The sequence below is a fragment of the Gigantopelta aegis genome, chromosome 9 (genome assembly GCF_016097555.1).
Source record: "Gigantopelta aegis isolate Gae_Host chromosome 9, Gae_host_genome, whole genome shotgun sequence".
Classification (NCBI taxonomy): domain Eukaryota; kingdom Metazoa; phylum Mollusca; class Gastropoda; order Neomphalida; family Peltospiridae; genus Gigantopelta; species Gigantopelta aegis.
The window spans coordinates 5,634,965-5,779,143 of record NC_054707.1 but is presented as its reverse complement, the minus strand read 5'-3'; the positions used below and the strand labels follow the sequence as shown (position 1 = coordinate 5,779,143).

The following is a 144,179-nucleotide window of genomic DNA, read 5'->3' as shown; positions in this document are numbered from 1 at the left end:
TTGGGGGTGAGATACAAAATTTCTAAAATGGACTGAATATAATAGAAGCAAAAGAAAATTCCACAAAAACAACAAAAATGCTTTTCTATAAAAGTTGTTGGCAGGATCTAGCTAAGTCAGTGGAGTGCTCACCTGAGGTGCGTTGGGGAACAGGATCAAACACTCTCAGTGGACCCATTCTCTGATTATGTTATCCCAGTCCCAGTCAGTGCACAACAACTGATATACCAAGCACTGTTCTCTCTGTAGGTAAGTGCACATAATAAATCCCTTGTTTCTAATGGAAAAATGCTGTGAACTTCCTCTAAGACTACATGACAGAACTGCCAAATATTTATTACCCAACAGCCGAAGATGAATAAATCAATAGTGCTCCAGGGGTGCCGTTAAACAAAATGTAACTTTTAACTTTCTATAAAATTAACCCAGACCTCACTGGTTTGGTTTTAATCTGCAGTGCGAACTCTGGGTCAGCAGAAAGGTTTGCCAAATTATCTATTAAAACAATTGCATCATCTGGGCCCGGGGCTGGTTCAAGTCACTATACTGACTTGCCTCTCACCAATCAATAATTAGCCACCATTGTCTGCTAGGCAGCCGAGATATATACCACAATGATTTTTTATCTTATCGTCGGCTACTGGACTCAGAACATATGGTCATTCTGACCGTGTGTTTTTTTTTTAGAGGAAACCCGCTGTTGCCACATAGGCTACTCTTTTACAACAGGCAGCAAGGGATCTTTTATTTGCACTTCCCACAGGCAGGATGGCACAAACCATGGCCTTTGTTGAACCAGTTATGGATCACTGGTTGGTGCAAGTGGTTTACACCTACCCACTGAGCCTTGCGGAGCACTCACTCAGGGTTTGGAGTCGGTATCTGGATTAAAAATCCCATGGCTCAACTGGGATCCGAACCCATATATATATATATACACACACACACACACACACACATACACATGTATGTATGTATACACATGTATGTGTGTGTGTGTGTGTGTGTGTGTTTACTCCAGTGCCATTGTCATCGCTGGGGATGACAGTTATTTGAAAATTAAATATTGAGCTCTAGGAAAATGAAATTACACTTTTAGAAAAAACAAAAGTGCAGCTCTGTAAAAATTAAATTGCAGCTGTAAAAAAAAGATGAAAATAAAAGGACAAGAAAACAAACGAACAATCGTGCTCTACATGATATTATGAGGGTTATTGTAGCTATATTTGTCACCACAATAAATGTTTGGTGATCGCGGTAAAATAGGTTTTCAGTCAGCCAGCCATGTTTCTTGTTCATAATGCTATAGCTTATTCCAATCCAGATATTTTGTATTTTTAAATAGTGTTAATGGACGATTCTCTTAACCAACTAATAGGTTATGACTTACGGAAGTGCATATAGCTTGCTTATCAGGTACAGTGTCTGCCATTATATTACAAGAGCCACTATTTCAACATTTACATAACCCAACCCTTGCAACTAAGAAAATGTCTATGCCAAAAATCATTCAAAGATAACAAATTTAATGTAGTCCTTAGCAAAAAAGAAGTGCCGTGGAGAATAAAAACCCCCAACTCCAGGCCATCTCCAAGGTATTGCTGATTGCCGTCAGCAATTGCAGAGGTGGCATAACCTGAAGTCTGTTCACTTGAATTTTTTTTTTAACTCAGGTAACCGACTGTTCAATCACATGAATTACATTTGTATAACCTAATCAGTTACCACAATCGTGCACTGAAATTAATCATCTTAAGTTTGCAATTTTTAATTTCAGAATGTGTAAGGTTTCACCATGTAATCCAACTGAGTTGTTCCTGTGAATTTACAGTTGCGTAACCGATATGCAAACTGGAAAACAGGCTGTAACACGATGTGTTGAAGCCTGCTGTGTTGAAGCCTGCTGTATGACACGTATCCTGTGACTCATGAACACATCTCCAGTTCTCTGTGAATCGCACTCATACACATCTGTCTCTTTTATTTGGCATTGCAGTTCTTGAATGTACATCCAGATACGAAGCATTCAGCTGAAAAAGACAAAAGTACATATAAATACTTGAATATACATATTAGTTTAATATATACAGAACCAAAACGCCCCCAAACAAGTGAATGTTTGACTATAGTCCATCCCACAGGGACCGTCTTTTTTCATATTATATAATTTACTACAAGTTATTTATTTGTGAGCCAACTGTTTTCTAAATTGGACTCAAAAATAGCATATTTTTGTTATTTCCAAAACACTTTTACTTTTCTTCTTACATTAAACAATACTGAAATTATTGACCAGAAAAATAGTTGTAGGAGGATGGGACAAACTATAGATGTTTGCTTTATTCCACATGGATGCTACGGGAATCTAATAGGATTGACATGAATTTAACTTCTGGGAATCCGATCCCAAATTGCCACCGATAGAACAAGCCCTGTCTATCACTGATCGAACCTGTGTGTTTGTTTCCACTCTTCCACTGATAAAACAAGCCCCGTCTATCACTGATCGAACCTGTGTGTTTGTTTCCACTCTTCCACTGATAAAACAAGCCCCGTCTATCACTGATCCAACCTGTGTGTTTGTTTCCACTCTTCCACTGATAAAACAAGCCCTGTCTATCACTGATCTAACCTGTGTGTTCATTCTTCCACTGATAAAACAAGCCCTGTCTATCACTGATCTAACCTGTGTGTTTGTTTTCATTTTTCCACTGATAAAACAAGCCCTGTCTATCACTGATCTAACCTATGTTTGTTTTCACTCTTCCACTGATAAAACAAGCCCTGTCTATCACTGATCTAACGTGTGTGTCCATTCTTCCACTAATAAAACAAGCCCTGTCTATCACTGATCTAACGTGTGTGTCCATTCTTCCACTGATAAAACAAGCCCTGTCTATCACTGATCTAACCTGTGTGTCCATTCTTCCACTGATAAAACAAGCCCTGTCTATCACTGATCTAACGTGTGTGTTCACTCTTCCACTGATAAACAAGCCTTGTCTATCACTGATCTAACCTCTGTGTTTTCATTCTTCCATTAATAAAACAAGCCCTGTCTAACACTGATCTAACCTGTGTGTTTGTTTCCACTCTTCCACTCATAAAACAAGCCCTGTCTATCACTGATCTAACCTGTGTGTTTGTTTCCACTCTTCCACTGATAAAACAAGCCCTGTCTATCACTGATCTAACGTGTGTGTTCACTCTTCCACTGATAAACAAGCCTTGTCTATCACTGATCTAACCTGTGTGTTTGTTTCCACTCTTCCACTGATAAAACAAGCCCTGTCTATCACTGATCCAACCTGTGTGTTTGTTTCCACTCTTCCACTGATAAAACAAGCCCTGTCTATCACTGATCTAACGTGTGTGTTCACTCTTCCACTGATAAACAAGCCTTGTCTATCACTGATCTAACCTGTGTGTTTGTTTCCACTCTTCCACTGATAAAACAAGCCCTGTCTATCACTGATCTAACCTGTGTGTTTGTTTCCACTCTTCCACTAATAAAACAAGCCCTGTCTATCACTGATCTAACGTGTGTTTGTTTTCACTCTTCCACTGATAAACAAGCCTTGTCTATCACTGATCTAACGTGTGTTTGTTTTCACTCTTCCACTGATAAAACAAGCCCTGTCTATCACTGATCTAACCTGTGTGTTTGTTTCCACTCTTCCACTGATAAAACAAGCCCTGTCTATCACTGATCTAACCTGTGTGTTTGTTTCCACTCTTCCACTGATAAAACAAGCCCCGTCTATCACTGATCTAACCTGTGTGTTCATTCTTCCACTGATAAAACAAGCCCTGTCTATCACTGATCTAACCTGTGTTTGTTTCCACTCTTCCACTGATAAAACAAGCCCTGTCTATCACTGATCCAACCTGTGTGTTTGTTTCCACTCTTCCACTGATAAAACAAGCCCTGTCTATCACTGATCCAACCTCTGTGTTTGTTTCCAATCTTCCACTGATAAAACAAGCCCTGTCTATCACTGATCTAACCTGTGTGTTTGTTTCCACTCTTCCACTGATAAACAAGGCCTGTCTATCACTGATCTAACCTGTGTGTTTGTTTTCACTCTTCCACTGATAAAACAAGCCCTGTCTATCACTGATCTAACGTGTGTGTTCACTCTTCCACTGATAAACAAGCCTTGTCTATCACTGATCTAACCTGTGTGTTTGTTTCCACTCTTCCACTGATAAACAAGGCCTGTCTATCACTGATCTAACCTGTGTGTTTGTTTCCACTCTTCCACTGATAAACAAGGCCTGTCTATCACTGATCTAACCTGTGTGTTTGTTTTCACTCTTCCACTGATAAAACAAGCCCTGTCTATCACTGATCTAACCTGTGTGTTTGTTTCCACTCTTCCACTGATAAAACAAGCCCTGTCTATCACTGATCTAACCTGTGTGTTTGTTTCCACTCTTCCACTGATAAAACAAGCCCTGTCTATCACTGATCTAACCTGTGTGTTTGTTTCCACTCTTCCACTGATAAAACAAGCCCTGTCTATCACTGATCTAACCTGTGTGTTTGTTTCCACTCTTCCACTGATAAAACAAGCCCTGTCTATCACTGATCCAACCTGTGTGTTTGTTTCCACTCTTCCACTGATAAAACAAGCCCTGTCTATCACTGATCCAACCTCTGTGTTTGTTTCCACTCTTCCACTGATAAAACAAGCCCTGTCTATCACTGATCTAACCTGTGTGTTTGTTTCCACTCTTCCACTGATAAACAAGGCCTGTCTATCACTGATCTAACCTGTGTGTTTGTTTTCACTCTTCCACTGATAAAACAAGCCCTGTCTATCACTGATCTAACGTGTGTGTTCACTCTTCCACTGATAAACAAGCCTTGTCTATCACTGATCTAACCTGTGTGTTTGTTTCCACTCTTCCACTGATAAACAAGGCCTGTCTATCACTGATCTAACCTGTGTGTTTGTTTCCACTCTTCCACTGATAAACAAGGCCTGTCTATCACTGATCTAACCTGTGTGTTTGTTTTCATTCTTCCACTGATAAAACAAGCCCTGTCTATCACTGATCTAACGTGTGTGTTCACTCTTCCACTGATAAACAAGCCTTGTCTATCACTGATCTAACCTCTGTGTTTTCATTCTTCCATTAATAAAACAAGCCCTGTCTAACACTGATCTAACCTGTGTGTTTGTTTCCACTCTTCCACTGATAAAACAAGCCCTGTCTATCACTGATCTAACCTGTGTGTTTGTTTCCACTCTTCCACTCATAAAACAAGCCCTGTCTATCACTGATCTAACCTGTGTGTTTGTTTCCACTCTTCCACTGATAAAACAAGCCCTGTCTATCACTGATCTAACGTGTGTGTTCACTCTTCCACTGATAAACAAGCCTTGTCTATCACTGATCTAACCTGTGTGTTTGTTTCCACTCTTCCACTGATAAAACAAGCCCTGTCTATCACTGATCCAACCTGTGTGTTTGTTTCCACTCTTCCACTGATAAAACAAGCCCTGTCTATCACTGATCTAACGTGTGTGTTCACTCTTCCACTGATAAACAAGCCTTGTCTATCACTGATCTAACCTGTGTGTTTGTTTCCACTCTTCCACTGATAAAACAAGCCCTGTCTATCACTGATCTAACCTGTGTGTTTGTTTCCACTCTTCCACTAATAAAACAAGCCCTGTCTATCACTGATCTAACGTGTGTTTGTTTTCACTCTTCCACTGATAAACAAGCCTTGTCTATCACTGATCTAACGTGTGTTTGTTTTCACTCTTCCACTGATAAAACAAGCCCTGTCTATCACTGATCTAACCTGTGTGTTTGTTTTCACTCTTCCACTGATAAAACAAGCCCTGTCTATCACTGATCTAACCTGTGTGTTTGTTTCCACTCTTCCACTGATAAAACAAGCCCTGTCTATCACTGATCTAACCTGTGTGTTTGTTTCCACTCTTCCACTGATAAAACAAGCCCTGTCTATCACTGATCTAACCTGTGTGTTTGTTTCCACTCTTCCACTGATAAAACAAGCCCCGTCTATCACTGATCTAACCTGTGTGTTCATTCTTCCACTGATAAAACAAGCCCTGTCTATCACTGATCTAACCTGTGTTTGTTTCCACTCTTCCACTGATAAAACAAGCCCTGTCTATCACTGATCCAACCTGTGTGTTTGTTTCCACTCTTCCACTGATAAAACAAGCCCTGTCTATCACTGATCCAACCTCTGTGTTTGTTTCCAATCTTCCACTGATAAAACAAGCCCTGTCTATCACTGATCTAACCTGTGTGTTTGTTTCCACTCTTCCACTGATAAACAAGGCCTGTCTATCACTGATCTAACCTGTGTGTTTGTTTTCACTCTTCCACTGATAAAACAAGCCCTGTCTATCACTGATCTAACGTGTGTGTTCACTCTTCCACTGATAAACAAGCCTTGTCTATCACTGATCTAACCTGTGTGTTTGTTTCCACTCTTCCACTGATAAACAAGGCCTGTCTATCACTGATCTAACCTGTGTGTTTGTTTCCACTCTTCCACTGATAAACAAGGCCTGTCTATCACTGATCTAACCTGTGTGTTTGTTTTCACTCTTCCACTGATAAAACAAGCCCTGTCTATCACTGATCTAACCTGTGTGTTTGTTTCCACTCTTCCACTGATAAAACAAGCCCTGTCTATCACTGATCTAACCTGTGTGTTTGTTTCCACTCTTCCACTGATAAAACAAGCCCTGTCTATCACTGATCTAACCTGTGTGTTTGTTTCCACTCTTCCACTGATAAAACAAGCCCTGTCTATCACTGATCTAACCTGTGTGTTTGTTTCCACTCTTCCACTGATAAAACAAGCCCTGTCTATCACTGATCCAACCTGTGTGTTTGTTTCCACTCTTCCACTGATAAAACAAGCCCTGTCTATCACTGATCCAACCTCTGTGTTTGTTTCCACTCTTCCACTGATAAAACAAGCCCTGTCTATCACTGATCTAACCTGTGTGTTTGTTTCCACTCTTCCACTGATAAACAAGGCCTGTCTATCACTGATCTAACCTGTGTGTTTGTTTTCACTCTTCCACTGATAAAACAAGCCCTGTCTATCACTGATCTAACGTGTGTGTTCACTCTTCCACTGATAAACAAGCCTTGTCTATCACTGATCTAACCTGTGTGTTTGTTTCCACTCTTCCACTGATAAACAAGGCCTGTCTATCACTGATCTAACCTGTGTGTTTGTTTCCACTCTTCCACTGATAAACAAGGCCTGTCTATCACTGATCTAACCTGTGTGTTTGTTTTCATTCTTCCACTGATAAAACAAGCCCTGTCTATCACTGATCTAACGTGTGTGTTCACTCTTTCACTGATAAACAAGCCTTGTCTATCACTGATCTAACCTGTGTGTTTGTTTCCACTCTTCCACTGATAAAACAAGCCCTGTCTATCACTGATCTAACCTGTGTGTTTGTTTCCACTCTTCCACTGATAAAACAAGCCCTGTCTATCACTGATCTAACCTGTGTGTTTGTTTCCACTCTTCCACTGATAAAACAAGCCCCGTCTATCACTGATCTAACCTGTGTGTTTGTTTCCACTCTTCCACTGATAAAACAAGCCCTGTCTATCACTGATCTAACGTGTGTGTTCACTCTTCCACTGATAAACAAGCCTTGTCTATCACTGATCTAACCTGTGTGTTTGTTTCCACTCTTCCACTGATAAACAAGGCCTGTCTATCACTGATCTAACCTGTGTGTTTGTTTCCACTCTTCCACTGATAAACAAGGCCTGTCTATCACTGATCTAACCTGTGTGTTTGTTTTCATTCTTCCACTGATAAAACAAGCCCTGTCTATCACTGATCTAACGTGTGTGTTCACTCTTTCACTGATAAACAAGCCTTGTCTATCACTGATCTAACCTGTGTGTTTGTTTCCACTCTTCCACTGATAAAACAAGCCCTGTCTATCACTGATCTAACCTGTGTGTTTGTTTCCACTCTTCCACTGATAAAACAAGCCCTGTCTATCACTGATCTAACCTGTGTGTTTGTTTCCACTCTTCCACTGATAAAACAAGCCCTGTCTATCACTGATCTAACCTGTGTGTTTGTTTCCACTCTTCCACTGATAAAACAAGCCCCGTCTATCACTGATCTAACCTGTGTGTTCATTCTTCCACTGATAAAACAAACCCTGTCTATCACTGATCTAACCTGTGTGTTTGTTTCCACTCTTCCACTGATAAACAAGGCCTGTCTATCACTGATCTAACCTGTGTGTTTGTTTCCACTCTTCCACTGATAAAACAAGCCCTGTCTATCACTGATCTAACCTGTGTGTTTGTTTCCACTCTTCCACTGATAAAACAAGCCCTGTCTATCACTGATCTAACCTGTGTGTTTGTTTCCACTCTTCCACTGATAAACAAGGCCTGTCTATCACTGATCTAACGTGTTTGTTTCCACTCTTCCACTGATAAAACAAGCCGTCTATCACTGATCTAACCTGTGTGTTTGTTTCCACTCTTCCACTGATAAAACAAGCCCTGTCTATCACTGATCTAACCTGTGTGTTCATTCTTCCACTGATAAAACAAGGCCTGTCTATCACTGATCTAACCTGTGTGTTTGTTTCCACTCTTCCACTGATAAAACAAGCCGTCTATCACTGATCTAACCTGTGTGTTTGTTTCCACTCTTCCACTGATAAAACAAGCCCTGTCTATCACTGATCTAACCTGTGTGTTTGTTTCCACTCTTCCACTGATAAAACAAGCCCTGTCTATCACTGATCTAACCTGTGTGTTTGTTTCCACTCTTCCACTGATAAAACAAGCCCTGTCTATCACTGATCTAACCTGTGTGTTCATTCTTCCACTGATAAAACAAGCCCCGTCTATCACTGATCGAACCTGTGTGTTTGTTTCCACTCTTCCACTGATAAAACAAGCCCTGTCTATCACTGATCTAACCTGTGTGTTTGTTTCCACTCTTCCACTGATAAAACAAGCCCTGTCTATCACTGATCGAACCTGTGTGTTTGTTTCCACTCTTCCACTGATAAAACAAGCCCTGTCTATCACTGATCTAACCTGTGTGTTTGTTTCCACTCTTCCACTGATAAACAAGGCCTGTCTATCACTGATCTAACCTGTGTGTTTGTTTTCACTCTTCCACTGATAAAACAAGCCCTGTCTATCACTGATCTAACGTATGTGTTCACTCTTCCACTGATAAACAAGCCTTGTCTATCACTGATCTAACCTGTGTGTTTGTTTCCACTCTTCCAGCTTCTGTCGAATGGCCATCTGTCGTTCCTCGTTCAGTTTTTCTTCTTGCTCCACTTGAACTTTCACCTGATGCCATTTTTGAACCAAGGAAGACACATTTTTCTTCTTGTATGTTAAACTCGTACTTGAGATTTTCTAAAACAGAAGCAAGCAAATTTGTGAGAATTCATTTTCGAGATCAACTAGATTGGGGTCCCTGTGACACTAATATATGTACTTTGTCTTACACAGGACAGGATGGTCTTTGATATACCAGTCATGGGCACTGGTTGGGATAAGAAAACATCCCAACCAAATCGGAACAAAAATTAACCAAGACAGAAGGAAGGAAATGTTTTTATTTAAGAACGCACTCAACACATTTAATGTATGGTTTAACCATAATATGGCATCTGACATATGGTTAAGGACCACACAGATATTGAGAGAGGAAATCAGCTGTTGCCACTTCATGGGCTACTCTTCGATTAGCAGCAAGGGATATTTTATATGCACCATCCCACAGACAGGATAGTACATACCACTGGAGCACTGGCTGGAATGAGAAATAGCCCAATGGGCCCACTGACGGGAATCGATCTTTGATCGACTGCACATCAAGCGAGTGCTTTACCAGTGGGCTACGTCTCGCCCTAACCAAGACAGAAAATGAACGAAAGCTTGTTTCTTTCATCATTACCTTTCACAAACAAAATCAGGCATCTTTTTTCTTTACTTTCACAAACAAAAATCTCAAATCATGTTTTTACTTTCACAAACTAAAAAATCTTGCCTATTTTGTCTTTACCTTCACAAACAAAACCTCTCATCTTTTATCGTATTACCTTCTCTTTGTCTTTCTTCCTCTTTTTGCGCTCACGTCGGTCGATCTCATCTTGTGTGGACGAGCTTGGTTCGTCGTCTGGGGCGGGGGAGTTGACAGGACTGTGGGAGGCCAACGATGGTTGATCAACCAGATGCTGGTATGGCACGGGAGGCTGATACGGCACGGGAGGCTGTACCATAGTAACAGCAGAACTTAGACTCACAACATTCGTTTTAGGTGGCTGGTATATAACTGCAGCAGAATGCTGATTGCTTTCTGGTGCCATGGCAACACCAGTGTTCTTCTGACAGTCTTCTGTCATCATGGAAATGGCTGCATTCTTTTGATTGCTCTCTGCTGCCATGGAAATGGCCGCAGTCTTCTGAAGGCTTTCCGCTGCCATGAAGAGAGCAGTGTTCTCTAACATTTTGTCCACATCAAAGTCGTTGTCCTTGACATCGTCGCTATAATCAGACGAGTATGGCGTTCCATCGATGGAGGCCAATGATTCGAATGCAATGGCGGCTGAGGAATCCATTTCAGTGCACCGTGTGCTACTTGGTGGCGACACGCTGTCCTCAGGGGGGTCAAAACCTGGGGGAGGAGGTTCTCCTGGGTGGACTGCAACATCCATGGAGCTGGGTGCATTAGAATCTTGAGGGTCTACTACATCTGAGAAATTAAAGAAAGTATGTTGTCTACAAGTACATGTGAAAACTTAAAGAAAGTATGTTGTCTACAAGTACATGTGAGAAAATATAGCAAATACATTGTCTACAAGTATATCTGAGAAAATATAGCAAGTATGTTGTCTACATCTGAGAAAATAAGTCAAGCATATTGTTAACATCTGAGAAAATAAGTCAAGTATGTTGCTTAAAAAATATGAAAAACAAATGCTAGCATGTTGTATCTACAACTTGAGACTATCAAAGTATCTGTGTTGTCTACAACTTGAGACTATCAAAGTATCTGTGTTGTCTACAATTTCTGATGAACTAAAATGAGTCTGTTAATATGAAAATAAACCAAGTATGTTGTCTACAACTGAGACAAATAAACCAAGTATGTTGTCTACATCCGAGACAAATAAACCAAGTATGTTGTCTACAACTAAGACAAATAAACCAAGTATGTTGTCTACAACTGAGACAAATAAACCAAGTATGTTGTCTACAACTGAGACAAATAAACCAAGTATGTTGTCTACATCCGAGACAAATAAAGCAAAAGTACTACTGTTTGTCTACAACTTCCGAGAAAATTAAGCAATTATTCTGTAAACCAACACACATTCATTCAAAACTTACCCTGCTCCAGCAAACATTTTAAGTGTTTTATTGTTAATAATTTCAGTTTAGCTTGATGAAAAAAGAAAAGAAAAATGGTTGTGGCAATAACAACAAAATTGCAAATTATGAAAACATTGGTCAAGATATGAATAAAACAGCAATGTTGAAGAATGTTGTCTGCTCAAGGAGTTTGAAAACTCTGTTTTTTCTCCTTTCTTTCTCTCCTACACACATATAAACAGCATTTAATTTCAAATGCGATGAGCAGACAACTTCTTTGCAAAGGGAGATAATTCTTGTTTCAGTAACACTGTGACTAATGTCTTTACAAATTGCACTTAGAGAACTTTTAAGTTATTTCTAAAACAGCTTTCCTTTTCTTTTTACACTGAGCTAAACTGCAATGAAGGACACAAAACATTATTATTATTTTTTAGCTGGAACAAGATACAGATCAGTTGGCCAGTATTTTTATTTAGAACTAGTTTGCAAAAGAAATATACAGGAACAACTATAATGACTGAAGAAAAGAAGAGTGTGTTGGGACCAGTTTGACAAGTCATACGGTGGAAGGAAATGTTTATTTAACGACACACTCAACACATTTTATTTAAGGTTATATGGCGTCGGACTTATGGTTGAGAACCACACAGATATTGAGACAGGAAACCCGCTGTTGCCAAGAAATAAGATGAATTTGTGTAATTTCGTTAACATTTTATATAGATTTTTTAAAACATGATTTTTTTGGTGTAATTTGAGTTACAAATAGTAAAAAAATTGATGGTTCCATTTTTGTATCTGCTACCATGAATATCTGGCAGCCATTTTTAAAAATTGTTACTTGAAATATTAAAAAATTATTATTTGATATGTTAGAAAGTGTATGATTTTTGTGCAATTTGAAAAAACAACAACAAAGAAATGTTTTATTTAATGATGCGCTCAACACATTTTATTTACGGTTATATAGTGTCAGACATATTGTTAAAGACCACACAGATATTGAGAGGAAACCCATTGTTGCCACTTCATGGGCTACTCGTTTCAATTAGCAGCAAGGGATCCTTTATATGCACCACCCCACAGACAGGATAGTACGTACCACGGCCTTTGTTACAGCTGGAGTGAGAAATAACCCAATGGGCCCATAGCCTGTACCACTGAGCTAAGTCCCGCCTGACAAGTCGGGAGGATTACAGCAAACAACAGGTTCTGTTTAGACGTTATAATGTTGGTTTATTGAAGAACATTTAACCTTTCATATAAACATAATACAATATATATAGTTTCCTATCGCAGGCATGCATTTTTATTTTAATCAATTTTTTATATTACTATCCTATCAAACACACTATTAATGAAATCAATTTACCTTCCGTTAAAATAGCAATACTGTCGGGTAACTGAGGTCCCTGTAAAATAAGAATTATAAATAACATAATAATTACAAAATCTCAAAACAGATTTTTAATTGTGGGTTTTTAAATTGAATAAATTTGGTCATCTGAAATAGGTCTGCATGCAACAAATTACTTTTCAATCATATTTATTTTTGCAAAAGTCACTTTAAATAAAAAAATTGCCATAGGCAGGCTAAAATTGCTCTCAGTGGGCCGTTTAACCCTCAGCAATTTAGTTTTTTAATGACTTGGGTGAAAAGTTTGAACCCTAATACATTGTATATGGAGCCCTGCATAAATATTGTGTCTTGAGCAGAATTTTAGCAATTAACCTGAAAGAGCTCCATCTCTGCTGTTAGAGAGGTTCTTATGTTGAAGGATTAAACATCCTTGGCAGGGTTCTTATGTTGAAGGATTAAACATCCTTGGCAGGGTTCTTATGTTGAAGGATTGAACATCCTTGGCAGACCCATCTTGACCCCCACCCCCCTCCCCTCGAAACAGGCCAATCATTCATTATGTTTCAAGGTGACAAAATAAAAAATGGTTTTTGTTAAATCAAATTTTTCAACATTTAAAAAAATATTAAACAACATGATTCAATATTCCAAAACTCTGCAGGGATTTATCCAGGATATTTCGGCAGAGACCCATGTCTGATACGATTGTGAAAATTAGCGTGAGTAAATCATACTTTGGACATGTTTTCAGGCCACTGAATAATACAGTACATCACTGTTAAATTAATTCATCAGAATGGACTTAATTCAATATATATATACTGGGAATATTTAGTACAGAAATTGTGGATTTTTAGTACACTTTCTTTTGAGAAGGGCCCACAGTATGCCTGGAAAAATCCCTGCTATGCCACAAGTAGATTTCCAAAAACAATATTACTTCGAATACGTCTTCCGTTTTGGAGCTGGTGTCTGGTATTCTGTGATGATCTGAGGTCGTTGTGGACACTTCAGCTGACAGAAGAGTCACACTGGTGATCAGATCTCCAGCGATTGGCTTGTTTACGGACGAACAGGAAACAGGCTGGTCACCTTCGTCATCGTCATCTTTGTTGTCAAGGTCAGGTGGTGGTGGCGGAGGTGGCACAGTCGATTCGATGTCTGGGTAATCCCATCGCGATTCGCCCGTTGTCATGTTGGTATAAAAATAGCGCCTGAAATTTCTGCATGAGGAATGTCCATGAAGAAAGAAAGAAAAAAGACACCAGATGAATGGAATGTCATGAATTTACATCCCCTTACAATACACCACCTGAAATAAAATGTACCGACTCTACAGCTGTCACTATGTATCCAACATTCAGTTTGGATGCTATGCATAAAAAGGCATCATGTGAAGGAATTTTAAAAATCAATGGCTCCATTGTAAAATTATTTTTGTCAAAAAAATAAAGATGTTTTTTTTTTTTTAATGTTGTGCTTATATCAAATTAATGTTTAAGCACATTGTCATGGGCATATATGTCAGCTATCTGGGCAGTCTATCCAGAAATGATATCATCTATCAAGTCAGAAGGATATTTTCTCCTTCCTTTACATTTTAAAGAGAGCTGTTTTTAATCCTTTTTCTTTAAAAAAAAAATTAAGAAATCTAAAATCTCTTATATACATGTATCTCTGTATTGAGCTGTCAACTCACTGGATTAGATCATATACTGGTATACCAACCCAAAACATCAAAGCTTAAACTTGACAGCTGATGGAAAAGTAAGACATAAAAGCAGCCAGTCACATGTAATGCATTGGGAATGACAGCCCAGTGGTAAAGCACTCGCCCGATGCACAATCGATCTAGCATCGATCCACGTTGGTGGGCCTATTGGGCTATTTTTCATTTCAGTCAGTGCTTCACAACTGGAGTAACAAAGGCTGTGGTATGTACTATCCTGTCTGTGAATTACCTCTTGCTGTTAATCAAGTAGGTGTCGTGAACAAACAAGTGTAAATATTGTACAATGTCCAATTAAAATAATGAAGAAAAAAAAAAAGAAAAAAAAAATAATGTCCAGAAATTTAGATTTAATGATAGTTTGAATACCATCAAAATAAAATACACTTGTGAAAACTGAAATGATGAATTCCATACATGTACTGAGATAACTCAATGTAAATAATTCATAAATCTTTAATATTATTAACATATCGTGCAGATATTTTGATTCCAGTTCACAGAAAAAAAAAATTCAGATTAATATTAGATTACTGATGCATTCACATTCTTTTACAGAGTTTACTCGTTTATCCATTTAACAGTAAAGACCAAATCTAACACAGTAGATATATTTAAGTAACAAATTAATTCTCAGACTTTAATATATAGCTCAAAAGGCATCAACAGCTTGACTGATGATCTTTTTAAAGCTGTAAATACTATATCATAATTACTTTTTTTAAAAAGAAGAAAAAAGAGAGAAAAGTATGGTATATTTTTAAGCATTTCAGATCAAATCAAAACAATTACAGAGAAATTCTATATATAGAGAAACTATTTTTGCAAAAAAAAAAAAAAAAAAAAAAAAAACCAAACCCCTCAAAAAAAAAAAAAAAAAAAAAAAACCCCCAGAAAAGAAAAAGTTGAAATCAGAAGAAAAAAAACCTACTAGAAAATGCACATCTCTGTATACAATGCTACAGATTAAACTAGCATTTTTATTTTATTTACTATTAGTACTAGCAATATAGTTTATTTTGTGTCTTATATCATAATGAACATATTTCAACAGAAGTCAAGCATAATATAATTAGTCATACAAATGCCATCGATTCCACACTGTCAAACAATATGGCATAGCACACATGCAGTGATTTTTTTGTCACAGCTGTAAAAAAAAATTGACAATTCACTAGAAACCAGAAATTATACTATTCTATTGCTGATATTTTTTTGTTGCATTTACAGTTGACAAGTTAGCCAGAAAAAACATTAATATAATAGATTTAAAAACCAAATTAAGCAGAAATCATTTTGTAGAATGGTAAAAACTTTAAGAGAAGTTATCATTTTCAAACTTAGATGTGTTATTGTTAACTTTTTTTTATCAAGCAAATTATGCAAATATGTAGAAAAACGTTGAAATCAGAATAATTTTTCATATTATCTGATATTACATAAATTAATTTATAAAAACAAATAACAAACACCAACAGAACAAACAGCATTTTAATTGAAACTAATTAACAAGTCTTCTGTCCTCTGTCGTATTAATTATATTTTAAAACATAAGTAAAATTAGACATTCTTTGTGTTAATTAAAAGAAAGTGATGTACTTTAAAAAAAAAAAAAATCCATTGCAACCTTGACCTGACCACAAGGCAGAACCTATTGATCATGTTTTAAATCTTTATAAATTCTTGATTTCTCAGATCCTAAAGGGACAAAATCACATTCAAGTTAAAATTTAAGAAAACTTTCAACTTTGTTTAAAACATTAATAATTTTTTTTTAAAGTTTTATATATAATACTTTTAAGTATCTCCACCCACACCCCCCAACCATGACTGCATTAAAATTTCTTTGTTTTGTTTAACGACACCACTAGAGCACAGTGATTTATTAATCATCAGCTATTGGATGTCAATCATTTGGTATTTCTGACATGTAGTCATCAGAGGAAACCCGCTACATTTTTCCTAAAGCAGAAAGGCATCTTTTATATGCACTTTCTCACAGACAGGATAGCACATACCACAGTTTAATAGTTATGCAGTTATAGTTCCTCATGTTAATTATTATTTTAATTTTTAAACACCTTTAAATATATACACAGCATTTAAAAGTATGTAGTTATACTTCCCCATCTTGAACAAACAATATATATATACACAGGGTAAATATATACACAGCATTTAAAAGTATGTAGTTATACTTCCCCATCTTGAACAAACAATATATATATACACTGCAGTAGAAAATTAGCAATTATATTTCCCCATCTTGAAAGTTTTTTTTTTTTTTCTTAATCTTTAAATAAACACTTTAAAATATGATGTTCAGTGAAGAAAGAAATACTGCAAAAACAATTTTTAAAATGATTAATATGCCCTGAAAAAGAAATTGATCATGAAATGCTGCAGCTGCAAAAGAGGTATTCATTAACATACATAATATTAATGTGAGAAAAGGGAAAGTGCCATAGTATATACTACTCTACAGCAACTGAAGTCAAGTACTACTTATAACAATACATATTCGCTTTGCTGAGTTCAAAATGTACATGTATTTAACAGCAAAAGCTTCGTTATTTAAATAATGTTCATAATAAACATGTAGCTGTACATCTTATTTGTTTCCATTTTTAAAAATAAATGTCTGAACATAAAAATCCATAAATTATATCACAAGCTAAATTCTCAAATGTCAATCGTTTTTATCCTATCAAGATTTTTGGTGACACAGACAATAATGTTCTCCTTGTGACGTAGTAAAGATGCATTTATCACTAACAGTAGTTCCAATATACACATGACCATCAGGTTAGTAACTGACATCTTTAGCCTGTCCTAGAAACAGGGTCAGTGGATGTAAGTATATGTTCAATAGTTAACTGACTGACATCTGTAAATTACTCTTAAAATTAGGCATGTATTCTATCATGGGATAATCAGAAGTGGCACACATAATATACCACAATCGGGCAACATTTCACTGGTTGAAAACTTAATAATTAGTATTACATGGTAATAAATTAAAAATGAACTCACCACACCACACCTCCAGAATTATCTCCCTTTATCTGCCTTGACCTGCATGCTGTAATGTCTGCCTGTCTTCACACCTTACTGCTGGCACTCCATCGAAGTTTTGTATTACCAATTGTCACACATCTCTTTCACACAAAGTTAATAAAAAAATTAAAAAAACAACCACAGTATGGACCAACATCAAATCCATCAAAAAGACCCCAAATTTGATTTTTAAATTCTATAAAAAAAAAAAAAGAAGAAGGACTTGTGATAAACCTACTACGAGGTTTGATGTTCAATCTGAACCTGGCATGCCACATCCCTAGAGGATGAGATGAGGACGTAGAAAAGACAGTTAACCCCTGCCCCAGTCTGTTTCGTTTCACTAGTCTGCAGACGAGGTGTGGTCTGTGCGTGACGGACGCGGTCGGCCGTCCGAGTAAAGAAAAGGAGAGCGTACCTGTCCCAGTGACACGACCAGCCGCGGGGCACGGCACTCTGCTCATACTGCTTCAACTGGCTGTTGGCCTCCGCGAGGCGCTCCAGGAAGTAGTCCGTGCTCAGTCCGCCATCTTGCCAGTCTCGAAACCGAGTCTACAAATAAATGAGTAATTAAAACATTTTTTTTAAATAAAAGTTAAAAATAAAAAATAAACAAACGGATTTGAAACTACTACAGTGAGGAAGGAATATTCAGTCTGCCATCTTACCAATCTTGAAATCGAGTTTACAAATAAATCATTAATTAAACAAAAAATAAAGTTTAATGAAAAGTAAAAAAGATAAATAAACAAACGGATTTGAAACTACTACAGTGAGGGAGAAATGTTTGTTTAATGACACCTCAGCACATTTCAAACTACAGTTTTTGGTGTCTAACATGATTATTTCAAAATTTGGTCGATCAAGTGCAAGAGGAAACATCTGCTGTCCCCATATAGACAAGAGATCTTTTATATCCACTTTCTCATATATATGACAGTATATACCCAGTGTTCGAGATTAAAATTTTGGGGCAGTATCCCAGTTGGATACTAACATTTCAAAATCTGGTATCCCACCTGAGAATTTAGTATTATATGGTATCCCGGTGGGATACTGGGTTCTTGAAGTCTGGTATCCAAAATTAAATTCTGGTATCCCCGGGATATCGGGATACTGTTATCTCGAACACTGTATACCACGACCTTTGATGTACCAACCGCGTCCACTGCAACTAATTGGACCTTAGGCGAAAACACTACCACTCCACTACATTACAGAGTAATTTTAAAGTTGGCTGTGGCATGTTATGTCCTTACTTTAAAATAAAGTGCCCTCCATGGTTAAGTTTGTTTTGTTTAATGACACCACTAGAGCACACTGATTTATTAATCATCTGCTATTAGATGTCAAACATCTGGTAATTTTAAAACAGTCTTAAGAGAGGAATCCCACTACATTTTTCCATTAGTAGCAACAGATCTTTTATATGCACCATCCCACAGACAGGATGGCACATACCATGGGCTTTGATATACCAGTTGTGGTGCACTCACTGGCTGGAATGAGAAATAGTCCATGGATTAAACTTTTCAATTATCAGCAAGGGATTTTTATATGCACCATCCTATAGACAGGATAGTACATACCACAGTCTTTTTACACCAGTTAAGGAGCACTTACAGGCTGGAATGAGAAAGAGCCCATTGATGGAGATCAATTCTCAATCGATTGTGTATCAGACAAGAGCTTCCAGTGGACTACGTCCCACCATACCGCTGTATCATAAAAAAACATCAAAAATATTAGTACATATATGTACATAATAAAAGCATTACCCACCTGCAATTCCAAGAGAAGAACTTGTAATCGGGATAAGCCTTTCTTGGTCACTTCGAGAAATTCCAGTTTTCCTAGAGCAATATTTGCCTGATCTTCGACTTCATCCTTTGGTGAAAGAATTAAAAAGATGGACATCAATTTCAAGTCTTATGAAACTACATTTAACTACAGAAGTGATGAAAAACGAAATGAGAAATACACTAAAATCAGTCCAAGACAAGTACACTACATGTACGGGGATTGATGAAAGAAAGGAAATTATTACCCATATGGTTAAAACTATCTTAGTTCATATCAATGTGTTACGTCCCACTAGAACGTCAAGAGGAACGTAACACTTCAATGTCACATGATAACTTCTTCAACTGGCACACTACAACCTTACTGGAACGATAACCAAACAGGACAAGCACTTGTTGCCTATGAAGAGACAAGGACTGGCATGTGAAGATGAACAGCGAATTAAGTAGAAAGACAGAAGCTTCCTGATCGGGAAGAAATAAAATGAAATTGTGTAATTTCGTGCACATTTTATATAGAGTTTTTTAAAACATGATTTTTTTGTGTGTAATTTGAGTGCCAAATAGTAAAAAAATTGAGGGTTCCATTTTTTTTTATCTGCCACCTTGAATATCTGGCAGTCATTTTTAAAAATAGTTACCTGAAATATCAAAAAATTTATTATTTGATATGTTAGAAAGTGTATGATTTTTGTGTAATTTTAAATAACAACAACAAAGAAATGTTTTATTTAATGACATACTCAACACATTTTATTTACGGTTATATGGTGTCAGACATATGGTTAAGGACCACACAGATATTGAGAGGAAACCCATTGTCGCCACTTCATGGGCTACTCTTTCCGATTAGCAGCAAGGGATCTTTTATATGCGCCATCCCACAGACAGGGTAGTACATACCACAGCCTTTGATATACCAGTCATGGTGCACTGGCTGGAACGAGAAACAGCACTTTACCACTGGGCCACGTCCCGCCCTTTGTGTAATTTGAGTGCCAAATAGTATAAAAAATAATGTTTAATTTTTGTATCAGCCATCTTGAAAATATGTTATGCAACAGTACATACAGTGTTAAAAGTTAAAGCTTGTTTTGTTTAATGACACCACTAGAGCACACTAAGTAATTAATCATCGGCTATTGGATGTTAAACATTTGGTAATTCTAACTCGTAGTAATCAGAGGAAACCCACTACATTTTTTCTAATGCAGAAAGGGATCTTTGATATGCACTTTCCCACAGATGTACAGTGTTACACTGACATGATTTATAACTGTAAGGCAAACCTTGATTTTAATCAGACTCGGTACTGGCGGAAGTTTCTCCTGAGATGTCTCGCTGGTAACAGAAGCATCTTTTTCAGACTGGCTGTCTTGTTCAGTCTCAGAATCATCTTCATCATCTTCATGATAATAAAAAACAACAACCCATAAAACAATGTCAAACCTAACAGAATATGTTATATATATAGCCCTTTCCAGCAGTGAACATCATTTTCTTACTATGGTATGCATTACAATCTGTTTATTTTTGATCTGATTGTTTCTGAAACTGCACACAAACACAGGTCAGCTTTTTGTTATTTCCAAAACAGGTCTACTTTTCTTTTTCTATCAAATGAAACTGAAATTATTCACACACCAAAAAATAAAGTTCATGGAGGCTGGAAAGGTTTATAGCGATAATTTTCAACAGCAAAAAGGTATGCATACAGAAAGTAGTTAATTCTGTTACAAAAGCAGAATCAAAATTATGAGTGACAACTGGTTTTATGACATGTGCATTTTTCATTGAAGAGTAACACGCAAAATTCCATGTAATTACTAAACATTACTACAATGCAATTAGTAACAATTAATTCATAGCAGGGCTTCGATATTCCAGTAATTAATATAAAAAATATATAACCCTGGCTTATACTTTAATTTACTTAATTTTTTCATATCTCATCTGAAATATTATTTACATCTTTTCACGTTGTCCTAAAAACAACATGCTTCAACATATCTTTTCGAAATATATTTTATAATACTGACCTGCTCCATAAGCCACAAGCTTCTTTCTTTTAGGTGAAGAAGGGGCAGGGACTTCAGAAATGTCTTTTTTATTCTCAGGTGATGACGGACGTTTCAGTTGAGATTCTTTACCTTTTGTTACTGATGTTGTGTCCTGATCTTCAAGACGCTGTAGTTCAGCCTACAGTAGAAAGTTAATCAGTTTATACACACATTCAGCTTTCACAAGACAATATTATAAACAATAGCAGGGAAATTATTACTATCATTATTTTATTTTTTAAACCTCCACAAACATTTACAACAGAAGGAAATAAAGGAAATGTTTTATTTAACGATGCACTCAACACATTTTATTTAGTTATATGGTGTCGGAATTTACAACAGATACAGAGACATCCCAAACATACATGTATATGGATGATGATAAGATGAATGGTAAAGCTGCAGTATTTTTATTTAGCTATGGGACTATGTGTGCATGACAGGGCCGTGTTCTAAACTCACAGCCATATCAGTTGAGTGGAGAAATTAATGTATATAAAACCCAAGATACATGTAACTATATACAGAATTTGAGAGCCAACACAGGCAGGCAAAGCAAGATAGAGGAATAAATATTTTAATGGCATACTAACACATTTTTATTTATATCATCAATAATGAGAGAGGAAACCTGCATCCATCACTCCATGGGCTACTATTTTCAATTAGCACTAAGGTATCATTTATATGAACCATCTGAAAACAGGATAGTACATACCACAACCTTTCATAAAGCAGCTGAGGAGAACTGGCTGGAACGAGAAATAACCCAATGGGCCTACCAACGAGGATCAATCCTAGATCGATCATGCATCAGACGAGTGCAGTACCCCAGGGCTACGTCTCACCCCAGGGGCAAAAGAAGTTGAAAAAACCCAGATTATTTGTTTAATGACATCTCTACACATTTTAAAGTAACACTTTTACCACAGACAGGACAGCACATACCACAATATTTGATGCACTAGACATAGGACACTGGTCAGGACATGGCGATGAAAATAGTGGGTCCAGCAAGGGGGTTTGATCCTATGACCAAAGCATCTCAGGCGAGCGCTCTACCAACTGAGCTAAATTCCCACCCATCCCCAGTTAAAGAGATCAATATATGCCAGTTTATACATTGTCAATTGTTGATTTTGAATTCTTGTGTCTTTCAGCCCGATATGCTTCTTACTCACTCAGGCGATGCAAGCAGCCAAATACCAAAACAAAGGTAATTTGCCCATTGGGCTATTTCTTGTTCCAGCTAATGCACGACTGGTATATCAAAGGCCATGGTATGTACGATCCTGACTGAGTGATGGTGCATATAAAAGATCCCTTGCTACTAATGGAAAAAATGCAACGGGTTTTCTCTAAGACTATATGTAAAAATTACCGACTGTTTGACATCCAGTAGCCAATGATTAATAAATCAATGTGCTCTAAATGGTATCATTAAACAAACTGTAACTTTATCGAAACTTTAACAAATAAATCCTCAAATTAGTAAAATGCAATACAGAAAAATAACATTTAAAAATGTGTTTGGAGTGAATTTGAACATGCCACAGTGACAACAAGCTAATTACCTTCTTTCTTTCCAGGGCCAGTTCCAGGGCACGGTCAATGTCATCTATGTCAAAGTCAACATCAACATCGTCATCATCAGCGGTCACCTCGGCCTTCCTTTCACTGGCTTTATCAGCATCGATGTTCTCTGTAACCGAAGACTTCTCCTTACTTCCGTGTTTTGATTCTCTGTCCTTGCTTTTTGTCTTGTGCTTGTGTTTGGAGGATTTCTGTGTCTTGTGTTCCGTGCTTGAGTCAGTCGTAGACTCGGTTCTTTCACTTTTTACCTTCTCACTCATCGAAATCTTGGACACACTTTTGATGTCTGTTTTCACTGATTCGTCTGCGGTTTGGGACTTGTGTTTGGACTTAGTTTTCGAACTGTCCGAATGCTCTTTGCTCTGATTAACAGTACCATGGACGTCCTCCTTGTCACTTGGTTTAGAAATGGATTTACTCTTTTGTTCTTCGGTTGTGTGATGTTTGTCTTCTGTCTTTTCACTGAAATGCAGAATTGAAATTTATATGCTTCCATCTGTGAACCTGCCAAACTGAATATCGTATTTCCCAATTCGCAAGTTGTAAAGAGCACTTGTTTTGTGAAATAATCCATGAACGTAACTTATGAACTGGGGTAGGATTTTGTCTCAATCTTTACAACTTGTGGAAAAAATCACAAATCATTCATGCAATAACGAGTTTGGAAGTGTGAGATTGGAATGACAGTGCAGACTGTCTATAAATCGCCTGAAAGCTTTCCACTTGGTGAAACTTTGTTCACAATTTGGAACTTGTGAATTCACGATATTCACAAGCACCAAATGAATGCAGCACAAGATCTGACAATTTTGGAAATTTATATTTTATAATGGTCATAAAAATAAAAGTATTTCTGACAATCCCAAGTACAAACAATTCTTTATTTCTCTACTGATAAATAATCTTACCCTTTTAGAGTAAGTTAACATTTTCTTTTTTGGTAAATAACTAATATTTACTTTTTTTTTCTTTTTTTCCTTCAGTGAGTTGCCCATTTCAACTATATGTTTTTACCCCACCAACCCAAACAAATAAAAGTATTTTATCATTTGGGCTTCATTTCTGTGGTTTTACATAACTATATACATTTTGTTACGGTAAATAATATTTCCATATACAGTGAAACCTGTTTAAACAGGACCCTAAACATACCAAAATCCTGTCAACACCAGCAAAATTTCACGGTCCCGAATTTGTTCTTATTAAAACCACATATTAAAAACCTGATAAAACCGGAATGTGTCCATTTCGGAAACCGGATTGATTTTTGGTTCAGAAATATAAAATCCTTAATTAATTAACCTGAACAAACTGACAATGCTGACCAGAATTTTTGCTGTTCCGCCATAGGTCACCAATTTCTGCGGTCTCAGCCGAGCTTAGCAGACAGTGTAATTAATGCTTGCTTGTTGTACTGTCTGGTGGTGCAAATTATTTTCATCTTCAGACATATCTCAGATACTCACACATTCGGGTTTTCACCTTTGATTTTTGGTCAGTGCACTATGATAATGAAATACTGACACACTGCGAGTAAAATGCTAGAAACAACTATAGGCCGTCCCACAGCGAACATCTTTTCTGTTCATGCTATGAAATTTACTAGAAGTTATTTATTTCTGAGCCGATTGTTTTAAAGATTGCATATAAAACTTGTATATTTTTGTTATTTCCAAAACACTTTTATTTTTATTTTTACGTCAAACCAAACTGAAATTATTTACAATTTGTTTTTGTGTAGGATGGGACCGACTATAAATTTAGAGTAAAATACACACACGTGACTTAATTTGCATTTTATATACTAAATACAAACAGAAAATGTTATCTTTTCTATAATAGAAATGAGAAATATGCACACTGAATTTTGCTAAGAAAGAACGAAAATGTCTCGGCCGTCATAGGCTAAATGTAGATGTGTCGAATTACCTGTCATTTTGCAACCTTAATTGTGGTAAAAATATTGGAATTGTTGTTGTTTTTATTTATGTTTTAATGTTGGTTCATAAATAAGAAAGATACATAACAAAATTGGAATATAGTGACATTATTATTAGTCCGACAGTCACATTCATTCGGCAATTCTCGGACTTGTTCGTTTAGTTACAAATTCGATACCGATGTCAAAGGAAATAACTCTGTATTCTAAAACTTGACTCTCTAAACAACGGATCTAGTCTAAACCGGATAAACATTAGGTTTCACTCTACTTATGCCAATGTATTTTCTTGTGTTGGGGTGTTGTTAGACATTCATTCATGTGTTATTCCAACAAACAAAAACAAAATTGTACCTTTTAATTTTCTTTTCTTTCAGTTTAGCTAGTTTCTCTGGTGGAATGCGTGCGATTCGTTCTTTGTATTCCTTGTAGAGCAGTAGGTACTGCGTGTACTCAGGCGGGATTTCCCATGTCACTTCGTTTGTCAGCATGTGCCAGTAGTAGTTGAACTGTGTGTGCTCATCCAAACACAGCTGCCACAACGAGATCGGTTCTAAAAGACAAAAGCAAAATTCCACGCAATTAAACGTCTCACCTACCATAAACAGATTTGGAGAATAATGAAATAATTTATGATGTAACATCCAGGATTAATCTACTAATTTAAAGATAGTAATCTCAGGTGCATATAGTTACAACACATGATCAGAAATAACTATACGGAATAAAGGTTAAAATAGACAAAGAAATAAGATATTATTTATTCATCATATAACCGATGTTCTAACAGCAACTAAAAAAAACGTTCTCTTCCAATGGACACCATGTTCGATTCAAGTTCCAATCTTGACTGCTCACAAGTGCTTGAAAAAAGCAAAGTCATTCAGAAGCAAAAGTGAAGTCATTCAGAAGCAAGAGCTTCTAAAATTCTTAACAATATGTCACAATTTTTATGTTTTAACTCTTAAAACCACTGACCCTAGTTTTTATGCTGTGTAAAACATGGCTATTACAGTGTTTTGTACTACAGTGACCCTAGTTTTTATGCTGTGTAAAACATGGCTATTACAGTGTTTTGTACTACAGTGATCCTAGTTTTTATGCTGTGTAAAACATGGCTATTACAGTGTTTTGTACTACAGTGATCCTAGTTTTTATGCTGTGTAAAACATGGCTATTACAGTGTTTTGTACTACAGTGACCCTAGTTTTATGCTGTGTAAAACATGGCTATTACAGTGTTCTGTACTACAGTGATCCTAGTTTTATGCTGTGTAAAACATGGCTATTACAGTGTTTTGTACTACAGTGAAGCTCCTCTAAACCGGACAGCTTTCGAACCAAGTAAAATATCTGGTTTTAAGAGGGATCCGGTTTAGAGAGGTTAATCTACGTATTGATTTTTTAAAAAGGACTGAAAAATGTCCAGTTTTGGGGGAATTCTGGTTTACAGAGGGTCCGGTTTTCACAGGTTTCACCGATTACATGCACCATTTTGCTTAAATCCTTATGTCTGACTGGCACCCTACGAGATTCATCTTTCATGCTGGGATGTTGCTAAATATTACCTAACAAACCGCTCAATCCTTATGTCTGACTGGCACCCTATGAGATTCATCTTTCATGCTGGGATGTCGCTAAATATTACCTAACAAACAGCTCAATCCTTATGTCTGACTGGCAGCCTATGAGATTCAACTTTGATGCTGGGATGTCGCTAAATATTACCTAAAAAACAGCTCAATTCTTATGTCTGTCTGGCAGCCTATGAGATTCAACTTTGATGCTGGGATGTCGCTAAATATTACCTAACAAACAGCTCAATTCTTATGTCTGTCTGGCAGCCTATGAGATTCATCTTTCATGCTAGGATGTCGCTAAATATTACCTAACAAACAGCTCAATCCTTGTCTGAGAGACACCCTATGAGACTCATCTTTCATGCTGGGATGTCACTAAATATTACCTAACAAACAGCTCAATCCTCATGTCTGACTGACACCCTATGAGATTCATCTTTCATGCTGGGATGTTGTTAAAAGAATCATTCATTCTATTCAATGATTCTAAACATACCATCTGGCAGCTCCTCCTCGTCGATCTCCACGGTCTTTTTACCGGCTTTCTCCACCACATCTACCACCATCCTCTCCTCCTGCCTATGCACAAACTCAGACTGGCCCTTCACAAACATCGACTTGTACTTGGAATGACTACCGCTGGAGTTCGTTTCACCAACATCACTCTTGTCGGACTTCCCAATGAACTCGGACTGTCCCTTCACGAACATTGACTTGTACTTTCCGTCCTTCTCGGGCGGCCCCACCACAACCGTGGGTTTGTGCTTGACGTCTCTCTCGGCAGGTTGCGGACTATCGACGTCCATCCGGTCGCTGTACGAGTCTGTATCACACTTTGAGTAAGATGAGCGGGTTTCTTCCTCCTCTTCCAGGAGAGAGGTTTTGTCGACAATCATATCCTTGCTGTCAGCACGTTGAGGACTCGCTCTCTGGTTTGAGCCATTACTTTCACTGGGAACGGTGGAAATGGCATCAATTTCCTGCACAAAATGAAATAATAAAGAAATTAGGCTTACTCAGGCCCAGATCTCTTGTTTAGATTTTGTTTGGTGATGTACAATGTATACTTTGAACAAAGAATATCACATGTAAGTAAATTACAATGTAATAACTTTAAAAATGGGTTGTGTCAGGGAAATTTGTGTAAGTACATGTAGATATTGTTTAAACGAATACAAAATCTGCAATCTCAGTGTTCCATTGATACATATTTATTTAGTATATCTACAACTAAATCTCAATTCTTCTTCTTATTATCATACTACAACAAATATAGTTGAAAGTACACATATTTCAGTTTCTTTTTTCCTTGAAATGTTCCATCTTCCGTAATGATGTAATTTTTTTAATGAAATAGATGCCAAACACATGTAAATTACACTCAGTACAACTAGTCGTAGACATAAACTTACAATGTTTTGTGAAATTGGCCCCAGGCTATTAGAAACCTGGGGTGGGGTGGCGGGGGGCAGCAGGGGATTCAGGCCACCCCCAATTGAGAATGACCAAAAAAGATTTAATTATTTTTTTACCAAAACTATACAAATAAAAGATAAAAATCTGGATTGTGTCCTCATCCCATTAGACCTCATCTCTTCGCTTCAGACATAATTCCTAGGGATATATAGATATTACGAAAATTACACACTATCATTAATCTATCTATGAAGCTTAAACACTGGAGTAAATCTACAATTAGTAACTAAATTCAGGGCTTCTAGATTATGGTAGCCCCACTCCCATGGCTAGTGATATTCAATGTTTGGCTAGTAAATAACTACTATTGCCATGCCGGACGGCTAGTGAAACATTTTGTGTCAAATGTTGCAGTTGTCTATTTTGTAAATATGAATATCCTGCCCACAACCCCCAAAGTTAGTGTTTTTGAGCTATATCTCTCTGTCTTTAGGCGACATATCTGATTTTTACTATTATTTTGTAAAATGTATTAACTTAAAGTAAAGTAAAGTAAGGCTAGTGAATTTTTAATCATGGCTAGTAAATGTTTTAAATCACTGATCCCATGGCTAGTGGATTTTATAAAAATTCTAGAAGCTCTGCTAAATTATCATCACATTTTGTGTGTCTATTAATCAATTCTTAAATGTCTTTTGTCCTTGTATATAAAACTACTAACAGCTAAAAAGTGGGCCACTTCATCGTCGATGACCGGGTCAATCTGACCGTCGGTCTGTTTGGATGGTTTTGTCGAGGGAGGCATCGGAATATCTGGTAAATCAAAGGGAACTGGTATGTGAGCTGGAGCAGGTGACACTGAATAAAGATAAAAGCATGTGAATATCAATAAACCAATATTCAACCACAATACACACAGCATAATGTAATTTATTAAAGGGATATTCCTGAGTTTGCTGCAATTTTAAAGATGTTATCGACTAACAGAGACTTTTAAACGATTGTAATTACATATCACATATATTTTTCTTCATAAAATATTAGTGGCTGTATATTAAACGTGTTTCTGATTATTCTAAAATTTGTACTAGGTTAAATTTCATTTATTTCCTAAAATATATTTTTTCGTACATATGAAATTATTTGAAGACAAAATCCAGATTGGGCTTCTAACAAATATTAAGACGACCAGAAACACATTGAAATATACAGACACTGATATTCTAAACAAGAAAATATATTTAATATGTAAGTTTAATCGTAGAAATATTTTATTAGTCGGAAACATCTTACAATGCAGCAAACTCGGGAATGTCCCTTTAACTGATCAGTTATAATTAGTCTTAACCAACTGATCAACTTTTTATTACAATAAAATATACCTACATACAATATATTAAAATCTAATCAGTTAGAATAATATCTGTATACTGATGGGAAATTATCTTGTGCATATATACATGTATGTTTAATGGTAACAAAGGGAAAATCTAATCATTTTCAAGAAATTATTTATTGGTCATTATAAACAATTATGGTGTTACCATTTTATGTTAAATTTCAACCATTTATAAGCATTGTAGTTGGTTTCAGACCATTTCACTTGGTGAACAGGAACTTCTTTGACTATTTCCCTCCCATTCCCATTCTCGACTGCAGACGAGACGTGCAAACTAATGTAAAAACACATTCTTGATTGAAAATTGAAGATTTGTAAAGGATGTATTCGTCGAAAATAACTGATAATACAGACTTTGATGTAGATGGATGGATTACTTGTTGTCGATTGAAAGTGAAAATAAACTGTCATAAACAATGACGTCATGGATCGTGTTCGTAGTGTTTTAAAAAGATATTTAAAAAATATTAATAAGTTCTTCTGTAAATTTTATTTTGGTAATTAGACTCACTAATAATTATGTCCTCTAAACTATGACACAAATCAAAATAGTCTTAAATTAGTAAGTTTTTTTACAATTTGAGGTTGAATAATGTAGTTTCAAAAGTACATATTTCACGTTGGAACCTACATGTAGGTCAATGATGACATTTTCTGGTTGTAAAGCTGGGTGGATAAGAGTTAACAAGTATGTATGAATGTGCAAGGTAGGAAGGATTTTAGTTATTCGGATCATACATATACAGCACTTCACATACGTTGTTTTCACTTCCTCTTTACTGCACAACTTTATTTTGCGCAAGAATATATACTACGAGACCACGTAGCGGTCGAGTGGTACGTTCTTTCGCAAAATAAACAAGTGCAATAAATAGGAAGCGACAACAACGTATGTAAAGTTCTGTATTTATTACCTACCTTCTTTTATTTTTTCCAAAAAACAGTTTCTAATTTAACGTCATAACAACACTTTGTTAAATCTATGATCAAAACTCCTTTCATGGATTCATTTAACGTTAAGAATCATACTCTGCGGCAGCCTTGTGTAATGTTTCAAATACGATATGATGTCATTTGTAAATCATATATGACGTAAGTAAATAAAAGGCACTAACTGCAGTAAAAAGTAAAAGGGAATTCCCCATTTAAAAGTTCCGGTCCAGATTGCACTTATGTGCGATACAGGATAAATTTATTACACGGTTTCAAAAGGCCTTTATCACCACATGTATATTAAGATTGAATAGGTATGTAATAAATACATGTGCTGCCATGTTCACAAAGCCATTTCACCTTTAATACATGTACCTACAGGGCACATCAGGGTTTGAATTTTACATGGGTACATGTGTAGCAGTTGCTCAAAGCACAGGTTTATCTTACCGTCTTCATTTTCAGTATCAGAATCAGGATAATCTCCCACCAAGTTTGTCACAAGGTTCCCATCTATAAAAATTAAAACAAATACATATATGTACAATATACAATATACATGTACATGTAGCTTCAATATATGCAAGAAAAGGAGTGAAAGACATGCCAGGACCTAGGGCCAATTTCACAAAACATTGTAAGTCAAGTTTTGCACTTAAATGTAAATTTACAACTTTTATTACTACATGTATTATAGTTCAATAAATATAGATAGAATAACACATAATTACTTTTCTTTTGTATTTAAATTTTTCATCTTCCATAATGATGTCATTTTCTGTGTAAAATAGATGTCAAACACATGTAAACGTATAACCAGTATAACTGGTAGTCGCATACTTATGTTGTTTTGTGAAATTGGCTACGTACATGACTTTAGATTGCAACAAGTCTGACGATATACACGTATGTCATATGGCCAAATTAAACAAGAATTCTGCAGAATTAAATGTATCGCCTACCATAAAAGTGTTTGTTGCACTGTTATGAATATCCATAGGTACAACTATAAACCAAATTTCATTGACCTAGTACATTGCCACCACCATCAGAAAAGTACATCTCGCCTTTTTACTTTGTAAAGACAACAAAAACTTATCAACTACTAAACTATTGTACCTCAAAGCCACTGAATTACAAATTATCTTAAAAGAATGCAATCTAATTAAAATTAGCTCCACTATTACATGTGCAGAGTATGACAAATATTTTGAAAAGTCACTAGCCACAGGGCTAGTGGGTTTGTGAAAACCACTAGCCCACCAAGATAAAGCACTAGCCCAAATTCTTGATCAATTATAACTGGATTTTTATCTAATTTTTGTAAGATTACACATTTACGAGTATAACAGTAAAATGAAACAAACACTTAAATTATGTTGTAACTTTCAGTTTTGTCGTGTTGTACGTTTGGTCTTTTGTCCAGTGTGATCCGTCGTTATTGTCCCGTTTTCGCTTTTGCCCACTCCCGGGGAAAATAATTGATTAAACTCATGGTTGGTATCTATAACCACTATCAAAATAATTAAATTTAAATGAGGGTACGACAGTGTGACGCACGGTAATAGATGGTTGAGTGTATTTGGTAGTGGGTTATGCTTTTAGGGTCAACTATTCATGTCGCCAGGAACGGTACTGCCAATTGCTCAAATACAGGGCATTATCCCATGTCAGACCGATATCAAAAGAATAGAACGGCGACATCTAATCCGTTGTTAATTGATGAACAAAAAAGGTATTATCTTGTATCGGCAGCTGTGAGACATTATCCAAACGTAATAGCCCAAGCCGAGTCATTGCATGTGCGGTTACCATTAAAGTAAATTGTTTTCCTGGTTGCCGATAACCATATGTAAGCGAAGTGTTAAATTAGAAAACAATAGGTAAATAAAACAAACACTGAAATTCAAAGCATGACTGGGGTTTACTTGATTGAGATTAACCTGTCGTCGCGATTGGTGATTTCCAAGTTAGCCTAAAACATAATTATGTGCGAGATTAACTACCACGTGACGTGTCCAACCAATCAAAACATGCATGTCATTAGACTTGATTTCCTGTGCCAGAAACTTGAAAGGGAAAAGTAAACAATGCATGCTGTAATATTAACGATGTAGAGATAGCATGTTACTGCAGTTTGCAGACCTAGTTCAAGTGGATTATTATTATATACTGATGATGTTGTTGATATTATTCTATGACAAACGTCACAATCAAATTTATTAAACGAAATTTCAGCCGAGAGAAAAAGAAAAGAAAAAAACGAAAAAAAAAACGATCGAGCGATAAGGAGAGGGGGTGGGAAACCACTAGCCCACAGGGCTAGTGGTTTTGCGTTTCTCACTAGGCCGAACTTAAAAACCACTAGCCACGGGCATCGGGCTAGCGGATTTGTTGAACTCTGCATGTGGATCTAACAGCAGCCCGTTGGAGCTCATGTCCAGTTGACCTTTCATTCGACCAATCAAAACCTTACTTGCAAAATCATGCCAGTGATTTGAAAAGAATTTGAAAACATTCGGAATTATGCCGAGGGTATACGAAATGATTACGAAGTATGCTGGAAACTAATTGCAATATAAAATTGTATATAAAATTTGTTTCAAGACAGAAAAAATACCTGTGATGATATAGCCATAAAATCTGTTTATACCAGTATACAATCCAGAGTTGATTACTGCACTTTCCCCCCTGTTTTTTCAATGTTGAAATAGACCAACAAGTTCGCCTACTGCATAAATAGTTTCGCCCAATATTTTTAGAATTTGTATGCTCCCGAATAACGCTATAAAAGGCGAAGTGTAATTGGTCGATATTTAAATTGTTATTTATAGATGAAATGTCACTTGGACATGGGAGTCCATGCAATGCTGTTAGATCTACCAGTATATACCAGTAGAGTTAATTTTAATCAGATTGAAAAGAATGCAAAATCCAATTTTCATGACCTAGTGACACAGGGAACATTTTCTTCGATATAGCACCCAGATTTGCTATACAAGTTACAAAGATAGCTACATAATTCTAAATAATGGTTGCTAATCAATTTTCAGTCAATTAAAGTTGCAAATCCTAGTCTGAACCCATGAAAATGGAAACAAGTTTGATTAATTCACAAGTTTGATTAATTTACAAACCTGTAATACATCTGGATGTTACAATAGAGAGAAACAAGAGTGACGTTGAAATTGGGAAAACAGGGTTTCTAGAATTATATAAAAATCCACTAGCCATGGGATCAGTAATTTTAAAACTTTACTAGCCAGGGGAAAATATTTTGCAATCTGAGGTAACCGGAAGTCGGTTCATGTGGGTTTTACCTAGGTAACCAATTGTTCGGTTACGTGAATTATATTTGCGCAACCTGCGGATTACCTAATCGGTTACCTCAAAATTACATTGAAATTATATATTAAAGACATAATTTTTAGCTCAAACATAAAGTTAAAACAAAATACAAAAGAACATGTTTTATAAAACAGTTTCTTTAATGCTTGCAAATCGAAAGAAGTGACTTGCAGATGTTTCTTTTGTTTTCGTACGATCGTAGCATTGTAGATATATAAAAACCATTTGTCACTGATAATATGTAAAATTATAGCTATTATTATTATATTATAGCTGATTAAAAAAAAAACCCCACCAAAAACCCAAACAACAAATGCCCAGTTCCTCTCAACTGTAAAACAGGCTACTCATTGGTGCATGATTATATTAAATTAATAAAAATGAATTTTATAATAACATAAAAAGAAAGACCACAATTTGACACTGATATTTTGCGGTGACAGGTCAGATCAGGTCCGAGGGTTTAACGTGCACATTCAGAGCAAGTTGTTGTAGCGCACGTCTGTCTTGGGCACAGGTGACGCCCTTGGCCGGCTCCTTCGTCCAGGACAGGAAAGGTGGGTGTGGTGGAAGGAAGGACCACCTGCAAGGGAGCACCAGCAGTCCGGCTGGGGCCGGTAGCAGGTGGGGTGGGAGTATGGGTGCTATGGGTTTTGAATTTGGAAGGATAGGTCGGAATGTAGTCAAAGAGAATGGGTGCACGTTTTGAATGAAGGACATTTGGCGCATTTTTGAACGGTCGATCGAAAGATAAAGTCAGGAGCTACGTATAGGTTTTGATATTAATCAGTCGAGAGTAGCTCGATTCTTAGACCTATTGATGCTGGGGTGTCTCCTTAGGTTGCCCGTAAGACCCTTAGAAAGGGCTTGACCGCTTCTGGTCGTGGCATGACAACCCAGGGGAGACGTGAGCAATTGTGCATGCTGGCAGGCTGTTGTCCTTGAGTTCCGGGGTTTCCTTTTGTTATCCTGCTATTGGTCCTCTTCGCTCAATCCTCCAGTACTAAGTGTCACACCAGCAGCAAGTATTTGGGATTGGTGGGAGAGAGCCTGTATTCTTTTGTCCAGCTCTCTCTTAGTACAGTGAATTGTGTACTCGGAGCCGGTTTTCTTTTGTCCGACTTCTTATTACGTACCTGCTGGGCCATAAAATGGGTGCGGATGCATTGCTATTATTAGCCAATGCATCCTGTGTACTGTTGCGGTAGTGCGTGCTATTTTGTATGTTAACCGTAGTTTGTTGTTTAGGTTGTTCCTGTTTTTGCGGTGGCTATACTATTTTCACTTTATGGATAGTACTTCTATACTACAGGACCGGCCTCGGTGGCGTCGTGGTTAGGTCATCAGTCTACAAGCTGGTAGGTACTGGGTTCGGATCCCAGTCGAGGCATGGGATTTTTAATCCAGATACCCTGAGCGAGTGCACCACAAGGCTCAATGGGTAGGTGTAAACCATTTGCACTGATCAGTGATCCATAACTGGTTAACAAATGCCATGGTTTGTGCTATCCTGCCTGAGGGAAGCGCAAATAAAAGATCCCTTGCTGCTAATCAGAAAGAGGATCCCATGTAGTGGCGACAGCGGGTTTCCTCTCAAAATCTGTGTGGTCCTTAACCATATGTCTGACGCCATATAGCCGTAAATAAAATGTGTTAAGTGCGTCGTTAAATAAAACATTTCTTTCTTTCTTTCTATACTACAGTGACGTTATGCGATGTTAGTATTTTTCAGCTTTTGCGACATTTTTGGATTTTTTCAACCTTTGTAAAATTATAGGCAATCCAATATTATGTCTACATATATTCCTTTAGATATAAAATAGCAGCAGATAATTTAGGCGCCTTAGCGGTTGGTGCACATTTCTTTGAAATGTTTGGATCGTCTCTATTCTGAGCCTTCGGTCGCAAGTCACAACTGTTGCAATATACCGTTGTGTACTGGTTTGCTGTGCATCAAGTATCTAAAAAATCAGTCTAAAACATTGGCCAGAATACTAGTAGTATGTCTGCATGAAAAACCTTCCTGTAATCGTGAAGTTTGTAAGTTTTAATTTCTGAACGTCTACAGGTCACAACAATTTAAATTTTCGTAACCGACACGCGAACAGAACGGCGGTTCGCATGAAATATTGTGCCTTGCTAGCCATGATTAAAAATTCACTAGCCCTACTTTAAATAAATACAATTTTACTAATAGTAATAATCAGATATGTCACCTAAAGAGGGATATAGATCTTAAAAAACCCTAGATTGGGGGTGCGAAGATAGGGCAGGATATTCATAGTTAGAAAATAAGACAAGGGGTTTTTTTTTCCACTAGTCGTCTGGCTAGTTATAGTAGTTATTTACTAGCCCAACACTGAATATCACTAGCCATGGGAGTGGGGCTACCATAAACTAGAAGACCTGCCGAAAAATACCCTCTAAAAATAGATGACCTAAACTACATAACAGTTTAGCATTATGAAAAATGCATTTCGTGGCATTAAAAACACCTTAACAACTGTTGCTAATTAATCTAAATTTTAGAATCAAAATATTCTTTGAACACCTACTAGTAATTACCTGTAAATTAGCTTTGAAGGACTAAGAGCTGTCTGTGGTTGATTTGCTATAAATTGGGAACTTTAGACCATTTTAGTAATGTGTTAACCAGTAGGCATTTTAGTGGAGTGAAATTATATAATTTAATGTGCACGCCAAAGTGAAATCATTGTTATAGAAAAAATATGTATCGACTATCCATAAGAGAAATATGTTGTGACAAAAACCCTAACTTTCAACGCAACTACATGCAGTTATTATTTAAGAGGGGCAGGACATAGCTCAATGGTACAGTGCTCCCCTGAGGTGCGATCGATCTAGGATCGATTCCTTTCAGTGGACCCATTGGGCTATTTATCATAGCAGCCAGTGCTTCACAAGTGGTGTAAATAAGGCCATGGTATGTACGATCCTGTCTGTGGGATGCTGCATCTAAAAGATAACTTGCTGCTAATCGATGACGCCATATAACCGTAAATAAAATGTGTTGAGTGTGTCATTAAATAACACATTTCCTTCCTTCCTTATTTAAATGAAAATACTAATTTTATATCCATGTACAGTGTTCTCGTTGGGTGAAAATTAAAGGAGGGCGGCCGCTCGGCACCACACCCTTCAAAAGAAAGAAGAAGAAAAAACCCACACCAACAAACGAAAAGCAAAAAAAAAAAAAACGGGGGGGGGGAGGGGAAGTAATTTGGTTACCATATTGTTGTGTTGGTAGACTTTGAGAAAAGACATACTCCTTATTTTGCCTACAAAAAAGTGCAAACGGGTTTATAAAAAGACTCATCTTTTAATTGAACTGAAGATGATATCAGTCTGACATTCACGGGCAGTTCCGGTTTTGCTGGACCGATCAAAGTTTTAATATTATTATTTTTAATAAAGATTTCAAGATATACGAAAAACAATAAACATGTTTGTAAAGTGATCTCTTAATGTCAGATACATTTTTGTTATTTCCATCTTCATCGAATGAATCGATCGCTGTGATAAAATATTATCGCCAGCTGATAAAAAGTAGTTTCGTTTTTGTAAAGACGGTGTATATATTATTTGGCACTCAAAATAAATGATTTTAATGATAAACACTACCACTTCCGTTGTTTTTATAAGCGTTCATATCCCCTCAAAATTAAAAGTTTACAATATTTTATAAAGAACTGCTGAATAAACAAAATAACAGAAAGTAAAAATCATCAATTTCAACCAATTATATCTGCAACTGAGGAAAAAATATCAAACGATAGTTAGTGGAAACAAAAGACTGATCACGTGACAAATTTGGCGCCAAATAAGAGGGGTTTTTTTCAATTGGAGATTGCCGAATCCGTAAAAAATTAAATGTTTTCATTGCTTACATAAAATATAACTTTTATTGTGTCTATCAAACATACAAATGGATACAGATATTGGACAAAATAGAGGCTGTTAAAAATACTGTTAAATTACGTTACGGTAACTGTCGTAAATGTTTCGTCAATTGCTTTTTCATACACAACGCAGCTTGTTTTCTTTGATGTCCAGTGTGCAGACTGATCGTTGTTTTTTGTGTGGAAAAAATGTGCATTTGGAAATAGCAGAGATAGGTGCTGGAAAATAAAGAGGGGTGCTCAAAAAACTAAAAAAAAGGGCGCTCAAAAATAAAGGAGGGCGGGGAACGTGAAAGGAGGGCGGTAAAATGGAATAGCGGGGCGGGGCGCCCCGCTTAAATGGAGCAGCGAGAACACTGATGTACATAAATATTGTGACAAATTACCTTTGTTTTGGTTTTGGCTGCTTGCATCACCTGAGTTTGAGTAACAACCAGATCGAGCTGAAAGACACAAGAAGTCAAAATCAACAATTGACAATGTATAAACTGACATTATGATCTCTTTAACTGGGGATGGGTGGGAATTTAGCTCAGTTAGTAGAGCGCTCGCCTGAGATGCTTAGGTTTGAGAAAATAAAATTCAAGGATTTTCAAGACTGTCCTTGCACATATAATTATACTCCTTCATGGTCTGCTGGATGGAGTCCTTAACCCCTTCCAACTTGGTTTGTTTTTCCTTAATAGCATTTCTAAACAAGTAAAACTTAACAATTAATTCACTGTTGTTCGATCTTTCAGCTTGAGTAGCCACATCATCACATGAGGCTTCAAGAGCCTGAACATTAGTACACAATCGTTTCTTTTCCCTAGTCAATTCTTCCAAGTTCTTACGCTTCACCGAGTTTCTATCACTGTTCTTTTGTTGTTCATTCTCCCTTTCCACATGCTGCTGGTATGCCAGCCTTGAAGCCTTGGCATACTGTATCATACTTTTTGTTATCTTAACATGCTTCACTCCACCTTCATTTTTGATAGCATCATACACCATACGCTGTGATGAATATGTCACCTCTTTCTTGTTCTCTACCATCATCTTGGCATTAACTAAAAAGTGCCGTTCTACTGTGGCTTGTCCATGAGACAACAGTCTACAGAAGAACCAGTTTTGCTATCTGCCATAGGTCTTTGTATTTGTCACCCTGACCAATATATTCATGAAAAAAGACATCCAACCTTTCACTGCCACAGTTGAAATTCTGGAAAGCACTGCAATTCACCACAACCTCATTTGCAATGAACAAGGTAAACTGCCTTGATATATCATCACACTTTCTTTCAACTACCTGCTTGATATCAACCAAGTAGGTCAACAGCCTATGGATCTTACTGTTTCACTTGCAACATGCTTTGCGAGAATGTTTGGCGAGAAGCACAAGGACAGCCGAAGCACATATTTGGCGGGAATGATAAAGAATTTTTGTATTGACGTGTAAATAAACCTACGGAAGTGATTCAATTTTTTTTACTAAAGCTAGGAAAGGCAATTTTCCTATTTTTTCAGGAGGGGAAAATAAAATCCAAGGACTTTTCGAAGACTTTTTCACAAAAATACAATTTTTCCAGGTTTTCAAGGCCTTGAAATTACATTAACAAAATTCAAGTGCTTTCAAGCACTTCAAGCACCTGTGCAAACCCTGTCCTAAGTTCAAGGGTCATAACTCCAATAAAAATGGGTAAATCGCCAAGAAAGTTAAACCTGATCTGTAACAGTATGTGATAAACCTATACACAAAATCTCAGCTCAATATCTACAGGTCTTCTGAAAAAGAAGTCCGGAAAACAAATTTTCACATATCCTAAGTCCAAGGGCCATAACTCTGTTAAAAATGGGTAAATCATCATGAAAGTCAAATTCGATCTGTAACAGTAAATGATAAATATACACACAAAATGTCACCTCAATATCTAAAGGTCTTCTGAAAAAAAGTCCAGAAAACACATTTTCTAGTTCAAGGGACATAAAAATGGGTAAATCGTCACAAAGTCAAACTTGATCTGTAACAGTATATGATGAAACTAAAAACAAAATTTCTGCTGAATATATCAAAGCCTACCACAAAAAACATTCGGAAAACATATGTAAGACAGACGGACGGACATGAAACATATAGTCCCTTCTGGTTGGATCGATAGGGGACTAATAATGTGTGTGTGCATCAGCAGCATTGATGACAGCAGTACAACGTTCTCATGCTTCTAATGAGACCATTGATCTCAGTAACTGTAATAACATTCCATTCCTGATCCAGAGTAAGTTTAAGGTCACAGACGTTCAAGATATGGGGATGGTTTTCAGGTACCCTATGACCCTGTATGTCCCAAGTATGTTCTATTGGGGACAAGTCAGGGGACTTTGGTGACACCTGTATGTCGTTCCTCTGACAAAGATTAGTGGTGAGCTTAGTGGTATACGATTGTGCATTGTCCTGTTGCAACAAAAAACCAGGATGCTGATGCAGGAATGGAATGACAACTGGTGTAATGATCTTTGAACAGTCATGTTTCCATGAATGAAAATGAGATCCGTTTTTCCAGCACCATGAATGCCGGTCAAAATCATGATGCTGCCACCCCCATACCGGTCATGTTGAATGACATTGCGTCATACCGTTCTCCCCGTCTCCTCCATACACGACGCCTACCATCTGCAAATTGAACACAAAACCTGGATTCATCTGTGAATAATGTCTGATCCCATTGTCTGCAAAGCCAAAGTTGATGAATTTGGGCCCATCTCAAATGTTCCTAAATGTGCCGCGCCGTCAGGGCGACGTGCACGTAATCGAGCGGCATGGAGACGGTTACGGACAGTTTGTCCATGAACTCCAGTGCCTGTAGTCTGTTGCAAAGTGCGGGCTAAATGAGGTGCACTTTCAAACCTGTGACATCATCACTAAATATCGATCTTCTCTTGGAGTCGTTGATCTTGGTCTACCGGAACGTGGTCGATCACGCACCTGCCCAGTTTGATGTACGTGTTGTTGGGGACGTGGTATGGTACTGCCATGAATATTAACGTAGTGCAACATCATGTATGTGTTGACCGGCGTTAAGCCATCCCATTGCTTCATGATGTTGGTTTTCGGATAAGCCTAGACGGTGATCCATGTTAACATGAGAAATTCTTTGAATGATTTTTGGATCCTGTTAGTCCAATGCATGGAAATATTGCTATCACGTGCACAAAGCATTTACACATGCACAGAGGCATTCTTTTCATTACACACAGCAAGAGGTAGTATGCAACCAACATACTAGCAAGTTTTATCACATTATGTTATGTAATTTTCAGGATTCACACTGGAATTTTTTTTTTTTTTTCAATTTTCAGAAATGTAGAGTATTTCCTATAAAAATCATTAAAATGTGGTTAGATCGAGGAATATTTTATTAGACGAAGTCTAAATTTTGTAGCCATTATGTATAAAAATTAGCAATTGGCTAATTTGGCAATGTACAGGGTGAGCCCTGTAATTTTGATGTGCCAATCATAAACCAAAAATTTGCTAATATTTTTTAGTTAAGTATAGATATTACTGTTTACCCAGATAACTGGAACTGCCTGAAGAACTCTTTAACTGGATAACAGGACGACGTCCACGAGGCATCATGACAAATCTAGAAGAAAAAAAAAAAAACAAGTATAAGAAATTTTAATGACAAAAACATTGTTGTTTCATCATGAAAGATTTTTTCGTTAAAATAAATATTTAATAAGAAACATTTTATTGAATAACATGTCATGAATCTTTAAATGCAACTCTTAGAAATTGCCAAACAATTCTAAAACGTTAAACAGTACTTGCCAATTAATTTTCAAATGATCTAGCCACATCCTGAAATAAATTAATCCAATGTACATATCTGCTGTGTTGAGTGCTGAATATTTAAGCCTCCTTTATAATTAAAAAAAACTACATTTATTGGCAGTTTAGTTTCATTTGAGGAAGGCAGAAATAAAGAGACAAAAAATAATGTTATCCCACATTTGGGGATCACCTTCAAATACATGCATTTTTATCTTTAATACTCTATTTCTGTAAATATTGATGAAACCTTTAGCAAAAGAACAAGTATTTGAACACTGATTGCAGTCTGTGAATTTATCCATATTCTGTGATTCACTATTTTGAGTCATATGCATAAAATCTCCAAACCCTGCAAATGTACATCATTTTATGATTTCGGCAGAATCAGTTAAAAAGAATTCAATGCATGAATCGGTTTACCAAAATGAATGCCAGTTGAATATCAAAACCCTCGTAACCATAAAAAGATTTTTCATAGTAAACTAAGAAACGAGTTAAACTATCTTCTGTTTCCATGTCCTTGTTGTGGGGCTATTGTCAGTTTTTAAGGACAGGCCAGAAAAGACACTATGTTTTTTTATCAAAATGTTCCTAAAATACTTCAGGTACTGTATTTTTGTGCAATAACTTGAATTTGAGGAGCTTGGCAAGAGTTTCTCCCCATATTTCTCCATCAACGAAGTTTCAGGAATGAGACTGAATCATAGTCACTTCGTATCCTAGTCATTTCATACCAACCATTTCGTACCATTGTGAAAAGTCATTTCGTAACCTAGTAATTTCATACCAGTACATAGCACGTGAACAATATTAATATATTACTTGCATATATCTGTATCTAGGAAAATATGTCTACCAAGAGAAGCAGTGCATTTTCCAGGTATCAGTTGACTATGGTAAGAAATGGCCGGATAATATTTATTTGTATCTTTATTACTAGTATTAATTTTATTCAGTTACAGTTGATGTTTGCATCTTAGAGGTTGGCAATGTAATGTTATTTTGTAAAAGACATATTACATCTGACATTACAAATTTGTACGAAAATGACTTTAATTATGGTATGAAATGACCAAGGTACGAAATGCAGGCCTTCTAGAAAAAAAATTAAATCCACTAGCCATGGGATCAGTGATTTTAAAAATTTACTAGCCACAAGTAAAAATTCACTAGCCCTACTTAATTTACTTTAAGTTTATACAATTTTACTAAATAATAGTAATAATCATATATGTCACCTAAAGAGGATATAGAGGTTAAAAACACTAACACTAGGGGTTGGGGTGAGGTCAATATATTCATATAATTTACAAAATAGACTTCATTGCAACATTTCACAATTTGGTTTTCACTAGCCGTCGGGCATGGCAGTAGTACCATAGTTATTTACTATCCCAACATTGAATATCACTAGCCATGGGAGTGGGGCTACCATAATCTAGAAGCCCTGGAAATGACTAGGGTACAAAATGACTTTCTGCAATGGTACAAAATGATCAGAGTATAAAACGACCAAGGTAGTTACGAAATGACTAGCAGTAGCAACCACGAGACCAGTCCTTCATTCCATTTAAAAAAACATTAAGACCGGAAGGATTTTCTTTTGGCACCGTCACAAACCGTAACCCTATTTATTAGTAGTATTTATTATGTTCTTTATATATATGTGACAGTGCCAAAGGAAAGTCCCTACCATATTTAATAAATATTAGCTTTGTTATAAAATTTTAACATTATTATCAATGGCAAATTTATGGTTTAACAGGGCTGGCCAAAAGTACTCGTCCGCTCGTCCAAAATTTCCTAACAACACAAACTGCCTCAATCTTACACTTGCAATTTTTGTAATTCCGTAGTCTGCAGCAAAGGTTGTCAGTAATTTCAAAGCTTGGCCAAAACCGCGAGGCCGTTCACAGACTTCGATTGCTTGTGCAAGTAAAAAACTATAACTGACCCTTGACCCCTCACTCCATCCATCCCCATTACATGTACAGCATGTGTGTGTGTGTGAGGCCCCCGATTATTATATCGAGTACCGTATTTAACCAGAAGTAGGCCCACATCTTTGAATAATTAAGCACCCCTCCTTTTAGATGGGTATTTAAGAAATTAGGCATTTATTCGTAAATCATGGTATTTTATGTCGGTGTCAATCAAGTAAATTGCTGAGAATGTTGAAGGATCAAGAAAAAGCTGTTTACAATGTTATGATCTAGCACATTACTAAAATGGATAAGTAGACTCTTTGTAAAGTTAGTTTTCACTTTATCTGTGTGCACTCGTGCAACACACGTCACGTAAAATGAGATCATGAAATTCCCACCGCAGTTGGTTTTTAACTAATGCAATAGCTTTTCGTATTACAAAATTAGGTTGTCCATATCTACAAGTTTTCGCATTTGTTTTCCAATTAAATTAATATATTAAATATACATTCAAAGTAGCACATTTTCGATAATCATTCTAAAGTAGTGTTAAAAGTTTTTAAAAAAATCATAAACTCATTTCCAATTTCCCTTCATACTGTTACCAATTGTTTTGGGGGTTTTTTTTACATTCACAAATTAAAGCCTAAACAGTAAACTTAAAGGAAATAAACTAATTTACGTTTTATTATTTACTATTTAGTAGGCCTAATACAGGGCCTACAAGTGCTTTGTATGTTGTAAAATTGTTTGACACGTGCAGTTTAATTTTGATTTAAACTGCTTACGCTTTGGGACGAGTAAATTGTTTTTGTGGGCAAGTGAAAATTTTAGACCAGCCCTGGTTTAAAGTTTGGTGTGAAAAAAGAAGAAGAGAAGCTACTCCGAAACTGCTTTCTAATATGGCGCATTGGGATCATGTTGTGTTCGACCTTGGCTTCAGAAATAACGACCATAATAACCTGAATAGCACACCTTGTATAATTTTTTAAATAAGTAGTGTGTATGACCAACGTTAGCAACTTCTTTTTTGATAATAATGTTCATTTTCACAAAAATTAAATACGTCAGCCATTTTTTTGTTTCATTGCGCTTTGTAACTCCCACCTTTTTATTAGAGCACCCATTAAAAATTATAAATTCTAACTTTAATATTAGCATTAGTATTAGTGGTAGTAGTAGTAGTAGTAGTAGTAGTAGTAGTAGTAGTAGTAGTAATAGTAGTAGTAGTAGTAGTAGTAGTAGTAGTAGTAGTCGTAGTCGTAGTCGTAGAAGTAGTAGTAGTAGTAGTAGTAGCAGTAGTAGTTGTTGTTGTTGTTATTGCTGTAGCAGTAACAGTAGTAGCAGGAGCACAGCCATAGAAGTAGTAGGCCTTCTAATACTACTTAGTGATGGTGGTAGTGGCAGTGGTAGTAGTAGTGGAAGCAGAGCAAGGGGTAGCATCAGTAGTGGTTTTTCTGTTTAAGACTCGAAACTTACATCTATAATGTATGCAATATACACTATACCATATATACACTATACCGCAGGGCTTCTAGATTATGGTAGCCTCACTCCCATGGCTAGTGATATTCAGTGTTGGGCTAGTAAATAACTACTATTGCCATACCCGACGGCTAGTGATTTTTTGTGTGTCAAATGTTGCAGTTATTAGTCTATTTTGTAAATATAAATATCCTACCCACAACGCAAACCCCCAATGTTAGTGTTTTTAAGCGCTATTCCCCCTTTTAGGTGACATATCTGATTATTATTATTATTTAATAAAATTGTATTAACTTAGAGTAAATTAAGGCTAGTGAATTTTTAATCGTGGCTAGTAAATTTTTTAAATCATTGATCCCATGGCTAGTGGATTTAAAAAACATTCTAGAAGCCCTACTATACCCTGTAATATTATACACTGATTTAACCATTTTATGTTCTTATTATGTTGTCCAATGTAAGCCTATGCAGTGCCATTTTATATGATCCATACCGGTATATAAAAATAAATGATTTGAATTTTGATACCAGTATTTACGACAGGTGTTATAAAGTTGAAACAGTGTTCTCGCTGGGTGAAAAGTAAAGGAGGGCGGCCACGCGGCACCACACCATTAAAAACCTCCACCCAAAATCCCCCCAAAAACAAAAAACAAAAACACAAACCCTCCCTCCCCCCCAAAAAAAACCCAACAAAAAACCCAACAAAAAAACCCCCCAAACAACAACCAACGAAAAGCAAAAAAAAAATTAAAAAATTAAAAAATTAAAAATAAAGAAGGAACCGCTTGGTTACCATATATCGTTGTGTGTTGGTTGGTCGACCGAGGAAAGACGACTTCTGACTGGAGGAAAGCAATTATTATTCCCATTCACAAGCCTGGTAAGAATCCAACTGCTCCTACTAGTTATCGCCCTATCGCTTTGACAAGTTGCATTTGTAAAACCATGAAACGAATGATCAATTGTATACTTGTCTGGTATCTTGAATCCCACAAATTGCTTACTAACGTGCAACGTGGGTTCAGATCTAGACGTAGCACGATTGATCATCTTGTTAGATTTAAAACGTTTTGTAGGGAAGATTTCATCCATAATCAACACTTGGTCTCAGTGGGTTTTTTTATTTGGAGAAAGTTTACGATACCACATGGAAGTATGGGATTTTAAACGATCTCCATGGCATGGGCCTAAGAGGTCGACTTCCAGGTTTTACGGCGTAGCCCAGTGATAAAGCGTTCGCTTGATGCACGGTTGGTCTAGGATCGATCCCCATGGGCTATTTCTGGTTCCAGCCAGTGCTCCACAACTGGTATAACAAAGGCCGTGGTATGTACTATCCTGTCTGTGGGATGGTGCATGTAAAAGATCCCTTGCTGCTAATCGAAAAGAGTAGCCCATGAAGTGGCGACAGCGGGTTTCCTCTCAAAATCTGTGTGGTCCTTAACCATATGTCTGACGCCATATAACCGTAAATAAAATGTGTTGAGAGCGTCGTTAAATAAAACACTTCTTTCTTTCTTCCAGGTTTTATTTCTCAGTTTTTAAAAGATAGATTTTTTAAAGTCCGGGTGGGGTCGACTTTGTCTGATATTCACCCACAGGAGTGTCCCTCAAGGTAGTATCCTGTCTGTAACTTTATTTCCTGTGAAAATTAACAGCATCACCCAGTGTTTAACATCTGGTGTCGATTGCTCGTTATATGTCGATGATTATATGAGTATCATTGAACGTAAGTTGCAGCTTTGTTTAAATAAACTTCATCAATGGGCAACTAATAATGGGTTTAGATTCTCAAAGGCAAAAACAGTTTGTATGCATATCTGCCAGAAAAGAGTTCTCCACTTAGATTCACAGTTGTTTCTAAACAAAAATCCGATTCCGGTTGTGGAGGAGACCAAATGTCTGGGGGTTATATTAGACAGGAAGCTATCTTTTGTTCCCCATCTTAAATATGTTAAAAAGTAGGGCTTAAAAGCTCTCAATAATAAAAAAAACCCTATAGTTGCCGCTCTCGATAGATAGGAATGTTAACGACTGTTAAAGTTTGTTTTTGTTTAACGACACCACTAGAGAACATTAATTATTAATCATTGGCTTTTGGATGTCAAACATTTGGTAATTTTTACATACAGTCCGATAGCAAGGGATCTTTATATGAACGAGAAGTAGCCCAATGGCAATGGGCCCAGCAACAGGAATCGATCCTAGACCGTCCATGGCATCTGCTTCTTCTGTGTTCAAGCTATAGTTGACATGCTTTAGATGTGGAGTCCGGTTGCGGTGATAAAAAAACGTCCATGGCTTCAACCAAGCGCTTTACCACTTGGGTAAGTCCCGCCCCCATTAACAGTTTTTAAGAACGTTAGTTTGTTTTGTTTAACGACACCACTAGAACACATTGATTTATTAATCATCGGCTATTGGATGTAAAACATTTGGTAATTTTGACATACACAGTAGTCTTATAGAGGAAACCCGCTGCATTTTTCCATTAGTAGAAAGCGCCAGATATTATGTTGGCAACCTTGGTTGGAGTTATCTCCCTAGGTGTTTTGGGTGAAAGTAATCGCCCTTGTTTTTCACTCTTCCTTCTCCTTTTGTATTTGTCAAGTAAAGTTGTGTTTTACTTTCTAAGTTTGTGTTTCCGATCAGTAACTATTAGGGTGGCAACTTTTCTCTTAACTGGCGTGGTGGCAGCAGGTATCGAAACCACGCGTCTGAACACAAGCAGACTTTCTCGTAAGCTGTCCTGTATAGTTTTACTACGTCACGTAGCTGATCGGTTCGACGTTTAGCTCGCCTGTAACACACATTCTTTCATCGTAGTTCTACAACACCAACACACCATGGCACAGACACACCGCGCTCCAAAACAATGGTCTCTAACAAAAGTAGAAACAGTAAATTCATTCGAAAACTGGCGTCAAAATATAGTGTACACGTTGTCACTCGATCCCAACTTCAGCCGTTTCCTGGCCGATGGATATACGTGGGATAAGAAGTCCCGTGCAGAACCCACAAGAGGTTTCGCTGACGATGGTGAACATATCCCAGCAAGACAACGTCTTACAGCTCAACAAAAAAGCAACTACCTAGACTTGATGTTGGGACAAATTGCAAATTATTGCCCCATCATATCTCGCAACACCATAATCAAAACATCCACATCTCTGCCTTGCATCTGGCAGTCAATACGCCTACATTTTGGCTTCCAATCCACCGGGGGTCATTTTCTGGATTTTGATGAAATTCAACTACAGCCAGAGGAAAGACCGGAAGATCTCTTTCAGCGCCTAACTGCATTTGTAGAAGACAATCTACTCACACATGACAGTGGCATCAGTCACCATGGTGACCAGATTGCTGAAGATGAGGAAATGTCTCCATCTCTTGAGAACTTCATTGTTCTTCAGTGGCTGAGACTTATCAATAAAGACCTACCTAGACTTATCAAACAAAGGTATGGCACAGAACTTAGATCAAGAACTTTAGCATCAATTAAGCCAGAAATATCACAAGCTTTGCCGTCATTAATCGATGAATTACGCACATCTGAAGATGCAAAGGTCATGCGCTCTTCAGCATGGCGGTCGCAACAAATACCCAGACACCAACAGGCTAAGCATTTTACCTCTCGGATGCCATCCAAAGTATGCCCCATATGCAAAGCAGCAGACCGTTCCTATGATCATTTCCTGAGCCGGTGCAAACACCTTCCTGAAAGTGATCGCAAATTCCTTCTAAAAGCTCGACAAATAATCAATATAGCTGACAACCAGGACTCTGCAGACACTGATGACGACGAACAAAATGAATCGCCATCTGAATCTCACCAGTCTTCTAGTGCTTCTACACTGAGAGTACAGATCAGACAGTCACCCTACATAAATGTGTTTTACAAACATAACAATGTTCGAGTAACTCTTGACACCGGCGCCACTGGAAACATGGTCAGGTTATCAACTGCACAAGCATTGGGATTTCACATCAAGAAAACATCACAATCAGCTCATCAAGCAGATGGCTCATCTCCCTTGCATGTGATTGGAGAAACTACTGCCACTTTCTCTCGGGGAGATAAGGAATTCCATTTTGAAGGCTTGATCGTGGAACAACTAGACGTAGACATACTTGCTGGGACACCATTTATGGAAAGTAACGACATCGGCATTCGACCTGCAAGGCGTCAGATAAGTCTTAAAGATGGTACACTTGTTCACTATGGCTCTACATCCGAAACAAAGGATCAACACACCATTCGCCGAGCTTGTGTACTCAGAGCACTACCCACTACTACCACAGTGTGGCCCGGTGACTATGTTGAAATACCAGTGCCTGATGACTATGCACTTCAAGATGATTTATATGCTGTAGAACCACGAACCGATAATATTCATGCTACACAAGCCAAAACATGGCCTCCACACAGTCTGCTCCAAAGTGTTTCGGGGAGAATTCGCATACCAAACACAACCGACAGTCCACAACTCCTGAGGAAAAAAATGAACATTTTTGCCAGATTCGACCAGTATTCATCCCAGAAGTTGACAATATCAGTGACAAACCACATCTCCCCAGAACAAATATCAAATCACAGTCATATGGCAAGTTCTCAGACCAAATTCAAATAGACCCTCACCGTATTCTCGCTCCAGAAATCAGAAAGGAATTCAGTGCTCTAGTTCAGGAATATGATGATGTATTTGACCCTTCCATAGAATGCTATAATGGTGCCAGTGGTCCATTCCAAGCAGTAGTTAACATGGGTCCAGTACAACCTCCTCAGAGGAAGGGAAGAGTACCCCAGTACTCCAGAAAGCAACTCGGAGAACTTCAACAGATGTTCGGCGACCTCGAGGACAAGGGAGTTTTCAAACGTCCTGAAGATGCAGGTATCAAGGTTGAGTACGTTAACCCTTCCTTCCTTGTCAGAAAGCCATCAGGCGGCCATCGCCTGGTCACATCATTCGGTGATGTTGGTCGTTACACCAAACCTCAGCCGTCCCTGTTACCCGATGTAGATTCAACATTGAGACAAATCGGTCAATGGAAATATATTATTACCACTGATCTGTCCAGCGCTTTCTATCAAATACCACTTGACAAGAATTCCATGAAGTATTGTGGCGTCGCTACTCCGTTTCGCGGTATCCGTGTATACACCCGATCGGCAATGGGTATGCCAGGTTCAGAAACTGCACTAGAGGAACTTATGTGTAGAGTTCTGGGAGATTTATTGACGGAAGGGGTTGTCACTAAACTCGCTGATGACTTGTATTGTGGCGGAAATACACCTGAAGAATTAATCAACACTTGGCGTCGGTTGTTGACAGCCCTTCGACACAACAACTTAAGACTGTCAGCACACAAAACAATAATCACTCCACAATCAACCACAATCTTAGGATGGAATTGGCAACAAGGCTGTATTCAGGCTAGTCCTCACCGCATCGCTACTTTAGCGTCGTGTTCGCCTCCCAACACAGTCTATGGTTTGCGCTCATTCATTGGTGCATACAAAATTCTCGCCCGCGTTATACCCGGCTGTTCGAAGATCCTTGCCCCTTTTGATGATATTGTCGCAGGTCGCCAGTCAAAAGATGAAATAGTTTGGAGCAATGACCTTCATGATGCCTTTTCTCATGCCCAGACAATGCTCTCGTCAAACAAAGCAATCGTTCTCCCAAACCCAAAAGACCAACTTTGGATTGTTACAGATGGAGCTGTTAAGGATCCAGGCATAGGAGCAACCTTGTATGTAACTCGCCACAATCAACCTCACGTTGCAGGATTCTTCAGCGCAAAACTCAGACCACGTCAAGTCACATGGTTACCATGTGAAATTGAAGCGCTGTCGATTGCCGCTGCCACAAAACACTTCAGTCCTTATATCATCCAGTCCAGTCTGAAACCTATCATCCTCACTGATAACAAACCTTGCGTCCTTGCTTTTGAGAAGTTATGCCGTGGCGAATTTTCAGCAAGTCCTCGGGTTTCAACTTTTCTATCTACAGTCAGCAGATTTCAAGCCTCCGTCCATCATCTAGCTGGTAATGCAAATATCCCATCAGACTTTGCTAGCCGAAATGCTCCAGAGTGTCACAATGAATCGTGTCAAATATGTACTTTCATCCAAGAAACTGAAAATTCTGTGGTTCGACACATTCTCATAGATGACATACTATCAGGTAAGACTCGGATACCCTTCACCACAAGATCAACTTGGCACTCACTACAAGAAGAGTGCAAGGATTTACGGCGTACCCATTCTCACCTGATTCAAGGTACTCGCCCTTCGAAGAAGCTCACCAACATCAAAGATGTTAAACGTTACATCAATACGGTAACCATTGCCAAAGATGGTCTCCTCGTCGTAAAGCGAACTGATCCACTATTCCCCACACGAGAATGTATTGTTGTTCCCCGACAAGTTCTAGAAGGTCTCCTCAATGCTTTACATATTCAGTTGAATCACCCGTCAGCATTTCAACTAAAGAAGGTAGTTCAAAGATACTTCTTTGCGCTTGACATGGATCGTTCCATTGACTCTGTATCCAACAACTGCCATCAGTGTGCTGCTCTGCGCAAGACTCCATCTACCATTGTCGAACAAAGTTCAAGTAATCCACCTGAGACTGTAGGCAGTCTCTTTGCTGCGGATATACTCAAACGAGAACGCCAAGTCATAGTTGTGAGGGAATGTGTTACAGCCTTTACAGTCGCCTGTCTGATTGATAATGAACGTAGTGATGTCATCCGACAGGCATTGATTCGTTTGTGCATAGAATTACGCCCTTTTGATGGACCCCCAGCAGTCATCCGCACAGATCCTGCTCCAGGCTTTCTCGCGCTGGCAAATGACAGTTTCCTACACAAACACAGAATCACTCTTGAAATCGGTAGGGTCAAGAACATAAACAAAAACCCAGTTGCTGAAAGAGCAATACAAGAATTGGAAAATAAACTCCGTCATCAAGATCCTACTCGTGGTCCTGTTACTCCTACCGAGTTAGCCATAGCAGTCGCTAGTCTCAATTCCCGCATTCGAAACCGTGGCGTATCATCTCGTGAAATGTGGACTCGGAGAGACCAATTCACAAGCAGCCAATTACCCCTTTCTGACCAACAACTTATTACAGACCAACACTTCGCCAGATTATCAAACCACCCACACAGTGAATTATCCAAAACTCCTAAAGGAATCCAATCACCCATGCCTTCAGTACACATTGGAGATTTAGTGTATCTGTATTGTGACAGAAATAAGACCTGTGCACGTAATCGATATCTTGTTGTGAACATTGACGGGCCATGGTGCGACATCCGCAAATTTGTTGGATCACAACTTAGAAATAACTGTTATCGTGTTAAACATTCTGAGTGTTACCTAGTACCAAACAAGACATGTCAAATTCCACAGTGTACTTCCGGTGACACAGATAATGATGATGAAACACCCCCAGATCCTGATGTTGACACAAGTTATGATCTTCCTCCAATTCCAACTGAGATCGCCTCGCCTCTACCAGACATATCTTCACAATCACTGGACAACATCCTGGACACAACAACGGAGGACTCGCTACTCCCCTCCAGACCACGACGACGAATAAATCTACCAGGTCGATTTAAGGATTTTGTGTTGAACTAACATTCACCATGTTTTTGTTCTAGCCACGACATAGAAATATACTGTGTCAGTGTCATGAATCTGCATTTAACTATCGTTTACCATGTTTTATTCCAGACCCCAATGACAAGAACATCTACCGCGTCGATTTTGACGATTTTGTGTTTTGTTTTAATAGTAACCATACATTTATTATACTTACAGACAGTAAGTCCTAACCTTAACATTAACAGTACAAAAACAAAAAGAAGAAAAAAAGTGGTTACGCCAGATATTATGTTGGCAACCTTGGTTGGAGTTATCTCCCTAGGTGTTTTGGGTGAAAGTAATCGCCCTTGTTTTTCACTCTTCCTTCTCCTTTTGTATTTGTCAAGTAAAGTTGTGTTTTACTTTCTAAGTTTGTGTTTCCGATCAGTAACTATTAGGGTGGCAACTTTTCTCTTAACTGGCGAAGGGATAGCACATACAACAGCCTTTGATATACCAATCGTGGTGCACTGGCTGGAACGAGCAATATATCAATGGGACTACCGACGTGGGTCGATCCTAGACCGACCGCGCATCAGGCGGACGCTTTACCACTGGGCTACCATGAACAGTCTAAGTCAGCAATAAATCATGACTAAAGTTTAAACTCGCATAAAAATATATAGTGGGTCAGTGGTTCTTTTGGTAAATACCGGTCTCGGTGGTGTCGTGGTTAAGCCATCAGACATAAGGCTGGTAGGTACAGGGTTCGCAGCCCGGTATCGGCTCCCACCCAGAGTGAGTTTTAACGACTCACTGGTTAGGTGTGAGACCACTACACCCTATTTTCTCTCACTAACCACCAAGCCACTGTCCTGGACAGACAGCCCAGATAGCGTGCTTGAACCTTAATTGGATATAAGCACGAGAATAAGTTGAAATGAATGAATTTGGGTAAAGTTTCAATTAGTTCCAGCTGATGAATACTGATCCATACAAGGCTGTAGCTGTTGGTACCAGAATCCACCAAAGCCCTTTTAATAATTCAATAATCATGAACACTGATAATATATTAATACACTGTTAATACCCACGGAATGATAATTAGCCTGGATGCCACCCCCACCTCCATTTGATAATTTCTGAAAACTTGTAGATTAACAGATTATTACTATGTCTATATACCTTGTCAAAAGCACAAGCGGGACTGAAAAGGACCCCCCCCCCCAACCCCCCCCCCAAAACCCCTACAAAACAAAACAAACCACACACAAAAACAACCCCCAACCCCACACACCCCCAAACCCACCCCCAAAACCCCCAACAACAACCCAAAAACAAACAAAAACAACCCCGCACAACAAAACGAGACTTCACCCCCCCCCCCCCCCCCCCCCCTTTACTCCCATTATATCGCGTGTCCAGTTACTTGACATATTTGCACGTCCCGTAGGATTAAAGCCAAATAGAAAATGCTGCATAATTTCTTGACGGTAATTTTGACGCATAATTTAGAATGGTTCATCAAAACTGAAAATGGAGGTAATTGGTTGATTCAACTTAGTTAGCTCCTAGATAGCTCCTAGCTGGAAACACAGGGTAGCGTGTCACTCCTGCTTATCAATGTGTCGTATCATGTATTCTTTAACACATGGTAACCAGGGGCGGACCCAACCTTCAGAACAGTAGGCCATTATACAAAGAGCGATTTGTTTTGGGGCAAAATTAAAATTTTGAAATACAACCGATAACCACAAAGACTACATGCCAACGGATTAATTCGTTCGTTTACTCGGTCGTCCGTCCGTCCGTCTGTCCGTTTTTCTTTCGTTCGTTCATTCGTTCCTTCGTTCGTTAGTTAGTTTGTTCCTTCCTTCCTTCATCAGTAAATATTTCAGCGAGTTATACGGACAATCTTGTCTAAAATTACTAGAGGACAGGAATTGGGGCACGGTCATAGAGTCAAAAGGGGCACTTCAGCATAAAGAGAAATGTTTTTCAGGAGCGGATGGGCGGTGGTGGTGGTGGTGGTGGTGGGGGTCTTCACTGCCCACGCAATGTACGGAACACACCTTAAGAATTATCTATGAAGTGTATTATTTGCCGTAACTGATTAAATGCGTGTTGTATTCGATTTGGAAGGACAGTTTGTTGAAACAGCGAACGCAAGATGAACTCACTGATTCTCTTATCTCTTCTGTGTACCGGTATGTTTAATATTCTTTTGATTTTTACTTATATTACTACACCATCAGTACCGTTTTAATTAAGAACACAGTTATTATATGTATAAAACAAATAATGATACGAATTAGTGTATTCGTGTATCTTGGCGAGCCCGAAGGATATTAGTGGGCACCGGCAATATGTCTATTTCTTTACAGGCCCGTACTACGAAAATGTACGTATTTAGTCCTACTCTATATAAATTAAGATAGAAATAAAGTTTGTACCACACATCTCTCCAACTAGAGTCTGTGCCCCCCCCCCCCCCCCCCCTCCTCCAGATATCGTTCTCAAGGGCATGCTTCAGAACGAACTTGTTTTGTAGTTATTACAAATGACAGGAAAGGCAATTAGAAAAGATGGATGACGACTTCGACATTGAGGGTTGCACAGAACAAAATGTAAGTCAAAGATGTCTGAAGAAAAGTTAAAAAAATTAAAGGACAGGTTCTAACTGTTTCACAATCAACGTTTTAAACTGCGTTTGAACTGATAATTGTCACATGAGAGAAACACTGCTGCCACAATTAATATAGTTAACTTTATATATTACATCTAGTTTTTCTTTTGATATATTAAAAGGCCCTTCTAACTGATATTCTAAACCATCACCCCGACATACCATAATGATTGTTGTGTCCTTTTTCATGTACGTTTTCTACTTATATTACAAATGACAATTAACATTACTTTTAACAGTTAAGACTTATTTTTAGTTGGCTATTTCATAATAACTTATGTCTGCTTGAAAATTTCGTTTACAGTTTTGCAATAATACCCTTTTAGTACTAAGTTTCTGGTGATCAATACATCCTTCTTTCCTACGCATTGATAACATTAAACATTGGGAAACGATGTTGAGCAAAAATATATTTAGCGTAGGCCTACAAACAATTCGTCAGTATCTGAAATAAATAACGCAGAAATTTATACTGAATATATATTAATGTGCTTTGATTCTAGGATTTACTGACTTCATTTCCCCCACACTCACCTCCGACACCCATCTCTGTTATTTCAGTCTAGAAACGGTCTTGGCATCTTTGTCGATTATCTTTGAATTGATGGACATGCACATTTGCTTGGATGTTTGCTTTACAAATGCACTTTTCAATTCATCGACTTATAATTAGATAAGTTCTAAAATCCGTGGAATGTAGGCCCAGTCATGCATACAATTATGATTTCTGAATAAAATGTGTACTATTCAAAAATCGACTTTTGGTTTGTTCCAGGGGCTTATGCTTCCACTATGCCAGTGTTCAACTTAGACTGGGTAAGTATATGGCCCCCCAGTATACGGGCCTGCTTATTAAAATGTACTTATGTTTGTGTTTTGTATTAGTAAATGGTGATACGAGATTATGAGTTTATATACAAAATGTAGTTGTGTTTGTGTTTTCATTTATTTATTCATTCATCCATCCATACACGTATTTATTCGTTCATTTATTTATTCATTCATCCATCCATACACGTATTCATTCGTGCATTTATTTATTCATTCATCCATCCATACACGTATTCATTCATTCATTTTCTGAGCGGGACGTAGCCCAGTGGTAAGGCGCTCGCTCGATGCGCGGTCAGTGTGGGATCGACCCCCGTCGGTGGGCCCATTGAACCAGTGCACCACGACTGGTATATCAAAGGCCGTGGTATGTACTATCCTGTCTGTGAGATGGTGCATATAAAAGATCCCTTGCTGCTAATCGAAAAGAGTAGCCCATGAAGAGGTGACATGGGGTTTCCTCTCTTAATATCTGCTTTGTTCTTAACCATATGTCTGACGCCATATAACCATAAATAAAATGTGTTGAGTGCGTCGTTAAATAAACATTTCTTCTTTTCATTAATTTTCTGTTACAGCTGAACTTCTGTCCTCTAGTGAAGTGTTCGTTTATGCGGTGCCCGGATGGACTGGTGAAGAAGTCGATCATTACCCTTCCCAACGGCAAGCAGTGCCCGGGCTGCCATAATACCTGTGTGGGAAACCCGATGATCTTTAAAAGGGTTTGTTTTATTATTATTGTTATTATTATTATTATTATTATTATTATATACATGTATACATATATACATACATACATACATACATCAATACATACATATACACACACATATATATGCATATGTTTGTATATATGTATGTACGTATGTACATATGTATGTATGTATGTGTGTATGTATGTGTGTATGTATGTGTGTATGTGTGTGTATGCGTGTGTATGCGTGTGTCTGTGTGTGTGTCTGTCTGTGTGTGTCTGTGTGTAAGTGTCTGTGTCTGTGTCTGTGACTGTGACTGTGTCTGTGTCTGTGTCTGTGACTGTGTCTGTGTCTGTGACTGTGTCTGTGTCTGTGACTGTGTCTGTGACTGTGTCTGTGTCTGTGACTGTGACTGTGACTGTGTCTGTGTCTGTGACTGTCTGTGTCTGTGACTGTGTGTGTGTGTCTGTGTCTGTGTCTGTGACTGTGACTGTGTCTGTGTCTGTGACTGTGACTGTGACTGTGACTGTGTCTGTGACTGTGACTGTGTCTGTGACTGTGACTGTGTCTGTGTCTGTGTCTGTGACTGTGACTGTGTCTGTGTCTGTGACTGTGACTGTGTCTGTGACTGTGGCTGTGTCTGTGACTGTGTCTGTGTCTGTGACTGAGTGTGTGTCTGTGTCTGTGACTGTGACTGTGACTGTGTCTGTGTCTGTGTCTGTGACTGTGACTGTGTCTGTGTCTGTGACTGAGTGTGTGTCTGTGTCTGTGACTGTGACTGTGACTGTGTCTGTGTCTGTGACTGTGACTGTGTCTGTGTCTGTGACTGTGACTGTGTCTGTGTCTGTGTCTGTGTCTGTGACTGTGTGTGTGTGTGTCTGTGTCTGTGTCTGTGACTGTGTCTTGTGTCTTGTGTTTGTGTCTGTGTCTGTGTCTTTTGACTGTGTCTTGTGTCTGTGTCTGTGACTGTGACTGTGACTGTGTCTGTGTCTGTGTCTGTGTATGTGTATATGTGTATAGCCGTAGTTTAAAGTGTACTGAGATGTCGGTACATATATACCCTTTCCTTACACTGTTTTGTTAACGATGCCTAAAATCTGTTCTTTGTCAGTCTCTCGGGTTTCCATTCAGCCTGTGTCCTATGGTGAGCTGCGCCATGCCGATATGTGACAGAGACTTGTGGGTGACAACCACCATCAGCATCGATGGCAGATCATGCGCGGGTTGTCCTGCTTGTTCCGCAGTGTAGACTGGCTTTCACCACCTGTAGTCAGATATCTCGATGACGCTATGCATTGAAATAAAGTTAAAAGTTAAAGTTTGTTTTGTTTTACACTATAGAACATTGATTTATTAATCAACGGCTATTTGGTAATTCTGACATATAGTCTACGAGAGGAAACCTACTATATTTTTCCATTAGTCGCAACGGATATTTTATATGCACCATCTAACAGACAGGATACCACCTACCACGGCCTTTGAAGTACCAATCGCGGTGCACTGGCTGAGACGAGAATTAGCCCAATGGGCCCACCGAAGGGGTTCGATCCTAGACCGACCGCGCATCAGGCGAACGCATTATCACTGAGCTACGTCCTGCCCCTCTATCCATTAAATTGTGCTTATTTTTTAACTAGTAGTAATTTAAAACTCTTATTGTATTATATATTGTTTGTTTCACTTTCCAGTTAACGTACAGGTTGAGAGAGAGAGAGACAAACACACACACACACACACACACACACACACACACACACACACACACACACACACACACACAGAGAGAGAGAGAGAGAGAGAGAGAGAGAGAGAGAGAGAGTCTGTTTATTGTAAACAGTTTCAAAGTATTGCGTACATCAGCGCTACGTAATACAGGGTTTGTTTTTAGCTGGGTGGTGTTTACTGCACCTGCGAAACCCTCTATAATTCACCCTTGGGGGATATATATATATATATATATATATATATATATATATATATATATATATACTAGAAATATCATTTCACCAAGGTAAACAAAAATTAGATACGGTATCATTTTGTAATTAAATAATTTTATCATTTCGATTTTATCTTAATCTACACCACTAACTAATCTGCAATGGATACAGTAATAAATGATTAACAACAACTAATATATCAAAGGCCGTGGTATGAACAGAAAAATAACTTTATTCAACTCAGATCACCAAACGGTGATGCATTGAGGTGGTTCACAAACCTATACAGACGGCTGCAGTAAACGCTTGACAAAAATATACTCTATATAAAAAGAAACGCATAGGTGATAGGAAAAGAAGAAAAGTGTTTGATTTTGCAAAATGTCGGTTTTCTTGTACAATGTTGCTGAATGACCATATTTGTTAAAGTTACATTACATTTGTATATTCATGTACAAATATGAAACACAAGCTCAAATGCACTTTAAAAAAACTCGTGTGTGTTCGCTATGAACGGAGATCGTCAAAAGTATACTCTTGATTCGTCGCCTGTACCGCCATAGCTCGGCAAAGCACAAACGACAGCCTGTTTTCAGTTTCAGTTAACACGTGCGTTTGCCGATTTCAAACTGTAGGGTTCGTCTCAAAAAATTAAAAGAGAAATCTTACGCTGTACGAAGAACTTTTGAGGACACGGTACTAGAGTCTTTCGTTAAAACCGGTTTGATCTTGACAACGTATTATCGACAATCGTACCTTCCTATTTCAGAATTAATATTTTATAAAGTGTTAGTAGAACTTTCAAAGTTTAGTTTGTATACTAGTAACACATTAATCATGTATATATTTTTAAAATAAAATATACTAAAGTAGACAATTAACGTTTTCACTTCTTAATTTTACGTGTTAAAATCGACAAATTCAAATAAATATTCTTTCGTTTGGAAAGGGTAAAGTTAGTGTGTGTGTGGGGGGGGGGGGGGGGGGGAGGGGGTGTTTAACGACATCAAAGTTAGAGCATATTGATTTAATAATCATCCGACGCCATACAATCGTAAATAAAATGTGTTGAGTGCGTCGTTAAATAAAACATATCCTATCCTTCTTTCCATCTGCTGTTGGATGTCTAACATTTGGTAATTTTGACATATAATCTCAGAGAGGAATCGGGTGCATGTGCAGGGGGAGGGTATTGGAGGTCGAAACCCTTACTTGCCGAAGCTTAAAAAATTTTGAAATGTATTTTCTGGGGGACCATGGCCACATATAAACTTCGCTCAACACAGTCTATAACCCCAACCCCGCTGAAATCCCTGCACACGCGCCTTGGAAACCCGCTACATTTTTTTTTAGCAAGGGATCGTTTATATGTACCATCCCACAGACAGGATATCACATACCATGGTCTATTATATACCTACCGATGGGGATCGATCCTAGACTAACCGCGCATTTCCAAAAAACACCTTTTTAGGTCTAAGTAATGAATAAAAATAACATATTGTCTTGAAAAATTTTACGTAAATCGAACCCTCTTCCTCTATCCCTAGTGCTTTACCTAATTAATAACACCCCCTTACATGTAACGCGTATGCCAACAGCTGGCCACTTTCAAAATTTCAAGGCAAATCCCCCACTCACCGACCCCTGGAAAGGCGTTGTACTATACCTCAATGGATATAAATATGTTTTGGAGAAATGAGACGACCCATCATTCAAGACAGTTAAATTTGTTCAAAAATTGCGAAATCTCACGTGATCTCTTGTTGGGGAATTCCACATTTGTGATAAACCAATGAAAACCGAGATCGGTAGGCGCCCGTCAAAAGTGTCCCACTTTCGAAATACTGACTTTGTTTTTGACCTGGATAAGCCAGCGTCGTGAAACCAATGCGGAGTGCGGCGTCATATATGCACCAAACGTAATTGGATTTTCTGTTCTATATGCTTAAACAAAAAAATATTCCGGATACTGCCACTTTAATGTTCTTGGAATGGGACAGCATGCCCAAAATGCACCCTAAAACAAATTTAACGCACGTTGTGCGACAATTGCAGGAAATCGGCGTGAAATGGTCAGATTTTGGCGAATGTACGTGAAACTCGGGGAAAAGATTTGGGTAGTGATGAGTATTTAAAAATACAATGCACGCAATGATGCCTCATTTCCATTTCGACGTAGACGAGTTACAAGATGCCAAGACTAAGGCTGCCGAATCGAAACATTGCAATTGGCCACCTCGAGTTAGGTGAATCGCAGTCAGCAGTCGCACGCCACATGAACGTCAACCAGAGCACCATTTCACGTCTCTGGGACAGGTACTAGCAGTTTCCATGAGCTGAAGACCAGCCCAGAAGTGGAAGACCTCGCATAACAACTGCAGCACAAGATCGCTACATCCGGGTTCTGCACTTACGTCACCGAACTGCCACAGCAACGAACACTGCTGGACGCATACCTGGTTTGAGAAGGGTGTCTTCACAAACCATTCGGAACCGATTTCGAGAAGCTGGTTTACGGGCTAGGAGACCGTATGTTGGCCCCTCCTGCGACGTCAACATCGACATTTACGTGTTCGCTGGTACACGAATGTAACTTGGGAAACTGGCGGCGAGTATGGTTCAGCGACGAGTCACGTTTCCTTCTACAGCGACGTGATGGACGACAACGTGTTTACAGACGCCGCAATAAACGTTTTGCCAACAACTGCGTCGCCCAAGTTGACAGATTCGGTGGAGGAAATGTCATGGTGTGGGGAACCATCTCATACACCGGCAGAAGTGAACTTGTGTTCGTACAAGGCAACCTGACAGCTGTACTCTACTGGATGAAATTCTTCGCCGTCACATGCTTCCCATTTTGGATCGACAGAGAGAACTCTTTCAGCAGGACAGTGCCATGCCGCATACGGCACGTGTAACAATGGATTTCCTATAGAATGAGAACATTAATGTGCTGCCATGGCCATCAAGATCGCCAGATCTCAACCCCACTGAACATCTATGGGACGAACTGGACAGGCGTGTACGTCAGCGTGACCCGGAGCCTCAGACGCTTCCGCAACTGTCACATGCACTGCAGGAAGAATGGGCTAGGATTCCACGTGCCCGAATTCAAAGACTCATTCAGTCTATGCCAAGGAGATGTTGCGCAGTGATTGCTGTTGCTGGTGGCCAAACAAGGTACTGATTTCAGCGCCCATGTGCGACGCTGTGTGGTGACGAAAACGCCTCCACTGCCGTCAGTCCATAGCTAGAACATTGTCACATACTCATTTCAAATTTGACTGTGATACGATCATAAATAACGAAATTATGCCACTTTGTATTAAAGAGATAATTCCATCAATAATTCGCCTATGCATTTCTTTTTTGACAGAGTACACACACACACACACACACACACACACACACACACACACACTATACACATATTAGGTATAGTAATATAACAGTGTTATAAGCAGTATTATACTTTAGATGTTAACCATTACGTATTGTCTATAATTATGCTGTATAGCTGTATAGATATTTTTGAGAACAGAGGAATATACATAATTTCTTTTTTGTTAATGGGGGAGAGAGAGAGAGAGAGAGAGAGAGAGAGAGAGAGAGAGAGAGAGAGAGAGAGAGAGAGAGAGAGAGAGAGAGAGAGAGAGAGAGAGAGAGAACATCAATATCGAGAGGGTCATCGAACTACTACGCTTCATTTACAAGAACGCTTCATTTACAAGAACGTTGCAAATAATTCACATAGGTCGACTCGACCACGAAAATTTTCAGTTAGCCAGATTCACGAGGCACTATACCACTTCCATGTAGCAAGTAATGGGGTGGCCGTTGTAGTTGGACTAGATTACTCCCTCCCAGTTAAGACTTGGAGGGAGCAAGAGTTATTACTCAAGACAATATTGCGGGCCAGCAGGCCGTCTACACCTATAGTTGCCGGTTTCGTTGGGGGAAGTTGGAGCCGCGGTCCCTTAGCGACCGGTCTCCTCCTTCTCCACTAGTTGTGCTCCCTCCCAGCTGTTGCATTTACACTCCTTTAACGGGGGTGGGGGGTGGGGGGGGGGGGGGTGGGGTGACAGGCTGTCCAGGACGCAGGCTCTTTCCAGAGACTTATTTTGGTATCTCTGGGGAGGTGTTCTGCATAGACGAGGAACAGCGCCAGGCGGTGGCGCTGATTCCAGCAGATCGTCTCTTGCTGGAGTCGAATGCCCCGTATTCTGGAACCAGGGGACAGGGTCCTACCGGTCCTAGTTATCGTGGCGAGGTGGTCGCCGAGGTAGCGAGGATCCGCATTATGCCCACTGGAGCGAACAGGAGATCACCGCTTGAAACACAAAGGCCCTGTACGGGATGCGGTATGTCCCCACTTAGAAAGGCCTCGATATAGACAGCGTTGTCATTTCAACTGTGATCAGGCTTATATGGAACGGGTTGAATCCCGGCAATGGCTGGGAACACCCTTCCATATTATTCATAATTACACATTCTAGTACTGTGATCTATACTTAATCTAATTATTGTTTTTTATCATTTAATTTGGTAGGGAAATTTTAATGGTGGTTTTGTCAATAAGAGAATTATATGGGTAAAGTTATGATGTGTATTTTAAATGTCTTATCTGAATTTTTTATTTAAGGTCTAACAAAATTATTCAGTTGAATTTTTTTTTTTCAGGTGGTGTTCAGCATCCACTTGGGGAACAATTAATTGGGTGGAGGCCTGTGGGTAAGTAATACTAGACGATGTCCCAGAAAGGGAGTTGGATTTGGGGTAAGTGGGAAAAGACCCTAATTTGAAGGGGTTTCTTCTCAGGTAAGTATGTGAGGATGAGAAGAGAAACAAGAAAGAAATGATATATTTCCTGGCTGATGCGGGCCTTTTTCATCCTGTTTGAGAGGGGAGGGAAGGTATCTGTCATGAAAAATCCTGTTTGGTCTGGTGTTCCTTTGAGAGGGGGTCCCAGATTATTTTGTGGGGGAATACTACTGCTAAGTTAAGGGATAGCTATTTGGTTTATAACTCTTTTCATTAAGTATTTAATTAGGAGGCCAACATCATATAGGGCAATATATGATGGACCAGTTTTTAAAGAAGTTTATGTACAATAGTGTAAAAAAGTTACCTTGATTAACGTTTATATAAAAGGCAGAGTTTATGTACAATAGTGTAAAAGAGTTACCTTGATTAACGTTTATATAAAAGGCAGAGTTTATGTACAATAGTGTAAAAGAGTTACCTTGATTAACGTTTATATTAAAGGCAGAGTTTATGTACAATAGTGTAAAAGAGTTACCTTGATTAACGTTTATATAAAAAGCAGAGTTTATGTACAATAGTGTAAAAGAGTTACCTTGATTAACGTTTATATAAAAAGCAGAGTTTAAAGTTATTTCACTCTTTAACTTTTCGGGGCGGGACGTAGCCCAGTGGTAAAGCATTCGCTTGATGCACGATCGGTTTGGGATCGATCCCCGTAAGTGGGCCCATTGGGCTATTTCTCGCTCAGCCAGTGCACCAAGACTGGTATATCAAAGGCCGTGGTATGTGTTATCCTGTCTATGGGATGGTGCATATAAAAGATCCCTGGCTGCTAATCGAAAAGAGCAGCCCATGAAGTGGCGACAGTGGGTTTCCTCTCTGTATATCTGTGTGGTCCTTAACCATATGTCAGACGCCATATAACCGTAATTAAAATGTGTTGAATGTGTCGTTAAATAAAATGTGTGTGTGTGTGTGTGTGTGTGTGTGTGTGTGTGTGTGTGTGTGTGTGTGTGTGTGTGTGTGTGTGTGGTTAGTTTTAGTTTTATCTTAAGAAGATATGGAACCATGGATGTTTCGAAGGAGCGATTTTATACAATTTGTTATTCATCGATAAATTCGCAAAAAGTGACGAACAATTCTTATATAAAATGTTTGTTATTACTTGAAATAGGTTTAATGAGTTACCTAAATGTTTATTGTTATTTTGTGTCCCACGACTGGTATAGGCAAAGGCCATGGTATGTGCTGTTATGTTTGTGGGGAAAGTGGATACAAAAATATCTTGCTACTAATGGAAAATGTAGTGACTTCCGTCTGAAGATGTGTTAGAATTACCGAAAGTTTGACATCAATGTGTTTTAGTGGCGTTGTTAAACAAAACAAAAGTTTTGTTTGTTGTTGTATATTTGTAAAATTGAATATAATAACTCAGTATGTTTTCTAAAGTATTCAAACATAACTGCAGAATCGGCTGCTGACCGTCCATCAACATCTGCACCTGTTGCTGTGGGTGGAGTCGGCAGCTGATGCGCACCATGAGCCCAAGAAGAGAAAGGTTAGAGAAAAGGCGTCGCTGAAACCTACAACAGTCTCTCCTTGGGCAACAGTTGCATCAAATAACTTTAAACTATATTCAATTGAAAAACAATATTCAACCGATTTCTTAAAATATATGAAACATGCCTTTGTGAGACTGCTGTCCTAAAAGTGTTTGCATCAACTGAATTTGAGAGCGAGACGTAACCCAGTTTTAAGCGCCCACTTGATGCGAGGTCGGCCTGGGATCGATCCCCACCGGTGTGCCTATTGGGCTATTTCTATTTCCAGCCAGTGCATCTGCGACTGGTATATCAAAGGCCATGATATGCTCTATCCTGTTTGTGGGATAGTCTATATAAAAGACATTGTCGGGGGGGGGGGGGGGGGGGGGGGGGGGGGGGGACTGAGATCGAGGACGCAAAGCCAATTTTCTAAGATTTTCGGTGGGGGAGGGGGTATGCTCCCCTGTAAAAATATGAAAACTAGATGTCCTGAAATGCAATTTCCTGTATTCTACAAGTAAAATTCATCTCTGCCTTAAGGTTTACTACCAATAATATTTTTGATAGTGCCTGGACAGTTGTTGATCAATTTGAAAATTAATTAGCATATACATTTTAGAATTGCATAGTGAAACTTGCATAGTGAATTGTATATGAAGTACCGAACAGAAAGTTCTTTGCATTCTCTTACAGTCATGGAACATTCGTGTTTTTCTGCTTTTTCACAAAACATTTGCAAAGTTAGCTGTGCAATTTTGTTTATGGAGTTTGTTTGTTTTTTATTCTTTATTTTTCTTTTTATTGGCAAAGGTACAGTTTATAAAAAATAAATTACAAAATACAAGAAAAAAAAGAACAATACACAATACACACAGCACGTAATTGAATACAAACAAAAAAGAAGGTAAAGGTATGTACAGCTGATGATTCAGGGAGGTATAACATGTAATTGAACACATGGGCTATTTCACCGCAGATCTACTATTTCCACGACTTCTATATTTGCATAAATATATATTATTATAAATGCATTAAACCATTTGATTAAATCAACCTTAATAAAAAGAAAACGGAGAAGAAGAATATTTATTCACTGGCTTCTAATACCGTGACAAATAGGCACCATTTTTTTTAATATGGTCGTCCCCTTGCAAATTTATTTGTGATATTATTTTTTCTGTCGTGTAATAATCCTTTACCATGGCTAGAAGACGAGGAAACGATAGTGAGATGTTTGCTACACGAGCATTATATATATATTCTTTTGTTATTAAAATTAAATGATTAAGTATCTTTTGTCCTGTTTGTATACCAAATATTATCTTTCTATCGTTTATAACTGTACGGCATCCCGTAACGTCAAAAATCCAAGATTCCAAATTTCACCACAAAGAAGTCACTTTTGAACGTTTTACAAAAAGGTACATTATCGTTTCCTCGTTCTCATTACAGAAAGTACAAAGTGCATCGTCCCGAATCCCTATCCTACATAGAAAGCTATTGGTTGCTATTATTCTTTTAAGAATTTTATATTGAAAATCTATAAGTGCGATTTGTTTAGTCAGGTCAGGTCAGGTCAGATCAGGTCATAGGGTTTTACGTGCACATTCAGAACAATCTGGGTGTTAAATAGACCTTTTTCCATATTAACGGGGAGTTATCATCGTTTATTATCGCAGACCAGCGGATTTGTGCTATTGGTATTTCTACATTCATAGAAAGTATATTATAATATACACCACAACCTTTACTAATTTTTTTCATTAAAAACATATACGTTGGATACAAAGTATTATATAAATTTATCTGTCCTTGTAATTTTTGGACAATGCCTTTCCAATTTTCTGGGATACTATGAATTACATTTTCGTAATCTAAAAAGGTTCTTCGTATGTTGTATTTTTGTTTTAACTCTGCAAAAGGAATGATGTATCCTGTTTCAGATAAAAGATCTCTGATATGTGTTATACCGTTATTATACCAATTACGGATAAATAATGACCTGTTTTTAAAATGTGTGTTGTACCATATCGGCTCATTTACTATTTCGTCACAAGTTTCAATTTATGTGTTTTTGCACAAGATCTTTCCATGCATTCAATACATCATTCCAAAAAGGATTTTAAAACTTTTTATTTAAATATTCACCAACATTGGCTCCCATGTTAGATATAGCTACATTATCCATATATTTATTTACAAACCATTTCCATTTGCAGTCTGATTGAAAGTAGCGTCTTAACCATGAAACGTGTAGAGCTTTAATAAATGTTAATGTTTCAATCATTTTTAACCCACCCTCAGTATAATTTTTTGTAATAACTGAGCGTTTAATTCTATCTGGACCACCTTTCCATATAAATGAGAAAATCATTCTGTTTATTTTTAATATATATTCATTAGGTGGATTTGGTAGACTGGTAAAAATATTAGTTAGTTTTGGCATAGCTAATGTTTTGACAACCGTTATTCTACCACATATAGTTCCGCATCTGCCACGCCACGAATTTAACAGTTTTTCTATTTTTACCAGTTTTTCATCCAAATTCAGTGTCCAAATATTATCTAGTTGTTTATTAAGTGTTATACCTAGAACCTCAAAATCGTTTTCACACCAATCTAGACTTTGCTGTTTGCACATTTCCGCCACGGTATTCGCAAGGGGACCTAATCCAATAGTTTTTGTTTTTTCTTTATTTATTTTCAATCCCGATATGTCTCTAAAAATGTCTAAAGTACGTAGATTGAGATCCATCTAAATACAACTGAGTGGCAAATTGTCCAATTGTATGTTCAAGACCCCCTATATCAATTCCTTTAATAAGAGGATTTGTCCAAACAAGAATTCCAAGAATTTCTACACCTAATATAAATAAATATGGCGAAAGGGGGTCTCCTTGCCTACAGCCTCTTTCGATGTTAAAAGGTTCCGAGAGACGTCCGTTTTGTAAAATGTGTGCCGTTGCATTATTGTAAAAAGTAGATACCCATTTTCGAATTGATGGACCGAAACCAAAATATTTTAAAGTTTTGTGTATGAATTGCACTGATATAGAATCGAACGCATTTTCAAAATCAATTAAAAGTATTAGTCCTGGTATGTTATTAAACTTACTTTCGAATAAAATATCATACAATGTCCTTATATTTTCACCAATAAAGCGTCCTTCTACAAAGCCTTTTTGGTCTTCATTTATAATACTATTTAAAATTGGTTTTATTCGAGCTGCTATGCAGTCGGATGCTAGTTTATAAATGACATTTAACAGTGATATAGGTCTCCAGTTTTTTAAGAGCTGTCTGTTCTTATTTACTTTTGGTATACAAGTAATTACCCCTCTTCTAAGTGATACAGACAATTGTTCCTTATCATATTCATTTATAGTTCTTAAACCAAAATCACTTAAGTCTATCCAGAAAAACTTAAAAAAACTCAATCGTGAACCCATCTAGTCCAGGACTTTTATTGTTCTTCATTTTTTTAAGGTCGATACTAATTCCTGCATACATATTTTACCTTCTAATTTATTTGAAGTTTCTTTGTTAAGTTTTGGAATATTCGTGTTAATTAAGTCATTAATCTTTTCAGTTGAAACACTTTTAAATTTATATAATGAATGGTAAAAATGCCTTTGCTCGTTTAATATTTCGCCTGTTGAAGTAATAGTTCCTGTAGGTGTCTCTAATTTTAAAATGGTCTTTGAGACATAATTTCTAGTTTCTAAACTTTAGAAATATGCACTTGGCTTGTCGCCTAATTGGTACGACAATGTCCTTGACCTTATATAGGCGCCTTCTGTTTTCTTATCTCGAATAGATTCTAATTTCCGTTGTGTGTCTTGCAGTTCATCTAAAATATTTTCATTTATGTTCTGAAGATTAGTATTTATTTCTTTTTGAATATTAGATATTTTTGTTTCTAAATCGGTTTCTTCCTTTAATTCCTGACGTTTTTTTCCAGGTAGCATAGGATATCGTTTTACCTCTAATTTTCATTAACAATGTTTCTAAAAATAATGATACTGGTATCTTAAAAGTTTATGTCAGCATTACGTATCATTTGAATATTTTCATTTTGCACTGGTTGACCATATTCAGTTTTCGTTTCTTTTATTATATTTTTAATTTGAGTACAATAAGATGGGTACTTTAATAGGGAGTTGTTAAATTTCCAATATCCTCTACCGCATTCTTGGTCCGAAAAATTACACGTTATATTAATAGCATTATGGTCAGATCTATAAGGTATTGTAATTTTAGCATCTAAAATTTTATCAAAAATATTTGGAGATACAAGAAAATAATCTAGTCTAGCCTGCTGTCTAGGTTTTTTCCTCCTCCACATAAATGATTTGGTATCCCCATTTAATACTCTCCAAGCATCTATTAAGTCATTTTTAGTTATAGTTTCTAATACTGCTTGTCTTACTCTTGGGTTATTATTACGTTTGTAGTTTTCGAGATCTAGCTGTGGGTCCAATACAAAATTCCAATCTCCACAAAATATCACGTTTTCTTGTTCAAAATTAATTTTATTAAAAATATCCAAATAGAATTGCGGTGAATCTTCATTTGGACAATAAATATTTACTATAGTCAAATCAGTATGTTTATTTATCGTTAATCTAGTTATTATGTAATTACCGTTTGGGTCTATGAAAGTATGTTCATTATCAATACTGTAAACCGTGAAAAAAATGCGTGCGTATAAATTTCGCGTCGTTCGCGTCCAACCGTATGTCGCGAAATTAAACGCACGCACTATTTTCCAGTTTGAAGTGTGCTTAAAGTGATGTCTCGATTTTCTAGTAAACCATAAAGGAAAACACAAACAAAATACAGTCATAATTCAATTTATTGAAAGTTGTATTAGAATATTCATTTTACAAAGGGTAACACAAATCAGTTAATAACTGGTAACTAACACTGATCAGAAACAAAAATATTCAGAAATAATTACTAGTAGTTGTTCCATTTCGCCAACTCATAAACATAAATCTTGAGCGTTTGAATACTAATGTTCGTAACATATTCATTATTATTATTAAATAGAATAGCAACTCCTCTCTGTCCTGTATTACAAGGTGGTATTAGTGTGTGCATATTCCATAAATGTTTCATCCGCCGTGCATCATTTTCATCTTTATGAATGTCCTGCAAACATATTATTGAATATGTTTTTGATTTATAGTAATTTAACACATCTCTCAAAACCTTTTTATCTGCAAGGCCCTGACAATTTGCAGACACAAACTTAATACTACTATTCATTTGGAATTTTGACAGAGAACATTTTAAACTTTAATAATAATAATAATAATGTAAGTGATATACATGAGCCTTGAGATATACTCCTAGTAAAACTTGATAACCTTCCTCCACTAACCAAATACTGATAAATGTATATGTACACATGATATGCTGTACCAAAGCCTTTTTTAACATAAAAAGTAAATAGGTCGTTGGCAACCGTGTTGCACAACGACCCTACAATAACAATCAAAACCCAAAATAGTGGAAAATGAAAAGAGAACATAAATAACCTAAAAAACAAACACCCAACAATAAATGATGTATGCATAACAGTACTGCGCTTTAGGGGAGCAGTATGTGCTTAATAACAAACCAAAACAGGTGGTATTTCTAACTGTTTTGATACTCAGTGACTGCACGTGCGAATCAATTTGATCAGTTTGAAAATTAATTAGCATATACATGTAGTATTTAACATTTTAGAATTGCATAGTGAAACTCGCATAGTGAATTGTATATGAAGTACCGAACAGAAAGTTCTTTGCATTCTCTTACAGTCATGGAACATTCGTGTTTTTCTGCTTTTTCACAAAACATTTGCAAAGTGATGCTATTGAGCATTGACATTTTCTTTGATTGTTTCCCTCACTGGTGGGTAAAAACGGCAGATACCGTGTCCATTTGCACTGGTCAAGATATTTCTGGACGAGAGGTAGATCGTAGATGTGCATGTCTGACGCGCTGCTGTAGTCGTCAGGATGTGTGCTACGTTCCCGCCATTTCTGAATCCCTCTTTCAGCTGCTGTTCCTACAATAGATGTCAGTTGTGGAAAACGTAATTTTTATTTCGTCCTGCATGCAATGAAAGTTGCACAAGGCAAGTCACAAGGGTTGCGTTTTAAAATATAATCTACCTTGTGAACCTTTTGTTTACAGGATTTGTTAGCACTATTTCATAACTATTATAGGTTTAAAATAATTGTGTTCTAATGTTATAGTTCCAATATTGAGTATATTTAAAACAAAATTTATTTACTCGTTTACAAGCTATAATACACATTACCCCCCACACACACACACACACACACACACACACACACACACACACACACACACACACACACACACACACATACACATGACATAGAACATTGCTATATCCTTTAGCTGCAATGAATACATGAACGTTTATCGACAACCCAGCATAAAAACAAAGATTTAATATTGGGCGTTAATACGAATATCAAGGCAAGTGTATCTTAAAACTTTGTATAAAAATCAAATTGCTATTGTGACTACTCCTTTCTCTAGCCGCTCAAGACAGGTTTGACGGTATTGGGTTAATATAACTTCTTTTTGCGTTTCTTATTATTTTAGATTAAACATTCAAGTCTCCCTTCTGTTAAAAACTGTCAAAAGTTTGAGATAGAAGTGACCCCTTTGCTCTATGATTGTGACCTCGTGTGAGGCCTGTGTCACGTATTGCGGTTTATTACCATCACATAATTATTATTGTGTCATAGTTACCAGGCAACGTGTTGTCAAGCAGAAATCCTAAGAATCCTCCTACAAACATACTGGTGCTGAGAAGAACCTCAACAATCTGATCAAAACTCGCATTTCCTGAAACGGAGAACGAAACCCTCAAACAGTCACTATCAATAATTTCGGACGACGAATCAATCAGTATTCTAGCTTGAATGACATCTAGTATTCCCTTTATTGATATGTTGTATGGGGAGGGCTAGAGGGGAATGTGTGTAATATATCGGCAATCGTTGACGACGAAATGGTAGCAAGCTATTGTGTATACATTATACATTTCCCCCTAAATCTGATGCCACAGAGCTTTAGTTTGATTATTCTCAAGTCTAGTCTTTATATCAAACAAACGTAAATGTTGTTAACACAGCCCCCTATAGCCCACTCGTACAACATATCAATAAGGGGAGGGTTAGAGGTGACTTGAGCCATCAGTATCCAAGCAGGTGGCCTGAGTGTATTAAAGTTCTGTTCTGTTCTGTTCTGTTCTGTTCTGTAGAAACATTTCCTCAAGTTTTAAGTCTGTTCACAGCCATAATTATAAACTTGAAAGAATATCATTGGGATATTGCTAAAAACGATTTCATGTCCGACTGTAAATCATATTGCATTTAAAAAATAACAATTGACGTTTGTGTACAAGGCTTTATTAAGTTCAGATCTGTTAGTTCTTGTATATCATTAAAGTTAACTTTATAACAATGTAAAGAAACTCTGAACGACAAAACCGTATTCCCATATTAAAACCATATCTCTGTCCCAGGAAGAGTCGAAATGACGTTAGGCAAATTCGTGATTACTTCAATTATCCACTAACAGTTGATCGTCCTAAGGAGGACCGTCACTACCATAGAAGATCTGTAACATTTCATCCCTCCTGCACCGTCCGTAGGAGGACCGCCACTCCCAAGGCTAGACTGGGAAAACCAAACTTGCACAGGATAGAGCTGAATGAAATATATATATATATATATATATATATATATATATATATATATATATATATATATATATATATAGAGAGAGAGAGAGAGAGAGAGAGAGAGAGAGAGAGAGAGAGAGGGGGGGGATGGCATGGACTCATGAATCACTGTAAAAACACTGATGATATCAGGTGTTCGCGAAAAGTGAGCATATCCTGCCCACCGGTGGCACCAGTCATGAGCACAACCTACAGCTATCAAGTCTATAGTTGAAATGTACAGGGTTTTTATCAAACAGACGAAAAGACATGTACAAGGTCAAAGTAGCGTATTGCCCCAGAAATCATGTTAGTCAGTGACGCGTCATATCGTGAAATGGCCTCTGTGTGTCTACCATACACTTTTCAGGAGACCTTCGATGTTATGACTCTGATCAAACAACTTATATACCAGAATGATATATCGGTCTTTAAAGTCGGCATATGATGACCAAAACATGATTTACCAAGCTTTAGTCAAATACCAGAAGATGACATTACCTATATTTTCATTTCCAGTAAAGGCCTTATTAATTATATACAAAAGGAGAAAATCTGGCATTAAAATCGCTCTTTGCCAAAAGGAACAAGAGTACCGGTGAGGTATATGATACGACCATCAGTAGTTTGATGGAAAACCATATCTATATTAATGAATATGTTTCAGGTATGATTCAAGTATACCTAATTATGTGAATTTTTTTAATTGTTTTTTGCAATGAGATGGATGAACAGTTTGTTTTGAACCAACCACCATCCCACGTTATTCCTGCATGTGGTTTGATGGTCCTGTATGCATCTGCAAAAAGGACCAAGAGTTAAATCTAATGAATAGTGACGTAGTTTGAATTACTTTTTTCTTTAATAGTGATATAATTTGTATGATTTGAGTATTGTGTGTGTACCGAAAACATTAAAATGACCTCACGTATACGATGTTGTTTTCGGATAAAGTTTGGAACGTTTAACGTAGGTATTTTGTAATACATATACATATAGATGCATTTTGACATGGATTACAACTAATTTTGTGGGTAGAATGATGAAAATACATGGTGAAAAGGTTTCTTGTCAGCTAATTTTGTCCGAATATCTGTATAATCGTTGCTCGAAATTTATTATTTGCGCCAGCACTAGGCAACTGCTACCCTCCCACCGCCCCCTGTCTCGTACGCTTATGACAAAGTATAAGGCTACGATAAAATAGACATTTAAACCGTATAGCTTTTAGTTCATAATTCTATTGTAAAGTTAAACTTTAAAAGTTCAAAGTGTAAACATGTATTAGTCGATATACTTTTCAGTTGAGAGGATCTACATATACGTATAATATACGTATATGTAGATCCTCTCAACTGGGGAAAGATGGGTAGTGGCAGTGTCTTTGCCAGAAAGAACTTTTTGGGTTTTGCGCTATGGAATTGAATGCAACCAGTCATAATGTCATAATGGTTGGGGGGGGGGGGGGGGGGGGGGATTCCCTAGAAAGAAAATTGGTTAAGTTTAGGGTTAGGGTTAAGAAATTCATACAGTAATTATTTTTGACAAAAGGTTAACTTAAAAACAAATCATCAAAAATGTTTGGATAAGGTGCCATACCCGTGTTACCCTCTGGCAGAAACCCTGGTAGTGGATAAAATGTACCCGACATTTTGGTGTACGAACGTTGTTGCTCTTATAGAATATCATGTACTCTAACTTCGCACAGATGATCCTTTACATACTATATAATTTCCGTCCTGAGAGTTAAATAGCTATCACAGAGACGCAAAGGCCATATCACTATTTCTGGACATATATTTGTGATAAATAACTTCATATTAATATACCCCCAACACACTCTACTTAATTAACTCGAAAATATTGAAAATGTAATGTGCTGTCACTGTAGCTTCCTAAATCTGGGTAAAATAGTAAACAGACTAATCTACATATCAAAACAGCAATGAATTCTTCGCCGCCGAATAATATTGGGTGGTAAAATTACGCTATAATTGTGACGTCACTCGCTTTCAAACCCTGTCCGTTACTCTCTGAAGATTTTCAAAGGAAACCATGAGTTCAAAAAACAGCAAATCTCCTCGTGGTTAGACAGTAATGGTGTAAATTGCCTTTATAATGTTTTGTGCCATTTTGAATTCGTTATTTAAGTTATTCGTTATGTAAGTTTGCATATGAAGTTTGATGAAAATCGTATGAGAAATAAAGGCGGTAGATATCGTAATTTCTAGTTTTAGTCACAGTGACCCTGATCTTTGACGCAGAGAGGTCAAAGATTACAGGATCCTATTCCAATATGAAAAGTGTCATGGAAATGGAACGAAACGTGCATCGCATACGTTCGGGCATGGCACAAGACACTATATCCCTTCAGGGTCGGATTTAGCTCAGTCGGTTGAGTACTCGCCTGATGTGCTTGCGTCACAGGATCGAACCACCTCGGTGGATCCATTCAACTGATTGGGTTTTTCTCGTTCCAACCAGTGCACCACAACTGGTCAAAGGCTGTGGCATGTGTTTTTTCTGTCTGTGGGAAAGTGCATTAGGAATTATGTAGCGGGTTTTCTCTGATGACTATATGTCAGAATTACGAAATGTTTGACATGTTAGTAAATAATATTTTATGGTCAAATTGTTCAAGATATAATTTTTACATTTCAAAACAAAAATTAAACTAATTATTTTTGTGCATTTTGCAGCTTGGATACAGCTCCTGTAAAGCTATCATTTAATAGGTGATCTAATTTGGTAGACAGTCCTGTCATGGACGGAGGTGCCGGCGAAAGTCAACACCTGCGCTCCTGACAGGCGTGTATATGTTAAACCCTTAGACCAGACCAGACTTGGTAGATACTCGCTGGCCAGAAGGTAAACAATGTAGACAATAACGAATGTTTCCTCACCTGTTTTGATCACCTGTTTATTGTTCTGCATCCACTTGGGAAGTGATAGACCCAGAAACAGGGACAGGCCAAGGATGAACAGATTCCTTGATGACGTCAGCTGCACGTGTTGCAAATTGGAAAGACCTACAGCTGTGATCATGCCTGCAAAGAAACGTTTTTTATCACAGGATTATTATTTTTTATATTACGACAACGTAAATATTAAAACCTAGGCTGCAAATAGGAGAAAAAGAAGAAAAAAGGTACAAACGTAAGCCTGCCCCATCGTTGCAGCTTTTGTATAATTATCATAAAAATACAATGAAGTAAAAATTAATGTCATGGCATTAAAGCAATTCGCCATGGATAATAACGCCACTGCATTAATCTGAAGTGACATGTTTATAATGGAATATATTTTGCAGCTGCAATTATTGCGAAACCTTTAACCCTTATAGCATTTGCAGTAAGTTCCTATCATCTAAGTATTATCCTATAACGTCACGTTTGATCAATTTGTTTTATGTTGAATCAATCTAATGTTAATATTTGCGAAGCAGTATTATTATTTATTTTATTATTATTATTTTAGTTCTAGAGAGGCAAGTATGCTGAGTTGGTTTGGTGGTACACACAAAAGTCCAGCTACGCCACCACTCTCAACGAAAAACATCCACCTCTTCCGAAATCATAATAACATTTGAAAGCTGGTAGGCCTAACTATAGTCCTGTACAACATTCGGCCAAAGTAGCGATGATTTCAAATCAAACCCATCTTGGTAAAAACGTAAAACAAATTCATGGGGTGATAAGATATTTTCTAGAAACTCACCAAACATTACAATGAACATCCCGCCTACAACGGGGTCTGGCATGGTGACGAACAGTGCTCCTACTTTACCCATACACCCCATCAACACGAGCAGCACCCCCGCCGTCTGGACCACCGCCCTGCTGCCAACCTGCATCAACAAGACGCAGTTTACTGTCTCATCAACAACACACTTTACTATCTCTGGATCAAGAACACACACTTTACTATATCTGTATCAACAACACACACTTTACTATATCTGCATCAACAACACACACTTTACTGTATCTGTATCAACAACACACACTTCACTATATCTGTAGCAACAACACACACTTTAGTATATCTGCATCAATACATACTTTACTATATCTGTATCTCTATCAACAACACAAACTTTACTATATCTGCATCAACAACACGCACTTTAGTATATCTGCATCAACAACACGCACTTTAGTATATCTGCATCAACAACACACACTTTAGTATATCTGTATCAACAACACACACTTTACTATATCTGCATCAACAACACACTTTACTATATCTGTATCAACAACACACACCACTATATCTGTATCAACAACACACACTTTACTGTATCTGCATCAACAACACACACTTTACTATATCTGCATCAACAACACACACTTTAGTATATCTGCATCAACAACACGCACTTTACTATATCTGCATCAACAACACGCACTTTAGTATATCTGCATCAACAACACGCACTTTAGTATATCTGCATCAACAACACGCACTTTAGTATATCTGCATCAACAACACACACTTTAGTATATCTGTATCAACAACACACACTTTACTATATCTGCATCAACAACACACACTTTACTATATCTGTATCAACAACACACACCACTATATCTGTATCAACAACACACACTTTACTATATCTGCATCAACAACACACACGCATCACACACTTTACTATATCTGTATCAACAACACACACCACTATATCTGTATCAACAACACACACTTTACTATATCTGCATCAACAACACACACGTTACTATATCTGCATCAACAACACACACTTTAGTATATCTGCATCAACAACACACACTTTAGTATATCTGCATCAACAACACACACTTTAGTATATCTGCATCAACAACACACACCACTATATCTGTATCAACAACACACACTTTACTATATCTGTATCAACAACACACACTTCACTATATCTGTATCAACAACACACACTTTACTATATCTGTATCAACAACACACACTTTAGTATATCTGTATCAACAACACACACTTTACTATATCTGTATCAACAACACACACTTTAGTATATCTGTATCAACAACACACACTTTACTATATCTGTATCAACAACACACACTTTACTATATCTGCATCAACACCACACACTTTACTATATCTGCATCAGCAACACACACTTTACTATATCTGTATCAACAACACACACCACTATATCTGTATCAACAACACACACTTTAGTATATCTGCATCAACAACACACACTTTAGTATATCTGCATCAACAACACACACCACTATAAGTGTATCAATAACACACACTTTACTATATCTGCATCAACAACACACACTTTAGTATATCTGTATCAACAACACACACTTTACTATATCTGCATCAACAACACACACTTTACTATATCTGTATCAACAACACACACTTTACTATATCTGCATCAACAACACACACTTTACTATATCTGTATCAACAACACATACTTTACTATATCTGCATCAACAACACACACTTTACTATATCTGTATCAACAACACACTTTACTATATCTGTATCAACAACACACACTTTACTATATCTGTATCAACAACACACACTTCACTATAACTGAATCAACAACGCACATTCTACTATCGGTATCAATAACACACTTAACTATATGAATATCAATAACACACACTTTATCATGTTTGTATTACCAACACACTTTACTATCTACATCAGAAACACATTTTACTATTTCTGTATCAACAACACACACTTTATTGGGTCGGGTCAACAACACAAACTTCACTTTCTGCATCAACAACACACTTTGCTATCTCTGCATCAACAACGTACACTTTACTATGTCAACTTTATAAACCCACACTTGATTATGTCGACATCAGTAACCCACACTTTACATCAACAAGTCTATATCAGCAACAAATTCCACCCAGAATTAATTTTTTAATTTCTATAGAAAGTTTTAAAATGTGTTTACCTTGATGTTTGTATTGCATTGCGCATTTCACCACAGCTCTTTACACCGTGGTTTTACCTAATTACATATATTTTATTTCTAAATATACCAACTATTTTCAAATATTCATGTAACCTTTATGCTGGGGGTGTCGTTAAACATTAATTTGTTTATACAACACCACACACTTCACTATCAACATCAAAGACACACACTTTACTATATACATCAACGACACACACTTTACTATATCTGCATCAAAGACATACTTCACTATCTACATCAAAGACACACACTTTACTATACATGCATCTACAACACACCCTTTACTATGCCTGCATCAACAACACACTTTATCATGTCTACATCAATAACCCACACTTTACCTTGTCTGCGTCTACAACGCACACTTTACTATGCATGCATCAGCAGTTTACTATCCAAATATCCATAATAGTCTTTACGTACATCTAAATTCCCTAACAGATGGAAGATAGCTCATGTTAAACCTCTCTTCAAAAAAAGGTGACAAATGTTATTCTACTAACTATAAACCGATATTATTACTAAGTTGCATTGGAAAAATATTTGAAAGAATTGTATTCAAACATTTTAAATAATTATTTTATATCCAATAACCTTCTATATAAATATCAGTGCGCATATCGCCCAGTGCTGTTCATCAAGTATTAGAATTATACTCCCAAATTTGTGAATCTTTGGACAAAAAGGAACACTTTTGTGCTGTGTTCTGTGATATCTTTTTACCCCCTGCTAGAACTAATTTACTTTAATCTTCATTTATCCATTCGACAATACAACTTTGGAACAACCTACGGGCTGAAATTCGAAATTGTCAAAAAATATCTTCATTTAAAAAAGCAATAAAACCCGATGTTCCATGCGTTGCGCTATACTATTCATTTGATAATAGAAGAGAAAATGTATTACATACCAAGTTAAGACACAGGTGTAGTGATTTAAAAGCAGACTTACATCGAGTTGGTCTTAGCACCGATTCCTCGTGCAGTTGTGGGTATAATTTTGAAAACAATTATCATTTTTTCTGTGAATGCATTTTATATGAAAGGCAAAGACGCGCACTCTGGAATTCATTGCTAAGATTTCAGCCAATAGATTTACAACTAGTTTTAAATGGTAAAAATACTCTAAGTGAAGAAGACAATAAAGAAATATTTTTTCATGTACATAAGTATATAAATGAAACTAAACGTTTCCCTTATGTAGTAAATAAAGTATGGATCTTTAAAATTATTACTTTTTATTTATTTTATTGCTATTATTATTATTTGTGTAGCCATTATGTAATCATTGCGATGCCTTGTTTGTGTTTTGTTTTTTCGTTTATCAAACCTGCTGTCTAATTATCGAACACATAGAAAACTTTATTGCGTCTCTTTTTTCTGTTTCCTTTATTCTTTCTTTTCTCAATAATATTTATTTCTGTTCATATTTCTGTCGTAATATGTATGTATTTTGGAGAAGGCCTAGTAAGTTGTGTAACTTGTGCCTAATCCATTTGTTCTTTAAAAAGCAATAACATATGTTTCAATCAATCCATAATGTGTGCATGGACAAACAAGACATTTTAGTGAGTTCAAACAACATTTTGCTATCTACTACATCAACATGTCGAGAGACAAATGAAATCAGGGAAATGGTTTATTTTAACGACACACTCAACACATTTTATTCACGGTTATATTGCGTAGGACATATGGTTACGGACAACACAGATATTGAGGGAGGCAGCAAGAGATCTTGTATATGCACCATCCCATAGACAGGATAGCACATAGCACGGCCTTTAATATACCAGTCGTGGTGCACTGGCTGGCGCGAGAAATAGCTCAATGGGCCCACTAACGGAGATCGATCCCAAACAGAAAGCTAATCAAGCAAGCGCTTTACCACTGGGCTACGTCTTGCCTCCATTTTTGAGAGACAACCACAATGTCAGCGCCTACATGCCCTACGGACAACCAACCAAAATCCTCAAAACTGAGGATTGTATATGCTGTCATTAAGAAGACACAATGCTCATGTTTCTTTTTTATAGTTAAAACGCCAGTGGAATGAAAGTGTAGTCTGTTTTGTTTATAGACAGCACTAGGAGAACTTGGCAAGATGATTGGTACGGTGCGGTTGCGAACAATCTTCATTCTGTCAAGCCAGCTTTGGGAGAGTGGCAGTCCTCCAAAAGGCGGTACAAGAAGGATAAAATAGTCTTGTGTCATGCCCGCATCATCCATAGATACTTGACTCATTAATGTATTCTGATTAAGGATCCTGCACCCCAGTGTGAGCTCTGTCGGTGTACTCTAACGGTATGCCACATTTTGGTGGAGTGCAGCCATCTCAAACACACTAGGAAAGATATAGAACCTATTTGGGTATAAGAAATGTGATGGAATAATTTTGATTCCATCATCAGCTTTTGCTGCAATTTCTTCGTGATTCTGAATTTTATTATAAATTTTAATTTTACATATCTGTGATATATAAAAAAAATTCCAGTTCTGTACACTGTTTTAATTTAGCTGTTGAATTTTTATTTTGATGTTGTACATGACTTCTTTTTGGAATTTTCCGTAGTTTGACACCCAATATGTATTTTTCGTACTGGTGTGTCGTTAAACATTCATTCATTCATTCCATTAAAGCACATTGATTAAGTATTACTCATCAACTATTGGATGTCAAACATTTGATAATTCCGAGTCATAATTTTACGAGGAAACCCATTTTAACATTAGCATTTTGGTACCTTTTTAGCGCACTTTCCCAGAGAGAGCAGCACATACCACAGCCAGAGGCGAGACGCAGCCCAGTGGTAAAGCGCTCGCTTGATACGAGGTCGGTTTGGGATCGATCCCTGTAGGTTCGCCTATTGGGCTACTTCTCCTTCAAGACACCACGTCTGGTATATCAAAGACCGTGGTATGTGCTATCCTGCCTGTGGGGTGGTGCATATAAAATATCCCTTGCTACTAATGGAAAAATGTAGCGGGTTTCCTCTCTAAGTCTATATGTCAAAATTATCAAATGTTTGACATCTAATAGCCAATGATTAATAAATCAAACATTTTATGACACGGCCTTTGACATACCAGTTGTGGGGAACTGGTTGGGAAGAGAAAAACCCAATCAGGGAAGGAGTCCACTGGACTGAAAGATAGATGCGAGAGGTCCCTCAGTAGTATAGGTTTCACTCGAAGTACGATAAGAGGGGGGTGGGGGACGATTCAATGTTCCGCGCTGGTTATTTTCATTGTAGGTACACACCTTTGTTATTCCAATGGCACCAACGTTTTCACTGTAGGAGGTTGTACCGTTTGCCGTTCCCCACGCCCCAGCAATAATGCACGTGATGCCTTCTATACCAATACCTAGAAACCAATGCAATTACTCTGAATTAATACCATAATATTACAATAATAGGTAGTAACAATTACATAACACTCACATTGAACGAAAAATTAAAGGGATTATTTGTTTTCAGGCCCAAGCAAGTCTTCCGTTTGAACCCCCAAACAATATAAACCCACATCCTGCTGTTTTGCTTAAAGGACAGTTTTGTTTTAAATATAGGCCTTAAAACACAACACTGATAAATTATTTAGAATTTCGTTTGGCCGTTAGAACAAATAGTAAATATGTACATACGAAGACATCATTTTAGATAACAATCGATATTTAGATATTACAAAACATTACGATGTTCAGAAACACATTGGTTATAGAGATTCATATTCTAAGTAAGGAAATGTAAGTAAATTGTAAGTGTAATAGTGTAAAATATTTTATTTGCCGAAAACCTTTCTAACTGGTTGCAAACTCAGTGTAGTTTGTTAAAACATCTTGTATCACGCAAGTCTGCAATAATTAAACAACACACTTTTTAAACTCAACCTCTCGAGTCAAACTTCATTATTGTGACAAACAACGTCACTTAGAGGTGTTATACCAGGGACCCGTTCCACAAAGCGATCTTAGCACTACTATCGCCGTAAATACCTACTATCGCGACCTTAATATGTTTTTCTACTATCGCCAGACCATTCCATGACGCGTCGTAGCTTACTGTCGTCGCAAATTAGGTTGAATAAAAAATATTATTGGTAGTAACTCTTAAGGCAGAGATGAATTTTACATGTAGAATGCAGGAAGTTGCATTTTAGGACATCTAGTTTTTAACATTTTACGGATCAGCATACGTTCTAACTCTCTAGAAACTTTGCTTTACGCCCTCAATCTCAGTCTTCCTGCCCCCCCCCCCCCCCCCCCCCCCCCCCAAATGGGTACTTGCTTCCGCCGTGCCTGTTAGGTCACTACAGTTATCATTAACTACGATTATTTCGTGAAACGGGGTCCAGTTCATCTACCGCATAAACTTACTCTACTCGTGATATCTATGGTTATGGCACAAGTTCGAAGTTTTGATTGACAGCTACACCCTCGTATTATCACACCAGGATCTGTCGATATTTCAAAGCGTCTAGTCATACCTCTATTTACCGCATGTACCGGTGGTGGCGGAGAACCCGTCAGACTGGCGCATGCGTAGTAATCTCCCACTGATTCAATCATGGATGCCATCACGCCAGCTAACATCCCAAACACTGCCGAGGCACTCACTGTCGGCATTCCCCACTGACCTGAAAAAACACCCGGGAATGTGACACTTAAAAAACATTGAAAAAAGAAGATGCTTCCAGCTGTAATGAATACCTCTTGGTTACTGTGTTGTACAGATACGATTTTGGATACATGAATGGCTTTGTAGTTATGAGTTATCATGCTTATTAATTTAGCCGTGATTTCATGGCGGTACATAATATAATATAATGAAGTGTAGGCACGTATGCTGGGTGTGTGGGGGGATGGGTGGTGTTATTCGGGGTCGAAGTGAAATTTCTGTTTATTTACAAATATATTTACCGGGCGGACATGTCTTGAACCCTCCCTCAGATCGCTCGCCATGGACTTGACCCCACAAAGAACTTCTTTTCCACCTGCTGGATACGGCCCTTGGTTATATGTTATTCCCCCTGCTGGATACGGCCCTTGGTTATATGTTAATCAGTAAGTTCTGTTCTGCTAGGTAGCTGATTATACAGGCCTACCCACCTGGATACGGAAAACGAAACCACGGAGCCTCTGTAAGAACTCTAGAACGTACATCCGTCCGTGCGTAGTAGCCCCAGTCGTCCGGGTCGGACGGAAGGGCGCCGAACACCGTCAGTAAGGCGCATATCACCCAGGCAACGCCCATCGCCAACAGAATCTAGGAAAGATGTAAATAGATGTGAACATATCCCCCAGGCAACGCCCATCGCCAACAGAATCTAGGAAATATGTAAATAAATGTGTACATATCACCCAGGCAACACCTATCGGCAACAGAATCTAGGAAATATGTAAATAGATGTGAATACATCACCCAGGCAAAACCCATCTCCCGCAGAATCTAGGAAAGATGTAAATAGATGTGAATATATCACCCATGCAACGCCCATCGCCAACAGAATCTAGGAAAGATGTAAATAGATCTGAACATATCACCCAGGCAACGCCCATCGCCAACAGAATCTAGGAAATATGTAAATAGATATGATCATATCACCCACGCAACGCCCATCGCCAACAGAATTTAGGAAATAAGTAAATAGATGTGATCATATCACCCAGGCAATGCCCATCGCCAACAGAATCTGGGACAGAAGCAAATAGCAACAAACCACCATCACCATCATATTCCGGAAATTAATCAGCAAAGAACTGTCAACATATCGGCTAAGTACGGTAACACTAACTGCAAAGGGAATCTAGAAAAGAAGGAGATAGCTGTGAACATATAGCCCGTTAGCAATACAATTTTGGAAAGAAGCAAACAACTTTGAACTTATCGTCAACAGAATCTAGAAGAAAAGCAAATATATGTTAACATATCACTAAGGTAACGCCCATCGCCAACAGAATCTAGAAAGAAAAAGCAAATGGCTGTGAACATATAACCTAAGTAACGGCCATTACCAATGAAATCTACGAAAGAAGCAAACAACTTTGAACAGAGTATCTAGGTAATGCCCAACGCCAACATAATCTAGAAAAGGAGCAAATAGCTGTTAACATATATCACAGGTAACGGCCATTGCTATTGGAATCTACGAAAGAAGCAAACAACTTTGAACATAGTGTTTAGGTAACGCCCAACGCCAACATAATCTAGAAAAGGAGCAAATAGCTGTTAACATGTATCACAGGTAACGCCCATCGTCAGTAGAATCTACAAAGAAGCAAATAGTTGTGGACATATCGCCTAGGTAACGCACATTGCAAATAGTTGTGGACATATCGCCTAGGTAACGCACATTGCCAATATAATCTACAAAAGACGCATATCATCTAGACAATCGCCAACATAATCTATAAAATTCATGAGAGTTATCTCCCATATTTTGTTGTGAAGGTCGTACGGCATAGAATATTTTTTCAGCGAACGGAGAGTTTCACAAAAGGTATTATGGGTAGCCTATATTAGATAATTTTTACCCAAATAATTCGTATCCTTTTTAGAAAATCATCAAATCATCATGTAACTGCCATTTGATATCTACATTAACTGCCTTGTACCAATTGTAAATTCGCACTGTAATTTACGACAACGATGCGTCGTGTAAATCCTAAAGCCGGCGATCGTTACGATCCTGACCTGACACTAGTTTTAACGTGCCTATATCCACAGAGGTTCAGGCACGCCCACCTCGGATTTAATCTCTGACATCGCCAGTGACTAACTCCGGGGCAGGGGGGGGGGGGGGGGGGGGGGGAAATTGAGTTTGAATGTGCAGAATTTGGAAAATAGCCAGTTAGTAACGTCCAGCGAGAGCGCGGACCAAATAGCAGACACCAAGTGAGGCCGTGCTGTGATTGGCTGAATTTCGATTCCTTGGTGAGACCTGTCTTCTGCCTAAGTTAAAAAATGAGAATACCTAATCCAGCCATGTCCGGACTTTAAAATTACACCCAAAAGTAGTTTTGACTGCTCGGCCTGAAAGTTTTTAAGGTGATTTGAGCAATTGAACGGGCGCGAAAGTAAAGTGCGTTGGACTACTTATAAAAAAATAAACATAAGAATTTAGAACCACGATCGCAAATTTTTAAAGTCCAACTAAGCCCAAAAAAAGGAGGTTACCTGTCCTAGATAAGGTTGACTAGGGGGAGGAGAGCCACACCCTCGTATCCAAGTTGGGGATCAGCTGGTGGATGTCTGGCTTCGCTAACAGCCTGGTGATAAGAGGATACTGCTCGCTGAACACCTTCTTCATCAGTCGATGGATCGAAATGTTGTCCATTTCTGCGAACAGTAGAGCCTGGCTGTAGCGGTTGTCCAGACGGTATGTTGCACACACAGCTTTTTTCCCGTCCTTGAACGTCACTGGGTGCAGCTCGTACTCCCCCCGTCCGTCGGGCATGTCCTCAAAGTTCCGGCAACGCGGGACCGTGGGAAGCTTCTTGGTGTCTGTGATATTGCCTACAAAGCAGTTAAGGTAGCGCCGATTCAGCTTCCCGTGCAGAGTCCAGGGGTCCATGGTGTCTCCGGACTCTGCACCTTCGGGTGGTGGCTGTGGCTGTTTGGGCGGTGTCCTGTTGGTCGTAACCGCAATCGGCGCTTCCGCTTTCCGCTTTCCAACGGCGGCTTGACGGCCCTGCGTCTCAGTCGCTGTCACCGGTAAAGTTGGCGACGTGCGACTGGACGCAAGAGAGGCCCAAGATGAAGAGGGCCGCCGGGTCGGAGTTGTGCAGATATCTGTGCAGGTCTCCTCCACTGGGGCCGTCTGGGAAGTAGGGCAGGTTGGGACCACGGTCTCTTCCTTCCGCTTCTCGGGCGAAACCGCAGGGCGCGGCGACGCAGAAGGAGCCGCTGCCGGTAGTTGAGCTACCGGGTTTGGCCCCCCCTGAACCGCTCCCTGCGGGTTTCTCCTCTTCCTCCGTCTCGTTCTTCTCTTCCTCTGTGGTTGCGCGTCGCCGTACACCAAAGTCACGGTTGCCCGTGACCCGGTGTACGCGACGCGGTACTCCAGAAGCACACCGTAACTAGTAATCAGTGCCCCCAGGGGGGGGGGGGGGGCAACTGCAGAGAGCACGAACTTAGGTCCTGCTTCATCGCGTACCAAGTAGTGTGTGTCCTCGTTACGATCGAGGTAGCAGGTATATTTGACGATAGTAGTGCCAAGACTGCTTCGTGGAACGAGGCCCTGGACAGGCAGTCAAAAGAGCCGATATGTGTTCACAGGACAACGTGCTTGAACATAATTGGATATGATGAAGAAGAAGAAGAAGGAAATGTTTTATTTAACGACTCACTCAACACATTTTATTTTACGGTTATATGGCGTCAGACATATGGTTAAGGACCACACAGATATTGAGAAAGAAAACCCACTGTCGCCACTTTATAATTGGATATAAATGAATGAATGATTGAATGTATGTTTAACGAAAACCCAGCACAAAAATACCCATCGGCTATTGCGTGTAAGAAATGGTAAGTATATAGAAATATTATTTACATTCAGAATAAAAATTATATAATTATGTAAAACGACAGTGTAAAGAGATGTGGAGGAAAGTATAATGCAATGTATAAATGAAATAAACTCAATCAGATTGAGGCATTACCAACCGGAAAGAGTTTAAAAACGGGCTTTCTGGAAGCAGCACACCCATCCTTCTTAGTGTACCGGGGGCACGGCACAGTGATGTTTCTCAGGTACTGCGAAAACACGGTAATCAGGATCACAGTTCTGAGAAAAAAGAGAATGAATGAAAAATACACAATCTACATTAATTTAAAAGAAAACAAAAAGTTAATTAGATATAATAAGCAACATTTAAGATTTGACCAGTAAGGTTTATGTGTGACGGGTGGGTGTGGGATATGGGCGTGCGTTCCCAAATTGACCACAATTATAGTAGTACACAAGCCGATTCCGCGCATGTAATTCGTCACTTACATTGCGTTGATTTTAACTGTACCTTGACGGCCTCGATGGTGTCATAGTTCAGCCATCCGACATGAGGCTGGTAGATACAGGGTTCGCAACTCCCACCCTCTTCTCTCAATAACTACTAACCACTAACCCACTGTCCTGGACAGACAGCCCAGATAGCTGAGGTGTGTGCTCAGAACAGGTGCTTGGATCTTAAGTGTATATAATCAAGAAAATAGGTTGAAGTAAAACGAAATAACTGTAGACAGAGATACGTGAGGTACATTTTGCGGACATCGAGTGGCCTCCAAGGGCCTACAAAATTAGTTTCTCTAACTACATGTTTTATTGACTCACGTTATCGCAATCCACCAGTGTTTAGAAGCCTTCTCGGATGCCGCGTCAAACAACGACAGACCAATCAGAGCGATTGTTGGTGCTATCGACAGTGGACCAATGAAATGAAGCACCATGCCCATTAGACCACTGAACCCGATCAGCACTTGAAACAAAGACGCAACCATGACAGCACCTTGAATCTTCGTAAAGGAGAAACATGTTTGATTAAAAAACCTAATAAATTTAAATTATATCCAAACGTGTTTTGATTTTTACATATAGGTCAAGAAATTCCTGTAATCATAAACAAAAAAAGAGAGAAAAAAGAAGCAAAAACAAAGCAAAATAAATAAATAAATAAGGAGGGTCAGTAAGGTTGTTCTAGATATCAAGGTTTGATATTTGATTGTATGTTTTTCTGAAATATTATTCTTTCAGAAAACTGTTAAATATATAACACAACTCTTCTTGTTTGTATATTTCCATATTATTGCTTAAGGGTAACATACCCTACTAAAACCATTAAATTAATTAAATTGGAACATCTCCTAAGTTCAAGGGCCATAACTCCGTCAGAAATGAGTAAATCGCCGTGAAAGTGAAACTTGCTAAGTAACAGTACACGATAAAGTTATACACAAAAGTTTAGATCAATATATCAAGACCTTCTGAAATAAAAAAAGGAAGTAAAACTTATTTAACGACACCACTTGAGCACAGTGATATATTAATCATCGGCTAGTGGATGTCAAACATTTGGTACTTCTGACTCGTAGTCAATAGAGAAAACCCGCTACATTTTCTTAACGCAGCAGGGATGTTTTATATGCATTTTCCCACAGACAGGAAAGTACTTACCGCGGCCTTTGACCAGTTGTGGTGCACTGGATGGAACAATAACAAACCCAATCAGTTGAATGGATCCACAGAGGTGGTTCGATCCTGCGACACAAGCACCTCAACCAACTACGCTAAATCCCGCCCCTTCTGAAATCAAAGTCCGAGAAACTAATTTTCAAATGTCCAAAGTTCAAGGACCATAACTCCGTCCAAAATGGGTAAATCGCCTTGAAAGTCACACTTTATCTGTAAAAGTACATGATAAAGCTATACGCAAAATGTCATTTTATATGTGGGACAAACGAACGGACGGACAGACAGACAAGACATACTAATAATTAAAAAGTAAAACTGTATTGAACTGATGGTTGTCGTTTCAGCAGGTTCTACTCCAGTTGTCTTGTGGATTTTCTTTAGTACCTCTCGTATCCTTGATTGCCAAATTTCTCGATGCGCGTCGCCTCCAATTTCTCCAAACTGTGTGCTGTTGAACGATACATCTGAAAAAACAAGAACGTATTCAGATCACGTCAGTGATGTAATAGAAGAATGTATTAATGCTATATAACTTTGCTTTGTTTTTCGGGTGTGGGTGTGAGTGTGGGTGCCCAAGTTGACAGATTCGGTGGAGGGAGTGTCATGATGTCGGGAGCCATCTCATACATCGGCAGAAGTGAACTTGTGTTCGTACAAGCCAACCTGACAGCTGTACGCTACCGGGATGAACTTCTTCGCCGTCACGTTTCCCATTTTGGATCGACATAGAGAACACATTCAGCAGGACAATGTCAAGCCGCATACGGCACGTGTAACAATGGATTTCCTACAAAATGAGAACATTAATATGCTGCCATGGCCATCAAGATCGCCAGATCTCAACCCCATTGAACATCTATGAGACGAACTGGACAGACGTGTACGCCAGCGTGACCCGGAGCCTCAGACGCTTCCGCAACTGTCGCATGCACTGCAGGAAGAATGGGCTAGGATTCCACGTGCCCGGATTCAGAGACTCATTCAGTCTATGCCAAGGAGATGTCGCGCAGTGATTGCTGCTGGTGGTGGCCACACACGGTACACGCCCATGTGCGACGCTGTTTGGTGACAAAAACGCCTCCATTGCTGTCAGTCCATAGCAAGAACATTATCACATACTCATGTCAAATTTGACTGTGATACGATCATAAATAACGAAATTATGCCATTTTGTATTTAAGAGCCAATTCCATGAATATTTCGCCTATGCGTTTCTTTTTTCACAGTATATATATACAGAGAGAGAGAGAGAGAGAGAGAGAGAGAGAGAGAGAGAGAGAGAGAGAGAGAGAGAGAGAGAGAGAGAGAGAGAGAGAGAGAGAGAGAGAGGAGGAACACTCACACACACAACCACAACAAACACTCGGATCCACGGGAGGGTTTTGGAATGTATCCCTGAATTTCGAAGTACCACAACTCCACCCCCAAATAGAGTGTTTATCAAATTAATATAATTTTTTGTTTTAATTTGTTAGTGGTGGAGCACACAAAAAGAAAACAAAAACAAAACTAAAAGCTAGACTGGGTTATTTTTCCAATCACGATGGATCAATCTAATGTGATAGAAAACTATGGTAGCCATCGAATTGTTCGCGAGCGCTCGGCCTCCTGAACACGCCACTGGCTGAAGAAACGCCTTACATACTGACCCGTCTGACTCGTTTCGTTGAACGGACACTGCCATATAGGAAGATTTAGGACGGAAATAGCCGGGGCCAGAAACGCAAACGTCGCACCCTGCACAATCGGTAACCTTTAAAGAAACAACACAAACTGTTCAATAACGTTTTAATTATTTTCTAAACGATACAGGCGGGACGTAGCCCAGTGGTAAAGCGCTAACTTGATGCGCGGTCGGTCTGGGATCGGCCCCCGTTGGTGGGCCCATTCGGCTATGTCTTGCTCCAACCAGTGCATAACGAGTGGTCCATCAGAGGCCGTGGTATGTGCTATCATGAATATCGGATGGTGCATATAAAATATACTTTGCTACAAATGAAAAAAAAAGAAGTAATTATACAAATAGAACAATAGGAATACTCGTCTAGCCTAGTTCCAGCCCTTGCACCACAACTGGTATATCAAAGGCCGTGGTTGGTTTGTGCTATCCTGTCTGTGGGATGGTACATATAAAAAAAGCCTTGCTACTAATAGAAAAGGGTACCAGGTTTCCTCTCTAAGATCATAATATGTCAAAATTATCAAATGTTTGACATCCAATAGCTGATGATTAATAAATCAATGTGCTCTAGTGGTGTCGTTAAACTTTTAACTTGTTATTCGACCCAGCTAATGATGAATTAATCAATGTGCTCTAAACGAAACAAACGCTAACTAGGTGATAGATCTCAGATTCAAATGCGCTCATGAATATTTTAAAGGCATACTGTCACGGATTTAAAGACCTTATATCTCTAGAAATGGATAATAAATAAAAATTACATTAATTGTTGGAAACCAAATCTAGCTATTGCATCACCTTAACTGAACCATGATGGAGTGAAATCCATGTCATCTCTCTCGGCAATTTTAGTTTTTGAATTATGGACCATTGCCATAATTCAATTATTTTTACAAAATGTCATTAATAAATGGAGTATGGTGGTCATGAAGATAGTTGAATAAAGTACATTTAGGAACAAATCAAATTATTTTTGTTCAGGTAATACTCTGTTAGACCATTAAATAGGTCAGTGGTCTGTGACACTATGCCTTTAATTCCATTACCAGAAAGCGAAGCAATGTATCCAAATCATTATAAAATTATAAAATGTCAAACTAAATATTTTACACTTTATCGCTTTTTTCACAATTTGTGTCCAACGTTTCAGCAGTATCTCATTGCGTTCAACGGGGAACTGCTCGCTCCAACCAGTGTACCTCGACTAGTATATCAAAGGCCGTGGTGTGTGCTAGTGTGTCTATGGGATGGTGCATACAAAATATCCTTTGCTGCTAATCGAAAAGAGTAACCCATGAAGTGGCGACAGCGGGTTTCCTCCCTCAATATCTGTGTGGTCCTAACCATATGTCTGACGCCATATAACCGTAAATAAAATGTGTTGAGCGCGTCGTTAGATCAAACGTTTTCTTCCTTCAACGGGGAATTGTAATTCTCTTCATTGTCTACGTAATATCGTTATTTATTCAGGAATAGCCATTTAATATTTTACATACATTTGTATTCCTTATATTTATCAATGTAATTTAATAAACGTAAATACAAGTAATCAATGATATTCATAGTAAAACCCACCGTACACCAAACGTCGTCTGTAGCAGCGTAGAAATACCGGATACAAAGAAAATAGTTCCCAATATTTCACTCAACCCGACTACGTCACCCGCCACGCAGAGGTGTTTAGCCAGCACCAGAGGTACAGTTATAGTAGAACCAAAAGCCGTCAAATAATGCTGTGAATAAATTATGTTAATTATATCATGGTCATGATGTCACTAGATATGTCAGTTTAATATCCATATTAAACTTCTTTTTTCTTTATTTTCTCTCTCTCTCTCTCTCTCTCTCTCTCTCTCTCTCTCTCTCTCTCTCTCTCTCTCTCTCTCTCTCTCTCTCTCTCTCTCTCTCTCTCTCTCTCTCTCTCTCTCTCTCTCTCTCTCTCTATCTCTCTCTTTCTCGGTCGCTCTCCCATATCATGCAGTAACACATTTTTTAAAATATCAGATAAACTATCCGTCTGAAATTTTATGCTGTGAAAATCTGCAGCATTACTATACCAAATAAAATCCATGTTAACGTTTGTGTTTAAAAACACTATATATAATATATCAACCAAACCCATAAATATCAGTACTACAATCCCTATCTCAAAGTATTAACTGAAGAAAATGGTACCTTTCGTGGCTCATTTTCGATATAACTGGATATTAAAATATCACTCCTATAGGCGAGCAGATGGAGTATCATTTTGGGGGTCAAGTGGCAACTAGCGTACTACCAACTAATTTTTGGTATTTCTTGATAGTACATGTCCTGACTATCTCACAAGTGAAAATTACCCAGCATTCCTGTGGGAAAACATGATTAAATGACGTCATTAAAATGGCGACCGTATTTAGTATATTTTAAGCAGCCCAGTAAAATGATGTAGACGTTACAGATAAAAACATAAAATTCCGTCCACAAGTTGCTCAATGCCACAATTTTCAACTTTTAATATGAACCACTTGCCCAAATTACATTATGGTGGCAAAATTGGATTTTCAAAACCTATTAGTACCAATATCTCAGCACCCATGCCACCAAGGATCGCAATTCTTTGGTCTAACATAACATTTTTAGAGTCAAGGAATGCAATGATATAATTACAAATATTACTAGCTAGATTTGTATAAAAGGAACGAAATTTAGACAAATATTATTGAGGAAAACAAACGTATATTGTGCATTACCAGCGTCTTGCTGTATTGTCGTTGTGTTTTAGATACTAGTAGTCTTTGAGAAGAAACTGTACAAAGAAAAAAAGAAGAAATGTTTTGTTTAACGACGCACTAAAACATTATGGCTTCGAAAATATGTTTAAGGACCCCAGAGTCAATGAATTCATGAGAACATACTTGAAAATATCTACGGTGATATATTGTAGTCACGGCATAGATTAATACAATTAATAATTCCAATATGCAGAGGTATATATTATTGAAGATGCTTTGCTGATTTCATACGCCACTGCACAGACATTGATTTTTATTTTTTATTGAAACTATAATTACCGCAGTAACAAATACATTTCAGTACACTTCAGTGCAGCACATCTGTTACTGTATCCCCTCAGACTTGAAACTGCACTTAACGGTTCACTTCCATTTGGTTAAATGCCATTTGGTCGAACAATAAAATAAATCATAAAAATAACGAGTGAATCGCTAACCATCTAACGGTTACATCCATTTGAACCAGTCGACATTACAATAACAAGAAAGATATAACAATAACATTTTATAAAACTATTAGAAATATCACATTTTAATGAACATTTTAGCGAATAATACTCGAGGAATGGTTTGACAGATTGTATGCCATTGTGTGATTAGTGTCAATGTTATCCGAGTTTAATATTAATATGAGTTAAAATAGTACCGGAATACACTTGCTTAACGTCATAATTAATCAGTCACAAGGTATGTTAAACGAATGCAAAACAAATTAAAGACATCTCATTTAATATATTAGTTAATATAATTAAACACCTTACCCATTTTACTATTATTACTAACAAACCCAAACGAATAAAAACGTTGTCGTTTAATTTTAAGCAAATCCATTTATTAAGCACCCAAACGTCCCAAATACAGATTGTACCGACTTGTCCATTATTATGCAGCTAATGCGATGATCTTATCGTTTAGACCAATTGCAATGGAGACGTAGACGTAATAGGATGACACCCACTTAACTTACTGTAGGCCTTGGAGGCTACAGGTGGAAAGGCTGTCCATCCCATCCCTCTAGAGTGGGTGCATTTTGGTAACTGTTCACTGGTGAGCCATAATTGATCTTGGTAGGCAACCTGTTTTGAGTGACTGCAGTTGGGCATCTAGGTGTAAATGAAATGGTTTCCATTATCTTCAAACTGCTTCTTTGACAATTTTAGGGTCGCTGAAGTTATCATACAAGATAACTGTAATGCATTTCAGTAGCTGGATATATGGGCCATCTGTATCTGATTTGGTTGAGTGCCATATTGGTAAAGACACAGGTCACATCAAAGTAGCAGTTCCATACACACCAGACTGGCCATCTAGGTTTTTTTTCGAGGAAAGCAAAGTAGTGTTAACATCCTCTAAAGATATTTGATGAGCGGCATGGCCAGGGATTTCGCTTTAGCCAGGATGCCTGCTTCCTTGAATACCTTTTCTTTGCTTTTCTCCCGTGGATGCTTTGATTACTGTGCATGATGTATGTGTCGTATACCAACGCAAGCAGGTCGGTATGGTGTGCAATTATGGGTTTCTCTCGAATGCTTGACCCGACACGGGGAATGATTACTCGACACTGTGGGATTCATGTATTCTGGGCTCGGGTGATACTAAGATAGCTCATCTGACAGAGAACACGGGACACAGCTCTGTCAGTAGTCCCATACCGAAATGGAAGTATTGTGATTGCACCATTCAGCTTATCATCATCCATATAATTATGTTTATGCCAAGACAAAAAACAAAAGAAAAGAAAAAGACGTGGCCAGCATACTCATAAACATATCAGGATCCAAAATATAATGCAAAAATGAATTTGTATTAGTAATCAAGGCATTGTATTATCTATAACCAGAAAAGGTGCCACAGCTTAAATTTAGTAAATCTAACTTCATCATCGCTAAGAACCAGCATCATTGGACTGTAGACAGCCATATTGGAAGCGCTCTCTACTGTTTAAACATTCATTAATATCCCAAAATTAATAAATATTGTCTTAAAACTATATTATAACATTTCCAATCTTAGTAAAGGCTTACAATGCCAAGTAACTAAAGGGAATGAAGACTCTATCGGAACTAGATGCAAGAATATCAAAATCGAGGAGGCCATATTGATGACGTCATTTAACCATGTTCCCCCACAGGTATTCTGGGTAATTCTTACCCAGGAGCTAGTCAGGACCCATACTTTGATAAAACCCCCAAATTAGCTGGTAGTACGATAGTTGCCACTTCCGTCATTTTTAGAGCACCGTTGGACCTCATGCGCGTCTACTAGTTTCGCAAAAAATTTGAGTACCTTTTTTACAGGTACCCCATATATGTTCCAAGCACAAAGCTACTTGACACAGTGGCACTAAATGTAATAAACTTGCATACATTTTTTTTGCCCAGATGAAACTAATTTGTTTACAACAAATACACATTTATCACCAATGACAGAACTTGTCGTATTAACTTCTCTATCAAACATTCGGTTCACCTTAAACTTTGACCCAGGCGGATATTATTTGGTATAGTACTACCTATAGCCATCTATGAATATATATGTCTAGCATTCATCAAAACCCCCTAATTAGCTTCCTTCCCGGTTCAAGTACACTCTCAACGAGCCTGTAATAACCATCTACACATGATACTCCAACCTGGAAAGCCAGCAGGATACACAGGTACCAAGGTGGCGTTTCTGTGACAGTGTATAACATTTCTATCCGGGTCACTGTCGTGTGCTGCCCGCCATTAGACGCTGCCAGTTGTCCGTCATTAGGAACCGTCTGTTTCGAGTCGCCAGTATCTTTCTGCTGTTTGTTGTCAGGAGCTGTCTGCTGTTTGTCACTAGCAGACGGATGGACACTGGGGAGATTATCCTGCATCACTATTTCGACTTCCATGTCTTTTAATGGTAGCACCTGAAAGCAAAAGTATTAACAGACTATAACGGACACGGATTTGTTTCTGCGAACTACAACTGCAACATTTGCTTCTGTATAAAGGATACCCAGCTGGTTTATTTTCCCATATAAAACTATAAAATCTTTTTGTTTAACTTTTGGACTAATTGTTCAAATGGAGTTGGTAATGAGATTAGTAAATTTATTATTTTGGGTATTATTAATGTTTTTAAAACAGTGAGTCTGCCTAATAGCGTCAATTTTAGTGCACTCCAGATGTTCATTGTACTTTCCATTTCTAATACTTTTGGTTCAAAGTTATCTTTAACTATATCTTTTAGATTTAAAGAGAAGCGAATTCCCAATAAAGTAAACTTAGTTGAACCCCATTCTAATTTCCATCAACTATTATGATCAAAGACTTCATTTGAGAATTTTTTTCTGCCAATCCATATTGTCTTTGATTTAGAATAATTTAGCTTCATACCTGACATTTTTGCAAAGCAGTCTAGAGTAGTAAGTGTGCCGTACAGTGACTCGGGGAAAAAAAAAAAAAAAAAAAAAAAAAAAAATAAACCACACAACCCCCCAACCCCCCCCCCCCCCACACACAAAAAAAACAAAAACAAAAAAACAAAAACAACAACCACAAAACAAAAACAAAACAAAAAACAAAACAAACAACAACAACAACAACAACAAAAACAAACAAAACATGCGCCATACATGTACAAGAGTGCAAAACAAAAAGATACATAATGGAGTTTGCTAAAAGTAAAATTACAAGAAACCAAACAGGCAAAAAGGCGCACGGCGTACGCAGCTCTGAAAAACATGAAGCCTAACACGCCGCAGTGAGCAGTTAATAGACAAGCCGTTACGTTTGATGTACTGGCGACTGAACATTTGCTTCTGTATAGAGGATACCCAGCTAGAGAGAGAGAGAGAGAGAGAGAGAGAGAGAGAGAGAGAGAGAGAGAGAGAGAGAGAGAGAGAGAGAGAGAGAGAGAGAGAGAGAGAGAGAGAGAGAGAGAGAGAGAGAGAGAGACAGAGAGGAGCGAGAGAGAGAGAGAGAGAGAGAGAGAGAGAGAGAGAGAGAGAGAGAGAGAGAGAGAGAGAGACAGAGACAGACAGAGAGAGAGTCCGCTGTTGTCACACTGTATACTCCTATTGAAAATCACTTCATGTACTCTCTCATGAAACCCTCCGTCGTCCATTACAAGACTTTTAAAAATGATTAAAAAATCATTTAATCATGGAATTATGATTCGTGGGACCTATTAATATGTAGTTATTTACTACAAATAAATGTGAAAATAACCAAATATTGTAGATTCATATTGTAGTCCCAATAACCAAGCAATGTTCACCGACAATAATTGTTTATTACATATATTTAAAAACCCAGTAATGTAAAGGAGCTGATTATGGAATGGACACATTTAACATAATCTTGTGAATTACTAATGATTCTTACAAAAATGTATAAAGGAAACCCGCAATATTTTTTTATTAGTAGCAAGGAATCTTTTATATGCACCATACCACAAGACAGAATGACACTTACACCAGCTTTTGATATACCAGTCGTGGTGCACTGGCTGGAACGAGAAATAGCCCAATGGGCCCACCGACGGGGATCGATCCCACAGGAATCGCACACCAAGCGAGCGCGTTACCACTGGGCTACCTCCCGCACCTGTCTGTGCGATGGTGCCTTGGCTATTTCTCATCCCAGACAGTGTACCACGACTAGTATATCAAAGAACATGGTGCTGTCCCGTCTGTGGGATGGTGTATATAAAAGATCCCTTGCTACTAATGGAAAAAAAAGGTAGCGGGTTTCCTGTTTAAGACTATATGTCAAAATTACAAAATGTTTGATATCCAGTAGCCAATGATTAATAAATCAATGTGCTCTAGTGGTGTCGTTAAATAAAACAAACTTTAAAATTAACTCTTAGCAATGCGATACTGAGTTAACTGTCAGTATTTCGGACTCGCCACCAAAATATCCTCATTAAATTCAGTCACAAACACAATGTAATTTAAAGTACATACGTTTTTCTCTCCGTAAATAGTATACAATATATATACAATGTTACAGTTGGGGAATTCACCGACAAAAAAACGTGTGTTCATTAAATTACATTTATATTTGTATATGAATTTTTTTTTACAATTTTTATGTATGAGCTGGGAATTCATAAAGAAAAACGTATGTTAAAAATATATACAATGCAAACGCCCTTCAAGCCATATAGGACTGCAAACAACGGTATATTTGCGGAATTGATGGAATACAAAAGAATAAATGTAACTACTAGAGTAGTAATACCCGGTCTACTGTTAGGTCACACAGTGGCGACGTTACAGACATGTTATCAGTTGTCTCAAAAACAACAAAATATATTTCATTTTCATTTTTATTTTCTACAAACAACATAGTGTACAAATATGATGGATTAACCAAAACTATGTTCACATCTATACGTATCTAATGTCAAACAGCAATTCAAATGTTACAATTTATATAAGAATTGTTTCTCATTTTTTAGGAATTTATCGATGTATAAAAGTCACAAATGGTATAAAATCGCGTACAGTAAATCGTATAAATTCGGAAAGTTTGTAATTATAATATAACAGACATATCTTAGTGGTAACAGAAAACAACAACACTAAAGTCCAAAATCTTTTTTTTTTTTCTTTTGAGTAAAAACGGCTGTTCGTTGGGGTAACAGTTCCTGCACTGTAGTGCCGACAGTTGATTATTGTGGTCCGTTACGAAGGTACACGGTTCTGTCCGCTTGATTTCAGGAATCTCTTCAACGAGCTCATCAACCCATTTCGTCAAACTCTGCCATTCTTTAAACTTCAGAGTAAACCCTTTTCGTGTCGGTTTCAAATCGTCTTCGCCATCGGGGATCCACCACTGTCTTATATCCACCACGTGACAAGGACTCATCACACTCACGTAGACGTTTCCACCCAAATGAGTGAACATTTTCACAGTCTTTCCTTCTCGAATCTGAGACACCTTCTCTTCGATTGGTTCCAATTGACACAGTATTTCCGCCCATCGAACGAGCGACAGCCCGATTCCCAGTTTGGTAGGGTACAGCATTACCGTCGGCGGACCGTTTGTATTGACGAATTTGAATTTTCCATTCACCGTCCCAGACGGTACCTTTCAGGTAACGAGTGTTTCCAATGTGAAAAAAGCACTAACGATTCAACTGTTCTGTTTCACCTTCTGTGGTGGCGAGTTCTTCCGTGCCTTCAGAACTTCGGTTCTCAACATGTTCAGCCATGCTCGGTCTTGTAAGTAGAGAGCAAACAGTAAAGTGAGAAACATATGATAATTGTTCCAACGTGTATCTACCTTTCGAGTCTGCTTTCAGTTACCCAACACACTACCTCAGCCCTGCTTATATACAGAAACTGCTCTAAAAATTAAACATGACTTTTTTTTAGAGGAGGGGCTCGTCATGTCAGAGATTATTCATCACGGGGGCGTGGCTTATTGACGTCACCAATTTCATCCACTACTGCGCAGTTTGGTGGCCATCTTGGATGATGCAATAGTGTAATGGGTATATCCTATAGGGTGTATACTACCAAATCCCATAGACGACAATAGCAACATATGTGGCTAAAACTCCTACCTGCAGCGTATCAATCGACACAAACGCCACGGATATAAATACTACCACCCCTCACCCTTAAAGCAGTTCGACAAGTCCGGTAGCCCGACGCTCATGGCTAGTGGTTTTTAAGTTCGGGCTAGTGAGAAACGCAAAACCACTAGCCCGCAATCAGTATATAATAATAATCCACTTGAACTAGGTCTGCAAACTGCAGTAACATGCTCTCTCTACATCGTCATAATTACAGCATGCATTGTTTACTTTTCCCTTTCATGTTTCTGGCACAGGATATAAGTCTAATGACATGCGTGTTTTGATTGGTTGGACAAGTCACGTGGTAGTTAATCTCCCACTTCTGTTTTAGGCTAAGAACTTGGAAATCACCAATCGCGACGACAGGTTAACTCAATAAAGTAAATCCCAGTCATGCTTTGAATTTCAGTGTTTGTTTTATTTACCAATTGTTTTCTAATTTAACACTTCGCTAACATGTGGTTATCGGCAATCAGAAAAACAATTTACTTTAATGGTAACCGCACATGCAATGACTCGGCTTGGCCTATTACGTGTAGCGGTTTGGATAATGCGACATAAATAGTAGGCCTTAAATGTATAACCCAAAAATATAATTTAAAACCAGCTGTTAAAAACAAACACAATCAAAATGAGTTTCTTAAAACACAAAACATTGATTTTAATCCCAATAACAAGAAAACTAGGAGAAACATTAAAAACTAACTTCCACCAAAATTCAACCAAGCATGATTAAAAAACAGAATTTAGTTGAAAAAGAGGATGAATTCCCGGCACTGACAAGTAACCTGGTGAACCAATGTTCTGAAAATAAAGTCAACATAGAGATTTGAGAATCAGAAAACAAAATCAAACCAACACCTACACCTACAGATCAGTCAAACAGTTCTTTTTGTGTGTCAGTGCCACTTGGAAAACAAAGTAACTAAAACCAAACAAGCATTTCAAAGAGAAATCACTGAAACTGAAATTAACAAATCTTGTGTAGAGATCAACTAAAACGTCTGTCACCATTGATCTCCATAGATATATTGTCAAATCCAAAGACGTAGGATGTTCAGGTGCTGAGTTGCTCAACAAGCTCAGAATTGAAAATGCACCACTCAACATTAAAACTGTAGTGGTGTGGAGCAACCAGTGCATGAACATCCTGCTTCATCAAGTCACTAACGAGGAAACCTCTGTTTCAACGGGGACAACTTTGAACTCTTTCCATATGTGATTAAACCGGTTAAGTGCTCAATGTATCAACACTGGGGCCACACTGCCAGGAGGTGCACGTAAACCAAAACGTCTCCCACCTATTGTCGGTGTGGTAGAACATCCTAAAAGACTGAGTAACCAACAATGCAGGGATTAGATATATTGTGCTAATTGTCATGTACCACATTATACCCATGACAAGAGACGCCCTAAGTACAAGAGAGCTCTTCTCTGGTTAGCCAAGAAAAATCAGAAACCCGTTTATACTGCTAAAAACGTAACACAAACTAAAACTTTTGTTAGCAAACCAGTTGCCACTGGGAACGAAGGGCTGTACTTCAGCATAGTCAAAAACAATCACTAAATTTCAAAGCGGCTTTCGCAAAAAACATCCGACCATCGATCACCTTGTGCGACTTCAATCAGAAATTAACAGAGCTTTTTTTAAAAGGCACAAGGTAGCAGCAGTCTTTGTTGACACTGAGAAGGCCTATGACATGGTTTGGCGCCATGGTCTACTTGAAAAAAGTATACAATTTTTTTTTTAAAAATGGGCATAAAAGGTAATTTATTCAACTTCATAGATAAATTTATTTCTAACCGGACCTTTAAAGTTGATGTAAATGGATTTTTTTCACTCTAACTACTCTGGAGAATGGCATTCCACAGGGATCAGTCATTGATCCCACTCTTTGTAGCATTTTCATTACTGACTTGGCAAATGCAATGACTGATAATCCAAAATATAAAAGTGCAAAATTTAGCATCGGACTATTTGCAGATGACACTGCTTTTTGGCGATCTGGTATGGATGGTAACGTTTTAGAAAAGGCAATCCAATCAGATATTGATCAACTTGTAAAATGGTCCGAATCCTGTGGTGTCAACCTCTCAGAAACTAAAACTGTTTGTATATAATTCAAGCATAGATCCAGGGGTTCCAGCTATAGGCTTAATTTAACTTTAAATAATAAACTTTTAATACAAGTTAATAAAGTTAAATTCCTTGGTATAACCTTCGACCAGTCTCTCACTTTTAAAAACCGCATTGAGGACATTGTAGCACACTGTGGCTCTTATATTAATATTCTTAGAATTCTGTCTGGCACCAATTGGGGTGCAGACAGAAAAAAACATTTAATACTATATGTAATGCTCTTATAGTTTCTAAATTGCAATATGGTGCCCAAGCCTTCTGCTGTGCAGATCCTAATATTTTAAATTCTTTAGATATAGTTCAAAGCAAAGCTTTGAGGATAATTTAAAAAGCCTGTATAACAACCCCTACTATTAATATCCAAGCTGAACTTGGAATTCCTCCTTTGGCCCAAATTAGGAACAAACTTTGCCTCAAATACTGGATGAAATGTAAAACTTTAACACCTTCTAAACCCGTTAACGAAATTAATACTCATCCAGCTGTTAAAATAATGAATGAATGAATTAATGAATGGATGTTTAACGACACCCCAGCACGAAAAATACATCGGCTATTGGGTGTCAAACTATGGTAATGCAAATAAATAAAGTGATGATCAACATCAATATAAAAATTCAAGACAAACAAAAACAGTGTAAAGAACTGTGCAAAAACACAAATATCACAGAATTTTACGGATACTGAATTTTACTCAAAACTTCAATTTTGTGCTGTATTGGCCATTCTCAATGAGAATGTTACACCCCTGCACCACGGTGAGGTTACAGCACACACAGGGGAGCTGTTAAAATAGGTCTAGGATTTAAATCAACAGAAGGCGTGGGCGACTCCTTCGGAATTTGTATGCATAAATTATGTAAAACGCTAAAAATTAGTAATGATTACTATAAGAATTTTTCTCCATGGACACAAAATAAACCCCTGGTACCTCTTTTAATAAGAGAACAAATATTAGCTAATAATTACATTCCTTTTAAAAATATAATATTTAGAGCATCTGCTGATGAAATTTATGTTAACCATGTTCATATATATATAGATGGATCCAAAGACCCAAGCACTGGAAGAACCGCCATGGCTTTTTACGTCCATCATGATCCACCACTAAGGCAATTTATCGGCAGAGCTACACTTCCAGACCATGTATCAGTCTACTCTGCCGAGCTCATGGCGATATTCCATGGACTTCTTTGGATCAATTCTGATACCACTAATAGACGAATTGTTTTTATCTTTTCTGACAGTCTTAGCTCGCTATTGGCTATAAGTGGAGCTGACTCTGCCAGAAAGGATCTCATTCATAAAATGTATGCCCTCCATGATTTCCTAGTGGGCAAAGGCATTTCCATCACATTTGAATGGATGCCTGCCCATGTAGGAATCATTGGTAACGAGCACGCATATATCAAAGCTAAAAAATCTTTAAACGATCCTGTAGTTGACTGTAGACTTGGTTACAATTACACCGAAATCATGTCTATGGCCAACATGGAAATCCTCAAATTATGGCAAGCTAATTGGGTAATTAATAGTAACATAAAGTAGCACCTTAAATTAAAACCTAAAGTAAACTAAGCTGGCCCTATTACTAATACTATTTATTCAACAAAATTTTTAACCAGATTACGTTTAGGAGTGTTATTAGGGTTACACGATACCAAATTTAAAATTAAAGCAGTTAGCTCTCCAAATTGTCCTAAATGCAATGTTTTAGATAATGTAGACCACTAATTATTTAATTGTACTAAACATAATAATATCAGAAATACTTTGAAACAAAACATTTTAGACATGGGGCTGGCCTTTAATGTAATTAATTTATTAAATCCTGATAAAAATGTTAAAAAGAAAGTGTTTAATCTACTGTGTGAATATCTGCTGGATTCCGAACTAGAAATCTAAAGTGAAGTGGCAACATAGTTATTTTGTGTGGATGATGTATGGATGATGCTGACCTTATCCTTGGAACCGATACACCGGGCCCAACCTCTGGCAGGGCTGTCCCGGAGGTTAGACGGGACTTTTTTAAGCCGGCGTCAGGCTCTACTAATTTATACTTAATTTCTTTTTCAGATAACTCATTCTAATATCTTTTTATGTTCTATTTACCTTTTTTGTATATATAGGTTCACATTGGAATACTGGTATACCCTTTTACCTCTTAGCATGATTGCTTTGCTTATTTGTATTGTCCATATGTAAGTAATGGACAATCAGATTAATAAACCTTATGAGTAACGGCTTTGCTTTATTTGCTTTATTTGCGTTTGCTTACTGCTTTGTATTTTTAATGTTTGTACATTATTTTAATATAGTAACACAGCTACCTACGAACGACCATATGACCTTCTGGCAGAGGTCAAATGGAGTTGCAAGTTTATTGCTTTTGCTACCTTTTTATTTTTAATTAGCCTATTGGTGAGTGTAGGCAGGTATGATGACTGTGTTGATGATGTTTAATGTTCTTTGTAATCCTTTTGGTTATTATTTACTTATTATCATATAACTAGCTGATATTTCCACTCGGATGAATGTCTTCCTGGCAGAAGTCTTCACCAACAGGTCATCATTTCGTTTAATTTATAATATGTTATATGTGTTCACTTTAACTGTGCATGCTTTTTATTACAGACATTTTTAATTTTATAATGTTTTAATATAAATTTATTATGCATTACCTTTTAACTAATATTGTAACATGTTTTTATTTTAACAATTAAAGCGATCATAGGGTTAGATCGCTCCATCGTCTTCTTGAGGTATTTTATAGTTCATTCGTGCAGACAGGGCATTTGTACATTAATGGCTTGTCTGGGTCATCTGTATAAGTGACACATTGTACAAGTGTATATGCGGCGGATGCTGAGGACTTCTTTGGGGACCACCTAACAAAAACATCATCTAGATTATGCGTTTTTCGGTTCTTGCTTTTCATATTTTAAAATCTGCTTTTTATTTTTATATTTTTAATCATAGGCAAGAACTGATCGCTCCACCACACGGGCCCGGCGGCTGGAATTACCAAATATACTCAAGAGGTCATCACCTTGTGACCTCCACACCTTATGGCTCACTCAATACTTGGTGATTTACCTTAATCACAAGCCGATATAATTCAAAATCACACTTAGGTGTGCTACAAAGAGCCTTTACAAGGCTCCCTATAACATCCATCTATCCACTATATACTGGAATGGCTGTCTGTGGCCTGGAGAGGGAGGGAGAGGTACGCTAGAAATAGGGCGGTAGGGTGTCGGCGATTGGGTTAGGACTAGGAGTGTCTAGCCTCCCTCACCAACCTGCCGCACGCCATGGATGTCCAGCCCGGTGAGGTGGTGGAAACTCATCCGGAGGTTGGATCGCTGGAGACTGGATTGGTCGCGAAGCCCACCCCACTCCAGGGCCAAGTAAGGTTAAGAATAAGTGTTAAGTATATTATCAAATTTATAAGGCCCAGTTAAAAATGGTGTCTACTAATAACATATTTATTTCAATAGCACCTAACAGTTTTCCTTTTGGCAGACACATCTAAATTAATAAAGTCCCCCACCCTTTTTGTTTTAAAGTCAAAATGATCCCACCCTTAACCTTCTCCCTCTGGTCGATTCGCTGGCCATGCCAGGGATAAGACCGGTGGTGGGGGGGGGGGGGGGGGGGGGGCATGTCTGAACCTTATTGGACAGAGGCATGTAAATCATGTTTTGAACTTGAACGTATAACCCACTACCAAATACACTGAACTATCTATTACCGTGTGTCACACTGTCGTATCGTCATTTAAAATTAATTTAATTATTTTGATAGTGAGTTTAGATACCATCCATGAGTTTGCTCAATTATTTTCCCCCGGGGGGAGGGCAAAAGCGAAAACGGATTCTTTTGGCTTGATTTGGGGCACTGTAGTTAGATCCATCAATTATAGTTACAGTATTCAAGAAATGTCACATGTACAAAAACTAGGCATCATAACCTGCATACCAAACGCAAACAAACCTAAGCAATTTAAAAAAAATTGGAGGCCACTCACCCTTTTAAATTGTACTTATAAAATAGCATCTGGTTGCATTGCAAATAGGATAAAAACCGTACTGGACAAAATTATTGAAAAAGATCAAACAGGATTTATAAAGGAGAGATACATAAGAGAAAATATAAGGTTGATATATGACATTATGCAATACACAGAAACATATAAAATACCAGGTCAGCTATTATTAGTAGATTTTGAAAAGGCGTTTGACTCCTTATCCTGGAAATTTATTCAAAAAGCTCTAGACATTTTTAATTTTAAGTGTTCAATAAAAACTTGGATACAAACACTGTGTAAAAATTCTGTTTCAGCTGTAATCCAAAATGGACATCTATCAGAAAGTTTTAAGTTATACAGAGGCTGCAGACAAGGCGATCCGTTATCGCCCTACATTTTTATAATATGTGCAGAAATACTGGCCATTTTAATACGCAATAGCAAGAATATTAAGGGAATTTATATTGATGGAGAAGAATATCTTATTTCGCAGTATGCAGATGATACTACTTTTATTTTGGATGGATCTCCCGAGTCACTGTACGGCACACTTACTACTCTAGACTGCTTTGCAAAAATGTCAGGTTTGAAGCTAAATTATTCTAAATCAAAGACAATATGGATTGGCAGAAAAATATTCTCAAATGAAGTCTTTTATCATACTAGATGAAAATTAGAATGGGGTTCAACTAAGTTTACTTTATTGGGAATTCGCTTCTCTTTAAATCTAAAAGATATAGTTAAGGAAAAATTTTAACCAAAAGTATTAGAAATGGAAAGTACAATGAAAATCTGGAGTGCACGAAAATTGACGCTATTAGGCAGACTCACTGTTTTAAAAACATTAATAATACCCCAAATAATAAATTTACTAATCTCATTACCAACTCCTTCTGAACAATGAGTCCAAAAGTTAAAAAAAACAGATTTTATAGTTTTATATGGGAAAATAAACCAGAAAAAATAAAACGTGAAACTATAATTCAAGATTATCAAAACGGAGGATTAAGAATGATTAATATTTCAATTTATATAACAGCCTTAAAATCAACATGGATAAGAAGACTACTTACAAATGATTCAAAATGGATACATCTTTTTTCATCTATTACAAAGGTATCAATACATGATTTAATTATATATGGGGATCAATTTGTTAGAAAGAAAATGCAAAATACAAGTAATCCTTTTTGGAAAGATGTTCTTGAAAGCTGGAGAAAAATTCAATGTGAAGAAATCATTGAAAGTATAGACGACATAGTTGGTGTCAATATTTGGCACAACAGTAAAATATTAAAAGATAAAAAACCCTATTTTCTACAAAAAGTATGCCGAAAAGGGAATTATTTTTATAAATGATTTAATTGGTGTACATGGTGGCTTTCTAACTGTTGACGAATTTATGGTGAAGTATAATATAATAACGATTTGTTTTAGATTATACGTCTTTAATTAAAGCAGTAAAATGTTTCATTGAAAAATATGGAAAATTAAATTGTCAAACTCTGAATTTTTCCCCTAATTATAAACCAGTTTATCCACAAAAGTTAAAGCAGATTTTAAAAGAGAAACAAGTTTGCAAGGAACAATATAAACTGCTTTGCAAAACATCACAAATACCAAAATCACAATTAAAATATCAGGAAAAAGGTTTTAACTACTCATTAAGGGAATGGAAAATATATTATAGCATACCCTTTAAATGTACTAGAGATACAACTTTGCGGTGGTTTCAGTACAGAATATTGCATCGAATACTCGCAACTAACCGTTTTTTTTATATACTATTCACTATATAGATACCAATAAATGTACTTTCTGTAATCTGCTGCCAGAGACAATGGAACACTTATTCTATGATTGTCATTTTGTTAAAAAAAACTATGGAAATCTATTGCAAATTGGATAACAAATACTATGGGTGAACATATTACTTTTGATAAACATATAGTTATCTTAGGTTTGCCTAATGAACAAAACAGCAGTGTAGTAAATTGGATGATTATTAATATATAATATTATATTTATTCTATAAAAATGCAAAAACAAAAATTGAACTTACGATTATTACAACGGACAATTAAAAACAAATTAGAAATTCAAAGGTGTATTCTGCTTAAAAAATGTGAATACGAATATTTTGAAACATATTGGAAGAAATGGTATAATTTATTTATTGACAATTTTACATGAAAGTTTTCAACTGTAGTTTAACATACTGGCTTAGAGACAAACATTAAAAGATAAAATTTGCAACCAGTTATTCTTTTCTTTCACTTGTGATATTTCGTTTTTCCCCTTTCTTCTTTCTCTTCTTTCTCTTCTTTCTTGCTCCCAGAAATAATTAACACTAATTACCGACATGTATGAAACTGATGTACATGGATATTTGTGTGTGTGTGTGTGTGTGTGTGTGTGTGTGGGTGTGTGTGTGGGTGGGTGGGTGGGTGGGGGGTGGGGGTGGGTGGGTGAGTAGGTGAGTGGATGAGAGAGGGGTTTTTTGAATGCAGTATATGTTTTAAACATGAACATTGTGTACATGTAAATAGTCTGTATATACAGTGTGTATATATATATATATATATATATATATATATATATATATATGAAATATAATTAAAATATGTGTACGTCAGTGAGCTCAGGGCACCTCAACCCTGACACTGCCAAATATTTCTGGGGACAATAAAAAATGTTTTTAAAAAGAAGCGAAAACGGGACAATGACGATGGATCACACTTGACAAAAGACCAAACGTACGACACGACAAAAAACTGAAAGTTACAACATGATTTAAGTGTTTGTTTTATTTTACTGTTATATTCGTAAATGTGTAATGTTACAAAACTCAGGAATTTGGGCCAGTGCTTTATCTTGGTGGGCTAGTGGTTTTCACAAACCCACTAGCCCTGTGGCTAGTGACTTTTCAAAATATTTCTCATACTTTAAATTAATCAGAAAAAATTGGGGGTCAAGCTGCTCATTTCTGAGATAACGAGTAGCGTCTATGACTACCCTAGTTCCGAACAAAATTCGAGTACTTTTTTTACAGGTACCCCATACATGTTTCAAGCACAAGGCTCCTTGACACAGTGGCACTAGATAAATTAAAATTGCATAATTTTTTGGCCCAGATGAAACGTTTTTTTTTTTTTTTACAACCAACACACTCACATTTATCACCAATCACAGGACTTGTGTTCACTTCTCTATCAAAAGTTGGGTGCACCTCGAACTTTGACCCAGTCGGATGTTATTTGGTTTAGTACTACTATAGGCCGGATATTACTACTTACTGGCAAGTATGTTTCTTTTGTTACACATGTATAATGGCATTTTCCTGCAGTATGAAGTACAGCAGAAAACAATGTGTTTCTTGTGTTCGTACTCCTTTAAAAGTGGTCATAAATATTCATTAGCAAAATTAGGCTACATGTGCGAAATGTGTATGTAAGGAAGGCAGGAAGGAAATGGTTTATTGAACAACGCACTCAACACTTTTTATTTACTGTTATATGGCATCGGACATATGGTTAAGGACCACACAGATATTGAGGGAGGAAACCCGCTGTCGCCACTTCATTGGCTATTTTTTTTTGATTAGCAGCAAGGGATCTTTTATATGCACCATCCCATAGACAGGATGCCAATTGCCACGGTCTTTGGTGCACCAGTCGTGGTGCACTGGCTGGAGCGAGAAATGGCCCAATGGGCCCACTGACGGGCATCGATCCCAACCCGACCGCGCATCAACGAGCGCTTTGCCCCTGGGCTACGTCTTGCCTCCGTATATATATTGCGAGGTTGAGTGTGTTTAATCATATTTAGAATATAACGAACTTGGATACAGCTGGCAGTTATCCAGGCAGATATTATTTATGTGGCAATCTTACACGCACAGAGAAGATCTTCGTATGCGTCGAAACATTACACCGAATAGACAAGAAAACAGTTTGTTTTGTTTAACGGCACCACTAAAGCACATTGAATATTAATTATCAGTTATTGGATGTCAAACAATTGGTAATTATGTTTCTCATAGAGATGACACCCGCTACGTTTTTCCCATTAGTAGCAAGTACTACTCAAAAGAATTTAAGGGTCAGACGATATTTTCGACATTATTTTCTGAATGTCAATTATATTAGCTAGACCATAATGTCACGCATGGTATTGTTCCATTTTGACGAAAGTGGGTCTAAGCAACCCATAAATGAATTAAAATCCACTGTCATTGACACTGTCGACTAGTTCTAATGGCGAAAACATGCTTACATTTGTACGTAAATTAGGACGAAAGCGAAAGGTCTGCTAAGTGCCCATAACTTGCTTTTTGCACAAAGCGCTTCATTTGCACGCTTTGCACGTGTATTCCATGTTCCCAATGCTGAATTTCCGTATAATTGGAGCTTGCGTTCGTGTACGGTGCACACTCCAAATTCGACAATGGTACGACTTCAACTGACTATCGAAGATCGAGGAAGGGCTATTGCTTGGCTTCAGGATGGCAATACGCAAAGAAATGTTGCTCTGAGACTTGGTGTCAGTCAGAGTGTCGTTGGCCGACTGTGGCAACGGTACCAAGCAACGAATTCTGTTCGAAATCGTCCACGTTCGGGAAGACCCCGAAGCACTACAAATAGAGAGGACCGCTACATCACCAATATGGCTCTACGTCAACGCACAACCACTGCACGCCGATTACGTGACAATCTGCGGACTGCGACTGGAACTCGAGTGTCTGATCAAACCATACGCAATTGTCTGAGAGCCAATAATCTACGCTGCCGTCGCCAGGCTGTTCGACCACCACTCCTACCACGTCACAGAACGGCCAGACGTCACTGGTGCACGCTTCATCTGCGGTGGCAACGTGTTCAGTGGGGTCGAGTGATGTTCACTGATGAGTCCAGGTTTAGTCTCCAGTTCAACGACGGTCGGGTTCGTGTCTACAGACGTCCTGGGGAGAGCTTCGCTGACGTTAACGTTAGACAACGTCACCGGTTCGGTGGTGGCAGCGTCATGGTGTGGGGCGGCATCTCTATCCACCATAGGACCCCCCTCTATGTGGTGTATGGCAATCTGAATGGAATCCGCTATCTGAATGAGATTATCCGGCCGTTGGTTCTCCCAGGCCTTCAGCAGATTGGCGGCGGGGCAGTTCTGCAGGATGACAATGCCAGACCCCACCGCGCCAGGGTGGTAACGGACTTTCTCAGACAACAAGGTATCGCCAGGATGGATTGGCCAGCATATTTGCCTGACTTGGCCCCAATAGAGTACGCCTGGGACGAATTAGGCAGGAGAGTTCGGGATAGCCATGCCCCTCCGGCCAACCTTCATGATCTGGGTCAACTTCTTATGGCAGAGTGGCAGGCCATTCCCCAAGAGTTCTTCAGACGTCTGATCAATAGCACGAGGCAACGATGTGTCGAGTGTATTCGCGCCAGGGTGGATTCACACACTATTAAACGAATGTTCTAATGTGTAAAATCCATGTTTGACAACCTTCAACTTTGACAGCATGTCATGTGACTTTCTTGTATACAGTGACGTTTATTTGTGTTTTTTTGTAAATATGGAACAATAAATAAAAATTTTGGAATAGTTTACATCATCAATCTAATACACTCTGAAACTTATTTGGTTATACATTTTTTACCCTTAAATTCTTTTGAGTAGTATATATTTACATGCAGCATCCCACAGGCATAATAGCACATACCACGGCCTTTGATATACCAGTCATGGTGCACTGGTTGGAACGAGACATACCCAATGACTGGGGTCGATCCTGGACCGACCGCGCATCAGGCGAGCGCTTTACCATGGAATAATGAATGAATGAATGAATGAATGTTTAACGACACCCCAGCACGAAAAATACATCGGCTATTGGGTGTCAAACTATGGTAATGCAAATAAATAAAGTGATGATCAACATCAATATAAAAATTCAAGGTTTAAACAAAAACAGTGTAAAGAACTGTGCCAAAAATACAAATACAAATATCACAGAATTTTACGGACACCGAATTTTACTCTAAACTTCAATTTGTGCTGTATTGGCCATTCTCAAAGAGAATGTTACACCCCTGCACCACGGTGAGGTTACAGCACGCGCAGGAGTACCATGGAATACGTCGTATCTGTGATAAATGCAATTTAAAAAACAATTAATTGGGCTTCTTCATTTGATTTTATACATACATACATACATATATATATATATATATATATATATATATATATATATATATATATATATATATATATATATATATATATATATATATTATATATATATGTGTGTGTGTGTGTGTGTGTGTGTGTGTGTGTGTAATAGTTAAGAGGACGAGTAACAATACTTTATCGGCGTATAAAGGTAGTGTCGCACGAGACAAAGGCGAGGCGTTAGCCGAGCGTTTTCTCGTGCGACACTACCTTTATACGCCGATAAAGTATTGTTACTCGTCCTCTACCTGTCTTAGAGCAGAGCCAAAATCTCGTGCAGCAATACCGCTTATAAATTGAATGTCTGAAGTACTTTATCGGGATATAAATGTACTTCACGTGACCAAATATGAAGCTCCCATTGGACTAGAAATTCAGCTGTGCTCTAAATATATATACAATAGCAGAAACACACAAAATGGTGTGAAATGCGTTCACTACATGCTCAATCATGCTGCATGCAATGCACGTGAAATGCCAGTATGTGGACATATAAAAATCACGTAACGGTGTCATATTCCTCGTCACATTAAGAATGCCACGACTCCGAGAAGAACAAAGGGAGCGAGCGTTGGGCATGGTTCAAGGGGGGACTTCGCAAAGCCAAGTTGCTAGGACCTTCAGAGTCATCCATCAACTATTGGACAACTTGTTGAACGTCATCAACAGCCCGGGAGTGTCCGTGATCGACCTCGACCCGTTACGACCATGTCGTGTACGTTACCGCCAGCCACCACCGCGTAACGTTGCTGAGCTTGCACAGGCGTTGCAGGAGTGGAGGAACATTCCTGTGGCTTAAATGAGATGTTTGTGCCAATCCTTTCCCCGTCGTCTTCACCAGCAGTTATCCAGATACAAATGAATGAATGAATGAATGAATGAATGTTTAACGACACCCCAGCACGAAAAATACATCGGCTATTGGGTGTCAAACTATGGTAATGCACATAAATAAAGTGATGATCAACATCAATATAAAAATTCAAGGTTTAAACAAAAACAGTGTAAAGAACTGTGCCAAAAATACAAATACAAATATCACAGAATTTTACGGACACCGAATTTTACGCTAAACTTCAATTTGTGCTGTATTGGCCATTCTCAAAGAGAATGTTACACCCCTGCACCACGGTGAGGTTACAGCACGCGCAGGGGACCAGATACTGACCTTGATATGTGTGTGTGTGTGTGTGTGTGGGGGGGGGGGTTGAACTTTTCGATTACGAATGCAACTCGATTACTGATGATAACTGGCCATGTTTCCATGTGAATGTATCTCATGAATACCAGTCATTAATGTCATATTACATTATCCATCAATTCATTAATAGTTTGTCGTTATTTGTAATGAAAAGTTGTGTGTGCTTTTTTTGGGTGGTTTTTTTGCTGGTACAATTCGAATATCTGTGGGCGAAAAGTCAGTTTTGACTACTACAAACACTAGAACAACCAGAAAGAAACATACAAACACTAATTTTGTGAAGCAGAAATATATGTAATATGTAATTTAACATTTTAGCGTTTGTTTAATTGGTGTACTCATCCATGATGCTTAAACTTGAATTTGGGGGATACTCTGAGTGGCGCCCCCTCGGATTGCTACAGAAGATGGCACTTGAGAATGGCCGTTTGGGGGTCCCACATCTCACACTTACACTCACTTCCAGGCCTTAGAGCTTTTGTTCTCGCAATACTAATTAGGCCCCTCTGGGCTCGCGGATTATTCCATCAATCAACCATTTGACTCGTGCTTACATCCACTGAAGGTTCAAGCACGACTGTCTTGGACACATTCTCCAAGATTCCCCGGAGGATATGTCCAAAACAGGTCCCGGTTTATTAGTAAGTAGTGAAGGTTTTGTTTTAAAAAGTTTGTTATTGTTTAACGACACCACTAGAGCACATTGATTTATTAATCATCGGCTATTGGATGTCAAACATATGGTCATTTTGACACAGTCGTAGAGAGGAAACTCGCTACATTATTCCATTAGTAGCAAGAGATCTTTTATATGCACCATCCTACAGACAGAACAACACATATCACAGCCTTTCATATGCCAGTCGTGGTGAACTGGCTGGAACGCGAAATAGCCAAATAGGCCCACCGACGGGGATCGATCCTAGACCGACCGTGCATCAGGCTCCAGTAGTGAAGGTGTATAGGTATATTAATTATTGTTCTTCCGGTGCTAAATTATTTCAGGGGTCGCGGAACGAGGAATGGGGTGGGTGCGCTGGACAGTGCGAACTCCCGACTTTTCCCCTGATACTGTGCAAAAAAAAGAGAAAAAAAAGTTGTATATGCCATATTTTAACCTGGTATTCAAAATGTCCTCTAAGGAACCCCATCCCCCGACAGGTTCTGGTCCTCAAATAGAAAACAATAGTTTTGTTTAACGACACCTCTAAGGCACATTGATTAATTAATGATCGGCTATTGAAAGTCAAACATTTGGTAATTTTGACATATAGTTTAACAAAGGAAACCCACAACACACTTTTTCATGAGAAGCAAGCGACCTTATATATATGCTCCATCCCATAAACAGGACAGAACATACCACGGCCTTTGATATACCATGCGTAGAACATTGGCTGGAACGATAAATAGCACAATGGGCCCACCGACGGGGAGGTCCTCAAATAAACACATTTTCACCCCCTCCCTATGCCATATTAGTGACAGTGATCTCTCTCGCAATTTCAAATGCAATCCGCGGACCCCGTGAACTGTGATTTCTCGTAAACATTATAGCCGCGTGTTTAGGAATTTTAGAGCGGGGGAAAAGAATGTTCTAGACTGCTCCGAGGGTCGAGTCATGCTCCATCTAAAAACATTAAAAATAAATTGCGTGTGGGGGTGTGGGGGTGTGGTGGATGCGGGGGAGGGTTCAACCCCAAAACCTTCCCCCTGCAAACTGCAAACTGCAAACGCGCCTGCACTACGAGTAATTCTCAGCAGGATACCGGCGGGGATGTATATATGCATTGCCATGCTCATCAGCTTAACGAAATAGGATACCCATGATACCAGCGCAGCTAAATTGTCTCCGACATATTTCCCACACATAGCGGGATATGTGTTGTTCATTCCTTTATACTTATTTTCGCGCTTGTAACCAATTATGGTTCAAGCACGCTGTCGTGGACACACACCTCAGCTGTCTGTCCATGACAAAGGGTTAGCGGTCAGTGGTTAGTGATAGAGACATTGGTACAGCGGCCTTAATTCACCTACGCAGTGAGTCGTTTAACTCGCTCTGGGTGGGAGCCAACACCAGGAGAGAGAGAGAGAGAGAGAGAGAGAGAGAGAGAGAGAGAGAGAGAGAGAGAGAGAGAGAGAGAGAGGGAGAGGTGTAGTCACCTTACACCTATCCTCTAACTTGGGAGGCGATCCCAATACCTCCCGGCCTTAAGACCAATGGCTAAACCACTACACCACTGAGACTGGTTAAATATTATTGAAGTGCTTAATTTAACCTCCAGTATATTAAGTACTTGTCACACAGGTATTTAACTGCGCAGCTAACTTGGCAAAGTATTATTTAAAGTTACTCACAGTACAAGTGTCGGCTGTAAAACAATCTTTACCACAAGTGATGTTGTCGGGTCGTGGATCGAGGCTGACCTGAATGTAGCCGTGCCTGTCTTCGGTACCACCAACTCATGTCAATGCACTGAAGGTAAGAGGGTCAGTAACGCGAAAACATTTCCACTTTACCAGATGAAGACTGACATGAGAGGCCCCGAGAGGGTTGAACAAGCACAGATACGAGTTTCCGTAAGTTAGATTCCATTTAATATGTAGGATGAAGTGAGTGTCTCTCTGTCTGTCTGTCTGTCTCTCTCTCTCTCTCTCTCTCTCTCTCTCTCTCTCTCTCTCTCTCTCTCTCTCTCTCTCTGTGTGTGTGTGTGTGTCTCTCTGTATGTCTCACTTTCTCGATCCCTCTTCCTGTCTTACCTATCTGTCTCTGGTTTTGTTTGTCTTTCTATATCTCTAACTACTTCTCTTTCACGTTCTTCTCGGTTTTTTTGTTTTTTGTTTTTTTTTGGGGTGGGGGGGGGGGGGGCGCGCAAGGTGTTCGTACGCACCTAACAAACCCCTCACCTACTGGCGACGGGATTCTTAGTCTGGTTTTAATACGATACTACAACACATCCTAAAGTATTAATTTAAGCACATCAGGTCAACAGGTGCCAGCAACGGTGTGCGTGTCTGTGCGTGCGTACCTGCGTGCGTGCGTACCTGCGTGCGTGTTTGCTCTTCAGAAATAGTTGGGGCAGTGACAAGGGTATTTCACTCAGTAGTGATAAAAGAAAATTAAATACGGTTATTACCCAGATGAAACACAATGTTACACATTAATTTAAATGTAGTTCAATGGTAGAGAATTTGTCAGAACTGTGATTTAAATGAAGATCAGTGGCAGAACATTCGTCTGAACTATGGTTTAATTGTAGCTCAGTGGTAGAACATTCGTCTGAACTATGATTTAATTGTAGCTCTGTGGTAGAACATTTGTCTCAACTATGATTTAATTGTAGCTCAGTGGTAGAACATTCGTCTGAACTATGATTTAAATGAAGATCAATGGTAGAACATTCGTCTGAACTATGATTTAATTGTAGCTCAGTGGTAGAACATTCGTCTGAACTATGATTTAATTGTAGCTCAGTGGTAGAACATTAGTCTGAACTGTGATTTAAATGAAGATTAGTGGTAGAACTTTCGTCTGAACTGTGATTTAAATGAAGATCAGTGGTAGAACATTCGTCTGAACTGTGATTTAAATGAAGATCAGTGGTAGAACATTCGTCTGAACTGTGAGTGGTAGAACATTCGTCTGAACTATTGATTAAATGTAGCTGAGTGGTAGAGCATTTGTCAGAACTGTGACTTGAATGTAGCTCAGTGGTACATCATTTGTCCGAGTTGTGATGTAAATGTAGATCAGTGGTATAATATCTGTCTGAACATGTAGCAGCTCAATCAGCAATGGTACAACATTTGTCACAGTTTTGATATAATTGTAGCCCAGCGGCAGATCACTTGTCCAAGTTGTGATACAAAAAATAATGTAGTTCGTCTAAGCTGTGATGCAAATATATGTCAGTGGTGAATACATGAAGGCATGTCTGTTTAAGAACACCCGAGCACAAAACTTGAACATTCATCCAACAGTCCCTCCTTGTTTTTGGTTGTTGGTGGGTGTTATTTTGGGGTGGTTTTTTTGTTTGTTTGTTTGTTTGGGGCTATTATTTTTTGTTTTACCGATTTTGGCTCCACAATGACAATTCCACTGATGAGTACAAACCATAGCCAATTTTGTGAAGAAATGAATTTTGGATTTCTTCACACTGTTTTTGATTCCATGGACGGACACCTCGTCAGAAGACAAGAAGTTCAAAACCTCGGTGTGAATTTGTTGAAAGTTTGTTTTACCCATAATTGAATTATGAAAGGTCATTAACCATGCCACCAACCCACTACAAGGCCCAACAAGGGGACATGATGCTGCGGATAACCAGCAGACAGCCATGCCAGTGATACTTGGTTGATATATATGAACATTTGTATTAAGAAAACAAAATCAATTGACCCCAGCCACTGCCCCATGCACATGAAATACATATGGTATATAAAACAATGTATGCTCTTGACTAATGTAAATACAACAAAGGTTGTTAGCTCCCGAGCTTGGCGTGAGCAGCCGATTTTATTAGGTCAAGCTTTCCTACCCACACGTCATTTTGAACCCGAGGTCAAACTGATGTATTTATTGTCAGAAATCATACCTGCATGTATGCCACAACTCAACCACCAGGACCCCATCATCTATCTTGACGGGTCACACATCAAGGCAAACATGGTATAAGTTGTAGTGTATTAGCCATTGTCAAGGAGAGTGTTTCACCCCTGCACCAGGTTACGTTACCGTACACGTATGGGCTCACGGCTAACAAGGTGCCCATAAAGGGAAGGTGTACTGTATTAGCCATTCTCAAGGAGAGTGTTTCACCCCTGCACCAGGTTAAGTTACAGTACACGCAGTGAAACTCAGTGGTGAAGCTATCAACTACGACTGGTCAAATGAATGCCAGGTATATGTTTTGTAGAAAATAGAACATAAATATGTTAGCAGTGGATTTAAACACTAACACCGAAGACCCAAGACTCAGAATAACCATATTTTGGATACTTAATATTAACATAACCACTGAAGTGTCGTTACATCTAGAACCATTTCCTTACCTCCATAAAAAGGGTTTGCATGTTCATGTTGATTTGAAACAAATTATGGCAATGAATTGTAACTTTACGTTTTATTTTAGCGTTATCGTGGTCACATTAGCAGCAAGGAATGGCATCGTGCACCTTTCCACAGACAGGACAGCACATACCACGGTATTTGATATACCAGTCGTGGGTCAGCGATATATTGTTTCATATGCAAACGCCACGTGATATTTAATTGCTATTTACATTAAACAATGTTGGAAATAGCCCCCATTTCTTTGAAACACACACGAAAGACTGGTTATCATCGCTACATACGCGATACTTGGTTTTGTATGTACTGGATTTTATGGCGGACAGTACATTCGTTATTTAAACCCTTGTTTACCTAAAGATAGCCTCTCCGGCTACGTGGTGAACATATGTTCCCAATGTCACGGTAAGTTATGTGGCCAGTTAATATAACAGATGATTTTGTTTAGACTAAAAGAAAAGAGTAATTGTTTAAACTTATAGCAGGTCTCCGTGATCTAGAAATCCTTCATAATTTTGTATCTACTACTGGGACAATATTACCAGTTATGAGCAATTGAATAGCTAAATAAATGTAAAGAAAACTCGGGATGATTCGTAAACTACCAAAAACATAATTGTTAATTTATTTACCGAATATTTCATCCAGGAACTAAATAAATGTACGTACACTTCGTCCACGCAATAAATACATAAGATATATATTTCTGTTTGTATGTACAAGTTGTATTTGGAGAGTGAGGTAGAGGTCAGAAAATATAATCCGAGTACCAGATTTTTAGTTAGACTGATACCTGAAGTGTTCCAAATCAGTTAATGGTCATTCCTAAGTGCTATTTTGGCAGCCATCTTTAAAAATGGCTGCACCTTTTGGCCAAAATCCAACAAATTAGCAAAATTGTCATAACTCACTAGCAAAATCACCTATGGACATGCACTTTGGCTTATTGTGTTCGGCTTACAATTCTGCATTAGATGATACATAGTGTTCAATATTTATTTTATAATGTTTTTTACCAAAATCAAGAAAATGTATGGGAAAAAAGGGCATTTCCCTCATATTTTTCATGATGCATCTTCAAACGTTTTTCACTATTTTAAATAAAAGCATCTTCAAGCCAATTTTCTTTTTAGGTCATTTGGATTATTATATGAGGCATCCATAAAAACAACAACAATAAAAACAAACCGTTTACATCAAGGTTTGGACATTGTGTAACCATGTAGACATATAATATTTACATGCTTCTGGTTGTGACCATTATTATAGTGTTGCTCTCTCATTTGTTGCCAGATTTCTACCAGAAACCTGGTACACGTATTCTTACTTCCTGTACTTGCCAATAGTCTCTTCCAGTTTTTTAAACTTACATTTTGGGGCATATATATATATATATATATATATATATATATATATATATATATATATATATATATATATATATATATATATAGATAGATAGATAGATAGATAGATATGTTATGGGAAAAAAAACATAGATAGTGGCTTCCATTATGGTTGTGTTTATGAAATTCAACTTTGTTCGCAATATTTAGCACGATATGCGTAGGATAGTTGACTGGACATGGCATAAAACGAAGTACTGCATCAGGTAAGTACAACGGAGGCGGTCGGCAGTGCAATGGTCGGACACTGTTAAAAGGTCTTACGTATTATACTGCATAGCAAATGAGGTGAAGCTATCAACATGATCGGAAACTATTAAAATGTCCTTGCATATTATGCTATAGATTCTAACTTGGTAGGCAACTTGTTGTGAGTGATGCAGTAGGGCAGTATCATACTATCCATGCTCTCTCAACATCATCCAGGTTACTTGTTTCTCCCTCACTCCAAATTCCGTGATGTACGTGTCCCACAATGACATCAACTGTTTTCGAATGTTCTCTTTTATGGTGTATGGAACAAAGACATACTTATCAAAAGTCAGTTTGTTGATAAGAGCAGTGTTCCAGGAAAGTATGCTGACGTTTTACATGATCAAACCACCATCAAGCAGGATCTTTTTGCATTCTTCACCACCAAGATTGCCACCATAGACATAGACTGCCCTAAAGACAAGGAAATAATCATTGCATCTGGTAACATAGTTATTCTTTGAGGAACCGATCGTTCACTGTGACAATGTAACCACATAGAAGCAGACACTAGACGTTTAATTTATGTGCAGAATTATGAATGGTTGTACCATCAGTTTGATGCGCACTGTTGACAAAGGTGTGCTTGGTAAGTAGCAAGTTCCATCATTTGATTGTACCAACAGTCTGATGTGCACTGTTGACAAAGGTGTGCTTGCTAAGTACAAGTTCCATAATTTGCTTGTACAAACAGTCTGATGTGCACTGTTGACAAAAGTGTGTAAGTTCCACCATTTGATTGTACCAACAGTCTGATGTGCACTGTTGACAAAAGTGTGTAAGTTCCACCATTTGATTGTACCAACAGTCTGATGTGCACTGTTGACAAAAGTGTGTAAGTTCCACCATTTGATTGTACCAACAGTCTGATGTGCACTGTTGACAAAGGTATGCTTGCTAAGTAGCAAGTTCCATCATTTGATTGTACCAACAGTCTGATGTTCACTGTTGACAAAGGTGTGTAAGTTCCACCATTTGATTGTACCAACAGTCTGATGTGCACTGTTGACAAAGGTGTGCTTGCTAAGTAGCAAGTTCCATCATTTGATTGTACCAACAGTCTGATGTGCACTGTTGACAAAGGTGTGTAAGTTCCATCATTTGATTGTACCAACAGTCTGATGTGCACTGTTGACAAAGGTGTGTAAGTTCCACCATTTGATTGTACCAACAGTCTGATGTGCACTGTTGACAAAGGTGTGTAAGTTCCACCATTTGATTGTACCAACAGTCTGATGTGCACTGTTGACAAAGGTGTGTAAGTTCCACCATTTGATTGTACCAACAGTCTGATGTGCACTGTTGACAAAAGTGTGTAAGTTCCACCATTTGATTGTACCAACAGTCTGATGTGCACTGTTGACAAAAGTGTGTAAGTTCCACCATTTGATTGTACCAACAGTCTGATGTGCACTGTTGACAAAAGTGTGTAAGTTCCATCATTTGATTGTACCAACAGTCTGATTTGCACTGTTGACAAAAGTGTGTAAGTTCCACCATTTGATTGTACCAACAGTCTGATGTGCACTGTTGACAAAAGTGTGTAAGTTCCACCATTTGATTGTACCAACAGTCTGATGTGCACTGTTGACAAAAGTGTGTAAGTTCCACCATTTGATTGTACCAACAGTCTGATGTGCACTGTTGACAAAAGTGTGTAAGTTCCACCATTTGATTGTACCAACAGTCTGATGTGCACTGTTGACAAAGGTGTGTAAGTTCCACCATTTGATTGTACCAACAGTCTGATGTGTACTGTTGACAAAGGTGTGCAAGTTCCACCATTTGATTGTACCAACAGTCTGATGTGCACTGTTGACAAAGGTGTGTAAGTTCCATCATTTGATTGTACCAACAGTCTGATTTGCACTGTTGACAAAGGTGTGCAAGTTCCATCATTTGATTACTTTGGATCAAAATGTATGTGCGTATTTGGGTAGCCTTTGATACATGAAAATACTTACCGTTTTATACATCAATGGTATATATGATGTCCTGGGTAAAGAGAAATTCCCGTCCCTGCTTTTCGTAGCTTCAAAGGATGTAACGCCGTCTCTTTTTTTCTTGGAAAAGGTAAAATAACGTACTTACCTAATGCAGACACGACATGCTTCCAGCTACTGAAATGCTTCCAGCTACTGAAATGCTTCCAGCTACTGAAATGCTTCCAAGTTAGATTGTATTGTAAGACCAGTGACCTGGAACATGTTGTCGAAGCAAGGGATGCGTTTTACTACCAGAGGGGGAAGGCAATGCAAATCATTCCACCCGCCCATGATGCTTTACTGCAGAACTAAACATGAGTTTCATATCAAGCTGGAATATGGTCCTCCTGTCAACACGTGAACACAATGCTCCCACTCCAGAAGGGTGGTAATAGACTTCTAATAAAGATATCTAGTTCTGTATATTGTACTTGTGTTATCAAAAGTCTTCAGTGAATTGGTCAAGTGTGGTTGCGTGAGTATGTGGATGTGGCACTAGATGTGCTTGTAAAACGGCCCAATAGAAATGCACTAAACTGTGTATTTGTGAGAAATAAAATGTTCCACAGAAACATCATACATGTGCAGCATTCAAGTGTTTTGAATGACACATGCCACAATGCATTGCAGTTCTTAATCAGGTTAATCTATAGTTGTGCCCCTGCGGGTGCTGTAACCTCACCGTGGTGCAGGGGTGTAACATTCCCTTTGAGAATGGCCAATACAGCACAAATCCCTTGTTTTTTTGGAATACAATTAAAGTTTTGAGTAAAAGTCAGTATCTATTTGTGATATTTGTATTGTTGCACAGTTCTTTACACTGTGTTTTTATTTAAATCTTAAATTTTTATATTGATGTTGATCATCACTTTATTTGTTTGCATTACCATAGTTTGACACCCAATAGCCGATGTATTTTTCGTGCTGGGGTGTCTTTAAACATTCATTCATTCATTCTATAGTTGTGACTATATTCCAAGGAAGATTTGGAATACAGAGCCCAAATTTCAGATTTATGTATCTACATGACTGACGAATATTTGGTACATATTTCAAATGAAACTGAAATTGAAGTGCATGGGGCTTTTATTAATTTGAAATGGACTGAGCCTAACTTGGTTACGGTGAATGCAGTATATTTGACGGGCTGGATCAAATAAATGTTATTAAAGAAACCAAAAGGCGTGATCTTAAAAATCCTACAAACGCAGCAGAAAACCCCCCGCCAGGATAGCGCTAAAGAGGGGTCAATATTCTAAACTTTCATGTACACCTGACATCATATTTCTTTTGAAAGTGATTCGTGGGCTATATGTATTCCAATGATTTCTCTCCGGTGTTATTGTTGACAGTCCTCTTTATGCGTTTGCAGGAAGGTTCTCCTCGGTAGTGGCTGTCCTCCTATAGACGAGGCTGTAGATAATTATGGAATCAACCACTATTTTGCCAAATACATTGTGCAGAGATACGGCATTGATCACGTGTTACGTTTTTTTTCTTCAGATTTTTAATAAGACACAAACCAGCTCATCTTGTACTTTTAATTCTTTTCTTCTTCTTTTCTTTTTGTCGGGGGGGGGGGGGGTAAACAGGTGCGTAATAATACAAAGTACCATTATAAAGTGACGGTATTTGTACGTTCAACGAGAAATGAACAAATTCGCGTTGCTACAAGCGGTAAATAATGACTATATCGGTACTAATGCTGTGTTCATTAGAAGTTGTGAATATCGTATTTCCCAGTTCACACGTGAAAACCGTTCATTTGGCGAATTATCCCGTGAACGCAACTTGTGAACTGGAATAGGATCTTCTGAATCAGTCTTCACAACTTGTGAAAAAATGGCGGATCAAATAGATGTCATTCGAGGTATATCATGAACAGAATTGCAAGTTTTAGTATTTTGTATTTCACAGTAAGTTTTATCCAACAGTCCACGCTATGGAAATATTCCCAGGAGTTCCTTCCCTTGAAAATGACGCTACAAAATGACGTTACATGTTTGTAAACAGAACAGATGGCACATCAAATGCAAATACATGTAATAAATAATGTAGCACCTCTTCTTTTTATGCCGTTTCTTCCATATCAAATGCAGCAGAATTTTATGCAATTGATCCATAATTAAGCCACGAAGAGTGCCAACCAGCCTACGGTCAGGTCAGGTCATAGGCTTTACGTGCACATTCAGAGCCAGCTGTTGTAGAGCACGCTAACCAGCCTAAAAATCGCTCCGTCTTTTATATTGCTCACAAGAACGCTCTCCACTTGGTGACGTCGTGTTCACAGGTTGAAACTTGTGAATTCACGATATTCATGAGCACCTGAACGCAGCATAAATATGAGGCTATCACTGTATGTCAAACATACACAATGGCGAATCGTACTTCAAATAGTGTGCAGTGAATTTATTACTCTTGGTTTGTGTACGACGCTTAGGTTATCTTCCTATTGTAAACTGATGACGAGTGTGTTCTGTATTGTGATTGGTTAATTACATTCTTTTTCCGGGATCAAATGAAAATAACACACAGAAAGCTAATGACATCATTAGAAAATGACGTCATTAGCAAATGGAACAGGCCAAGTTGACGGTTCAAGGGTCTACAGTTAGATTGTAGCCAGGTTTTAGTTTTTTTAAGAAATACCAAAATACATATTTAGTTCGTAGATAAACGATTCAGTTTACAATGAACATAACCATATGGAGTTTTTACATTTGAGGGTGTTATTGTCTATTTAATGCCAGCAAATATTTCGGTCAAAAATTAAATTTGCGGGATAAAATAGACAATAACACCCGCAAATCTAAACACTATGGTTATCTCCTAATTTGACAAAAGTGTGCAATAAATATATTTATTATATACATAGCAATGAAATATATAGATCTACGGAAACCATAAAAGTCATATACGGTGAAAAGTCATATTTTCACTGTATTTTAGCTACAGTGAAAATATAGAAGTCGTATTTACTTTTTTGTAAAAGTGCATAATTAAATTATCTCCCTTCGTCTCGGTTCTTCGTATTTAAATTTGATTCTCACCAATGAATGAATGAATGAATGAATGTTTAACGACACCCCAGCACGAAAAATACATCGGCTATTTGGTGTCAAACTATGGTAATGCAAATAAATAAAGTGATGATCAACATCAATATAAAAATTCAAGACTTAAAATAAAAACAGTGTAAAGAACTGTGCAAAAACACAAATATCACAGAATTTTACGGATACTGAATTTTACTGAAAACTTAAATTTTGTGCTGTATTGGCCATTCTCAAAGAGAATGTTACCACCTGCACCACGGTGAGGTTACAGCACACGCAGGGGTTGATGATTACCAATGCATCTGATCGTATTTGAAAAATAAAAAACGTAATTTAAACAACTGTACCTATAAAAAAGGGATACGAAGTGCAATTACGATAAAATATCTAAAACGAATTGAATACGAAGCTAAATAATGATGACACAATGTAGTGTCATCGAGTGTAAGTGTGATAATTTAACGGCATTCGACTCGTTTTGTTTTGTGGGAGTTTTTAGAGGATCGCTTTGTCAGGTATGTTTGCACCCCAGTATTGTTAAATAAATGTTAATAAAGATAAATTTTAATCAAATTTCTTTTTAAAATTCTATGGTAAAGTAAATTTTCTGGCAAAGTTCCATAGGAAGAAATATATCATGACGTTACGTGTTTTCGATAGGATAAGCGAAAGATATTACCAAAAAGCGACAGATATTGTCAAACATTTGGAAATATGTATATAATAAATAGACCATTTCGTGGTATTTTTCCAAATACGATTTTTATGTTAACTTGTGATTTCGCAATTCGTGAAAATATGCTTTTCACACACCACTCGTTGACATAAAAATCGTATTCGAAAACCCCCATGAAATAGCCTCTATATTCGAGCATACTTTTTAAAACTCACCTTTGACTGAGCAGGACGAGATTTAGCTCAGTCGGTCGAGTGCTTGCGTCACAGGATCAAACCATCTCGGTGGATCCATTCAACTGATTGTTTTTCCTCTCGTCCCCGCCAGTACACCGCATCTGCTCAAAGGCCGTGGTATGAGCTGTCCTATATGGAAAGGTGCATATAAAACACCCCTTTCTGGTGTGAGCACAGCGAGCGTTTATAAAAGTGAAAATGTTACATGGCTAGCATGTACAGTGTTCTGCGCTGGCGTGACACTGGCAAGCGACTCCATGTATATATATGTTATATGGCTAGCATGTACAGTGTTGTTCTGCGCTGGCGTGACACTGGCAAGCGACTCCATGTATATATATGTTATATGGCTAGCATGTACAGTGTTGTTCTGCGCTGGCGTGACACTGGCAAGCGATTCCATGTATTATATATGTTACATGGCTAGCATGTACAGTGTTGTTCTGCGCTGGCGTGACACTGGCAAGCGATTCCATGTATTATATATGTTACATGGCTAGCATGTACAGTGTTCTGCGCTGGCGTGACACTGGCAAGCGATTCCATGTATTATATATGTTACATGGCTAGCATGTACAGTGTTGTTCTGCGCTGGCGTGACACTGGCAAGCGATTCCATGTATTATATATGTTACATGGCTAGCATGTACAGTGTTGTTCTGCGCTGGCGTGACACTGGCAAGCGATTCCATGTATTATATATGTTACATGGCTAGCATGTACAGTGTTGTTCTGCGCTGGCGTGACACTGGCAAGCGATTCCATGTATTATATATGTTACATGGCTAGCATGTACAGTGTTGTTCTGCGCTGGCGTGACACTGGCAAGCGATTCCATGTATTATATATGTTACATGGCTAGCATGTACAGTGTTGTTCTGCGCTGGCGTGACACTGGCAAGCGATTCCATGTATTATATATGTTACATGGCTAGCATGTACAGTGTTGTTCTGCGCTGGCGTGACACTGGCAAGCGATTCCATGTATTATATATGTTACATGGCTAGCATGTACAGTGTTGTTCTGCGCTGGCGTGACACTGGCAAGCGATTCCATGTATTATATATGTTACATGGCTAGCATGTACAGTGTTGTTCTGCGCTGGCGTGACACTGGCAAGCGATTCCATGTATTATATATGTTACATGGCTAGCATGTACAGTGTTGTTCTGCGCTGGCGTGACACTGGCAAGCGATTCCATGCATATATATGTTACATGGCTAGCATGTACAGTGTTGTTCTGCGCTGGCGTGACACTGGCAAGCGATTCCATGTATTATATATGTTACATGGCTAGCATGTACAGTGTTGTTCTGCGCTGGCGTGACACTGGCAAGCGATTCCATGTATTATATATGTTACATGGCTAGCATGTACAGTGTTCTGCGCTGGCGTGACACTGGCAAGCGATTCCATGTATATATATTATATATGCATGCATCTAGTTGGGAGATGTCATAATCGAGTCATGTGCAGACACAATATTTAATCTTAATGCATGGCTTTCACCTGCAGTCACCATTGGCAATGTTGTATTACCATTTTACCCTTGAAAACTATTGTCATTGATATACATTGCAACAGTAAAAGTGACAGTTGTCAACGTTTTCCCCAGGTCACCCTAACCGGTATGATTTTATTACCAACATTAATTCTCTTTGCATTTTATTATTTTGTTTATTTTTCTTTTCTTTTTGTTGTTGAACATTGGGAAAGACCAACAAATGAGAATGTACATTTCAGTAATGTCTTCAGAGAAAATATTTTAACAGTTTCCTGCCAGTACTCATCTAAATTTACATGTGTAAATTGTAGGTATTTTTACCTGGTATCACTCGAGATTAGTCAAGTAGATATTAGGTTAGTGAGCCCACACTTACTACTTATAAATGCAGCATCCCCCTTCTCAGACTGTCTTACTGGTGTGTTTTTTTTAAAATAAATTACTGTAGTAATGGGGATTGATATTATGTTATATAGACAGAGGATAGGGGTGTTTGCTTTAGCTTCACATGCAGGTGCTAATTTAGAGATGATTATAAGTACTTATGTATTAATTTTATTTAATGTTTTTTGTTGTTGTCTAGTTTGTATTCGTATGACCTTAGTATTTCTGCTATGTTGTGGGGATGTACATCCTAATCCAGGACCAGATGGTAATCATATATCCATTGTTCACTTGAATGTTTGTAGTTTAAGAGACAAGCTTAATTTAATTAATGCCGAACTTAATAGTTATGATGTTTTTACTGATCTGATTATAGTAAAACATATTGGGATTTAATCTCGGATTCATTACAATCAACACATTTTATTAAAGGTTAAATAATAAGATGATGACAACTGTTGTGGGTGATTTTAATGAAGATTTGTTACGTCCATTCCATCCTTATATTGATCATATTTGTCAGTGTTTTGCATTGTATCAGATTATTACCGAGCCGACACGAATCACACCAACTTCCAGAACTCTTATCGATTTGGTTTCTGTCTCGACCTTGAGCTGGTATTCGAAAAGGGTGTATTGCCTCCATTTTGTAGTGGCCACTGTGCTACATACGTTCTTCTCAATTTTATAACTTAAAAAAGCAAATTGTTACCAAAGAGTAATTTATGATTATAAAAAAAAACAGTTTACAATAAATTCGGATCTTAGTTTGTTATGAAGCTGGGCAGAGAAGTGGCAGGTTAAATTGTCGCCAGAACGTGTGTGAAGTACCAAATGAATGACATCCAACAGCCGATGATTAATTAATCAATGTGCTCTAGTGGTGTCGTTAAACAAAAGCTTTTTAACTGAATGAGCCAGACGTCTTTTATCACGTCATGCAACGTCACTGAGGTAACAGACTTATTGTTAAATGTGTAACAAAAGGCTGTTTTAATTAATTTCATTATATACAGATCTTTTTGACAGAATAAATACATCTTTGGTGTTTGAACGTTATCTATCAGCGTAAATAAAACACAATTGTAGCAATACTCAGAATAGTGTATAAAGTCGTTTACATCGTTTTTATATATCTATATGTATGTATATCAAAAACAAAAACAAAACAAAATGTGTCTAAGGGTTGGAAAATATATATCGGGTTAACAAATTCGGTACTAGTTATCGAATGTATGACCCTCGTGAAATAATTTACATTTCATTAACAAGTGAAAATTATTTTACTCTGGACATAAATTTGATAACTTGTAACCCGTTTAGTATCCTATATTTTGTCACGCATCTTTTCTGTCGATTGTTTATGAATCAGTTGCCATGTACACACTGTCGGTGATTTTAATATTTAATACATATAACGCATATATACCATGTAAACACTGTCGCTGATTTAAATATTTAATACATACAACGCATATATACCATGTAAACACTGTCGGTGATTTTAATATTTAATACATACAACGCATATATACCATGTAAACACTGTCGGTGATTATAATATTTAATACATACAACGCATATATACCATGTAAACACTGTCGGTGATTATAATATTTAATACATACAACGCATATACACTATGTAAACACTGTCGCTGATTATAATATTTAATACATACAACGCATATACACCATGTAAACACTGTCGCTGATTTTAATATTTAATACATACAACGCATATATACCATGTAAACACTGTCGGTGATTGTAATATTTAACGCATATATACCATGTAAACACTGTCGGTGATTTTAATATTTAATACATATAACGCATATATACCATGTAAACACTGTCGCTGATTTTAATATTTAATACATACAACGCATATATACCATGTAAACACTGTCGCTGATTTTAATATTTAATACATACAACGCATATATACCATGTAAACACTGTCGCTGATTATAATATTTAAAACATACAACGCATATATACCATGTAAACACTGTCGCTGATTATAATATTTAATACATACAACGCATATATACCATGTAAACACTGTCGCTGATTATAATATTTAATACATACAACGCATATATACCATGTAAACACTGTCGCTGATTTTAATATTTAATACATACAACGCATATATGCCATACTTTCGTTATAGCACTGGGACCACATTGCGCAAACCAATTTGATGATAAAGAATTGTACAAACATAAGTTATATAAATTATAAATACATCATCAGTAATAACATATTTCATCCAATTGCAAAAAAACAACCTAAATACAATGTGGAGCTATTGATTTCTATAGCCCCTATAGTTGATGGCAAGCGCTCTACACAATAACGATGTAGATATAGTTTGGATGTTTGGGAATAACTTGTCAGTCGCATCACAACATGGAAATTGCACTGTGTCTGCTTTACATTGTTGCTTTAGGTAAGAAATTGATTATTGTTGATATCAAAATTATCTCTTTTAAACTTAATTTATAAGAATTATATATCTCTCTGTTATTGTCGGTGTCTCTGTATCTCACTATCTCTGTCTCTTCCCTGTGATTGTCTCTCAGTCTCTATATCTGTATCTCACTATCTCTGTCTCTTCCCTGTGATTGTCTCTATATCTGTATCTCACTATCTCTGTCTCTTCCCTGTCATTGTCTCTCTGTTTCTATATATGTATCTCACTGTAGGATTACATGGTCACTGCGGAAGTGAACTTTTACTGATACGGAGTTTTGACATTTTTACTGATTACGATCAAAATGAAGATGGAGTTTGAAGAATACCCCCCCCCCCCAAAAAAAAAAAAAAAAAAAAAAAAAAAAAAAAACCCAGAGAAGAAGACCTAAAACTTATATTAACAATGAAGTCTAAAAAGAAACAAATGTTATACACATAAAAGATAACGGTTTAAAATAATTTATACATCTATCTATCTATCTATCTATCTATCTATCTATATATATATATATATATATATATATATTTATTTATATTACATTCATCTACTAACACGAAGAGTGCATTAATTGAATATATTTATGAAAATGAGGTTTCCTGATTATTATGAGTGTAAAATATTTAACAAAATGCTAATGTATATATTGTATTTCGAAGTAGATTCCGCAATTATGACAGAAATATCTTATTGATGACTAAATTTGAATATAATAAATAATGAAAGAGCTACGGACCTATTACGATATGGATACAGAATCGTGTAGATTTAGAATGCAGTGTTATGGACTTTTTCGATGTTTCTCTCATGGTGTTTGTGTATATGCGAAGCAATGAGCAAAAATATGGGTTTCACACATCACGAGCCGACATAAAAATCGTATTCTAAAAAACACCTTGAAATGGTCTATTCCTAATTTTTGACAATTTGACAATATCTTTCGCTTTTTGTCAATATCGAAAACACGTAACACCATTGATATATTTGTTCCGATGGGACTTTTCCAGAAAATGTACTTGACCATACACACACATACAGTGAATCTCTTCCAAACCGGACACCCTAAGGGGCCAATATATATATACACACACACTATATATATACACACACTATATATATATATATATATATATATATATATATATATATATATAGAGAGAGAGAGAGAGAGAGAGAGAGAGAGAGAGAGAGAGAGAGAGAGAGAGAGAGAGAGAGAGAGAGAGAGAGAGATCCCGTATCACGCGAACGCTTTACCACTGGGCTACGTCCCGCAACCCATATTAACAATAAATGCAAACATATCATGTGAACACATATTTGTATTACTGTAACACCGAAATTGTTGTGTGTATAATTCAGAATTATATTAATAAATGTTTTAAAGGCAAACGCTACAAATATTTCTACCACTAAAAATGTGCTAATTGTTCACCCATTTATTCTACAGGCATACCAAAACCTATATCTGGGAACAATGGGGTGTCACACATCTCAGACGTCGTGTCATATTTTCCTGCCGTAAAATTTAATTTTGACTAAATCTATTCCTATTAAAACGTTTTTCAAATGAAATACATGTAAAATTCAATGTATATGTGTGCATTATAGAAATTATTTTGGTACAACGTAATATCCATTAACGTTAGTATGTTCTTGACAAAAAGTCGGAGTTACTTCAATATATTTAAATGCACAGTATAACTGTAGTCCCAAAACAACAACATGATAATGTTACACAAGCCTGACAATGACAAATAACGCTGTTTTCTGGTGTTAACATAATAGTGATGCGTATGAAACTCTATATTGCTGTTTGGTAATTGTTATTCAGATTCCGGCAAATTCGGGCAAAAGGCAGCCGCCCCCCCCCCCCCCCCCTAGAAAACAGAGCCCGTACGCCTATGGGTTTAGTTAGTGGTTTAATTAAATTGTGTATCATACACCATTGCCAAAGTAGCATTATTAAAGTGAAAATGTAACCATCAATAGACTATGTAATAAATTGGTTTTATACCAGCGAATACCTGATATCATCAGTGTTTTTACAGTGATTCATGAGTGCATGCCATCACAACTATATGTATTTCATTGAGCTCTATCCTTTGCAAGTTTGGATTTTCAAAGCTAGTGATGGGTGTGGCAGTCTGCCTATAGGCGGAGCAGGAGGGATGGAACATCCTGCTATGGATCTCCAAGTGCAGTGGCGGTCCTCCTACGGACGAACAGCTGATAGTGAACCACAGAAGCAATCACGACCTTGCCTAAAACCCTTTTGATTCTGCCTTGTGCAGATATACGATTTTGTTACTAGAATATAATTTTGTCGTTCAGATTCTTTTTTTTATATATTCTTTATTTTTTAGAGAGATTACGTAATATCAGCATCGAAGTGTTTTGGAATGACCAACTTATGTTTGTAAATGAGGAACCACGGTTGGTTTGAATGCCACCATCAGATGTCAGACCGGTGTTCGGGGACGTTTTGTCAAGATAACTGAACCAGCCTCTCGCCCTGTGTGAGGTACAAGTGTACGGAGTTACAGCACCTAAACCAGGTATATATCAATATAACATGTGCCAATACATAAAAGTATAGTTGATATGGAAAAACAATAGAGAAACTTGTGCTTTTTGAAGTATATGTATACCTGTCAGGTACATGTACAGAGGGCGGAGGGCGGGGGGGGGGGGGGGGGATCAGAGGGTAGGGTGGTTGAAAAACACCCAGCATCAAAAGAATTACTAGTGTGTATATATATATATATATATATATATATATATATATATATATATATACACACGCTTCAAAAAAAGAAACGCATGCTTCAAAAAAAGAAACGCATAACTGGTATATGTTAGGATTGGATTGCAAATTTATAGCATCATATCTTTGCTCAATACCAGAGCAGTAAAATTGAAACTTGTTAAACATGATCAGATCATCACTTGGAATGAAATCGTCTATCAAATCAACAGGATTAGGCCACCGTATTAAGGTCACGGTCATGTACACTAATATCGAGTATGAGCCCCATGAGCAGCAATGACGGCTTGGCACCTCCTACGCATGAAATAGAATAATGCTTGAATCACAGGCTGGGGAATTGTAGCCCATGTTTGTTGCAAAACCTGAAGCAGCTGGGGTAGCGTTTGTGGCGCAGGGTTACGTTGCCGTAAACGTCGATCTAGTTCATCCCACAGGTGCTCGATGGGGTTAAGATCAGGTGATCTTGAAGGCCATGGCATCACTCCGACATTGTGTTGATTCAGGAACTCTGTTGTTATACGTGCGCTATGTGGTCGTGCATTGTCGTGCTGGGAGATGACATTTTCTGCGTTGATGAAAGGTATGGCGTGACGCTGGAGAATTTCGTTGCAGTAACGCTCGTTACGTCGTCGGTAAACTCTAGCTCTGCCGTCGGCGCGTTGAAGCAAAAAACGCGACTCGTCGCTGAAAGCCACTTTTCGCCACTGCTGTCGACGCCATATCAGACAACGTCTGCACCATGTAAGCCGTAGACGCCTATGTTGCGCGGTTAAAATTATCCGTCTAGCTGGTCTTCTAGCTTGGATATTGGCTTCACGTAAACGGTTTCTTACGGTCTGGTCCGAAATTCTTCGCATATTTGGTATGGCAGAAGTTGATGATGAAGCAGTTAGGACTCTGTCACGTAAATGTCGTAGATGTATGTATGTCTTGCGCCGGTGTAGTAACTCTGGGACGAGCGGATCAGGGGCGGTCACGTGACACTCCAGTTTGCTGATAACGGTGCCAAAGCCTAGATATTGTACTCTGAGATATGTTGAAAAGACGTGCAACTGTTGATAGCGATTCCCCGACTTCCATCCGGCCAATTGCGTTGTTACGTTGTGGTTCTGTCAGCCTGGGCATAATTTCAACGTTACGTAGCGACACTATCGATAATGCGTGTGTGAATGTAACTCAATTTTCTGTCAAGGGGTAGTGCACGTGCTGTACGTGCATGATTTGTACGTGATAAATGTGAGCTCAGCAACCATTATTATGAATATTGTGAAAAACATACTTGCACGTGCTGACGTCAAATCATGCGTTTTGTCAGCTTCAGAATTGCATGATATCATATCCACTAGCTATAGAATAAGATAATACTAAAACATTCACTATTGTGTTATTTCAAAATTAATGTTATGAAAAATATGCTCTATGCGTTTCTTTTTTTGAAGAATATATATATATATATATATATATATATATATATATATATATATATATATATATATATATATATATATATATATATATGTAAATGGTTGTTTGAAAAATGACAAAACGACCTACCTGAAAAGTTAGCAAACGTCATGCGCACATGCAACCATGCTTCCTAGTGACATGATAACACTTCGAATTATCAGATTGGGGTTATCAGGTCAGTAGGAAGCATGGTTGCATGATAACACTTCCTAGTGACATGATAACACTTCGAATTATCAGGTTGGGGTTATCAGGTCAGTAGGAAGCATGGTTGCATGATAACACTTCCTAGTGACATGATAACACTTCCTAGTGACATGATAACACTTCGAATTATCAGGTTGGGGTTATCAGGTCAGTAGGAAGCATGGTTGCATGATAACACTTCCTAGTGACATGATAACACTTCGAATTATCAGGTTGGGGTTATCAGGTCAGTAGGAAGCATGGTTGCATGATAACACTTCCTAGTGACATGATAACACTTCGAATTATCAGGTTGGGGTTATTAGGTCAGTAGGAAGCATGGTTGCATGATAACACTTCCTAGTGACATGATAACACTTCGAATTATCAGGTTGGGGTTATCAGGTCAGTAGGAAGCATGGTTGCATGATAACACTTCCTAGTGACATGATAACACTTCCTAGTGACATGATAACACTTCCTAGTGACATGATAACACTTCGAATTATCAGGTTGGGGTTATCAGGTCAATAGGAAGCATGGTTGCATGATAAAAAAAAAATCAAGTTAATACGTGTTGATATCGTGGTTATTTGGCTCGGTTCGAGAACGGTATAACCTGTTCGCTGAAGCTCGCCAGTTACACCGTTATCAAAACCTCGCCAAATAACCACGACATCAGTACGTAAGTAACCTAATATTCTATATTTATATGCACTTTCCAACAGAAAGGACAGCACTGACCACTTATTAAAGCATGAATAACTTTTCATAAAGTACCCACACGTAAGCAAACAAGGGAAGGAATTAACTTGCATTTTCTTCGTTACAATATGAATATCTCTATTACCAATGCATTTCTGGATATTTTGTAATGTTTTGTAGTATCACAATACGATTTTCGTACGTACGAATATATTATTTCTTCCAAGGGCCAAACTAAAATTGAAATAATTTGACCAAAAGTCATTCCAAACGTATTTATCTGTATAAATGATTTGTGTAAACAAAACCCATGTTAAGCTGATATAGTGTTTTAAAAATCAGAAAACCCCCAGGATGTGTTTATTTTATTTTGTCTTGGCGGGGGGGAGGGGGGGGGGGCAAACGGAAGTCTTACTGACGCTGAAAACTGAGAACAGAGCCTTTAAAGACCGTCATCAGTTGTTCACGTAAAATGTTGAAGAAAAACAAACCTAACTATAGGCTAAGCTGTATTTGTATTCATATAGAGACCTTCAACGGACTATCGGAGTTCCGTGGGGCACGTTCTATTGTGGAGCGGGATTTAGCTCAGTCGGTTGAGTGCTCGCTTGGGGTGCTTGCGTCGCAGGATCGAACAACCACGGTGGATCTATTCAGCTGATTCGTCTTTTTCCCGTTCCAGCCAGTGCACCACAACTGGACAAAGGCCGTGGTGTGTACTTTTCTGTCTGTGGGAAGGTGCATATAAACGATCCCTTGCTGCATCAGGAAAATGTAGCGGGTTTCCTCTGATAACTACGAGTCGATGGTTAATTAATTCATGTGCGCCAGTGGTGTCGTTAAACAAAACAAAATTTTGTTTTCCTTTTATTTTCTGAAATCATTTCATACTTGAGATCCAGTGTCAAACTGCAGTCCATCTAGCCCGAGTACTCTGACTGTAACTTGTAAGAGAGATAGACGGACATTTGGATAGTTGTTAAAAACTCTGTAAGATAGTTTTTAACAACTGTCCAAATGTCCGTCTAGCTCTCTTACAGAGTTTTTAAGAACTGTCCAAATGTCCGACTCTCCCTCTTACAGTACGAGTACTCGGGCTACAGTCCATCAACCACCTCATATATTTCATGGTTCGTCTGATAATTCGGTTGTTTTTAATTTCCAATGCTTGTTCTTTAGGTGTCAGAATTCAGCAGGACATCATCACGCAGACACATTTCTTATTTCTGGTGTTACACGTTTACGTCAGTCATACTAGACGGGCATTACGCTATGCTCCTCTCTTTCAAGTTGTTCGCTGAGGTTATTCTTAATCTTAGGTTCTTCAGCTGAGAATCAGCTTATATGCACCCTGTAGTCTTAATGTTTGTTTGAATTTCAAATGACAAATTTGAACGTTGGTCAAACTTCAGTTGCATATAAGATTACATACATCATATGTTATATATATTTATCCTATAACTTACTCATGATATCCATGTCATAAACCCATGTGATAATTTTAGTGTATTAACCCGGTTAATAATGGTATGCAATTGTGTACGGTCTCGGTCTCTCTCTCTCTCTCTCTCTCTCTCTCTCTCTCTCTCTCTCTCTCTCTCTCTCTCTCTCTCTCTCTCTCTCTCTCTCTCTCTCTCTCTCTCTCTCTCTCTCTCTCTGTGTGTGTGTGTGTGTATGTGTGTTTGTGTGTGATTTCAGATAGGTAGGTAGGTAAATGTGTACATGCTCATGTGCCACTAGAGCTTCAAGCATGTCTGCCCCGGGGCCGAGTCCTGGATAGCCAGGGGTCTGCTCCGGGCCAGAAATTTAACCGGACAATTTAGAAAATTACTCTAAAATTAAATAAATATGGGGACTAATTTAACCAAAAATAATTAGAATTTGTTTGGTGTGTATCCAAAAATTTAATTAATATAATATAATATAATATAATATAATATAAAAACTATAGATTTAATTTTAAAATTACACCATTTTATAAAACGTTTTTAGCGGGCTATTCTAAAAATTCGCAGAGCCTCTTTATTTTTAACATGAATTTAACATTAACTTTAAGCCCTGTCTGGGAAGAATTGGAGGATTAGAGGTTCGACAAGGGCCACATGAAGATATTTATTAAAATTTTATTGTTAACCAGTTTAAGGAGGGGTACCGAACATATCGGTAACTAAAGTGTGACCGAACAGGCGGGAGGGAGGCAAGTGTGAAAAAAAGGGAGAGGGGGCTAACCCCCAGACAAACCTAACTCACCCTACGGCCTAAACCGCCTACGCCTAAGCGTCTAAACCCTAACCTCCGGCAGCACACCCCATTCCCCCCGTCGCCCCCCCTCCCCCCCCCCCCAATCCGTCCAACCGTCGTGCCCTCCAACGTCGGTACCCCTCATATAAATATCCAGCGATGGTGTCCCTAGGAGAGGGACACAGATTATTTATCCAGCACTGGTAACAGAAGTTTACGAAGTTGAAAGATGATAGTTAAGTCTGGCAAGTCGTGGCTGTGAAACGTATTCTGTAGAATAGAAGATCCGAGGCGCCTCTCTGTAGACCAAAAGAACATAAACGTTACGTCATTCACAAGACACTGGCACCCTTTAATTTAGAAAACCAAACAACTAAGAGAAGGTATGGGTAAACCTAATCATAGTACCTCGGCATAGGAGCAGCATCCCGCCCTATTGAATTCCTATTTTTTATTAAATCAAAAAGATTTCTAAAACAGGATAAAAATAACAAACACATTAAAAGAGCACGCCTGTAAACATATTAAAAAAATTCTTTTAAAATAACGCCAAACACATTATAAATCTTAAATAAATTTTAAAAATTAAGGACAAGCCGGCAAAGGGTGGAATAGTTATTGCCAGATAACAACCCCTGCCCCATACAAACCTGAAGCTGACCCTAACACATTCATACACTCAACACCAACACCACATTAAAAGAAAAATTAATATTAAAATATTTGTTTAAAATTACCGGAGAAGAAATATTAAAACAAGAAGCGACCGAGCGCGATATATTCCGACGACGGTAGCGACGGCCAGAGATTAAAAATATAATAGAGCGAGTGGCTCATATGTTGATAAAAAAAGGAATATTGACAATAAATAATAATATACTCTCAAAAATTAATGATAGAGGGAATATATGGTAAAAATGGGAGGAGAATTTTATTTAATTTTAGATTCTTTATTAAATCAAAACACCGGACCGATGGATTGGCAGAAGGGCCCTAAGGGCATACCCCAATGGACAGCCGTACATTATAACGGGGGGAGTCCCGGCCAGGCCCGGGACACAACAACAAGTATTGTTCCCGACCCAACCAGAACTTACCGAATGCCACCCTGGAACCACCTCCAATCCAACCAACGATCCGGTTTCACAAGATTAATAAAAACTTTTCCCAACATAATTAAAGACAGGAATTAAAATATGACAATATAAATAATAATGCCATCCCGGTGTCAAATAGTGACCATGGAAAGAGCCCGCCCGTCGCCGCAGAAGGATAGTACACAACATACGGCTAATGACGGACCTCAACACGTACTAACCTCACGTAGGAGAGGTCAAGAGTTATCCCCCGGAATGGCAAATAACAAGGCTAAAATATAAGTAAAACAGCTTAAGAAGGTGTGGAAGCAGCCAAAGCGAGACTGTATATTTAAATACCAACTTTGGATTGGAAAACAAAGGCCATCAACAACCTGTCTATTACTGACTTATATTTCGACTGTGGATTTAATAAATTATAGGCATTAAATATAATGCTATTATTTCCAAAAACAAATTCCAGTTTCAGTCTAATTTTGGTATGCTTGGTGCATTCAGTCAAATAATGATTTACATTATCGATTTTATTACACACCAAGCAATTGGGTGTATCTAATTTTTTAATTTAAAATTTTGTATCATTTAAACCAAAAGATACACCCATTCTAAGTCTCGCTATTGTTTTAGTTGCTTTAATATTAAAAGAAACTGGACCAGGTGTTGAGACCCTTGGTTTAATATGGGAGTGCCACGCCCTCCCAATCAGACTGCCATAAATCACCAATGCGTGGCTCTGCCATAGAACAAATCTCGCTAAAGTTGTATTCCACAGAAATACCAACCTCAGGACGACTTAGTGACTTCTTGGCATTGGCGTCTGCCAACTCATTACCCTCGATGCCAATATGAGCTGGGACCCATTCGAGGACGACAAATACCTGTTTGACAGTTAATTTATTATAAAATTTATATATATATTTTAATAATTTCAGGTCTGACGCCACTGGTTCCTGATATAGCCTGGAGGGCACTAAGACTGTCAGAGAAAACCACATATCTATTAGGGCTATATAAATTATGATATTTATCTATCCACATCAACGCATAAAGGATGGCCATTAACTCTGTGGTATAAACTGATGTGTGGTCCGTTAGCCTAGCCCTAATGGCAACAGGTTTACTTAGATTATTTAAGTTTTGAATAATAAAGGCCATTCCTGTTCTGCCGGTGGTTGGGTCCTTCGACCCGTCAGTATATACTTGTATAACGTTCGGGTAGAAGTCATCAACCACCGCCCGAAATAAAATGTTTTGGTTCTTATAATTCTCAATTTTAAGAATTTCATTGCGGATGTGGTAGTTGACAACCGGGGTGCCGATCTGCCAAGGGAATTTAAAATTAATATTAGCACGGCTAATAGGCACCGAAATCAACCAAAAACTTATTGAGATATGATATTATAGAGGTGTGGTTATCCCTGACAGTAACCAGCTCGACAGGAGTAATTAAATTAATAGTGCTTCGTCTAAGTGCTATGGGAACCACACCCAATTCAGCTAAGACACTATCATATGGACACTGGAATGTATGCTATGCGTGCGTTTATATACCGCATACGGCCAGCCTCGATGGAATGAAACGGCCGTTTGCTAAACCATTGTTATTTAATTATTTTAACAAAAATAATCACAGTTCAATTATGATATTATAACCCTCGAAACCATAAGATGAAACAAATCCATTCATTGCAAAGCTTGAGTATGATATTTATGTATTATAACAAACTATTCAATCAGTTTATCGAAATAACGGTTTCCTCGCTTTTTAAATTTCGATACAAATATGTCACAAATATAGCAAGACAAGACTAAAGTTGTATACTAACCGGCCGCGAGCAACGCGAGCGATTATTTTAGAAATTTAGGATGCAAACCAATTTATATAGATGGCTCGTTCTCCTGGTTGAAATATTACGATGACAGAAAATTGAATTTTGTTATAACATGCAAATGATGTGTCACCAACAAAACAATTTTTTAAATTTATTTTCTAACGACACCACTAGAGCACATTGATTTATTAATCATCGGCTATTGGATGTCAAACATTTTGGCAATTTTGACAATTTATAGTTTTAGAAAGGAAACCCGCTACATTTTTTTCCATTAGTAGCAAGGGATGTTTTATATGCACCATCTATAGACATCATATCACATACCACGGCTTTTCATATACCAGTCGTGGTGCACTGTGTGGAAAGAGAATTAGCCTAATGGGCCCTCCGACGGGGTTAACACGTGATTATCAAATGTGAGAGAAACAACGGATATATCTTCCGGAGTCCAGTGTAAGTTATGACAATAAATAAAAGGTTCAATGCATTAGTCATGATTTCTGTTGGGTGGGTTGTATTTTTTATTTTTTTTTTCCCCCCCATTCAAATGCAGATGTATAGTTAAATGAAAAGTGTAGATGTATCTCCCCCCCCCCCCCCCCCCCCCAAACAAAGAAACAAATAAATTATTTAAAAACGCGTCTGGTTAACACCAATCGGTAATACGACGCACTTCATCGAGTAATAACAGCGAACATCCAGCTAGAAACTAAATAATAAATCAAATGACTCAGTACATTGTTGCAGTAGGCCCTACAGTGTCGTGGGCAGCCGTCCTATAAACTAATGATACAAATACAGTTTCCACACTTGAGAATAATATTCCTGTCAGATCACACTATGGAGGTTTTACTGTTTGTGTTTTACATTCTTGCTCTAGGTAAGAAACCAAGTATTGTTGATATTCATAGTATCAGACTTTTATTTCTCAAATTTGACGTGACGCCCATGGGGTTGACTTTGGACCCTTTAGCGTCATTATACAAAACAATCTGTTTCATTACAAAAGTTAGAATTTAAGAGGGTAACTCATGTACTTGTATTTGTTCAAATTAATATACTCGTATTTATTTTACATTATGAAACGTTATAGAAGGGGTGTTACCTTTCGTTTTCAAAATATATCTTTATATAATAATAAAAAATGAAAAATATTTACATTCTTACTGAGAAATGTTTACTAAAAAATTGGGAATAAAAAACGACACAGCCTTTGGGGAATGGTGCCGATTATTTGAGTGTAGAAACCTAGCTGATAAAACCCCGAGTATTCTTGTTTTAATTATCTATATTATGTGAATGGATGTTTAACGACACCCCAGTACAAATATACACATCGACTATTGGGTGTCAAATAAAAGTAAGTATATGAATATGATTATTTACATTAGGATCGAAAATTATATAACTATGTAAAACCACATTGTAAAGGGATATCGTGAAAACTACAATACATTATAAAAATCAAGGTAAGTATATTTTAAAATTTTGTATCAAAATGTTTTCCACCACATTTCTGTCACCAAATGTTCTTTTTTCGTCGGCTTCAGATGATTACACTCCACCAAAATGTGGCGTACAGTCAGCGTACACTATTCGAGGAGGGTTCTTCCTCAAAATAAAAGAATGTGTCACATATGTATGGCCGATGCGGGCACGAAACAAGACGACCTCATCCTTCCTGTACCGCCTATAAGAGGACTGCCACTATCCTAGGACTGTCTTCACAGAATGGGGTCATCTGTGCAGCCTCAGGGTTAGAGTTAGCTGAGGGAACATATAGCTGAGTGAACATAGGCATGATCCCCACAAAATTAAGCTTGTTCGCAACCGCGCCGTTGCAATAATCTTCCTAAGACGAAAATATATATTGGTTAAAACAATATTTAAAATCACTGTATGGAACATCAACACTAGCATGGGGTAAATTCAAAGCAGATTTGGTAACAGACGCTGCTTTTTCTTTGCCGACATGTCTTGGTTAGGCAAAATGTTAACATCTTTATTGGCAATGGAAGGAAGGAAGGAAATATTTTATTTAACAATGCACTCAACATATTATATTTACGGTTATATATGGCGTCGGACATATGGTTAAGGACCACACAGATATTAAGAAAGGAAATTTGCTATCGCCACTTCATGGGCTACTCTTTTCGATTAGCAGCAAGGTATCTTTTATATGCACCATCCCACTGACAGAATAACACATACCACGGCCTCTGATATACCTATCGTGGTGCATTGGCTGGATCGAGAAATAGACAAATGGGCCCACCGATGGGGATCGATCCCAGACCGACCGTGTATCAAGCGTGCGCTTTACCATTGGGCTACGTCCCGCCCAAAACCGATGAGATAATATGTTTTTATACATTGACTGATTTACATTTGTATATTTGTAGGACATGGATCAGAAACAAATATTGCTTTATACAAGACAGCGCGTCAGTCGTCTATTTTCGGAGTTGATGTTGCTTCTAGGGCCGTTGATGGGGACACAAACTCTAATTATCAGTTTGGCAGCTGTATGCATACGAAACCTGGATACGGCCTATGGTGGGAAGTGGATCTGTTCGGATTCTTCGAGATAGACCGAGTGGTCGTGTTCAACAGAGGGGATTGTTGTTGTGAGTAGATCAGACAAGAATGTTTTTTTGTTGTTTTTTACGACACCACTAGAGCCCATTAACATCTCCCACTGGCGTAACTAGGATTTTAGATTAGCGGGGGAACCAACTACTGAGAGACGGGGGCAACTCATACTATGTATGTATGTACTGATGATTTTATAAAATTTAATACAGTAAAATAGAAAAGAAAAAAAAAGTTCGATTGGATGGGGGGCATATCCCCCGTGTCTCCCCCTTTGCTACGCCACTGACATCTCCCTCACCCACCCCCGCGCCCAGGAATTAATTTCGTTTTATTTAACGACCAAACTAAATGTCAAACATTTGATAAAACATTGGCGAATGTGTTGTAGTTGTAGGACATTGGCGAATGTGTGTTCTACTGGTAAAACTTACGCGAATGCGTGTTCTAATAGTAAGACATTGGCTAATGCGTGTTCCAGTGGTAAGGCAATGGCGAATGCGTGTTCTAGTAGTAAAAAAAAAATGGCGAGTGGGTATTCTCGTAGTAAGACATAGGCGAATGCGTGTTCTTGTGATAATGCATTGGTGAATTAGTGTTCTTGTGGTCGAATGCGTGTTCTAGTTGTAAGACAATGGCGAATGCGTGTTCTTGTGGTAAGACATTGGCGAATGCATAAGACATAGGCGAATGAGTGTTCTATTTATTTACATTAAATGCATAATATGCACCATTATTAAAGTAACACATCTATTAAAATAAAATATAATAAATTGGTTGTGTTCAAATTGCCAACGATCTGTTGAATAGCCTACATTTATTTTTGATTTCTTTTTTTTTAGCCGACAGATTAAAGAATTT

General features: G+C 37.9%; 4 protein-coding genes across 5 annotated transcripts in view; 2 read left to right on the top strand and 2 right to left on the bottom strand.

Moving 5' to 3' along the window:
- Nucleotides 1-899: 899 nt before the first annotated feature.
- LOC121380897 (formin-binding protein 4-like) lies at nucleotides 900-44,372 on the bottom strand. Of its 2 annotated transcripts, none has more exons than XM_041509922.1 (17): nucleotides 44,247-44,372; nucleotides 41,082-41,155; nucleotides 37,922-37,978; nucleotides 30,718-30,780; nucleotides 28,657-28,793; nucleotides 27,016-27,499; nucleotides 25,295-25,493; nucleotides 22,983-23,463; nucleotides 21,385-21,544; nucleotides 20,635-20,750; nucleotides 19,326-19,430; nucleotides 17,962-18,095; nucleotides 13,698-13,980; nucleotides 12,770-12,809; nucleotides 10,122-10,774; nucleotides 9,272-9,432; nucleotides 900-2,030 (listed from the first exon to the last, which is right to left on the bottom strand). In XM_041509922.1, exons 2-17 carry the CDS (start codon nucleotides 41,146-41,148, stop codon nucleotides 2,027-2,029), a joined length of 3,144 nt encoding a protein of 1,047 aa, XP_041365856.1. In that variant the 5' UTR covers nucleotides 41,149-41,155; nucleotides 44,247-44,372; the 3' UTR covers nucleotides 900-2,026. The 2 variants fall into 2 exon arrangements, with proteins under 2 accessions (XP_041365856.1, XP_041365857.1); XM_041509923.1 differs by having other exon boundaries at nucleotides 44,234-44,302.
- A 4,950-nt stretch (nucleotides 44,373-49,322) lies between these two features.
- On the top strand, nucleotides 49,323-57,886 carry LOC121382005. The gene is made up of 4 exons (XM_041511470.1): nucleotides 49,323-52,381; nucleotides 55,818-55,858; nucleotides 56,452-56,595; nucleotides 57,680-57,886. Exons 1-4 carry the CDS (start codon nucleotides 49,522-49,524, stop codon nucleotides 57,815-57,817), a joined length of 3,183 nt encoding a protein of 1,060 aa, XP_041367404.1. The 5' UTR covers nucleotides 49,323-49,521; the 3' UTR covers nucleotides 57,818-57,886.
- Nucleotides 57,887-69,663: 11,777 nt separating this feature from the next.
- Nucleotides 69,664-115,938, bottom strand: LOC121381921 (solute carrier family 23 member 1-like). Its single transcript, XM_041511346.1, has 14 exons — nucleotides 115,731-115,938; nucleotides 95,836-96,099; nucleotides 92,005-92,162; nucleotides 90,398-90,501; nucleotides 89,133-89,212; nucleotides 87,891-88,072; nucleotides 87,227-87,347; nucleotides 83,668-83,824; nucleotides 83,046-83,195; nucleotides 81,823-81,926; nucleotides 76,296-76,425; nucleotides 75,482-75,625; nucleotides 71,603-71,698; nucleotides 69,664-70,883 (listed from the first exon to the last, which is right to left on the bottom strand). The coding sequence occupies exons 2-14, from the start codon at nucleotides 96,079-96,081 to the stop codon at nucleotides 70,633-70,635; spliced, it is 1,923 nt and encodes a 640-aa protein (XP_041367280.1). The 5' UTR covers nucleotides 96,082-96,099; nucleotides 115,731-115,938; the 3' UTR covers nucleotides 69,664-70,632.
- Nucleotides 115,939-141,475: 25,537 nt separating this feature from the next.
- The window catches only part of LOC121381922 (fucolectin-3-like), a 7,888-nt gene continuing 5,184 nt past the window's right edge, over nucleotides 141,476-144,179 (top strand). The window contains exons 1-3 of the mRNA XM_041511347.1: nucleotides 141,476-141,603; nucleotides 143,129-143,353; nucleotides 144,161-144,179. The exon at nucleotides 144,161-144,179 is cut by the window's right edge and continues 212 nt beyond it. Coding sequence (XP_041367281.1) covers nucleotides 141,510-141,603; nucleotides 143,129-143,353; nucleotides 144,161-144,179 — 338 coding nt within the window. The 5' untranslated portion in view covers nucleotides 141,476-141,509. The remainder of the gene's footprint in view (nucleotides 141,604-143,128; nucleotides 143,354-144,160) is intronic.

What these genes read in the sequence shown, in the direction of transcription:
- LOC121380897 (XM_041509922.1), bottom strand. Translation starts at nt 41,148, where the DNA reads ATGATGCCTCGTGGACGTCGTCCTGTTATCCAGTTAAAGAGTTCTTCA. An exon ending in AAAGAAAAGAAAATTAAAAG is followed by an intron (nt 23,464 to 25,294) that starts GTACAATTTTGT and finishes TCTGCATTTCAG; the next exon opens with TGAAAAGACAGAAGACAAAC. An exon ending in AAACGGAAGACGTATTCGAA is followed by an intron (nt 12,810 to 13,697) that starts GTAATATTGTTT and finishes CTTATTTTACAG; the next exon opens with GGACCTCAGTTACCCGACAG.
- LOC121382005 (XM_041511470.1), top strand. Translation starts at nt 49,522, where the DNA reads ATGGGTCCAGTACAACCTCCTCAGAGGAAGGGAAGAGTACCCCAGTAC. An exon ending in ACGACGAATAAATCTACCAG is followed by an intron (nt 52,382 to 55,817) that starts GTCGATTTAAGG and finishes GGTTTGTTCCAG; the next exon opens with GGGCTTATGCTTCCACTATG. An exon ending in ACCCGATGATCTTTAAAAGG is followed by an intron (nt 56,596 to 57,679) that starts GTTTGTTTTATT and finishes GTTCTTTGTCAG; the next exon opens with TCTCTCGGGTTTCCATTCAG.
- LOC121381921 (XM_041511346.1), bottom strand. Translation starts at nt 96,081, where the DNA reads ATGGAAGTCGAAATAGTGATGCAGGATAATCTCCCCAGTGTCCATCCG. An exon ending in GGTACATGCGGTAAATAGAG is followed by an intron (nt 81,927 to 83,045) that starts GTATGACTAGAC and finishes ATTGGTTTCTAG; the next exon opens with GTATTGGTATAGAAGGCATC. An exon ending in GATGTTCATTGTAATGTTTG is followed by an intron (nt 75,626 to 76,295) that starts GTGAGTTTCTAG and finishes GTTTCTTTGCAG; the next exon opens with GCATGATCACAGCTGTAGGT.